Genomic DNA, 138,761 nt, shown 5'->3' with positions numbered 1-138,761 from the left:
CCAGCCCCAGGTACTGGGGTGATGCTGGGTTCAGGGAGCGCCGCGTTGCGTGGGGTTGCAGAGTCCCCGTGGCTCAGCAGACCGCAGGTCCCCAGTTTGTCCCTGAGAGCCTTTCACTCGGGCAGCCTCGTTACCCTGGGTGGGACTGGGGGCTGCACAGCCTCTTGGAGGGGTGAGGTGGACGGGTTGAGTACCTGGAGTTCTCCAGTCTCTTTATTGTCAATGTTTTTGTGTGTGTCTTACAGAAGTAACGCTCAGCCCAGATTTGATGATAATGAAAATAGAGAAAAGAGACAAGCAGGTGTGTGACCCTCTCTCCTTCTCCTAGCTGAGCTGTCGAGGCCTTGGGACCTTGTCCTGCGTGTGAGTGGTTGCAGCTCATGTGTGGTGGGAAGGGGGCAGGGAGGGCTCGTTGTATTTCCAGGCAGGGCCACAGCTCAGGATGGGGAAATTTGAGCAGAGCCGCAGCCTGGAGTGGATAAGCATTGCTTGGGCAATCGAACAGGGTGGGATTTGTCTTCAGTAATCAAAACACTCGCGATTTGCTCTCATTCCTCATGTAGGAGCAGCCCTTCTTTTCCCCCAAAGTCACTGGTGCTGCTTCTTGTTTGAACCTCGTGGTGCCTGTGTTATTTGTGCTGTGACTGCTGCTAACGATGCAGCACTCCGGGACCAGCACCAGTGTGGAGGCCGGGGACCAGCACAGCTGCAGGGCTGCGAGAGCTGGGCCAGCAAATCTTCCCTTGCTCAGAAATAATCCCATCCCACCAAGCTGCCATTTCCGAATTGCTGCCTCGGCTCGTAACTACCTGCTGTTCCCAGGGGAGATTTATGAGCCCGTGGTCTTTGTGTTCACTGTGTGCACAGCAAAACCTGCCCGTCCGTGCTCTGCGAGGGGGAAAGGACCCGTTACGTGTACGGAGGCTCTCCCAGCAAGGGTGAAATATGGCAGGAGGTATAAAACAACCCGGTCCTCCCCGAGCTGATTTGTGGCTGTGCTGCTTTAATGGGAAACCATTAAACTGGCCGTGGAGCTGAGGGATAAATCTGCTGGAGGCCACGGGCTGGGGCTGCTCCTGGCCAGCTCCGTGGCGATGCCTCGGTGCTGCTCGGGGCTGTGGGGTGTCGTGGTGCTGCGCCAGGTTTTTGCGAGGGGGAATAGGGGGAGGATTTGGAAAAGGGGGTGCTGGGGCTGTCAGCTTGTGGCACACCGAACGTGGCAAACGCAGGAAGGTGAGTGCAGGGTGCTGGGGCCAGACGGAGCAGTGAGTTTGATAACAGCGGGTCCTAGAGGTGCTGCAGGGAGGCAGAGCCAGCCTGAAGCTGAGGGGAAGAGGTCACCAGCGCTGTGGGTTATGAGCACGGCCAAACCAGCCTCCTCCGGCACGTGGGGATTGGAAATAGCTCAGCTGTCAGCGTGTTGTGTCCCTGTGCCTGCAGATGGAGTCTGGGAGGGAGGTAAAGGTGAGCTGGTGTGAGGAAGGGGAGGTGTCTGCATCGCTGTTCTTCCTGAGCGGTGCGTGGAGATGTGGGGGGTTTGTCACCACGCTGTGACTAACTCATGAAAGCCGTCACCTCCCTCGTGACTTACGAGGCGGCGTGCCAGGGCTGCTGGAGGTGGGGAGGGTGCCTGCTTCCCTGGGGCGTGATGGCAGGCGATGGATTTTCTCCGGGATGTTCAGCGGATCCGGCGGCGCCGTCCTTCCCCAGGCAGCGTTCCCGTTCCTGGCTGTGTCCTGCTCCTGCCTGGGCCCTAAAGGGTCTGCTTTGTTCCTGCCATAGTAAGCAGGGCGCTGCTGCTGCTGATTTCTACCAAGCTCTGACACGCTGTAAGAGCACAGCGACGTTTCTCGCCTGTCGGAGTGGTAGAGGATGGGGAGCACTGCGAGTCCGAGGCTCCTGCCTGGTCCTGGAGGTTCTTCTGTTTTTTTGAGCCTGGGTTTGGAGATTAGCGGTGTGGGGAGGCCGTGGGCAGCGAGAACATCCCAGGACTGTGGGTACGGTGCTGGCGGGCACAGCGCACATTCCCCCCCAGCAGCCCGGCGTCCCGCGGTGCCTCTGAAGGAAGCTCTGCTTTGCCCTCGCTTCCAGTTCTCGCTGCATGAGCCGAGGCTATTTCCTGAATTTTATGGGTCTGTTGTAGTGAAACGTGAGCTTTGATGTCTCGCCTACTGCAAATGGTGCCGAGGCCATAAACAGAGCTCGCCCAACAGCGGAGGGACCCCGTGCCGGAGGGCTGGGGCTCCCTTTGGGAGGGTGTCTGTGGTTCAATCCCGAGCTATGTCCCTGGGCTCCTGGCACACTTGGGGCTTTTTTGTCATGCTGAGGCAGTCAGGTACAGCAGCCCTGGTGCTGGCTGCACGGAGGAGCCTTGCTGTGCTGAGCAGCCCGCGGCTAGCTGCTCTGCTCAGGGTGAAGGCAGGGCGAGCCGGGGCTGCCCTGCTCCTCGAGCTGACCCCTAGAGCTGCCATCCCAGGGGCTGCTCACCCCACTGCTGCTTCTGCTTCTCTGCAGGGTCCCCTGGACACCGTGCCATTAGTCCCAAACCACAGCGTCCCCCCCTGCCTCCCCCCTGCCTCCCACCCGTGCTGCCAGGACCAGCCCAGCCTCAGGACCTGGCTGGGTGAGGTGCCCTGGGAACAGGGCCAGCCCCCAGCTCCGTCACGCTCATCCCACGGCGACTGCGGAGCCTGTTCAGAGACATGACGGAGGGTGGCACTTGTGTATTTTTAGCTTCTGCTGCATTGCAAGAAGAGCTGGAAACGAGGGGTGTGGACAGGCAGCAGCTAGGATGCAACAGCCCGTGCTGTGCGCGCCGCCGGTGGGGACTGCAGCTGCCAGTGGGGGTGGCTCAACAACAGCCTGTGAAAATGCAGTGTATGGAAAAAGCTGCCTTTTTCCACGCCTTTTGGGGTGCCCCGCAGCCAGCCGTGGGGCTGGAGCTGTCCTGGGGAGGCAGAGCTGGGCGATGCTGCCCGCCTGGGGCGCTGGGCAGCCTCCCCTGGCACTGCGTGACCAGCGCCGCCTGTACTGGCTGGGGGTGATGCTGTACCCTGCCAGGTACCTGGGCACCTTCTGGTGCCGTTTCCCACACGTCCTGAATTAAAAAAATGGAAAGTTTTGGCAAATTGGGACTTCACGTGAAATAAAGCAATTTTAAGTTCAGGAAACACACCATTAAGGCCCACCCTAACCTTGGCTTTGCCCTCTGATGGGATAGTGCAATTAGAAGTGCTCTCCATTAGCCTTGATGGCACTCTGGGGAGTTTTTAATTTATTTATTTTTTTTGCTCCTGACCTTCTCTTTGACAGTAGTTCGGCACATGGGAAAAGGCTTTGTGCTCCGGCTCCTGCCGAGGGATTTGCCGAGGGATCTGACTTAAATGTAATTTGTAGAAGGTTCCTCGGGGAATTAAAGAATGTATAAACTGTACATAAAAATGTATTCTGGAAACATAAAATCATTACAATCCTCACCAAAAAATGCTAGCTGAGAGACAATTCAAAGGAAAAGCTCTAAGGATAAAATACAAGGAGGATGGAGGCTGCTTGGTATTGTATGGGAGGCTTGGAGGAGGTGGGCATTGCCTACCGCTACCTGGATTTATTCTTCTTTCCTTCCCCCCTTCCTTGCCAAAACACCTCAGGAACACCAAAACTTGCAGGGTTAGACAGGTACATTGTAAGGCACACAGAAGACATGTAAAGAGGCTGTTCAATGTAAAAATATGTTCATCTTTAATTAAACGAGTTGTGAGAAAAAGGGCACACGGGGAATTCAAAATAAACCCATAACAAAGCAGGGCTAAAAATATTTTTAGGAACAGCTTGCTAAAAGCATGAAATCTGATAAATTCTGTTCCAAATATCTCAAGACTGAAAAGCCTTTGAGAGGAGCCACGGGGTAAAAAAGCAACCGAGGTGTCAAGTGAGTGCTGGCGGCACAGGGCGCTGGCACAGCTCTGCGAGGAACCCGCAGCCGTCCCCGGTGGCAGGCGGGCAGGAGAATTGCCCTTCAATTGAAGGGTTCGATGAGGATTTTTTTGAGCAAAGTAACACGTGCCAGCAGGATTGGATGGTATTGGCTCTGTCGCTGCAAAGGAGCCGATATAATGCTGGGAATCACTTGTTAGGAGCCGTCACCTGTCGGGGCTGTGCCTGCGGAAGGGAAGGTGCAGCAACGTGCTGCGGCTCCAGGATGGATCTGGGGCCCCTCTGAGACCAACAGATTTACCTGTGTGTTGGGTAAATCACTAGGAACTGTAATAAATGCTCAGTTTAATGCCTTTATATGTGAAAATACTACAGCGGTGATTAGTCAGGATAGCTTTTGTAAAGAAAAATCACCCCTTGCAATCTGTCGTGGGTTGTAAAGATGAGGGTAAGACCAGAAGGACTCGCAGACAGCTGCTCGCCAGCAGCAGCTCCCAACACCACTTCACAAAATGCTTTTAAAGAAGATGGGTGGTGCCCTCATCAGAGGTATTCCCATGAATTAACGACTGGCTAAAGACCAGGAGGGCTGTGTTGGCTTTCACAGCACCGCGTGGGGAGAAGGCTCCTGCTGGTGCTGCCCAGTCCACGCTCCCCAAAATCCCAGGGAAGGGGGGTGTACAGTGACCAACGTGCCATTACCTGAGGTGCTGAAATGCAAACTGAGTTGGAAGAGTTGTAGAAAAATCTTAAGACACGCCAAGTAACGCATACAGGGGTCCTGGCCCGATGGGTTCTTCTGGGGCTGTCCCCGCCCGTGGAGGAGACTGAAACACTGCGAGGGGCAGGGTTTGGGCAGGGAGAGAGAACAGAGCAGGAATCCTCCTGCTGCTGTGTGCTCCCTCTTCAGCACTGAGTGCTTTCCTGCTGCCACCCCAAGCCCAGTGGGGTTAGAAGAGGCAGGGAGAAGGGTAAGGCAGAAGGGCTGAGAGGTGGAGCAGCTTGGGCTCGTGTTGGAGGAGAGGCTTGGGTTGCTCGGTGGCTGTGCCGGGCAGGGGGAGCTCTGCAGAGGAGAGATGTGATGGAGGGTGACAAAACAGGGAACGGGGCAGAGGGCGGTGAGGAAATGCTGCTTTATCATCACCTCCTGGGAATTAGAAGCCACTTAGGAGGGCAGCAGGATGAAGACAAACTGAGTGTTTTTTCCCCGCATCTTATCAGCTGGTAGTACTGAACGCCGCCAGGTGTGTGGGAGCCCACAGTCACGGTGTGCTCCTGGGAGCTGCAAACGTGCTTTGAACCACGCAGGAGCACAGATCACATCGGGTTTGCTTTCCCAGGCTTTTTCTGTTGACTTTTGTTGAAGAGAAACCAGGAGAAACTGAACCTCATCGAGGGGAAGGAGGAAAAGCCTGTCCCTGTCCCTGGCTCTCCCCAGTGCACCAAGCCGACCACAAATGTTGGCACCAACAGGCAGGACGTGACCAAGAGCTTGCCATGGGTGACATGGAGCCCTCGGGACACACCAAGCAGCTTAGGGTTAGGATTAGGTGCAAAAGGGAGCCGGGGGCTGGCAGTCCTTGCTCAGTTGGCGTGGAGGTGCCTCATTTGGGTTCCCCCCTCTTCTCCTGCTGCCTGTGTGAGCCAGGAGCTGGGCAGTCCCACAAGCTGCTGTTCAATGACCCTTTCCTGGCAGGACAGCTTCAGGCTCTTCTAACTGCAGGCAAGCACTGCTGACTTGTCCCAAATCTCAGCTTTGACCCATCCCAGCAGGCTTTGACAGCTGATGCCCGCAGGGTGTCCCGAGGCGAGCGCCAGCTCTGCTGGACCTGGAGCCTGCGGCACTGCCTCGGAGGCGCAGGGGCTGGCGGCTGCCTCGCGGCGTTGCAGGAGGAGAGGAGAGGTCCTGTGGCCTGCTTGCAGTTTCTCATAATTTCTGACGGGTCGTGGTTGTCTCTGTACAGCGCTCAGCACCCTTTGTGGCCGGCAGGGACGTCTTTGCCAGCAGTCGCCCCGGAGCCCGGTGTGATCTGCTGAAGCAGCACCGTGCGGGCACAGACCGGGCACACGAAGTAGGTCACTGGAGGGCTGCCCGGCTGCCAGCTCCCTCAGCACACACGGGAGGTGTGGCCCGAGGCCATGGGGCTGGCGGACAATGCCAGCAGCAGGCCCCACAGCCTGGGTCAGAGCTGCAGATCCTGGTTTTCAGCGGGGCCAGAGGGACCTCTGGAGATGTTGGCCAGCACGTTGAGGTGTAGGTGCTCCCTTCTGGATGCTCACAGCAGTCCCTCTCCTCTCCAGAGCTTGCATCTGCCTGGCAGGACGTGACCACAGCAGCAGCACGGTCCTTGAAGCTCTCCCTGCAGCAATCCTGTCTGCTGGGGCTGCCAGCAGCAAGAGCTTTTGCTTGCTGTTGTGGCTGTGCCCCCGTTCCCCCGGCCTGGAGCACTGTGCTCATCCCCAGGGCTGCTGCTCAGTGCAGGAGCGGTGCCGGCCGCTGCGGAAGAAGCCTGCAGCCAGCCTGCAGGTCTCCCAGCTGTCCGGGCAGGCAGCGGCGAGCGCTGATTTTCGGGGATGAGCTGGTGCACACGACGAGAGGGACCCCATTCCCCGTGCCTCTGCCCCCAGGATGGGCTGTCGGGGACCGAGCTGCTCCAGGTGCTCAGCGCCGCGCCTGCTGCAGCCCCGACGGTGAGCAGGAGACGGCCTCGCTGCTGCTGGGGGGCACCCAAATTGCCCAAATTGCTGGCTGCAGCCCTGGCCCTGTTGGGAGCTCTGCTTGCAAGGCAGCAGCGCCTCGTGAGGCTTGAGCTACAAGCTGGGGCCAGGAAGGAGTGGTTCATGCTCCTGCCATGCTGGGATGCTGCAGGTTTGCTCTTTGCCTGGTATCTGTATTTGACTGCTGGGCAGTGTAGAAGCAAAAGGAGATCCAGCCCTGGGGGGGGTCTGCGAGCTTTTTGGCTGATCCAGCAGGACACGGGGTTCCAGGAGAGCCCGGCACACGGCTCCCAGGCTCTGCCCTGGGACACGGCTGCTGCGATACGCAGCGGGACCGGCCTTTAGGGGAGAATTAAGGCACTTCTGTGTCTTAGGACAAAAAGCTGTTACCACCCCACCGTGTTTTAGTTTCCACAAGAAGTCTGCGTCCCCGCTGGGATGAGCCTTGGCCTGGCAGCTTCCTTCCTTGGGCTGTCCTGTACCAGCCCCATCATCCCAGGTGCTCGCTGCTGGAAAACGTGTAGGAAATGAAGGGAGAAGAGGGGAGAGGAGAGAGCTCTGCTGGTTGGGGCTGGGGACCCAGGTACTGAGCAGCCCATGGGAGAGGCACTGCGCTGATCCGGGCTCTGCTCAAGGGGCAGGAGGGGACCTGAGCGCGTGGTCACTCGGGGTCTCAGCAGAGCAAGGGGCTGGAGGGTGCCACCAAAGCTGGGGCTGTGCTTGGAGGCAAAGGAGAGGTGCCAGCCACCTCGTCCCCGCGCCTCTGTGGGCCAGGGGGGAAGCAGGCAGGGACAGGGGGTCCTGCCCTCTGAACCGTGGCTGCATGGGGTGGCTGCTTGGCCTCAGCAAGGGTCCCCCGTACATCGAGGGGCACGGCTCACGCTCCCAGCACGTGGAGCCTTGCTGGGGCTGTATTTCAGCAGCCTCCCTGCAAACTCCTGCTGTTTCTCCATGTGTCATTTGCTTCACACCCCCCGTTTCTGTTCTCTCTGCAGCTGTCGAGCTTAAAAGTGCGGAGCCGCTCCCCAATGTCGGATGCCTCGGACACCTGGGAGTGCAAGGCGCAGGACCCCTTTGCCAGCAGCGAGGAGCAGGACGAGGTGCCCCAGCAGGCGACGGCCGCGGCCGTGGGCAGCCAGCACCCCGAGGAGGAGCCCAGCAGAGCTCCCCAGAAGCGGCCGAGCGCCCAGAACGGGATGCAGGACACCGGGGGTGTAGGCACGGGGGTGAAAAAGAAACGGAAGAAAAAGGATCAGGGAGAACAGGAAGGGGGAGAAAAAGCAGCTGTGGAGGTGAAACCAAAGAGGAGAAGAGAGCCTAAAGAACCAAAAGAGCCTAAAAAGGCCAAGGAGCCCAAGAAGCAGAAGGAGCCCAAACAGAGGGAGGTGGCCAAGAAGCCCCGGAAACCTCGGGAACCCAAAGCCCCCAAGGAACCTAAAGACAAGAAGAGCGGCTCTGAGCCTGCCTCCAGAGCAAGACCCAAGAAGAGCAGGTGGGTGCTGGCGTCACCTTGTCTCTGTGCCACTGCAGCTCGTGCAGGGTGCGCGGGCTCCTGGGGAGCCAGGAGCTGGTCTCTGGCTGCAGCTGTGGGCTCCCAGCAGAGCTGCAGCTGGGAGGCCTGAGGACTCCCTCGTACCGTGCAGCTGAACGCCACAGCCGCTGGTAATTCCTCATCCTATTAATTAACAGGCTGATTGGCCAGAAAAGGAGCTCTGATTTCTCAGCTCCCATTTCTTCTTAATTGGGAATGTATGCAGATAGCAGAGCAGGTGTCAGCAGGCACCAGCACCGTTTGATTTACTGCCGTGGACTGGCAAGAACAAATGTTTTGGAGAGTCCTGTGAAAAGCAGGCCTATCGATCGGAGCTGGGCCCTCCTCCTGTGCTGTAAATAACCCGGAGGACAGATGTATTTGTGTCGTGAATGTGACTAGTGCAGGATCCAGCTGGGAATTTTTCAGCAAAGCCCTTCTTTGTTGGAAAACATCAGTTTGGTGGGGCTTCTCAAAGGAACCGTTTTGGAAATGCTCACCAGAACGGGCTTCCGAGTACCCGCTGAACCCTCCTGCCCGCCTCCCCCTGCGGCTGCCTGTGTGCAGAGGGGCACAAACCCCACTTTGCCCCTGCCACGAGGGACGTGCAAAGGCAGCGCCGGGCACCTGAAGGGTTCCTGGCAGGCACAGACCGCAGGCGGTCCTGGAGCAACCCGTGGCTGTGCCAGCCCTGCAGGGTCAGCGCCTGCAGGTAACCCTCCCTGCTCCCAAAAAGCAGGATTTCTGGCCGGGCCGTATGGCTTGTGGCCAGGCAGGCCGTGTGGCCACCCCTTCCCGTGGCTCTCCCAGAGCCCCCGGCTTGGCCCTGAGCCCAGCCTGGCCTCGTGCCCGGCGCACCGGGGCTGCCGTGGCCTTGCCCGGCAGGAGGCTGAGCTGGAGGCCTTGAAGGCTGCTTGTTCCTGCCTCTGCCAGGGAGGAGGGGATGCAGCTGGCATCCTAACGCCGCCTCCGGTCAGAGCCTGCTGCGTGGGCAGCTCGCACACAGCCAGCCCTGCACTGGGACCAGCTCAGGGCCTGGGGGCAGGAGAGGGCCGAGGGGGGACCCGCGTGTGCCGGGGCCGGGTGAGGTGCCTGGGGACAGCGTGAGAAGCCTTGGCGAAGAGGTTGTTCAGTGTGAAAAACTCCCAGTTGAAATAACTCGAACACATCATCCAGCCACAAGAAGCTGTGCAGGAGTTTGGGGGTGCCACAAAGCTCCGGGCTGCCTCTTTCCCAGTTGAACCTGAGCTGAGGGAGCCTCCTCCCACCCATCTGCACCCTCCAGGAGGAGCAGGGCCTGCTCCTGCCCGGTCCTCAGCTCCTCCTGGCAGTGCTGCCCCTCCACAACCCCTTGTGGAGCCTTTTTTTGGCCGGGGACGTGGGGCTGGGTGACAGGAGAGGCTCCCGGCAGGCAGGCAGCAGGCGGGGTGGGTGCTCTGTGCAAACGGAGTGATTGCTGGGAGGCCTCTAAGTGGCAGCTAATGGTGGCATAATTTCTTCTAAATTGTTTCTAATCATAGCCAACTACTGGCTCATGAATGAAGCAGTTGTTAATTGTGACTTACAAATCAATATCCTGGGAGTTATCGCTCGGTGGAAGCGATGCTCTCAGCGCGTTCTCGGGGCCTCTGATTGAATCGCTGCCACGCGGCCAGGTCGGTCTTGGCCTGAACAGCAGAGTTTGAACCACGTGGCTTTTGCGAGTCCCAGACCAGCAGTGATTGCCTCGTGAAACGGGGGTAAAACCCAGGCAGGGTTTTGAAACCAGCTGTTCCTCTGCAAGCCTTGGAAGTGGAGGGGATGAACCGCAGGGCTGAGGGTGAGCGGGGAAGGGAAGCTCCACTCAGCCCGGGGGCAGGCTCCAGCTCTTTGAGATGTTGCCCTTAGCAGTGTTTGCTGCAGCGGGTAAGGACGGGCGTGTGCTCACCCTGCTGCCTCCTGGGCACATCTCCTGCCACGAGCTGGTTGTGGCTGTGGCCGGGGCACGCTGCGTGCCTGGGGGTGGTCGCGTGGCCTGGGGCAGTGGCCCCTGTTGGCACACTGCGTCTGCAGGGAGGTGTTGGGACTGCCTGGGAGCAGGGCCCAGATCCCCTCCTTGGCTGTGCCTCGGCTCTGCCTTGGGCCTCGCAGCTTGTGCTGCCTTCACTTGGAGGCTTGGTGGCCCAAGGAAGGGCTCGCCCTGTGCTGAGCGAGGCCCAGGAGCTGACATGGTGTGGCAAGGTGGGAAGCAGGGCCTGGAGCAGAGCCCAGCACGGGTGGGTGCTGGCTCTCCCCCAGGATCCCCAGAGCAGTGCCCGGCTGCCAGTCTGTCCTGGCAGCAAGGAGCACGGTCTAACTGTCGGTCTGTCCTTCAGCAAGGAGCAGGGGCCTACCCCCGTGGAGAAGAAGAAGAAAGGGAAGAGGAAAAATGAGATCCCGGTGGACACTTTGGAGCTGGATCAGGATCTCCTGAGCCCGTCCGTGCAGAGCCCGGAGGAGTCTGTGGAGCTGGCTGACAGCCAGGTATGGCACAGGGGCAGCACAGGGTGGGCACTGCAGGAGCTGTGCACCCCTGCGGGGCTCCTCTGCCTTTGGCTTTGGGGCCAGCAGAGCCGTGCAGGTCCTGCTCTGGTCCAAAGCACTGACAGAGGCCTTGGCAGTGCTGGAAGCTGCTCTGCCTCTGCAGCAGTGCAGGGCCTTACATCTGGCCTGTTTGTCCCGCCACCTCCACCCCAGCAGCACAGGGGGGGAAATGGAGATCAGGCAGCCCTGGGGCTCTCTCTCCTCCAGTTCCCATCCCCACACCAGTCAAGGAGGGTACCTGGGCTGCCCGTCTCCCCCATGACTGCCTCTTTCATCCCATACACAGAAACGCCGCTCTGGCCGGCAGGTGAAGAGGAGGAAATACAACGAGGACCTGGATTTCAAGGTGGTGGATGATGACGGTGAGACAATAGCCGTGCTGGGAGCTGGGAGAACCTCTGCGCTCTCCGCCTCCACTCTGGCATGGCAGGCAGAGGTAGGGCTGGAGTTGGGACTGGGTGGTGGGGCTTTCTGCATCTCAGGACATCCCCGGGGTGTCACTGTGAGGTTCAGGGAAGTGTAGGATCCCAGTACAGGGATGGGGGGGGGGAGTGCATGTGTCCAGGAGTGTGCCAGCTGGCTCTGCAGGGAGTCTGAGCGCAAAGAGGGATAGGTAAGAGTCATGCAGGTCCAACCTCTCCCCTCCTGCTGGGAAGCAAAGGCCTCCAGGACATGCCATGTAGCTGGAGATGTCCTTCAATGCATGACCAACCCTCTGCCCGTGCCCACCTTTGGATCCTGTCCTTGTAGCTCTTGCCCATGACCTACTATTTCAGCTATGCCAGCCAAGGTCTTTGTGGGTGCCAGGGCATCATTTACTGCCCATATCGCTGCTCTCCATCAGTCCCTCGGAGCACAGAGATGCCCAGAGATGCTCTGCGGGCAGGGACCAGCTGGAGTCACTGCAGTTTGGGCATCACTGCCCTACGTCCTCTGCACACTGAGCTCATTCCTCATTCCCATTGCCCTGCCTTCCAGATACCTGCAGCTCACTGCCTCTCCGTGCTCACCAGCAAAGCTGCCAGATGTTAATAATGGTCACTAATTGTTTTCATGGTGTTCTTGCGTCCCTCTCTAGGCCCCTTCTAATAAGGCTTCGGGGTGGATATTAGCCAGATCTGTTGCTGAGCCAGTAAATGGCTCCTGGCCTGGTGCCCCAGCCTTGCCCCGAGGGCTGCTGTGCACCCTGGGGATGTGCTGTCCTTTCCTCCCGCTGCTGCCCGGGGCCATGTCCCTGCTGGGCTCCTGGGAGGGATCTCTTCAAGTGAGATTTGCAAAACAGCCAGAGGGAACGGGTTGCCTTTGGCAGGGGTCCACACTGGCAGCCTGCTTTCCTTTCCATGTAGTCTCACCTGGCTGTGGCTGCTCCCAGTATCAGGACTGACCTGATGGGGCGGGATGGCAATGCTGAGGCCCCAGGGCTGCTCTCCCCAGGTCCTGGACTTGCAGCTTTCCTCCCCGGATCTTGGCCGTGTTTCTCAGGAGCTCTCTGGGGCCGTGCACAGCTCCTCCAGCAGCCCTCAGGCTGCCAAAGCTGCCAGGCTGCAGTGCTCAGTGGGGCTGTTCCTGCCACAAAGCACGGCCACGGTCGTGCCTTCTGTCTGGGGGCTGGGAGCAGGATGATGTCAGGGCCACCTCCACCGTGAGGTTGTGGAGCAGGAGCTCGTAGGCGGCCAGTGGAAGAGCTCTGTGGCCTCGTGGGGCTGTTTCTTCATGGCAGGCCCAAAGCCCACGCAGGGAGGGAGGCTGTCCTGTCCCATGCTGGCTGCCAAAGTGCGTGGCCCTGGCTGGAGCATCCTTCACTCACCATCTCTGGCCCTGCTCACTTGCCCCAGTACCCCAGGAGCCTCTGCCAGTCCCATCCATGTCAGCACCCTGGTCCTGGCCCCCTCCAAGCACCCTGGCCAAGGGCAGGTGGCAGTGACAGAGATTGCTGGTGGCAGGGCACCTTCCTTCCTGGAGTCTCAGTGGAGAAGCTCCCAAATTCCCTTCTCTTTTCGGGGCTGGTGGGCTGGGAGAGGACAAGCAGCCACTCCATGCTGGGAGGGTGCCAGAGACCAGGAAAACTGCTCTCTTCCCACTGTCCCCAGGAGCCTCCCGAGGATGATGCCAACATCATCGAGAAGATCCTTGCTTCTAGGATGGTGCAGAAGGAGGTGAGTGACAGAGGTGCCAGCAGGACTGAAGGTCCCTGGGCAGAGGAGGGGTGAGGCCTGGCTGCCTTTGCTCATCAGTCGTGGGAGAGGCAGCAGAAGTCCGTGCTGCCATGCCAAACCTGACACCTGCTCCTGCAGGATGCTGCTGGGCTCTACCCAGAGCATCATCCCTCTGGGTTGGGGTGTAACGTGGTGCCTCTCCTGTCCTGGGCACTAGAAAGCCTCTGGATAGGAGTCAGGCCTGGTCTTGGTCCCCAGGAGGTGTCTGAGTCCCCTCATCCTCACGGGTGGCTTTGCCCTGTGTTTTCCAGGCCCGCAGCCTGTGAGGCAGGTGCCACGCCACGTGCCTGCCCCCCATTTTCTGCACGGTCTGGGTGCCACGAACTTAACTCTCCTTCCCTTGGTTTCAGGCTCACCCCGGAGGCCTGACGTTTGAGATGGAGGAGTTCTACGTCAAGTACAGGAACTTGTACGTGCAGTGTTGTTCCTCTGTGCCACGGCAGCACATGCTGTGTGTGCCAGAATGAGGTCTGCGTGCCCCCAGCCCCAGCTGCAGCCCCGGCATCCCTGCCTTGCTGCTGCTGCCCTCCCAAGCCAGGCCCAGCCTGTGCAGGGCAGGGAAGCCACTGCAGCTGCAGTGCTCAGTCTTGGCCATGGCTTTCTTCAGTTTGGGGCTCCACATGGCGAGGCATGAGCTGGATGTTCTCCGGGTTGCTGGGAGCTTCCTGCTTGTCTATCTGGTGGATGGGGTTGTTGCCCAAGGGCTTCTTTGGTCACGTTTTGGTGATTTTTTTTTCCCTCTGCAGCTCCTACCTGCACTGTAAGTGGGCGACTCTGGAGGAGCTGGAGAAGGATCCCAGGATATCCCAGAAGATAAAGCGCTTCCGGAACAAGCAGGCTCAGATGAAGCATATTTTTACAGAGGTGAGAGCTGAGTGCAGCGCGTGGCCGCTGTCTTCCCCAGCACAGCTGGGCCCGGTGCTGTGGCTGAGCAGGCCACAACAGTGCCCTGAACACCCATGGTGCCACCGGAGGAGGTACAGGCAGGGTGCCAGATGTCACTTGCTGGGTACTGCCAACCCTGGAAGCCTTGCTCGATGGAAGGAGGGCAGCACATAGTGCTGAAGGTGCTTCCTGTGCTCATTTGGGGAATGTGCCTGCTCACGGTGGAGCAGAGATGCTGCAGGAGAGAGACCTATAAATACTTGGGCTTAGGGCAGGTCCTGCCTATGTTGTTCTGTAAGCAGATTAATTGTGTTCAGTGTGGAAGGTGTTCTGTAACCTATCTTGCTGCTCCGGAGACAGTTGTTGGATCTCCTCAAGCTGTCCCCTAGGAGTGTAAATTGGGCCAGTAGGCTATGAAAATTTCTCCATGGCTGTAGTTACAAAGCTGGGTGTGTGTGTTAAATTTCTCACTCCTGAGGCTGCTTGGGGTCTCTCCCAGGATGCAAAGAAAAAGCATGCATTGGAACACATTATACCATTAAGAGTTCAGCAAGGAAAAACTGCTCTTTCCTGTGACTAAGTGGGGCTTGGGCTGCCATGAACATAGAAGCCTGTTTTTTCTCATTCCCAAGCCCAAGACATGTGTCTCTCCAAAGGACCACTGCTAGTCAAAAGCGCAATCCTCCCCAGGCTTTTTTGGTGTGAGGATGAGCCCCTGCCTCGTGAGCAGTTGGTGCTGGTGACTGCTGAGCTGGAAGTGGGGAGGGAGAGGGAAGCAGAAAGAGAGAACAAGTCCTTGTAGAGGACTGGGATGTACGAGGGGACAGCTGGAGAGACCCAGGTGGTGCAATGTGTGGCTCCGGTCTGTGGCAGTCACAGCTCTGGATGCTGGATCTGAGCTGGAGCACACAGCTCAGGGCTTTGTACCTCAGGGCCAGATGGGCTGGGACAGACAGTCCTGCCTCCCAGCAAGGGCAGCATGGAGCCAGCAGCTGCTCCGAAATGAGGGCTTTGCCTTCTGCAAGGCTCCCTGCATCCTCCTGCTCAGAGACAGATGTCACCTACCTGTGTCCATAGGCACTTGGTATGCTGTGCGCAGCCAGCAGCGTCCTGGGGACAGATGTCCCCCAGCTGTTTTCTTGCACCCACCATCTGTTTAATCCTGGGATCACCTTGAATTTACCTCTCTTTTTGATCTCACAGCCCGATGAGGATTTGTTCAACCCGGACTACGTGGAGGTAGATCGAATTCTGGAGGTGGCTCACACGAAAGACCCTGACACTGGGGAGGTGAGTGGCTACATCACTCGTCCCACAGAGGGAGGGAAGCTCAGCAGATCTGGACCCAGCACGTCCATCACATGTCATCTCTGACCAACCCGAGGCCTTTCCAGCCTTGCACAGCTTGAACCCTACTCCTGGGGGGCCCCTGGCACAGGGGGGATTCAAAGGCCACTGAGTATTGCTGTGATTTAGTCTCAGTTGCAGCCTGCACCTTGGGGCTGAGCAGTGTGAGCCCTGCACTGGTCTGCACGCCTCTCTGTGTGCTGCAGGAGGTGACTCACTACCTGGTGAAGTGGTGCTCGCTGCCCTATGAGGAAAGCACCTGGGAGCTGGAGGAAGATGTTGACCCAGGGAAGATTAAAGAGTTTGAAGCCCTCCAGATCCCTCCAGAAATCAAGCACATGGTAACGTACCCAGAGGTAACGTACCCAGCTGGCAGCTCACTGCCCTGGGCAGGAAGGGACTATCTGTGTTTTCGTAAGGCCCAGCAGTGGTGACCTTTGTGGCCCTGCTATTTCAGTGCAAGCCCAGTATCCTCCCCTCTGGAGGTGTTAGTGGGATCTGTGGGTGGGATCCAGAGGCCAAGGCCTCTCTGTGAATCTGCTGAGTGTCAGCGACAGTTTTAAAGTGTTGTCCTGGTGTGCAGTCCCAGAAGCAGGGCCTGGCCACACCGGGCAGCAGTCTTTTCATCTCCATGGATCTTGTTCCTGCTCTCTCTTCCTAGGAGCGCCCAGCATCCGAGTCCTGGCAGAAACTGGAGAAGTCCAGGGAGTATAAGAACAGCAACCAGCTGCGGGAATATCAGCTGGAAGGAATGAACTGGCTGCTCTTTAACTGGTATAACAGGTGAGAGGAGGGGCTGGAGCCCTGGGCTCCTGTGGGGTGTCCCATTGGCAGTGGGGCCCCAGCATGTTGCAGAACAGCGGGGCTGGGGGAGCAGAACCAAGAAGGAGGGGCCTGACAGCAGCTGCTGAGAGCTGCCAGTGTTGGAGTTGACAGGTAGCATCCAGAAAAATTGTGTTTGTGTTAGCTTTGCAATTGAGTATTTGGGAATGTTTCTCTCTGGTGAATGCTGATGTGTTCTGGAGTTAGTATAGGCTTAGCTCTGGGTCTAAAATACAGCTGATTTTTGGTAGTGGTCAGGCTGATGGTGACCCATTCCTGTGGCAGGAATGCAGAAATAAGACATGTCCTCATCTGCAGCAGGCAATCAGATGCATTGTTCACAGGCTGGTGTGCACCTGAAGGGCAGTGTCTTTCACACAGTCCGTCATCAGCAAGAGGTTGGATGGGCTGGCTTACCCAGACCCGGTTTGGGCCACTTGGAGCACTGTCCTGATGTCTCCCACCCTCCACACCATGGAGTCAGAGAGATGTGAGGGGAGGTGACATGCCTGACATCACATCGAGGAGTTAGTGACAGGCTGGTTCCTGCCCCTGAGAGCTGCATTAACCTGCTCTTGCCCATCTCTGCAGGAAGAACTGCATCCTGGCTGATGAGATGGGGCTGGGGAAGACAATCCAGTCAATCACCTTCCTCTCAGAAATCTTCCTGATGGGCATCCACGGCCCCTTCCTCATCATCGCGCCCCTCTCCACTATCACCAACTGGGAGAGGGAGTTCCGCACCTGGACGGAGATGAATGCCATCGTGTACCACGGCAGCCAGATCAGCCGGCAGATGATCCAGCAGTATGAGATGGTGTACAGGGACTCACAGGTGACTGACACACACAGCACTCCCAGAACATGTCCTCCAGCTCTGGCTCCCTTTACTTGGGAAGCGCTTTGTTGCATGTGGAGCTTGTGGTTTATCCAGGGAGAGCAAGATGATCTTTTAAGACTCCTTTGCCGGTGTGGGCTGAGAGTGCACAGTGTATGAGTGAAGGACAGGCCCTATTGTTGTAAAAAGGGGAAAATGCAGCTAAGTCCCAGCCACAGCTCTTGTCCAGGCCTATTTTTCTGCCCTCAAGTAGTGTCTGGTTTGGAGACATGCAGCCAGCATGAAGGCTTGCAGGAACCTGCTCACTGAGTGAGGGAGACAAATCTGGAAGAATCACAGCCAGGATCCAGATTCTAGCACTGACGTGGTGGCCAGCCTGTGTGGACTGCCAGGATGTTTGACAGTGTCCTGCTGCCTGCAGCAGTCAAGCACTGCGTACATTTTATGTCTCCCTAGGGCAACCCTCTCCCTGGGATCTTCAAGTTCCAGGTGGTTATCACCACCTTCGAGATGATCCTTGCTGACTGCCCAGAGCTGAAGAAGATCCAGTGGCGCTGCGTGGTCATTGACGAGGCCCATCGGCTGAAGAACAGGAACTGCAAGCTGCTGGAGGGGCTGAAGCTCATGGCCCTGGTGAGCACGTCCTGCCCAGGCTGATGCAAGAGCAGGGTGGGCCAGAGGTGGCTGTGCCAAGCAGTCAGGTGTCACTGACAGCTGCTTGGCACAGGGCCGGAGCTTAGAGCTGAGAGCTCCCCGTCTCAGAGGGGAGAGACACGTCAGATCACCAGAGAAGTGCCAGTTTGATCATTTCGCTGTGATGTGCCTTGTACCCTGTGGTGAGCAGGGCTGCCATATTCAGGCTGGTTTCTTAACACTCTCCAGGCATGCGACCAGTCTGTGGCAGGGCTGGGGGTGCAGGACTGTGTGTAATGAAAAAGGGATCGATGAGCTGCTCTGGGATGTGGATTTGGATGTCCAGATCCTTCACAGCCCTGGAGCAAGCAGTGTGGCTGTTTGCTGTACTGAGGGCCATCAGGCATGTTGTATCACCTAGCCCTACCCAGCTTTGGTCACACTCACCTGTAGCTGGACCAAGTCCCCAGAAATTGTCAGTCTGATGTTCCGGTGATCTTACAGAGCAGGGCTGAGCCCTGGGAGCAGTGTGGGGTTCTCGGTGTTGCTCATTCTTGCTGCACAGCTAGAGTGGGATACATCCTGGGGAGTGTCCCAAGAGCCACGTGGCAGTGTCACATTGCAGCAGCTGCATGAGGGCTGGCACCATGGCCAAGAGAGCCTTTCTGGGGGTGCCTGTGCCTGCAGGTCCCACAGTGCATTTCTGGGTCTGGAAGAAAAGGGAGCTTGGTGATCTCAGGGCCCCTTGGATCAGTGGGCCTGAGCCCTCAACCTGTTTTCTGTGTATACACAGGAGCACAAGGTGCTGCTGACAGGCACCCCCCTACAGAATTCAGTGGAGGAGCTCTTCAGCCTCCTGAATTTCCTGGAGCCACAGCAGTTTCCCTCAGAGACGGCCTTCCTGGAGGAGTTTGGGGACCTGAAGACAGAGGAGCAGGTACCTAGAAGAGTGAGGCTGGTGACTTCCTACAGGTCACTGGCACTCCTGGTGACCACGCCAGGCACGCACTCGGATGTACTTTGTGGAGGTGAACAAGACCCCTCATTGCTTAAAGGTCTGCCCCTCGCAAGGTGCAGTGCTGCATGCCGGCCCTGGCCTCAGCCAGAAGCAAAGTTCTGACAGAGCCCATGGGCCAGTGCTGCTTTGGAGAGAGGAGACCAGCCTGTGCCAAGGCCAGGCTCTGCTCCCTGTCTGTCTCCACGCTGCTCCTTGCATGCCTGAGCAGCTCAGCACACCCAGCTTTCCCACCTGGTCTGTTCCCGAGGCCAGCGGGTGAGTGAGGAGGTCAGTAAGCCCATGGATCTGTCACCCTGTCAGGTTACCCTGGGGAACCATCCTGCAAAGTTCCCCTTGAGCATGGGTAGTGGGGAGCAGCACGGTCCCCTGGGTTGCCTCTTTGCTGTTTAAGTGCCTGGCTTCATCATCCTAGGGGAGCAGGCATGGACACGTGGAGCACCCATCAGCTCAGCTGCTAGCAAAGCTCCCAGTTCTCCTCCTCCTGCAGCAGGCACATGTACCCAAGGCTGCCCACAGTGTGTGAGTTTACAGCCCAGGGCCAGCCACTCACATGCCTGCTCCAGGGGAGCTAGATCCTAAAGTTATCCTGGTTGTCAGAAGTGTGGGTGCTTCAGGACCATTTGTAGAGGGTTTCCAGCCTAGAGAGGCTCTAGTGTTGCAGGCCCCTCTGCTGTTGTCACCATGTGCTTGCCATGCAGGGAGTGAATCTCTGCGCTTGCTCTGGCAGGTGAAGAAGCTGCAGTCCATCCTGAAGCCCATGATGTTGCGACGGCTGAAGGATGATGTGGAGAAGAACCTGGCACCCAAGCAGGAAACCATCATTGAGGTGGAGCTGACCAACATCCAGAAGAAATACTACCGGGCGATTCTGGAGAAGAACTTCTCCTTCCTGTCCAAGGGTGCCAACCAGCACAACATGCCCAACCTCATCAACACCATGATGGAGCTGCGGAAGTGCTGCAATCACCCTTATCTCATCAATGGTGAGGGCTGTGCACAGGAGGTGAGGGGGTTATGTCTCACAGCACCATTTACTGGTCACTGCCTGCAGGGCTCACCCAGCTCTGGCCCTCTGCCTGCAGTGACCTGCCTTGTTGCCCTCAGGGGCACTGCCAGCCTCAGGGTCTTGCCCAGGCTCTCCATGTACAGCTGTTTCTGGGGCATTTTAGAGTGGGATCCTCTATTGCATCCCAACGTGGCTTGTTCTGTCAAGAGCTGGTGCCAGCCCTGAAGGAGTAGAGTCACGGGAGCAGAGGGGCTTCTGGAGGTTTCTAGCCAGCCTCCCTGGATCCGAGCAACTGCATGGATTCTGTTCCTTGCATGCTGTTGCCGTGGACAGGAGGCTGTGGGCAGCTGCACTGCCGGTCTTACCAAGAGCTCACATCCCTTCTCACCTGGCAGGGGCGGAGGAGAAGATCCTGGAAGACTTCCGTAAAACACACAGCCCGGAGGCACCAGACTTCCAGCTGCAGGCAATGATCCAGGCAGCCGGGAAGCTGGTGCTGATCGATAAACTCCTTCCCAAGCTGATTGCTGGGGGGCACAAGGTGCTCATCTTCTCCCAGATGGTGCGCTGCCTTGACATCCTGGAAGACTATCTCATTCAGAGGCGGTTAGTACAGGCTTGAGCATTCACCACATTTCCTCCATGTCTTGTCCATCCTGCGCTGCAGAAACCATGGAAACAGAGTGGAAACAGCCCAGGGTGGGGATTTGGCTATTCTGTCCCCATCCATGTACCAAAGGATCCGAGTTACAAGTTACTGTTGATGGGGGCAGAGACTCCAAACCTGGGCAGTTCTGACCTGGCCGTTTTGCAGGGCTGCTGGTCTACTGTGCTAGTCCTAGGAGTGACCAAACGGAGACAGGCCCTTCCTTTGGTCCTAGTTCCGGCTGTCTGCATGCCTGCACACAGCCTGGGGGAAGGAGCAAGAAGGGGTTGGTAGCTGCAGCTAGTCCGGGCCCTGCTGTGACCCTGCTCTCACGTCTTACCCTCTCGGACCAGGTACACCTATGAGCGAATTGATGGGCGGGTGCGAGGAAACCTGCGCCAAGCTGCCATCGACCGCTTCTGCAAGCCCGATTCAGATCGCTTTGTCTTTCTCCTGTGCACGCGGGCAGGTGGGCTGGGCATCAACCTGACCGCTGCTGACACCTGCATCATCTTTGATTCAGACTGGAACCCACAGAACGACCTGCAGGTAACGGGCCAGCCTGGGACAGGCTGCCTGCAGCTCCCCCAGCAGGGCTCCCGTCACCCCTGCCAGCCAGAGAGAGGGGCGCAGCAGCACCTGGCTGCTCTGGCACGGGGGGTGCAGCACTAGGAGGGCTGACAGTGCTCAGGGAGGGTGCCCTGGGCTGCGGGAGCTGACCTGGCTGTGGTGGGTGAGGAGGGGTTGCAGGTAGGGCTACCAGAAGCCACAGCACCCCCGCTGTGCCGGGCTCGCTGTGTCTGAAGCTGTGCCCTCCGCCCTCCTCCCAGGCTCAAGCTCGCTGCCACCGGATCGGGCAGAGCAAGGCGGTGAAGGTCTATCGCCTCATCACCAGGAACTCCTACGAGCGGGAGATGTTTGACAAGGCCAGCCTGAAACTGGGCCTGGATAAGGCTGTGCTGCAGGACATCAACCGCAAGGGCAGCACCAACGGGGTAGGTTGGCTGTCAGAGCGGGACTGGGCAGGGGGCTGTGTGTGGGGGTGCTTCTCCTTCCCCTGTGTCCTGTCCCTCTGCTGCCTCTGTGAAAGGGGCAGGCGTGCAGGGCTGTGTCTCCAGGTGGGGATAAAAGCCTCAGGACCCCACCTGGGCTCAAACACAGCTTTCTGCAGCAATTGGTACTGTCACAAGGACACTGGTCCATTGCCTGGTGACGCTGGCCAATATCTGCGTGTCTCTTGCTCTCCTACCAAGAGCTTAAGAGGGCAAAGCCTTTGTCGCGGCTCTGCAGTCCCTCATGAGAAGAACTTGCAGGCTATATTAGCAGGCCACTCAGTCCATTGCAGGGCTGTTTTGAGAGCATTGTGCAGTACTGAGCAGAACTGAAAAGAAGAATGGAGAGAGGAAGAGGCTGAGTAACTACTGGAAGAATAACAAGTGACTGTCACGTTGGAGCAGAGACCTGGGCAGGCTCCCGGGGAGTGAGAGCCCAGTCCCACACGCTCACACTGCTGCTCTTTAGCCTGGCAGGCTGTCCCTGTGCTGCCACGGGGCTTGCAGACATGTGCGGCACTGTGTCTGTGTGACAAGGGCTGAATTCCATGAGTCCCTCGAGCAGCATTTTGAAGTGACCTCTGTCATGGCAGTAAGAGGTCTGGGCTAGCTTGGGGCATCTCTACCCTCTCTCCTGGGGCAGGGAAGAGCCTTCTCCCACCGTGCCAGTGCCCAGAGCAGCTGGCAGGGTTTGGTGACGCATTTGTGTTTCGGACAGGTTCAGCAGCTCTCAAAGATGGAGGTGGAGGACCTGCTGCGGAAGGGTGCCTACGGTGCTCTCATGGATGAGGAGGATGAAGGATCCAAGTTCTGCGAGGAGGACATCGATCAGATCCTCCAGCGCAGGACGCAGACCATCACAATCCAGTCTGAGGGGAAGGGCTCCACCTTTGCCAAGGTGTGCCATGCTCCTCGGGAGGGCAGGGGACTCCCTCCCGTGGCGGGGGGGAACGTTTCTGGGCAGGGGCAGTGCCGTGCTGTTGGGCTGAGCTCTTCCCTGCATTGGACTGGAGCTGTGTCTGCCTAGAGGCCAAGCTCTCCTGCCTACCTCTCTGTGCCCAGGAGTGAGACCTTGCTGGGACATGGAGGCAACAGGACACCCTGTCTCAGGATGTCAGCCACTAGGAGGAAATTCTTCACTCAGAGGGTGGTGAGGCACTGAAACAGGTTGCCCAGAGAGGTTGTGGATGCCCCATCCCTGGAGGTGTTCAGGGCCAGACTGGGTGGGGCTTTGGGCAGCCTGGTCCAGTAGAAGTTGTCCCTGCCCATCGCAGAGGTGGAACTGGGTGATCTGTAAGGTCCCTCTGTGCTCTCTCCTGGGGCCAGCAGTGTGGGCAGATGCTCTGTGCTGAGAGGTGTGGAGCCACCGCGTGTCCTTGCCAGGGCACTGTGCCGGCAAGGTGCAGGCTCCAATCCCAGGTGGAGGGCTTGGTCTTTTGCTGTGCTCAGGGCTTCTTGCTGAGGCAGCAGGCCATGACCAGAGCTGGAGCCTTTCCCCTGGGCTGTTGTGGGCAGTCAGGCCTCTCCCAGGAGAAGATGGATGAATTCAAAGCCTGGGTGAGCTCCATGTCTGGGAAAAGTCACAGGGCTCATCTCGTGCTCATGGCCTGAGCTTATTTGACCTGGAGTCTGTTACCTTCCCTGTCTTTCTGGACACTGGTGCTGCCTGGGTGTGATGCTTTGCTAAACAGAAACGCAGGTGGGAACCAAGGCTGCCAGCAGTGTGGGAGGATAGTGTGGGACCTTCAGCACAGCCTGGCCACAGCCTGTGTGGCCAGCCTCATTCTTCTTCTGCCACAGGACTTGGCTCTGCAAGAAGACCCCTGGGGAAGTGGCAGGACTTGGCTGCTGGCCTCCATAATGCCAGCAGCTGTTTGCTGCTGTGCTGTGGGGATCTGTGTGCCATGGGGTCCTGACAGCCCCACACGAGCAGCCTCCTGCAGCCTGCCCACTGCAGGGAGCCCAAGGAGCCAGCTCTGTGCCACGCTGATGCCTGGTGTCCACGGGGATGCCATCTGGCTGTCCTCCCCTTACAGGCGGCACAACCCAGGCTCTGTTTCCAGGCAGAAATGCAGAAGATTGGGGCTCAGCTTTCTTTTCTAACAGAGCCCACTGGCATGTGTCAGTGCAGGGTGTAACAACCTGCTGCAGGTATCCCTGCTTGAGCAAGGGGGTTGGACCAGGTGACTGCCAGAGGTTTCTTCCAACCTTAACCATCCTGCGATTCTGTGTGGCAGCCAGGCTGTCCGCTGCAGGCAGATGTGTTATGGATCTCTGTGGGGGGAAAGCATATCAGGATGGTGGGTTGTATCCTGTTCACTCATCTTCTCTCACTCCCAGGCCAGCTTTGTAGCATCAGGAAACAGAACTGACATTTCCTTAGATGACCCAAACTTCTGGCAAAAGTGGGCCAAAATAGCAGAGCTCGATACAGATGCCAAGAACGAAAAGGTAAGATCCAGCTCGTGGCCTGTGTGCCCCACAGCTGATACACAACGCCCCACATTCAGACAAGTCTGGGGGGTTGTTCAGAGGCCATGTGGGTGAGGCTCAGTATCCGAGTTTGCTTGCTAGAAACAAACCACTCTAAAACCCAAACATGAACAGGAGTAAGGGGAGCCTCCCAGGGATTCTCCTGGCCTGGTGGATCAAGCAAGGACAGGCTTGGATTGTGCTGCTCCTTTCTCCATCTGCGTTCGCAGCTCTGCTGTCCTGCCTTCAGGCTAGTGATGGGAGCAAGGAGTAAAGCCGGGGGGATCCAGCGGGCCCATCACCATGGCTGGGCAAGGGGATGCAGACCACGAATGGGTGCTCCAGCAGTCCTGCCCGTTGCTCCCCCTGGCAAACAGGCTCCTTCCCACAGCCACCATGGGGAATGTGGCAGCTGGAGCTGCAGGGAGCTGGTGCTTGGCTTCCCCTGCTCTGGTAGCAAAGCTGCCAAACCTTCCCCATGCGTCTCTGGGGGCATCTCCCATGGGCAGCGTTCTTGTTCTCAGCTCTGCCTGCTGTGCCTGAGAGCTGAGGGGCTGCTGGTGACTCAGTGCATGTCTGGAGGCAGAACAGGCGGGGTCCCAGCCCTCTCCTGCCCCGAGCGGGGCTGCTGATGACATAGATACATTTGGCAGGGTGATGGGAAGAAAAAGAAGTATGTACATACCATTTAATTTCATATTGCTCCCTCCTGCACCTTCTTGGTAGCCGCCTTTCTTCTCTTTCCTCCCACCTACCAACAGAATTTACACCTCCTTCAGCACAGCTTGTCCCAGGCATTCCTGGGAGAGCCAGGAGCGTAATTCAGAGCTGAATCAGGTGCTGAACATCCGTAGTTTGAACCCTGAGAGCCCGACTTTCAGCCTGATTGTTCAGGGTGAATTTTCTGCTGCCAGGAATTACCTCGTGTGTGCAGACAGAGCCACATGGAGTGAGCTTGGAGCAGATATCGTAGTGGCAAGGTGGTGACCAGCCCCAGGGCTGGTGAGCCAGTACTGGGAGTTGTGAACAGCGCCAGGGAGCAGCATGGTGGGCTCACTGTGCCATGATAAAGGGCAGGTTTTTCCACCCATCCCTGGATGTGTTCTCTATGTTCCTGTAGGAGAGCTTGGTCATTGACAGGCCCCGGGTGCGGAAGCAAACCAAACACTACAACTCCTTCGAGGAGGACGAGCTGATGGAGTTCTCTGAGCTGGACAGTGACTCGGATGAGCGACCCACGCGCTCACGGCGCTTCAATGAGAAGACCCGGCGCTACCTGCGGGCTGAGTGCTTCCGCGTGGAGAAGAATCTGCTCATATTCGGGTGAGTCTCACCCCCTCCTTGAGTCAACAACCACAGCCCGCTTCAGAGATGGGCCTCCAGCTGCCACAGTCACTTTCTGTCCGTCCGGAGCAATGAATGCCTGAGGCAGTGTTCCCTTCTTCAAGCAATGGCCTCCCTAGTGGGACCTGCCTTGGTAGGCTCTAAGCAAACTTTGGGACTGGAAGGAGAGTTAGGGGGCAAAGCAGGAGCTGGCAGTCAGGGCATCCAGCATCTGCTCCTACCTCTGGCCTGTTCAGTCCCGTGCAAACCTCTTCCCCATCTCTGCTCCTATAATATGGGAGCATAACACCCCCAATCCCTGGGAGCTGTGCCATTGTGTGAGCTTGTGGAGAGAGGTGCCAACGAGGTCTCTCGCTGCACAGCAGAGTTTATTGTATCCCTGTTACTGCTCTTTCAGCTGGGGACGTTGGAAAGATATCCTGACCCATGGGCGGTTCAAGTGGCACCTGAATGAGAAGGACATGGAGATGATTTGTCGTGCCTTGCTGGTCTATTGCGTCAAACACTACAAAGGGGATGAGAAGATAAAGAGTTTTATCTGGGATCTCATCACGCCAACGAAGGATGGCCAGAACCAGGCTCTGCAGAATCACTCAGGTATTGCGTGTTCTCTCTGCCATTGCACCAGTACTCGCCACCAGTGTGCCCGTGTGCAGGACCAAGGCTGCAGAATTGAAAGCAAAGCTGTTTGAAACAGCCAGGAAGCACAGAGAAAGTGGCTGCCATGGAGTTGGCCTCTCCACAGACCTCAGAGACAGCATCAGGGGCTGGCTGAGCGGGGGATGACATTTCATGGCTCCCAGTGCCTGTTTGGCTCTGGCTAGTGCCAAACAGAGCCTTGCAGGGGGAGCAGAGATGCAACCCTGCTTTCGGAGAGGGGGCTACAAAGTTCTCCCTGGCTCATGAATACTCTCAGAGTTGTTGTGAGCTGGGGGACATCGTGCAGTGAGCTCGTGGGGTGTAGGTGATCACACGAACATGTTGGCTGGGATAGTTAAGAGGGTGCTTATTCCACTCTGAGTGCAGAATTGCCTGGCTGTTCCTCAGGGCATCACAGGATGCAGAGTGGATCATCACACAGGGACCTGCCTGCTTGCTGGTCAGCCCAGTGCTAAAGCTGATGCTGAGACTGCCTGGCACTGCCTGTGGCTGCCCAGTGCCCTGACTATGGCAGAGAAAGCTGGCACTGTAGTCTGTGCAGCCGTCTCATCCCCAGTCACCAGCTTGTGGTTCCTGTCCCTGACACGCTGGTCTGCAGTGCGTGTCCCCGTCGGTGGAGGTGCAGCATTGCTGGTTTGTCCTGAGACCTCTGCAGTGCAGAATTGCATAGCAAGGCGATGCTGCCTTCTCCCACTCCACCTAATTGGACCCTTTACCTCATGTTTGCCTGTGCCTTCTCTGTTCAGAGGACTAATACATGTATTTTCCAGCATGTGTGATGTCTGAATACCCCACATATCATACCAGATGTTCAGATTTAATTGCATCTGGATTCTGTTGGGCTGAGGCTCCTAGTTTGTCCTCAGCTTTGGATAGGGTCCACACACAGCTCTTGCCCTGCTCTCCTGCTGTCCCTCTTACTCTGCCTGGGGAGTGGGGCACTGCAGACTCACCCCCATGCCTGCATTGCAGCATATGCTCTCTGTAGGCATTTCTTGCAGCACAGCACATAGCTGTAGATGGCATCATTCAACCACAGTGGTCTTTGTCTTTAATGGTATGAAGACAGAGCCTGTGCTGGCTCCTTGGAGCAGCTGGTGGGTTGCAGCCGGGGCCATGTGGTCACTGCCCGCTCTGTGTCAGAGGACTCCACCGACTGAGTGTGACTTTCAGGACAGGTGAGTTGGGCTGGGCGAGCTGTTGGGGGAGTCCTTGGCACTCCCGCAGGGTGGTCAAGCCCCACGGCTGTGTGCTGCTTTGCTGGGCAGCTGGTGATGTATGGCACAAGGTGAGTAGTGAGGACAGTGAGCCGTGCTGAAGCCTCAGGCTCTTCAACCTGTTTGGAGACGGTGGTGTGCAGGTGGAGCACCTCTGGAGAAGTGCTGTTGCTGAACCCCAGGGGCATGCTGAGCATTACTTGGTGATCAAACACCATGGTGCAGTCTTGAGACCCTCAAGAGAAGTTCAACAGGAGCTGGCTATGTGCACCTGCAGCCCAGAAAGCCAGCGGCATCCTGTGACCAGCAGGGTGAGGGAGGCGATCGTCCCCTTCTACTGCACTCTTGTGAGACCCTACCTGGAACACCGTGTTCAGCCCTGGGGACCCCAGTACAAGAAGGACATAGACGTGTACTGGTGTGACTCCAGAGGAGGGCCACGAAGATGGTCAATGGGCTGGAGCACCACTCCTGTGAGGACAGGCTGGGGGAGTTGGGGTTGTTCAGCCTGAAGGCTCTAGAGAGCTTTTTTTTTCCCAGCAACCTAAGAGGGGGCTACAGGAAAGCTAGAGAGGGACTGTCAGGGAGTGTAGTGATAGGAGAAAGAGTAATTGTTTTAAACTAAAAAAGGGTAGGATCTAGATTAGACGTTATGAAAAAATTCTTTACTCCAAGGGTGGTGAGGCACTGGCACGGGTTGCCCAGTGAAGCTGTGGGTGCCCCATCCCTGGAGGTGTTCAAGGCCAGGCCAGATGGGGCTTGGAGCAAGCTGGTCTGATGGAAGGTGTCCCTGCCCATGGCAGAGGGGTTGGAATTAGATGATCTGTAAGGTCCCTTCCAACCCAAACCATTCTGTGACCCAGCATAACCATTCCCTTCTGTCTGGAAATGTCTGTGCAGGGTGAGCTCTGAGCGTGTGGCTTTCAGTGGCTTTCTCCAATCGCTTCTTGCTAAGTGAGCCACTTCAGCAGTGCTGCCTTGTGCTCTCGCCGTGCAGCCCTGCCCATAGCAGCACTGGGGCTGAACTTGAGCGCCTTGTGGAGAGCAGAGCAAGAGTAGGAAATGAACTGGCTGATACTGGGCTTGATTTAGGTAATGCCAAGTAATGAACAAGCTGCGGTTTCAGTGAAGGGTCAGTAATGCTCTACTGAAAGAGCAGAACTATAAATGATGCTTTTGGATATTTAGCAGAGGAAGCAACCTGGAGCTTCTCCATCAGTTCCTCAGAATGGCTTTTCCCAGCTGTGGAATCTCAGTGTTCTTGACCAGGGGGACAACAAAACCATCTGGCCTAACCACAGGAGATGGAGGAGAGCAGAGCCTCCGTTGCAGAGCAGACATACATGTACATCAAGTGCTGCTGTGGCTCTCTGAGGAGCCTGAGATCTCCTGCTTGCAGAGAGCTGACCAGGCAAGATGTGCTCCAGGTGCCCCAGATGTGCAGAAAGCAGCAGATACCTCCAGCCACTGCTGGTTCCTCCTGCCGACCGTGCCTTGTCAATCCTGTAGCAGTGTGACTACAAGAGGATGAGCAGAGCCTGCAGCCAGCACCCCCCCAGAGCTCTGCTGTGATCCACCCCACAGATGGATGGGGCAGAAGTGCTGCAGCTCTTCTTTCCCCTTCATATGCGCGTGCAGGACAGGACAGTTGCAAGATGCTGCCTTGGAAGTGGCTGCCCAGGGTGCAGCTCATCTCTCTTGGAGTACTTCGAGCAGTAATGACCCCACCAGGCATCATTTCCCCATTCTGCTGTGAACTCACATTTTATTTCAAGGTTGGAAATGTGTTTAATTTTCAGCTCCAGCCACTGGATATTGCTTTATCTTTGTCAGCCAGATGGAACTACATCGCTTTGCCATTCGGCGTGTCTGCCCAGTGCAAATACCCCCCCAGTGATCTGGTTCCCACATAGCCCTCCACATGATGTATGGAATAGGAAACAACCCCCAGATATCAGATCATCGGGATTATGTTCTGTTCTTTGAGCATGTTGGAGCCTCTTGTTTGAACTCGTGTCCAAAATTACCGTGTCGTCCCTGGAGAGTGAATTTCGGAGCAGGCTTTGTTGTCTAGGTAAGGCTGTAAGAGCTGTGCCCGGGGACCAAGGTCTCTTCCATGCTTCTCTCTGATAATTTTATACATCTCGTTATCACTTGGGATCAGCACTGCACTTAGCACTCACAGCAGTGCAGTTTGTGTGGTGATCCCCACGTTTTTCTTGGAGATAGTCTCCCACTCCAGGTTTACCCCACACACTTCACTGACAGATCCTTCACCTACACTTGGCGGAGCTGAAAAGCGTTATAAATACCCCAAGATCTGTCAGCTCTGATCCATCTGAGATGTGTCATGTCTATCTCATGTGATGCAAACAAAAATGGCACGTCATGTTAAACAGCATGTCAGAGTGCTGCTCACTGGCTTTATCAGCCAGCCCTGTAGTGTTATCAAAAGATAACAGCCTGTTTTGTAAAATCTTTCCTCTCCTGATCCAGCGCTGGCTGACAGTTTCATCAGAGCTGTTTTAGTGACAGAGGAACGAGTCTTCCCATGATTTTACCCAGCCCAGTCCTTCCTTCCAGTCATCCCCCTTCACCTTTCTGAAACAGCTTTTCAGCTGTCAGGCCAAGCCCCCCCCCAGTCTCTGGCACAAAATCTCAAAGACTGTGATGATGTTTGGTGCTCTGTGCTAGGAGGAGACACAGGAGGGCTGATGAGCTGGACTGAGGGCTTTCAGGTGTCTCCTGGGTCCTAGGCACTGCTTTGGGTAGAGGAGAAACCGTGGCGTGGAGACAGGAGTGAGGTTGCTGTGGCACTCAGCTGCGTTTGGAGGAGTTCCATCACCCTGTGCAACCTCAGTCCACTTCTGGGGCTGGAAGAAGAGGTGTGAGGTGCAGGAGGCTCCGAGCTGTGGCACAGTGTTAATTATTTACATACAGTTCACTTGGGATACAGGCTGGCGCCCAGGGGCTGCTGGTGGCTCCCTGAGCTTTGTGGGGTCACTGGGGCTGGCACTGCAGCCCCCCCAGGCCCTGCAGCTGCCACAGGCACCCAGATGCAGCAGCAGAGGGGGTGCTGGGTGGGCAGACAGAGACGGGGAAAGGTGCTGGGGGTGTCGAGCCCCACAGCCCAGCATGGCGTGGGTCCTGCTGGTCGGTAGCAGCAGTTTGGATCCCTGGGTGCGTGCGCCTTTCTACTCATCTCCCTAACCCTGGCTCGCCGAGATGCATCTGGGAGCCTCGCAAGGCCTCCTCCAGCTCCTGGTTGTGCTGCTGTTCCCGGACAGTGCCGTGCCAGGGGTGCCTGGCCCGGCCCGTGGTGCCCATGATGCTCACTTGCTGCCGCTTGCTGTTACAGGCTTGTCAGCGCCGGTGCCCAGAGGCAGGAAGGGGAAGAAAACGAAGAACCAGATGCTGCTTCCTGAGATAAAGAACGCAGACTGGCTTGCTACCTGCAACCCTGAGGTGGTCCTGCACGATGACAGCTACAAGAAGCACCTCAAACAGCACTGCAACAAGTGAGTGCAGGAGCCCGCAGCAGCTTCTGGGGGCCGCGGGCTGAGCTCCTTTAGCATGGAGGGGGTGGGGGAGAGCCATGAAGGGCTCAGCCCATGCAGATCATCGTGCTGGGCTGCTCTCGTGGTGCTCCTCCAGGTGACGAGGTGGGAGCAGTGTTCTGGGCAGCAAGTCCATGGCCACAGGGCCCAGCAAAGCGCAGGGCCAGCAATTGTGGCATGGCAGGGTGTGGCCGGTGCCTACCCTGCAGGGGGACAGATGGCTTTGAGAAAATGTGTCATCCCATGTGGGAAAACAGCGTCGGGGGCAGGTTTCCCTGCCCTCACTGACCTCACAGCATGCCCCTGCAGATGCCTTAGCGAGGGCCTTTGGGTCAGGCCCTGGGCTGGCTTTGAGCACCTGCGTGCTAGCGTGTGTTCCTCTGTGTGTCCGCGGCAGGGTGCTGCTGCGGGTGCGGATGCTCTACTACCTGAAGGCCGAGGTGCTGGGGGAGGCTGCTGACAAAGCCTTCGAGGGCACCCCTGCCAGGTAGGAACTTACAGTGAACCCCAGCATTGCTTCTTATGGGAATGGTTGGGGCTCTTGGTGCTTCAGAGGGGACTGTGATACACTCAGCTTAACTTCCTAGAGCAGGGGCGGCTGCCTTCTCCGGGGTGGTTTGTACCTGCATCTATCAGCATAAGTTTGTCTGGAGGGGGCATTGCAATCCACCCTGCCAGATGTGCAGTTCCTTTGGGTCTGGTTGGCCTGAGGTGGTTTCTCCCAGCAGACTGAAGCTCCGTTCCCTTGGTATTGCTCAGGCGGGAGGGCAGAGGGGCTGTGCGCTCTCCCTATCTCTGGAGAAAGGGTGAGGAAGGCAGTGGGTGCAGTGGAGCAGACACCACCAATCGGCCCCCAAGCCAAGGGGCAGATGTTCCTGTCTCGCTCCGCCCCTGGGTGTGCAGTGCCCAGTGTGCTGCAGTGCCAGTGAGGCTGGGAGAGCACTCGTGCCTTGTCTGCCACAGGGAGCTGGATGTGCTGCTGCCGGACATCGACTACGTGGAGATCCCCGTGGACTGGTGGAATGCTGAGGCTGATAAATCTCTGCTCATTGGCGTCTTCAAGCACGGTATGTACCCTGCTGGTCTGCTGGGTGCCGGTGTGTGAGAGGGACCCGAGCAGCTGGCCAGGGTTCTGCATTTCCGTGGGTGACAGTTGCTCTCACGGCAGCACAAATAAGAGTGTGAGAGCCAGATGGACATTCGGAGGTTCACCTGAACGAGGCTCAGGCCTGGTCTTACGCTCTCTTTCTCCTCCTTGATGGCTGTGGCCACTGGCAGGTTATGAGAGGTACAACGCCATGCGGGCAGACCCAGCGCTGTGTTTCCTGGAGAAGGTGGGCATGCCAGATGAGAAGCTGCTCTCTGCAGAGCAGGGCGTCAGCGACGGGGCTCAGGACGCTGCTGAAAGGTGGGCAGGTGATGGAACTGAGCCCCTGCGGGCTGTCCAGCTCACTCCTGGGGGCCACGTTAGAAGTGGGGTGGTGCTGAGGGGTGAGCTGTGCTTACAGAGCGCAGTGAGGGGAGAAGGAAGCAGATGTGGATGTGAGCACAGCAGGGAGCAGGGAAGGCAGGGGGGAGCTGGCTCCCTGGGACGAGTCAGGGTTGGCCCTGCTGGTCCCTCACTCCTGCAGGCAGCAGGCACTGCCACTGCCAGGGACTAATTCACTGTCTTACCCAGGGGCAGCATGGACAAGGAAGAGAGCAGTGGAGAAAAAATGGAAGGGCTGCCAAAGCAGGAGGTGAGTGGGATTCACGGTGATCGATGCACACCTGCTGCTGCCCTGCCTGCTGTCCTGCCTCACGCTGCAGACTGGGCTCAGCTCTGCCAGGGGGTGCGGGTGAACCAGTGCTGCCCGTGGCCCACACTGCTCTGATCCTGTGTGCTGAGGGATGTGTGTGAGGGCACGGGACACGTGGCCCTGCCAGTCCTGCAGCCCCAGACCCTTTCAGGGCCACGGAGCTGGGGGGGGGCAGTGGGGGTTTCAGTGTAGGTCTGGAGAGCTCCCTGCTGATGGCTTCTTTCTGCAGGACATCGTGGCTGCTGGCGTGGGCGAAGCTGGAGAGAAGCGGGATGAGCCGTCGGCAGGTGAGCCTGTATCTCCCACAGCGTGGCACGTTGCTGCCTGGGGACTGGCACGGGAAAGCCTGAGCCAGAGCACTGGTGCTGCTGAGGTCAGGAAGGGGTTAGGGATGTGCTGGCCTGTGGTAGTGGATGAGAGCTTAACCTGTGACAGTGGTCACCCTGCACCCTGGCTGACAAGCAGATGAAGGGAAGAGGAGGTTCATTTGAAGCCCGTTTGGCCTCCAGCCTACAGGAGCACTGCAGGAGGGGTGTCTGGCTTTGCTTTGCCATCGCCCAGCACAGCTATGGCACGAGCATTTTGGGGGTGGGAGCGCAGATGTGCTCCGAGAGCCTTCGTCATGCAAGACCCGGGGATGGGCCCTGTGGCAGGGCAGCCAGGGTCCCAAAAAAGAGTGGTACCAAAGCCAGCCACGGGTGCTGGAAGCTGTCAGCCTGTCCTGGCTATGCAGTTGCCTGTGCAGGGTGTGTGCTGGCAGTGCAGTGGGCAGTGCTGGCGGATGCTACAGGCTGGCCAGCCGCTCTGCTGAGCAGGTGGGAGGCAGAGGGAGTCCTGGGGACTGCAGACCTCTGCCTCTGGGCCCTCTCTGAAGGAAGCTCGGACATGGTGAGTGTGTGAGCCAGCAGCTTGAAGGGTACAAAGCCCAGGGGTGGTCACCGCAGCCCCCCTTTCCCAACTGTGGTCGCTCATTTCTCCCTGGGAGAAGACAGGAGGGAGCTCTCAGAGCCGGGCAGCAGCACGCGTGAACTCGTGGCTTTGCGGCGTGCATTAAATACTAATGTCCTTGCTGATGTTTGAAGCCCAGGATGGCTCCGACTCAGACAGATCCTGCTGGCCTGTCTCATCCGCCCTCACGGCCAGACTGCGGCGGCTCGTCACTGTCTACCAGCGCTGCAACCGCAAAGAGCTGCCTCCCCGCGCCGAGATGCTGGTGCCCGGTAACCATGGATACTGGCTGCAGGACGAGATGTTCAGGAGAGCCTCAGAGATGGACTCGGTGAACAAAGAAATGCAGAAAAGGTAACAGAGCAGCAGACCCAGGCGGAGGGTCCTTCTCGAGGCTGGCTGAGGGCTGCTGAATTCCCTGCCCCCCTGGGTTTACCAAGGTGGATCTCAGCAAGGCTGGCTGCGTGCGTACCACGCAGGTGTGTGTGTCCTTCCTGCGCCTAGGAACTCTGCTCCCAGCCCCAAAGGAGCCTTGTGGCCCCAGGGCTCATCCTCCATTGTAGTTTGTAGGTAGCGGCTGGTGGCAGCGTGAAAGGAAGCTGGGGATATCTCTTCAGGGTCAAATCCAGCATCTGCTGGGCTAGGGATTGCCCTGCAGCAGAATGGGTACTGCTGAGCATTTTTGTGCGCTCAGGACTCATCGTGGATGAGGGGTGGCAGATGGCTGCTGTCACAGCCTGCATGCTTAGACTTTCCACCCCTCGTGGCTCGCACACCACTGCCTTAGCCTCCTGTTAGTAGCCTCAGGAGCCAGCTGGTGGCATATTGCAGCGTTCTCCCATTTTGTTGCATTCCAGCAAGTGGAAGGCTGGCAGGACCATGGTCTGGCACCCAGAGTGGCTCTGCAGGAGCTGGACAGGGTGTGAGGCAGGGTCCTTCCTGCACCACTGCGAGTCCCCAGCACCCAGCTCTGGCGTGTCCTGCACTGCAGGCCCTCTCCGTTGTCAGCAGTACTCCCTGGTGTTATATTCTGTGAATGTGTCCGTGCTGCGTGAGCCCATGTAACCATTTGGTGTCTGTGCTGCCCTGCGACAGGAGTTCAGGGATTCAGCTATGCTGAATTCTCCCTTTTCACCCATTTTGAGCATATCTTTTTGTCATTCAGCGTGCTTCTCCCTAGTTCTGCCATGGGAAGCTCTGATGCACTTGCACATTCCCACCTGCCTTTAACTGCCCCTGAGGATGGTATTACTGGAAGCGCAGCATCCCCCTGCTCACTGCGTGGTTGTAAGGAAGCTGCTCCAGCCCACTGCTCTTCCCCTGATCCTCTTCCAGTTGTACCATCTCTTCTCCAAGGTGGGGGACACCAGTGCTCCTCACGGTGGTCAGGACATGGCTGTGCTGTGGACACCACGACAGCCTGATATTTCTGCATTTTAACTCTGTGGTCTCCTCCCAGGTGTGTCCTAGGTAGCTTCTACCAGCCTTTAATTTGAAGCATTGTAATAAGCTCCACTTTGGGCTCAGTGGTTTGGATCATTGATTTTTTTATTGGCTTCATTCATGTCATTTTTCGTTTTGGAGTAAAACAGCACTACAGAATACTCACAGCCTCTGGAAACAGGGGTGGAAATGCTAATCCGGGTGTATTTTGGTTGCTTTTGGAGCACTGGGAGCTGTCATCGCTTCTGATCTCCCTTGACATGTTCCAGCTGCTTGCAGGCACTGGCACAGAGATGTAATTCAGAGGAGTTCAGATTTGACTTCAAGACTTCTTTAGCACACAGCACTCACCTACTGCCGTGACCTGCTCCTGCTCTTGCCCTACTTTTTGTACCCTAACCTCTTCTCTGCAGCCTGCTTTTCTGTGCTCTGCCTGCCCAGGGCTGTATGTACCCCATGTGCCCTTCACCATTTCTGTCCTGGATCATTCCTTTGCCTCATCCCCATGAGATGAAAGCTCAGAGGGTCTGAGGCAGGGTGAAAATTCTGCTGTAACTGTGCTGTAACTGAAAGCCTCCATCACTGGGGCTGCTTTCCTTTAATCAGGAGGGAGTGACACCTGCCCCTGCCACCCAGGAATCCTGCTGACTCCTGTTATCAGGGTGGTTGTTACTAGGACCCTAATGACAATGAGCCCCAGTCCCGGCTCACCTCCTGAAGAGGCTGGATGAGAGCTTTGTCTGCAAGGAGCTTACTTTCAATTTCCTGGTACGTAGGGTTGACTTTGCCATGGAGGGCAAGAGACCAACCTCAGTTTGGCAGAAAGCCAGTAGGGGTGATAGCTTTGTGCCTCCACAGAAGCTGGGCTGGAGCCTGTGTCCCATTGGCAGCATGGTCAGGAACTGTGCTGCTGTTTGGACACAACAGTGAGCCAAGGGTCAGAGTGCCCATGGCCTTCAGTCCTCCTCGCTGTACACCTTGAGACCTCAGGATCTCAGTGCTCCTCCTTAGTGTGCTCCTCCTGCCAGCTCCCCCAAAACTGCTGTGCAGTAACTGATAGGTCCCTCTGATCCTCTCAGCCTGCTGTCTTGCCCATGCTGGCAGTAGAACATGTTTCAGTGGCATTCACATCTTCTTCTCTGCCCCACAGGTGGACCAGGAGGGAGCAGGCAGATTTCTACCGCACCGTCTCCTCCTTTGGGGTCATCTATGATCAGGAGAAAAAGACCTTTGATTGGACTCAGTTCCGAGCCATCTCTCGTTTGGAGAAGAAGACAGATGAAAGCCTAGAGAAGTACTTCTACAGCTTTGTGGCCATGTGCAAGAATGTCTGTGGTCTCCCGCTGTGGAAAGAGGATGGTGAGTGAGAACTGTATGGCCTGTGGGAGGTCCATGAAGCCCTGGGCCAGAAATTGTCTCACTAGAGCTCCTGTCATGGAGCAGAACACCAAGGGAGGAGTTTCAGGGAGGGTAGGAGGTAGCAAGAGTCATGGGCTTACAGGAGACACCCGTATTTTTGGCTGCCCTCCCAGCACTCTGTACCGCCTCTCTGGTGCAACAGGAAAGTAGAGCTGCCAGACAGACTCCAGCCTCTGTTCTCACACATTCCATGGAGTTATCCCATGAAATCGCCCTTAATTTTATCCGAGATAGTGACCTTTAGGTGTGAGGGAGGAGAATTAGAGAAGCAGCCGTTCATATCGCTTCCACACTGAAGCTGAGGGATGTTTGTGCAGTTTGTGTTGCTGCTTTCTGCCCAAGCACCTCTTTGCTAGGAGTGGACAGAGTCTGCACAGTGCCCATGCATGCTGCCCTGCTAATGGAGGAGCTCTCCTGCAAGGCAAAAGGGGTCTGAAGCTGCCACAAGACACTTGGGAAGTCTGGCTAACACACTGGGAGCACCCAACATAACCCCAGAAATGAGGCACACACAGGATGTGGCAGATGAAAAGCTGCTTGGCTGCTGTTTAAGCACAGCGTGATTTGCTTCTGATGGCAGCAGAAGGGATCTCAGCTCAGAGCTACCTGGAGGTCTGGTATCGTGCACAGTTCCTTAGAGCTGTGTGTTAAAGCCTTAGGTATGGATATGGAGGTGTTACTCATGAAAAGAGCCACATGAGTTGAAAGACTCCCTGCCCTGAGAACCCGCTGAAGGACTGCCAGAGGCTCACACCCCCGGGAGCCCCTCTCCATGCAGCGCTGCGGGTTCTGATGGAGCAGAGTTCAGGCAAGATGTTGAAATCCTCTGCAGCCAAGTGCCTCTTTTGGTTCAGCTGATCAAGTCAGGAGTTTACTCTAATGTGGCCGTTCGGTGGCAAACAAATGGAAGGTGGTGACCCTGGGAAACTCAGGCTCAGTGGTGGCATCAACCACTGCCCCCACCTCACCTGCAGTCTGAGCAAGAGTTAAGATTCACCTAGCTTATTGCTGCCTCTGAGTAACCCTTATCAGCCAGTGTAATGGGGCCTTGTTTTTTTTGTTCCTGTTGTAGGTCCCCCCGACCCTGACATCTACGTGGAGCCTATTACAGAGGAACGTGCTGCCCGAACCTTGTACCGCATCGAGCTTCTGCGAAAGGTGCGCGAGCAGGTGCTCAAGTGTCCACAGCTCCACGAGCGGCTCAAGCTGTGCCGGCCGAGCCTCTACCTGCCAGTGTGGTGGGAGTGTGGCAAACACGATCGGGACCTGCTAATCGGCACCGCCAAGCATGGCCTGAATCGCACTGACTACTACATCATGAATGACCCTCAGCTGTCTTTTTTAGATGCGTACAGAAACTATGCCCAGCATAAAAGAACAGGGATCCCAGGCTCAGAAACCCTGTGCTGCCTTTACCAGACTAACTCCAAACTCTACAGTTCCCCTCTGTACAGCCAGGTGGACCAAACCTGTGAATCCCTGGAGAATGAATCTGAGAGTCAGATCAAGCTAGAAAGCATTGACAACACTATGTCCCAGTCTGGGGGCAGCCCGCCAGATGCAAACTGTGAAACATTCATGTCCAAGGTCCGGGACATCATGTCCAGTAACTATGATGAGAGCTCTCTGCCGGACTCACTGATGTGCATGATGTACGACGAGAAGGCCTGTAACAGCGAGCAAAGCTCCCTTGCCCGGGACAGCCCAAGTTGCACAGATATTGGAAGTGGTATTGCTAAACTCTCTGAGGGCAAGCTGGAGGGGGACGAGGATCCGTCCAGCTGTGATGCAGAGGCCATGAGAGAGACTTCCTTCCTGGAGGGATTGCAGGTTGGCTGTGACCAAATGGACAGTCAGAACGGAGAAGCTGAGCCTTCGCCTTCTACTCCTGAAAGTGACCCCTCACAGAGCATCCCAGCAGAGCTCTGTGAAGCGTTGCAGCAGAAGAGAGACCTCACCAGCCCTGCACCTGAGCATGGTGCCATGGAAGGAGTCATAAGCATGGGGCTGTATGGTTCCAGTCTTCATAACTATGACATAAAGGTTCCTCCTGAGCAGAGGTTCATTAATCTGCTGCAGGAGAAAGGAATGGAAGCAAAGTCAGCCCCAAGTCAGAGCCACAGTGAGGAGGATGAGGAGGAGGAAGAGGACGATGATAACTCTGAGGCGGCAGCAGATGTTGCAGAAGACTTGAGTGGTCCAAGGACCACAGCTGGTTGTGACCCTGAGACTAATGAACTGGGGGGCGAGGAGCAGAGCCCTGGCCTCCCCACACCTGAGGACACTTGCCCCGAAGCCGTGAATGGCGAGAGAGAGGCCCTGGGGCTAGGGACACTCGAAGGCCCTGGGGAACCTGGGCCAGAGGGAAGGGAGGACCACGGCCTGGAGGAGGAGAGCATCCTGCAGGACTTGCCTGGCCAGGCTCAGAGCCAGGCTTTCAGCCCGCCTGCACCTCCAGTGGGACCCCCAGGGGCAGAACCCTCCCATGCCAGGGAGGAGGACTGGGGACAAGGGTCCGAGGGGCAGGCAGGCTGTAGAGAAGCCCCGCACCCTGAGCCCCCGGGGATGAAGCAAGAAGAGTGTGAGATCAGAGATGAGGAGGAGAAAGCTGGCAGCAGCCAGAGTCAAGGTAGGGTTCCGAGAGCTCCCTCTGGTTGACAGTCACCTCCGACTGGGATGGGAGGGCTCACTGTCCTCAGTGCCAAAGCCTCGGGGCTGTGCAGCCAGCTGAAGCAGCCACCCCTCTGCAGGCACTGGGGCCCTTCTAGTTGATGTGACTGGGGAGAAAAGAGTTGTTGGCAGGGCTTGCCAGGACCCTCAGCAGCCCTTCAGCGAACGGCTCTCTCTGGTAAGGCTCCTGCCCTCCTTGCCTGCCCGCCCAGGGCTCTGGCTGTGTCGCTGGGGAAGGTGTGAGGGCCACTGCCATAAAAGCCCCAGAACTCAGCTCACGGGAGTGCCAATTGCCCACTCCTGACTGCTATGGGCTGCCCAATATGGCCCAGGACTGCTGCATTGCTTGGTCACTGGCTGGGGAATGGGATTTGTGTGGGGCCTGCTGGGCACTAAGCTGGGAAGGTGGGAAGAGGTGCTACCTGAGGTGGTAGGGGAGGGAGGGTGATGATGGGCTCTGTTCTGTCATTTTCTCAGATGGTCTGGAGAAGTACTCGGAGGAAGAGAGCAAGAGTTCGACTTCTGTCCTGCCTGGGGAGATTGATGATCTTCAGGATGCCCGGGCACCGACCATTGCCCAGCTTTTGCAGGAAAAGACACTTTACTCCTTCTCTGAATGGCCTAAGGTGAGTTAAAAATGAGTGCTGTTCATATTGCAAACGTTACTGCCTCGTCCTGACAAGCAGAGGCTCACACAGCCCCAGCTCTGCCCCCTCCTCCTCTGCACGTGGCTCCCCGTGGATGCTCTGGCTCAGGGTGCTCTCAGCAGGCCAGAGACCACCCGGCCCAGGGCAGTTCCTTGCTGCACGGAGGTCACAAGGGTTTGTGTTTGCCTTTGCTTCTGAGGTGACATACCTGAGTTAATGTCATTGAAGTCCCAGCCTGCCATTGTCTGATCCTCTTTGCAGGACCGTGTGATCATCAATCGCATTGACAACATCTGCCATGCCATCCTGAAGGGCAAGTGGCCTTCCTCTAGCCAGCAGTTTGAGACACAGAGCCTGATAGCGGCCCCAGCAGTAGCCAGCAATGCCGGCAGCAGGAACAGCTTTGCAGAGTCAGAAGCCCCTGATCCCAGCTTCAACAACGGAGTGTTAATCTCCCAGGTACAAAAGGTGAGGGGATCCTTGGACAGGGACAGGTTTAGGACGCTGTGGTGAAGCATTGCCCACAAGTGCTCAGTAGCTTCCTAATCAGGGCCTGGGTTTTCACTGCCTCTTGGTGCCACTTGTGGTCGATGTGAGAAAAATCTCAGTAATTTTCTTCAGACAGGACCTTCTGTGAAGCTATTTTATTCGCGATTGCAATGGCGAGCGTCCTGCAAGCAGGAGCTCACAGTAAAAGTTTACCATAACTGTGGGAATGGTCAACTATTTCCCAACACCTGATTTCTCCCGTTTCCTCATTGGCTGAGTACTGCAGGTTCACAACCTACTCCACGCACTTCTATACCACATGTGTACAATTTTGTTTGACCAGCTGTTAATTTCTCCTTTTCTCCAGCTGTTAATTTCTCCTTTTCCTTTTTTTTTTTTTCCTTCTTCGTTCATGACTAGAAGGCCTGTGATTTTTGTTTTTACTGATTTCATGCTGCTCGTCCTGTTTTTCTTAGCTCTCCTCCTTATTTTGGGACAGTGGGACCTTCCCCTTATCAGCTTAACATACTCCCCACTGCTGTGCTACACAGTCACTTTTGAATATGCTAGGTTAGTGGAATTTTCCACTGCAAAAACACCTTTTATTGGGAAAACACAACTTTGTTTCTCACATCTGTAACACACAGCTTAGGCCACTCAGTCCCCTCCGCTGAGGGCTGGCAGTCTGGGGGGGGAAGGCTGTTCAGTGGCAGCTCCACAGCTCCTGTGGCTGCAGAGGGGCTTCCAGAGTTGCTGCTGAAACCCCTGGCGTGGTCAGGGAGGACAAGAGGACAATGTCCTGCTGTCCCAAAGGAAAGGGCGCTGCCCCGTGAGTCTCTCATCTCTCACTGCTGGGAATAGCACAGAGCCAGGAGCTGGCCTGGGACCCCAACACGTCCCTCCAGCAGCTGGTGGAGCACCCAGGGCTCGAGCACCTTGGCAGAAGGATGTTTGCGTGAGCTGTGGCCCGTGGCAGTGCGCGAGCAGCCGTAAACCTCTCTGTGGCTTTGTTCCACACAGGAAGGCTTCCTGACTCCTGCCTTTGCAAAGGATGAGCGGAAACACAGGAGGCTGTACGAGTTCGAGGTGGAGAGAGATGCCAAACAGAGGAGCTTGGAGCAGTTAGCAGCAACCCACATTCATTCTCCCATTGTGCTGAACGGCTGGCGTGAGGCAGCTGTGGACTTGTCCAGAAACTCTGATGGGTCCCCAGGGAACTCCTCTCCGTTCCCCCTGAATACAAACATGCCCAAACTGGGGACTGTGAACACCCTCCAAGGCTCCCTGGGCATGGACTTATCTGGCATTCTCCAGGCAGGGTTAATCCATCCTGTCACAGGACAAATTGTAAATGGCAGCCTCCGAAGAGATGATGCTGCCATGAGGAGGAGACGGGGCAGGAGAAAAAATGTAGAAGGGATGGACCTCATCTTCCTGAAGGAGAGGCCTCTTCCAACAAGGCTGCAGGTGGGTCAATGCTTCCCCCTTCACATGGCCCTGATGCAATCAGCACAATTTGTCTCATGGTCCAACCCTCCTCTACGAGATCTGCTTCCCTTGTTACAATGTGGGGCCTTCTCCAGGAGAGCTGGGCTTGTGCTGGAGCAGGCAGGAGCAAATCCTACTCCAAGGAGGAAGGGAAGTACTCTCTGTCTTGCAACACTCTCTCTGGAGCGTTGGAGTCCTGATAAGCATTATCACAAGCAGCTGTTCCAGATCAGGGAGGGTGTGAGGTTAGAGAACATGAGAAAAGGTCCATGACAGCTTTTGAGTTGTTGCCAAGAGGCTTTTGCATCCCTTTTCCTTCTGCCCTGGGATCCACTCAAGGCAGAATGAGCACTGGGAGCAAGAGCAGTCCCTTCAGACCACTTTTAGGAGTGATCCTGAGGAAGAGTCAGTTCTCCTGGTCATGAAGGTGTTTCCAGGTGAGATGCAGAAGCATCTCCCATCTGTGCTGGCAGAGCTGAGTGGAAGCATAACATGTTGGTAGGTGGTGATTTAAGGAACAGGCAATGGGAATATGGGGATTAAGGAGCCAGCCTGGCTTCCAGCCAGTGGAGGCAGATGAGCTGCTTTGGGATCTCTCTGTGGGTGCGAATGCATTACTGCCTGCTGCTAATGAGCTCCCTTGGCTCTTCCCTTCACCTCAGGACGTTCAGGAAGATCAGCCGCAGCCTCCCCAGAACACCCCCCTCCCAGATGGGCCGGTTGCTGCTACCTCAACTCCACAGCCAGTCCCAGCTGCAGGCAGCCAAGCAGAGAAGGCTGTCCCAAATAAGAGTCTCCTTGACTGGCTCCGTCAGCAATCTGACTACACACTCGACGTTCCTGGCTTCGGCACAGTAAGGGTGGCCTTTGGTGGCGTGTGTGTGTCTTTGCCCTGTCTGTTGCCTTTAGTGCTGTTTTTTGTTGTTTTTTTTTTTGTGGTTGCTCTTGAGTTCAGGGCTTCCATGAAGTGTCTCAAAACTTATCCTCTTACCCTGCACCATGGCTTGTGGTGTTCGTCAAAGCTGTGTCACATTTTTGGGAGGTGGGCATGGTTCACTGTGCAGCAACAAAAGCCTCTTGCTGAGCTGCGTGCTCCTGCCCCAAGGTCTGTCCTCCAGTTCCAGCCCAGGGCATCCAGCTGCCCAGTGACACGCAGAATTAGTCTGATGTCTTCAGAAGCACTGGGGATAGGGGGAGAAACGGAAGGAGGTATTTGGGATGCTCAAGGCCTAAGGGTTCCCTTGCACTTGGGGTCATTTTAGGCAGTGTTGCATTAGCTGAGGCCCTCAGACAGCAGGTTCTCTGCAGAGCAGCGTTCCTTGCTTTGAAAACTGAACCAAAGCCACTGCATTGCAGGCTGCACAGGCTGTGGGCACATAGCCACGGGCACTGTCAGAGAGCAGAGTGGCAGTGAGTGGAATGCAAAATCTGTCTGATTGTGCTGGCAGTAGCAGGAACATCCCCCTCTTGGTTTCACAGGTTGATTTGCTCCTCAGGTTTCAGCCTCTTTAGCCTATTAGATGATGTGGTAGGCAGAGCACAGCGTGCAAAACGGAGTAGGAAGAAATGTGATAACACGCATAAAAGACTGCATCTTAGTCGCAGGAGGTTGTGTGCCTGAAGTAGAGATTCCCTGGAGCTTGCAGTGCAGGAGCCTGGAGCACAGGCGAGATGGGTAATGTGCTGGGGCTCTTCAGAGTTGAGAGGTGAGGAGCTCAGTGTTTGCTTGGGCAGGAGGACGCTGGCTTTTCACGATCCAGAGACACACACGGGTCTGTGCGCAAGGCCAGGCTCTCAGGAGCACTGCTAGAAGCAGTCAGATGGTGGAACAGGAGTGGAAATGCCTTTCCACCACTTTCTGTTACCCTTGCTTGGGAATCAGGGCCTGCAGTAGTTTATTGTAATGCTGCATCCATTATCTGCACATTGACAGGAGTCTGGGGCTTGGTGTGTGCAGTGGGTGTGCAACAAGTCATCTGTAACTGTACACTGCAATCCTGAAGGGCTGTGATCCCAAAGATAAGGTAGAGCAGCCATGCAGTGGGAACAGCTGAAATCCAGGCAAAACAAAGCACGGACGAGCTGCGGAGGAACAGGGCACCCCGTTTACAGCTACCTGTACATCAGCTGGGAGCAGACTGACAGGGAATTAGAAAGTGGTGGAGCAGTCAGGCAAAGTGGGGTACACTGCAAACACTTTTATGCCTACAGCAAACAATTAATACTCATTTGAAAACTGGCACTGCGGCAAGAGGCCGGCTTGTGCTGCTCCCACTACTTTGCCCAAATCTGAGGGGACATCCCTGTCCCGTGGGTGTTCATCTGCGTCATTCTCCTGCAGGGCTTGTAGCCATCCGGGCTCATTAAGTTGTCCGGTCTCATTAAGATTGTCTTGTTTGCACTCCAGAATTTTTCAGACAAGCCCAAGCAGAGGAGGCAACGCTGCAAGGACCCCAGCAAATTGGATATTAATGCACTCACGGGAGAGGAGCGGGTGCCAGTGGTACATAAGGGTACCGGACGGAGGGTAAGCACAGGCCTATTCTCTGCTGTGCCCACGGTGTCTTGAAATGCTTATCAGATCTCGAGCTGGCCTGGGGATAGATTTGGGGAAGCATGTGGATGGGACACAAATCTGAAACACCATTGATCTGCATTTTTATGTGAAATGTGACAGAGGAGACAGCTACAAAATAACTGACGTGAAGTAAGGGAAGGCTGGGCCTTCACAGCTGCTGCTGTGCAAAGGCCCCACAACAGCAAAGTGGCATTTGGTTTTAAAGGTGCCATCAGCATAGCCCTGGCTGCTGTTTCCCGTTCTGAATATGATTGTCACCTTTGAACTCACTGCAATATTCCAGAAATTGTAATCTTCCCATGTGTTGCAAATGTCTCTGTTTTGTTCCTCCTCACAAGGTGTAGCAAGAGCGTACTGATACCCGCCAGTGATGGGCATGCAGGGAATGGAGGGGTGTGAAGTGCTTTCTCTTGCTTTATTGAAATGTGCCTACTAAACAGCTGGAAACATGAGTTGGGAGCACAGATTTACCTGTCTGCAGTTTAATCTGTGCATTGATATTAACTTCTTTGAATGAGACAGGAAGCTTTCCACCCAAATTCAGCTGTTAAACATACCCAGGACTTCATGAGGTCAGGAGGTGATATGAGAGTAATCACCTCTAAAAACAAAACAAAGTGGTGAGGTAGAAAGATTCAGCCACATCTGTTTCCCCATGTTATACCTCCGATGGCTGGTGGAGACCTGGGTGAATTGGGTGGGTTTCTCCAGTTCTGAGAATGGCTTTTCTAAAAGCTCTGTCCCCATCTCTCGGCCCACTCGTTCACGGGGAGGGCAAAGAAGAGCGATGGGACAGGGCACAGAGGCTGAATTTGCCCTCTGCTCCATGAGCTGCATGACTGGAAGCAGCAGTCACGTACAGAGTCCTACAAGGATGTGTAGCAAGGGAAGCGCCTCTGCCCCAAACAAACTGCAGCCCAAAATGACGAGCTGGGGAAAGCGCTGTCACCCCCGTCACAGCACGGGCAAAGGGACTGGCCCACAGCCATGAGCAGAGAAACCCTGGCCTCAGCTCCCAGCTGCATCTTAATCAGCGTCTTGGCCTCAGGGTGTCCTTCCTCTGCCTGAACAGGAACAGGATGGCCTGTGTCTTCCCGGCCACCTTTTGCATGAGCTTTGCATCTCTCAAGTGTGTAGCAGCCATCCCCTTCAGAGGCTGGCAGATGCTCCTAAACTGTGTGTTTGCCTAGACTTGTAATCATATTTCTTGTATTATTTTGCATAACTCTTTCTGCAATAGAGGTCATCCTTCTGCTGTGTTTTATAGTTAGGGGGAGCCACGGCACCAGCATTGAAGGAATTGCCAAGGTGGCTTGATGCAAACTTGGAGTATGCTGTTGCAGCTGACTGGGCTGACATTGTTAAGCTTTCAGTAAGTTAGAGCTTTTGGAGAAATCTGTATCATGTCATCTTTTCTTTCTCCTCCCCATCCCCACAACCTTTCTCCAGTGAGGATCCGTGAGCTGCAGGGCAGGATCTCACGTGGGAGGGAACAGCCGCAGGTCCAGCCGTGGTCGCACGGCAGAGAGGAAGGTTCAGTGCCTGCTGCGACTCAGCAGCACGGCAGGGGAAGGAGAAGGTGGTCGGTGCCCCGGGGACGGGCACAGCAGCTCAGGGTGACCATCCAGAACGCCTTCCTGGAAGGCTTGGGAGATAGAGAAACAGCTGGGGCAACAGAAGCGCACTAGAAGCAGTAATCCACCTCGGGCCACCAGATGGCAGGGAGTGCACAAAATGCTTTCTCACTGGTCAAATTTTCAAAAAACGTACCTTCAGCTGAGGCTTTTAATCAGCTCCTGCAACCTCTTTGTGTGCAATCCTGTGCCTGCTAGCGGACATGCAGATCATGAGACTTGAAGACTCAAACACAGACAGAGAAAGGGGCAGAAGGGAAGAAGGATTTTATCAGCCACATTCATTCAACCCTATTCATTTGCAAATCCCTGCCCCAATGAGTGGCAGGATCTGGGAGGAGCATCCTCCGTGCAGGCTGGCCTTGCCCAGGCTTCTCCTTGTGGTCCTGCTCACCCGCTCCTTGTTCTGTGGCTGTTTTCTGTGATGCCCTTGCTCAACAGGGGCTGGAGGGGGAATTAGTTGGCTTAGAGGTTTGTACTACTCTGAAATCTGCTTTTAATTAGTGCTAGAAATTTGGCATAGCCTTTCCCACTCCCCCAGGAAACAGCTCTGCATCCAGGCTGGCGTCAGTGCCCATGTCCAGGCAGCCGGCACCCTGCAAGTGACTGCTTTGCATTACCTCCATTTTCTGTGGGTGGCCCCAGCAGGCACCCCCCCACTGCCAACTAGGAGAGCCGTGTACCTGGCCCCTGCCACACACACCGGCTCACGTGCACCCCGTCTCAGCAGCTGCACGCCCATTGGCATTCTCCAGCCCCATCAGTTCTTGGCTTTTGGCAGGCATGCATCCGGCGTTGTAACACGTGCATGCAGAAAGACGTCCCGCTGCTCGGGGTGCTTGGGCAGGGCTGAGCATCAGGCAGGCTGCCCTGCAGTGCCCAGGCATATTCATAATCCTGTGCAGATTTTCACGCACACCAGTGGGAGCAGAGCAGAAAATTCTCCCTCTTGGGAGAGTAGTTGGGCTGTGCAAACTTCCCGAATCCTTTCATTCAACTTTTTGCACTTCAGGTGTCAATGGGCAATACTTTCCATATTGCAATCCTATTATTGGAAACTGTTCAGAGGCCGGCAGTCTTTGAAATTCAAGGGAGACACAAAAGGAAACGTTTAAATATTTGTGATGAGAATGCTGAAAAATGGAGTTTTAAGCTGTGCTGTGGATCTCCCCGCACTGCTCCATGCAAGCAGACTGTCGCACCCATGCTGTAGTCACTGGGCTGTGTTCCCATACGTGAGTGCTCACGAGAGCTGCGCTGGTGACTCAGTGAAGCTCTAGCTGGGAGCAGTTGAGCAGCACGCCCGCTGTCTGTATGCCATTCCATGCAGCCTTGCTGTCTGGCAGAGCATTGAAAATTTGGCCCTTAGCATTTACAAAGAGCTAATGCTCCAGCTGTTGCTGAAGCCAGGATAAAGCTGGGGTGGGAATGAACTTGAAGTTTCTGACACGGAGCTGCCCCGGTGCTTCTCATATTAGGAAGGGTTTCAGTCCTCAGGAACAGCTGATGGTGAGGGCTCAGGTAAAGCCAAAAAGGCTGCTGTCTGTGCTTCCTCCTTTCCTCCTTGTTCACTTGATGCTCTGCAGTATTGGGCCAGGGCACAGTGAGGGTGTTCTGCATTCGGCAGCATCCCTTGGGGAAAAGTTGTGTATACCTCTCAAATTCCATATCCAGAATCATGTAGGCAAATATTTCTGTGCTGACACCATCTGGGATGCAGATGCAAGCACAGAAAAGCCAGATTTTCCTTGATGTAGTAATAACTGTTAGGCATTTTCTGTTGTGTTTCATTTTTAGGGCTACTTACCAGAAAGCAAATTCAACCGTATCCTAACGGAGCCTGTGCTCCGAGACGCAGGGCCCCGTCGGAGGGGGAGAAGGCCCAGAAGTGAACTCATTAAAGCCCCCGGTGTTGTAGCAGATTCCTCTTCTGGAATGGGACCATTATTCATGAATGGACTGATTGCTGGAATGGATCTGGTAGGAATTCAGAACATGAGAAACATGCAAGGGATCCCCCTGACTGGGCTGGTTGGGTTTCCTGCTGGATTTGCAGCTGTGCCTGCTGGTGAGGATGTGAAAAGCACCCTAAGTATGTTGCCTATGATGCTGCCAGGCATGGCTACTGTACCACAGATGTTTGGTGTTGGAGGACTTCTGAACCCACCGATGACAACTACTTGTACTGCGACTGCTCCAACTTCATTAACAAGCACAACAAAAAGTGGTACATCAAACACAGAGAAAGCTACTGAGGATAAACAGAGTAGCCAGGATGTGAAAAAAGAAACTCTCTCTGAAGATAAGCCTGGTCCTAGTTCGTTTTCTAATCAGACAGAATCCGCAATAACTACCAGTAGTCCTGTAGCTTTTAACCCATTTCTTATCCCAGGGATGTCACCTGGACTGATCTATCCGTCAATGTTTCTTTCCCCTGGCATTGGCATGGCATTGCCAGGCATACAGCAAACCAGACATTCGGAGGCAGCAAACCTGGAGAGCCAGAAGCGGAAGAGAAAGAAAGCTAAAGGGGAATCAGCAAATCCAGAACCAGAAACTGTCTTGCTGCCTGAAAAAGAAGCTGCAAACGGTCAAAACTGTACAGAGCAAACACCACCTTTATCAGCAGAGAAAGAGCAGGATGTACCAGCAGAGGAGGAGCTCAAAGAAGTTAATGATACCAATTAGAACTTTTGTTTCGTTGAAAAAAGATGGTGGCTTGTAAGTTTCTTATCCCATAACTATTTGTTACGTACCCTCCTGCCCCCACTCCACCTTCATAAACCTGTGTTTCCATGAGTAATATTATCTACCTAATTCCCTGTCAGAAAACTATGGTGACATATTATATGTTAATAGTTGCAGGGTCTTGCCACTTTATTAGATAAACAGTGTTGTCTAGCTAGTATGGGAGGCACAGAATTCTCGTTCTGTTTTCCAGTTGTTCATCCCAACCAACAATAGCAAATCCAGTTCTTGGTCACCCCCCAAACTGCTCACATATTTGAGAAGAAAAAGAAGCAAAAACAGAGCAAAAGAAAAGTTTTTACCTCTTGGTCTACACACAGACAAGGGTATTTCTTTTTACCGTAACACTGAATGAAAAAAGCCTGTATTTGGGGGTAAAAAGCACAGCTATAGTAAGTGCTAATGTGTATTTTTGATTTGAAGTATTTCCCTATTTTATCATGGTTACTAGAATAGTAGTATAGACAGAAGTATATAACTAATGATTGAAAATGCATATATTCATTTCTTTGAAAGAAAAAAACATAACTGGTAGTGATATAATTTCTTTATCACACACCCCCCACACCTCAAAAGTTTGGAGACAAACTACAGTGAGTGAAAATATTATGTAGACATTATTTTGTATTTTTTAAAACCAAAGTTTGGTTTTATGTTAAGTGGAGTTTTAGTTGCCCTTTCCTTGATAGTTACAAGAACTTTTCAGCCTGAGCTGAAAATGTTTTGCACATCTTGCATGACTTTTTTGGGATTACTGTACCTGTAGCTACCAGTTTCTTCATCATTCTGCTAGTATTCAGTTCTCATCTATGGCGTTAGTTCTCATCTGTGGCGTTAGAATTGCTGTAAAGTTATTTTTTTCCAGCCATGAACAGGCCACACTGATTTTAATGCTCTTATATAAACACTGAGGCTTTTTGAGTTTTTAGATTTTACAATCTGTACCCCAGATGCAGCATCCTTTCAGAAAACAAGAAAAAAGCTGTAGGCCAGCTTTACTATTTTGAGAGTCCTTCAAGAAGGACAATAGAGATTTTCAAAGCTTGAGTTTATTCTTCTTTCCTAGTGTTAGACTGTGAAGAGATCACTTTTGCTTCTTCTTTCCATTCCTCTCTGTTCTACTTGCTGTTGAACAGTATTTCCAAGTCCCCCCATTGGCAAATCATTTTGATATATGCATTTTAAATGGACAGGTTTTTAATGCAATCAGTGCCCGAAACTCTGTGTATTGAGACACCTCCACAGGCAACTCTTTGTTTTCTCCTTCCCTTCACTCCTTATTTAGTTTTTCTTTCACTTGGGCTTGTTCTAATTTGCAGCTCATGGTTTGAGACTTGAAATAAACACACAGTGGTGCAGCAGTGAGATGGCAGGCTGTTGAGGGAGTTGGGAGTGTGCTAGTAATCAGTTACACATTTGGTTGTCACAATTTACTGTATTTTTTACTTATTTTCTGTTACAGTTTTGCTAATTTATCAGATGGTCCAAATGTTTTGACATAACTATTTCAGTTTGCATTATTTATTTATGATGCTTTTTGTCATTGTCTTTTATACATTTGGGATTATAAATTATGTACATGTTAAAATTAGCATCTCAAAGAAGTCTGTTACCCACAATCTAAAAAACATTCGGTTTATACTTTCACAGAATTTATTCCCAGTTTGCTGGATTGGATGATTTTTTTTAAGTATGTAACCAATCATAATGCAACCCCTCCACCCCCCCAATAATTAAATGTGTTCTATTTAATAACATCCTTGTAGCATAGATACTGTATCACTATCGACAGATTTCTTAGAAATGCTGCTATCTCTATTTAACTAACATTTTGTTCAGTTTTGCCTCCAGTGGAAGCAGAAAGGGTTTTTTCAGCTGTTAAATCCAAAATCAATATAATTTATTTATGTAAAAAAAATCACGATTGATATATTTTTGAACCTTTTAAGTACTAACTTTCTTTTTATTCAGTAGAAGAACATGTACTTGCCCTAAATCCTTAAAATACAAATGCTATAAAACTTCATATATCTTCAAAGCCTTACTGTGAATGGATATAGAAATCTCTTCAGAGTCCATTTCTTGTATGGGATGGTTTTTCCAGGGTTACACTCATAAGGAACAGGGTTTAAAATGAAATTTATTTAATTAGCCAGCATGCTCTATACCTTGTTCTTACTTATCGGACATGTATGCTAATTCTCTGGGTGTTTAGGCTTCTCTTTGACTGCTACTTTGTGACCCTTTTGCAACCTGATATACTCTGTGGATTATTTAGACTGTAAGGCATAAGTGGCTTCTTATACTTTTCCATCATATCCAAAACAAATGCCAAATTTTCACCAGTTTTCATGGATACTCACACAAACATACATTCTTCACCAAATGTGCTAACAAAATAAACTGTCTGTGCTCTTGAACATGGATAAAAAGAAAAAGATTTAAAAGTCAGATTTTTATTTTTTTAATTTAGTGACTAGATGATGCTTATCTTTCAGACTTGGCAGAGCCTTGCTACAGATGTATATAATTTTTTCAGCAAATATATGTGAATGTTTAATTCACCTGACTCAGTGATAAAAGTTACTTGCCTTTCTCTCAGCATGAACACTTTTGAGAAGCTGTTGAATCCAGCGTGCTTCTGCTTTAGGGCGGCTCGTCACGCACCGTGAGCTGTGCTTTACGTGCTCGGGGGAGTGCCTGCTCACAGCAGACTCACGAGCTTGTGGCAGTGCACGGGGGCAGCCTGTTCAGGCTCTTCGCCCGGACGGTCAGTAGGAGCCCCAGGAGCAGGCGCAAAATCCCCCAGTAGCAGTAATAGTCCTTAGCGCTTTCGCAGCATCTCTCAGCAGAAGGGGAGCAGGTGCTCTGGTTTCTCTCACTGAGATATTGTGTCTCCATCTAAGCCTTGTAAAATGCTAATAGGTGCCAAATAAATGCTTGTAATAAATCTCAATGTAAGGATCTCGTGCTTTAGAAAAGCAGGTATTAATTCAGTTTTTCAGTTGAATAAATAAATGCACGGGAGAAGCTAAATTTCTTTAAGGTGCAAGAAAACTTTAAAGTCGTGGAGCAAACCAAGAGCTTGTGCTTGCTCCCCTTGCTCTTGCATAAATGCATTTCCTTGCATTTTGTTGCTGTGTTTATCTTGGGGTGAGAAACAGGAGCGCACTGGGCAGAAGAGGCATGAACCTGTCAGAATATCAGGTATCGCCTGGGGGCACAGGAGGGAAAATGATCCCAGGAGCGATGACTTTCCTATTCCCAAGCCTCATTTTGTGTTGTGGCTCTGCACACTGCAGCTTTCCACTGCCCTCATTGCTGACGGGAAAGTTTGCTTGAAGCACCTGCAGAAACAAGGTAGTCCCTTGATACATGAAGCACTTGTGCTGGCATTTACCCTATCTCTGTGAATTCCCAAGATGCAGACAATTCAAGAGCTACAGCAGGAAATCAGTTCTGCTTCCCTGTCTCGCCTAGCTTAGACTTGAGTTTGATTTTATCAGAAGGAGGCTGGGATGGTCCTGTTGGGCTTTTAACTGTCTCTTATTTCTCAGTGGTCCAGATGATTAGGATGTATTAATGATTTAACTTGGAATTCAAAGTTCCAGTCAGAAGTCTGGATGAAAGCGTTATTTCACACAAGACAGCACCATCCCTTGGAGGATATTCAAGGAGTATCACTGATCTATTGCACAAGCAACTGAGAGGAGCAGGAGTCTGTAGCAGATGCTCTGCAACATGTCTTGTCTCCTCATTTGGCTCCTGCTAAGCCTTTGGCTGTTGCATCTGACAGGCATTTCAGATGTGTTGTTGAAAAAAGAACCATTTTACAGGAATAGCCAATACTATTTATAAAGTCATATTTTAAAAGGAAAGCTCCACCGTGACTGGCTTTATTTTTCCAGAAACCATGCTCAAATTTGTAGTTTGCAAGCAGATGCACCTAGACAAAAGAAACGCTCAGGCCTGCCCAAGGAAGGCACATCCTTTCTTTTACCCAGAGGAAGAAATACTGTGGGGTTCAGAGTACGTGGCCTATTTATCATTGATTAGATACACTTATCAGAAGCATAGAATGGCCTGGGTTGAAAAGGACCTTAAAGATCATCTAGTTTCAAGCCCCTGCTCTGGGCAGGGTTCCCAACCACTAGAGCAGACTGCCCAGAGCCGCATCCAGCCTGGCCTTGAACACCCCAGGGATGGGGCAGCCACAGCTCCTCTGGGCAACCTGTGCCAGTGCCTCACCACCCTGAGCGAAAAACTCTCCTGCATAGGAGAGGTGCTCCAGCCCTCTGATCATCTTAGTGGCCCTCTTCTGGACCCATTCCAAGAGCTCCACATCCTTCTTGTGCTGGGGGCCCCCAGGCCTGCAGGCAGGACTCCAGATGGGGTCTCACAAGAGCAGAGCAGAGGGGGACAATCACCTCTCTCTCCCTGCTGGCCATCCCTTTTTTAATGCAGCCCAGGACATAGTTGGCCTTCTGGGCTGTAAGCACACACTGCTGGCTCTTGTCCAGCTTCTCACCCAGCAGGACCCCCACGTCCTTCTCCGCAGGGCTGCTCTCCAGTTCTTCTTCACCCAGTCTGTATAAATACCTGGGATTGCCCCAGCCCAAGTGCAGCACCTTGCACTTGGCCTTGTTGAACCTCATTAGGCTCTCACAGGCTCACTTCTCCAGCCTGTCCAGGTCCCTCTGGATGGCATCCTTTCCCTCTATTGTATCGACTGCACCACTCAGCTTGGTGTCATCTGCAAACTTGCTGTGGGTGCACTCAATTCCGTCATCTATGTCACTGATAAAGATGTTGAAGAGCACCGGTCCCAAGACCAACTACTGAGGGACACCACTTGTGACTGGCCTCCACCCAGACACAGAACAGTTGACCACAACCCTTTGGCTGTGGCTATCCAACCAATTCTTCATCCACCTAACAGTCCGTCCTTCAAATCCACACCTCTCCAATTTAGAGAGAAGAATGTGGTGAGGGACCATATCAAAGGCTTTACTCACGTCCAGGTAGATGATATCCATTGCCCTTCCTTTGTCCACCAATGCTGTTGCTCCAGCATAGAAGGCCACCAGATTGGTTAGGCAAGACCTGCCTTTGGTGAAGCTGTGCTGGCTGTCTTGAATCACCTCTTTATCTCATGCATGTCTTCCAGGAGGATCTGCTCCATGATCTTCCCAGGCACAGAGGTGAGGCTCACCAGCCTGTAGTTCCCCAGGTCTTCCTTTTTCCCTTTCTTAAAAATGGGAGTGATGTTTCCCTTTTTCCAGTCACTGGGGACTTCACCCGACAGCCATGATTTTTCAGATACGATGGAGAGCGGCTCGGCAACCACATCAGCCATCTCTCTCAGCACCCAGGGCTGTATACCATCTGGCCCCATGGACTTATACACATCCACTTTCCTTAGGTGGTCTCGGACTAGTTCCACTGTCACAGTGGGACGGGATCCACTCCTCAAACCCTCTCCTCGAGGTTCAGGGTCCTGACAGACACAGGAAACTTGACCACCAGTGCAGGACTGAGGCAAAACATGTACTGAGTACCTCAGCTTTTTCCCTGTCTGAGGAAGCCCATTCTCCCGTCTTGTTTATCAGAGGTAGAACACACTCCTTGGCCTGTCTCCTCCTGCCCATGTATCTGTAGAACCCCTTCTTGTTATTTTTCACATCACTCGCCAAGTTCAGCTCCATCTGTGCCTTGGCTTTCCTGATCCCATCTCTACACATCCAGACAACACCCCTGTGTTCCTCCCAGGCTACATAATCCTGCTTCCACTTTCTGTACATTTCCCTCTTTTCCCTCAGTTTGAGCTGCAGGTCCTTGCTCAGCCATGCCGATCGCCTGCCTCCTCTGCTCGCTTTCTTTCGCTGGGGGATGGAGAGCTCTTCCACTCTCAGAAGGGTGTCCTTAAGGAGCTGCCAGCTCTGTTCTGTTCCTATACCCTTGAAGACAGAATTCCCAGGGGATCCCAGCCAGCAATTCCTTGAGCAGTTGGAAGTTTGCTCTCCTGAAGTTCAGGGTCCTGACCCTGCTTTTTGCCAGACCTGTATTCAAGATCACAAACTCCACCAGGGCGTGGTCGCTACAGCACAGGCAGCCTCCAATCTTAACCTCTCTATTGCTGTCTTCCACAGGGGTGAGCACCAGGTCTGGTAAGGCTTCACCTCAGGTCAGTCCATATATTACCCGGACCAGGAAGTTATCCTCAACAGACTCCAGGAATCTCCTGGATTGTCTGGAAAAGACACTTGTTGGCTTTTCATGGCATTTGGTTTTCCTTGCTCTCACAACAAATATTTTTGCAAAGACATTTAGGTGCTCAGACAAAAGCTAGCACTTAAGTAACGTTTTGGAGAATGCCCAAGCTGTGGTGGTGCTTGGTGGGGACAGGCTCCACTGCCACATGGCTCCTTCCAGCCCAGCGCTGCGGGAGCCAGTGGGAATGGCCCCGTGGCAACTGTGAGCAAAGTGCCTGCATCATCGGCAGCTTCTGCTGCTGAGTGGGATGGACTGCTGCCCAACGGTCCTGACCCTAGGCTGCTGGGCTTTGCAAGTGAGCATTTTAAGAAAAGCCAACCTGTGTTTGCACAGTAGGACCATAGCTTGGGGCAGGTCAGAAGCTGCTCGTGAGACCCACAACGAAGCCAGCATCACCAGGGCTGCTCACGAGCTCACCCCTAAGCATCAAGTAGTTTGAGCCACCACGAGGGGAGGCCTCCAGCATCGGGTCGGGGCGTTCTGCCAGCGCCGAGGCTCCATCCTGCATCCCCAGTGCATTTTACCCCCCAGCTACACCACCCTGCGTGCTGCGCGTTGCTCCATCCTGCACACAGCTTGGACTGGGCAGCGCACCCGCAGCAGCCACCTGCAGACGAGCCCTCAGACGGTGCAAAAAGCGCTCCCCGGGCCCAGGTGGCTGTGAAACGGCGAGGCCGGGGCCCTGCAGGCTCAGCCCTGGGTTGGGAGCGTGATCCCCGGCACCCACCACAGGGCGACGAGCCCCCAGCGCTTGGCGTTTGGGTGCTGAAGCGCACAGCGGGCGCCCCGACTGCACGATGCCTTCCTGCCTGGAGCTCGAAGCGCTTCGCTCCCTGAACTGAGCACGGCTCAAACTTGGACCCGAGCCGCTGCTCGAGCAGGTACCGGCGGGGCTGGGGCAGGGGCACGGGCACGGGCACGGGATGCGGGGAGCTGCGGGCGGGCTCCGAGCCCCGAGGCCCCCTCAGCAGCGCCGTGGCCCCGCTTCCCGTGGCGGCGGCGGCGGCGGCGGCGGAAGGGGCCGTTCCCTTCCGGCGGGGCCGTTTTTGGCGCGCGGGGCTGAGCGCAGCACCGGGCCGGGCCCGCCATGTCCCTCACGGAGCCGCCGCCGCCGCCGCCGTCGGGGGCCGCCGAGCCGGGCGCCGCCATCGAGCGGCTCTGCCAGGAGCTCAACCTGGACGCGGCCAGCGCCGCCGAGGCGCTGCGCGACTTCACGGCGCTGCGCGGCACCTACAGCCTGGAGGTGGGGCGGGACGGGGGCGACGACGGGGGGGGGGGGGTCCCGGGGCCGCGTTCGCGTCCTGCCTCCCGCCTCGCTGAGCGGCGCCGCTTGCCTTGGCAGGGGGAAGCGCTGCACTGGCTGGCCTGCGCGCTCTACGTGGCCTGCCGCAAGAGCGTCCTGCCCACCGTGGGGAGCGGCCTGATGGAGGGCAACTGCGTGTCGCTGACCAGGATCCTGCGCTCCGCCAAGCTCAGGTTGACCTCCCCGCCCCGCACGGCCCCCTGGCGGGGCGCTCCCGGTCCTCCTCTGGTGGTGAACTGAGGCGCGAACGAGGCGTCCCACAGACGGGGCGTCCCACGAACGGGACGTCCCGGCGTTGTCTCGCCCATCCCCATGAGACTCCCGTTTGATTTGGGATTTAGGCCAAGCCGCTGGGTTTGGGGTTGGTGGCTGCACCGCGTGCGCTCCCGTCCCGGCAGGGTTTGGGGTGCTGCGGGGGTCTCCCAGCCCCGCTTGGCTCCGCAGGCTGACCGAGGGTGCTGGGGCTCCAAGTTGTTTGCCTGGGGGGGGGAAGCCGGCTTAATTACACCTGTAATTACAGTTTTTGTGTAGGTGGTTCCAAAAGGCGTAGACTCGTGTCTGAGTGTTCGCTGCCTCTCCTCCCTTCCCTTGGCACCCAAAGCAGCGCGCGCTTGCCTTTACACCCTTAAACGCAAACCAGCGTCCCCACGCCTGTGCCTTAGTGAGCCAAGGAGGGGAACCTGAGTGATAAAAAGGCAAAAAGCTTGCAGTATAGAGTCTGTCAAAATAAGTGTTAAACCTATGTACTAAACCAAGTAGTCGGTAAGGAGTAAATGTGATGCATTCTTGGCTTTATCAAAATTCAGAATAAAGAAAGCTAGGTGAAGCTGAAAATAAACGTATTTTCTTGTTTCTTTTAAGTTTAATTCAGTTTTTCAGCAAAATGAAGAAGTGGATGGACATGTCAAATCTACCACAGGAATTCCGTGAGCGAGTAGAGAGGCTGGAGAGAAACTTTGAAGTGTCAACTGTGATCTTCAAGAAGTTTGAGCCAATATTTTTGGATGTATTTCAAAACCCTTTTGAAGAAACTTCTAAGCCACAACGAAGCAGGAAGCAGAGGTATTTTTGAGGTTTCATGTGACTTTTCAAGAGGTTTACAAATGTTAAGACCACTATTTATGCTTTTAAAGAATATGGTAAAGTACTAAAGCGATAGGGCTGCTTCGTGTCGTGGCCTTGATTCTGAAATGTGCATAGAGGAAGATCCCTAGTCGTGGTGGAGCGCAGCTTGTATCAGCAGAGCTTTGCGTCTGGCGCTTGTTTACGCAGTTCTCTGTGAATGCAGGACCTGGCCCTTAGTGAGCATGGCTCTGCATGGTGGAAGAGGCAGAGTGAAGCATCAACTTGAGATACAGTCAGACCGTCACAGCGCTTAGCATGGGGATATTCTTTCGTGGCAAGAGACTTGTAGTTGATACTGTGACCTAATCCCCCCATGCAAATGTAGCTGTACCGAATGGGAAAGCATCAGCAGGCCTTCCACATCACTGTGATTTTAGCATGATTTTAACACGCTCAGTCAGGTGAGCACAGAAACACAAAGGAGCGTTAACACGTAAATGGGAGAAAATTACAGCCAATGTGCTCGTTCTTATGTCATTTTTATGACAAATGTAGTAATTGGTGGTGGTGTCTTCCAGATGCAGGGTACTTTTAATTAAAGGGACTTGTCCATGTTCTCTGCTGACCGTGTGGCTGACTCTGGCAGCTTTACAGTGAGGATGTAACCTTGATAATGAGGAACTGAGCTGGGCCTGTGCCGGCAATTTTTGCTGACTTGTGTGTCCTTGGGATGTGAGGGGGGATAACTTGTGGTAAAATGCTCTAGTGCAGCTCCTTACTTACAAACAGAAAGGATGCTTTTGTGGGCATTGCTGCATCTGTATCAGGGGAAATTTCATCTGTATGCCCTGTTAATGTGCCTTCATCAGAACAGTGTTTGTTACTGTAACTTTAGCTTTCCATTAGCTTCCGCATTAGGTGTCTTAAATAATCTCTTCCCTGGTGTTCAAGCTCTGTGGCCTTGGATAGTCTCTGCTCCAAACATTTTGCACTGAAAGAGCTGTAACACAAGCTGTAGCTGCATGTTTTGAAGGGGTGTTTGATGCTATAGTGAAATATTTAGGAAAATAATCACTGTAATTTGTATTGTCCTGGGCATCTCACTGCCTGCAGCTCCAGAATTCTGTTACAGTCCTGGCACTATCAAAATGGTATGTCCAGGGTCACAGACCAACAGCAACTATTAGCTCAAAAAGGGGCTGGAAGGTTAATGATGCTGTGCAGAAAGCCCTGTAGAGCTATGCAGGAGACAATGAAAGCTGAAATATGCACATGTAGCTTATGGTGTGTCTGAGTGTGAAATTGTTAGGTGGTCGCTCCAGCTTGCTTTGAGCAAGGAAATGGAATGAAATTCTTACCTTGTAACAAGCTTCAGCTTCCTGAACCTGGAGACTGACTTCTTGTCCTCCTCCTCATTGACAGGCGGGTGCCATGCAGTGTTAAAGATCTCTTCAACTTCTGTTGGACTCTCTTTGTGTACACTAAGGGTAGGCTGGCTATTTTAGCTGCATGTTTTGTGTGCATTTGGAGTTATGAACTTCTGTTATGTTGCTTGATGTGATATGCTGTCTCTTAAAGGTAATTTCCGTATGATTGGGGATGATTTAGTAAATTCCTATCATTTGCTTCTCTGCTGCTTGGACCTGGTCTTCGCAAATGCCCTTTTGTGTCCAAATAGAAGAGATTTGCTAAATCCATCGTTTAAAGGTATGGTGATGACAGATTATTTAAAATCAAATGTGCTTGGTTTTTAATTTCTTTTAAGTGAAGTTGAAGGTTGGTTGTCTTTTTTTTTTTTTTTTTTTTTTCCCCCCCCTTCCCCTTCCTTCTCAGGCTTACCAGAGGACTTCCATGCAACAGAGATCAAAGTCTCTGAAGATCCTCCTTGCATTATCGCCACGCTGTGTGAGCTGCATGATGGGCTTTTAGTAGAAGCAAAAGGAATAAAGGAACACTACTTTAAACCATACATCTCAAAACTATTTGATAGGAAGGTACATCTTACTACTTTTAAGGATGTGTGATAGTGCTCTTATGAATGGTCCCGTCTTGAAACTGTTTAAAACCTGCAGGTACTGATGAAAAGTGCAGTAACAGGCAAATGAACTTGGTCTGGTTCAGCTTTCCTTTGTGTGCATGTTAGCAGGAGCAGAATTTGCTTTCATTTTGGATTACGTTCTGTACGATCCTCTCTGTTTTGGCTTTTTACATCAGTGAAGAATCTTTGCTTTCTTGGCAGTGTGAAAACTGGGTCATGGATGATAGCCTTTTTTTTTTTCTGAAGAAAATCTTACCCTGTGAAACAATTTTTGTGGAGTAACCATAATGATAGTCTGGATCCTAGCACTTGTATTGGAATTAAGCAAGATGTTTTGGAATTAAGAGGTTGAGATTGCAGTTGGACAAACTGTTCTGTTTGGTTTTGATACTGGAAAACGTTTCCAAGTTCTGTGGAAATGTTTATGTAGTCATTCATCTGGTCCCTAACCTGCCAATGGAACAGATTTCCAATAGCAGTGCTGTTTCTGAGAAATGAGTTTTTCTAGAGCTTTGTCCTTGTCTGATTGTCTTGCTAATTGCATTGTAGTGCTTTGGTATACACAAAAGAATCCAATTATGCTCCTAAATCTCATTTCCATTTAGGTGGAAGCCATCATGCTCTCACATTGCTCACATTGTTTTTATTATGATTATTATGTTATTGATTTTATTATGTAAGATATTTCTGTTTTTGTTTGTTTGTTTGTTTTCTTAGATCTTAAAAGGAGAATGTCTATTGGATCTTTGCAATTTTACAGAAAATAAGTAAGTTATAGCTTACATTCTTAATTGTGGGCTTTGGTTTCATTTTTAAAGTATGTGTCTTTGAATACTAAATCTCAGTTTTTCCTGTGCCCTCGTTTTATCATAACTAGCTGTTTGTAATGACTTGACAACCATTGCTGTTACTTGCCTAAAATGCATTCTGGACCTGAGATGCATCAAATATCAGAGGGTCGGCTGTGGGTTTCTTCCTTAATGTCAGGTCACAGCAAGGGTGGTTAGGCACTGGGAGAGGCTGCCCAGGGAAGTGGAAGAGTTGCCATCTCTGGAGATATATAAGAAACACGTGGATGTGGCATTAAGGGACATAGTTTAGTGGTGAACTTGGTAGTGTTAGGTTGATGGTTGGACTTGATCTTTAGGGTCTTTTCCAGCCTTCTAGGATTCTGATTTTCTGTCAGCTGTTACCTTTGAGTAGTCGAATGCAAGTCAAAGCCTTGAGTCTGAAGTTCATGGATGTATTTCTATACATACCCTGTACATACCATCAAATATTATACCTGAGTAGGGAAGTATTCGGACTTGTTTATCAGTCTCCAGTTGAGTGTATAAATCTGTAAAGGCAATTCTCTTTTCAATAGATTTTTTTTTTTCTTCCAAACCACAAAAAAAAAAAATCAGTGGGAGGCAAATACAGTTGTTTCAGAAACTTATTGAATTCACTCCTCAGAGCTAATCTAAATAAAAAGATGAACAGCAGCTGCTTTGTTCTGGATCATGTAAAGAGTTTTTTGCCTTTTCCAAAAATTACCTGATCATTTGCTTTTGCAAAGTGAGGTTTTAACTCTTCGATTTGCTTTCTAAGAATTACGAGCAATGACTCAGTTGTTTTAACAGTGTGGATTAATTTTAGATAGAAAACAGTATTTTTATGGTCCATATGAACTCCTCTTAGTGTTTCTACTTGAATAGGAATACTAGTAATTTAATAACTACTGTCGTGTAGAATAATATAGTATTCCCCATTCTTTTGTAAACAACATCTGAGGAAACATGGAAGCCTGTTTCTTTGTCTAAACTATTTTACAGATGGGTTAGCTGGAAAAAAGATAAAGTTCAGTATCACATGTCAGTGGTGATTGTAGGAATTAAATTTCCCTTCGTGTATGCCATTATGAAAATAGCCGAATAACAAGTGGCAGAAGCAGAGCTCAAACTTAGTTAGTTTAATGCAACCACTGTTTGCATGCTCTTCATATGCAAAGATTTAACTTTTGATCCATTGAATACTTCAAAACCACTTTATTTGCAACTGGGGTGGAAGCCAAGTTGTTTCTCCTCTACTTAGTGAGAGCTAAATGTTGGTGGAAGCAGAGCAGGCCCTGCAGGGATCGGGGAGGTTTGTGGTGGGTGATGAGGCAGGCGAGGATGTGCACGAGCAGATTACTGATGGGAGTGAAGCTTCCTGTACAAGCAGTACCGTGTCTGAAAGAGTTAAATGCTTTGAGCTTGTGTGGTTTCAGTTTTGAATTTTGGCCCCACTGGCATATTTTTGGTTTCTTCAGCAGCTTAGCTTTTGATGTAATGCTTTGGTTTCTCTTCCAGCAAAGCGCTGAATAAAGAATATGAAGAGTATGTTCTAACAGTGGGTGACTTTGATGAGAGAGTTTTCCTAGGAGCAGATGCTGAAGAAGAAATAGGCACTCCTCGGAAATTTCCTGCAGACATGCCTGTAGGGAAAACAGCAGCAAGAGCTCATGTGGAGTGTCATCTTCAGCAGCATTTTGAAAAGGTGGTTCATCTAACTTGTCATTTTCAGTCGGAGTACTCCTGTCAAGTTTTTTCATCATTATATGCAATCTGAATCCCTGAGATGACTTTGAAAAGCTGCATTTCAGCTGAAAAGCTGAACATTTTACTGAGAGAAAGGAGTGACATTTGCAGGCTTCAGTGGACAGTTTTGCTAAGGAGAAATGGCAGTTTCTTCTTTCGTATGTAATTCAGTAAATACCTACTCCTTAAGCAGGATGGGAGCATTTCTGTGTGAGTTAGTATTTTTAATGTCCAAGAAAAATCTGTAAGTAGTTGAGACCTAACTATATGGACTTAGGGTTATTTCAGACTTAATTTGTATCCAGTAAGAACACCATGAAATCTTTACATTGGGTTAATTTACTTGTTTTCCCGATGTTTCCTTTTGATAACAGGAAAAGATAACTTGTATACTATTCAATGAAAGATTATATTCAAGACATAAAACCCACCAAAGCCTCACTCTTTGTAATTTTGTTACAAAAAGTAGCCTATAAGCAGAGGTAGTGTTTCATTATGTTTAAAAAATGTAAAATGTATTTAATGAAGTTGGTGTATGGGAAAATACTCAATCAATAACTTTTTGAAATTGAATAAGGAAAAAAAGTGTGCCAGGCTGTGTGACAGGAGCTCATGCTGTTTGATAACTACCATTTCACACCAATTAAAATACTCGTGCTTATTACAAGATGGTACTGCTGGTATAAATGAATCATACAGTTTAGGTTTTTGTCCCAAATATCTCGTATTCAAGCAAACTAAACATGGTAGATTGGAATGAGTTTATCAGTTTCAAACTCCAGTTTCTGTAGTATAAAAAAAATGACCTTGTTGCTATTTATGCGTGCTGATTACAGGCCTAACTTTTCATCATTTTTTTCCTTGTATCTTCAAAATGCGGTCTGTTCTGATCATTCAAAACCAAATACTTTATTTCATTACTTCTATTACAGGGGGTTCTAGGTGCACCAGAACGGCGTTTCACAAAGAATGTTTTCCTGTGACCCTCTCCCAGGCAGCTCTGCCACTTATTCCATGTCACCCAGCTAACCCAGGGGTTTTGAATGGAAGCATGTGCTTCCTCTTTCTTGCTCTGTATTTTCCAGTATTTAAGTAAGCAGAAATACAGACTTTAAGATATAAAGTCCCATTTTTTTCTAGATTTTATTAAAAAAAAAAAAAAAACTTTGTCTACCTGGAGATTTGTTATAGTTGAACTACTTTTTAGTGAGTTCTGAGACCACAGGCAGCCTTCAGGTAGTATGTTAGTAGCATCATTTTAATCTTTCAAGTGATTTTGCATGAGATCATGTTTTTGAAACATTACTGTTGACTGATTTTATTGCTTATTTTTCTGTCTCACAGAAAAGGTCATTTGCACCTTCAACTCCTCTGACTGGAAGAAGATACCTACGAGAAAAGGAAGCTGTTATCACTCCTGTTGCTTCAGCCACACAAAGTGTGAGTCGGTTACAGAATATTGTGGCTGGACTGAAAAATGCACCGAGTGAACAACTGATCACTATTTTTGAGTAAGTACATCCACTGTGATTATTCTCATACAAGTGAAAATTCATCTTCTCGTGCTTGTGCCTATCTCCTTGCTCAAAATTGACTTTTTTGTTTGGTGCAGATTTTTTTTTTGTTTGTTTCTGCCTCTGTATTATTTCCAGTTAACAGGTCTTAACATAAGTAAAACATTCTGGTTTTTAAATGATCTGTTTTTCTCGAGAAGGAGAGCTAGACCCTCCTACCCCTGAGATATTGCCAACATCTCATTCATCTCTTTCAGCCGCTGTATGATGCTGGGAAATCATACATTAAGTGACTACTTATTACAACCCCAGGGTTTCCTGATCACCATTTCTAGGACAGAGTCCCTGTTTTGTAAATCAGTTTAGACTTTTGGCTCCTAGATGCATGTCTGCATGCTGACTGTAGTGAAATGCACTTAAAAATCTTGGTGTGTAAGCAGATGAGAGTAAACAGAATAATTCAGCAGTAAAAACTAGATCAGTGAGTGTTGCTTCATAGATTGTAACAAGTAAAAATGTAATGTGAAATAATTGTAAAGGTGTTGGGCATTTGTCTAATTCCATGCAAAGCATGGCCTTACTTTAGTGTTGTAAAGTCTCTGGATGTTTTTCAGTAATAGTGAGCATTTAGAATTAACACTTAACATTTGATGTGCGCAAGTAATAGTTTATAGCAACCTTCATAACTAGGTGAAAATACTACTTTTAGTTCTCATCTTTGAAATTACATGTTTTGAAGGTCTTTCTAATACTTGTTCTTAAAAGTTTGCATTACAAATTCTTAGCAAGATGCATTTCTATTTTGCAGGTTCCTATTTTGTTGTTTTTTAAAGATTGCTTGATATTATGTCAATCAATAATATTACAATGTTGGCATATCTGTCTGTAACGAAACTGAGTTCATTCAAGCAATAAAATGAGGAAGAAAATCAAAGGGAGTTTTAAATGTTAAAACTAGGAGAAACATTAATTGAGTAATCTTCAGATAAGAAACGTGTTGAATGCTTTGCTCACCTTGGATATGAGTTCAGCAAATGATAGGATATGTATTGCCTGATTGGGGGAAATGGGAAATAACTGTGCTTTTGACTATGTGGAATAATCTATGCTTTCAAATATTTTTCTCTTTCAAGTAAAAATTCCATGGAAGTGTAACTTTTAATTAGAAGGCTTTGTTCAATGAAACCATAATTTATTTCAACGCTAGCTTTTCAGCATAACTCAGTGTCTTAATTTGACCTAAATGCAAGCCACTTTCCTCTAAGTACAGATTTGCTCCAAATACGGAAGTGTTCAGAAAGAGCTCTCAAATTTACGTAGGCTCTCTTAGGAAAGGAAAACAGGAAAGAATCTTTCTTTGTATTTTATGTTTTCTTCTGTTGCTCACGGTAATACACGTTATTGCCTGATGAGGAAAGCTCAGTAAAATTAGATTTTTTAAGAATTATTATTATTATTTTTTTATGCAGGCAGGATATTTTCTTATACAAACAAGGCTTTCTCTTTGTGTTCTGCTTTAGGTCTTGTGCACGCAGCCCTATGGAAAGCATTACAAACAGAGTGAAAGAAATAGGTGAGACGTTTTGTCGCAGCTACACTCAGCCAACAGATGAACAACCAGGATCTCATATAGGTATGAACTTGAAATGCACAGAATGTTTCAAAATATTAAATGAGGGCAAATAAAATGAATATATATGCTATCATATGACTACTTAATACAGTGGAGCTATTTTAACAAACACTTCCAAACAGAAAATCGTTGCTGTCAAGCAGAATACTATAAAGAATAAAATTTTATTAAAAATAAAAACAAGGTTACAGTTGAAAATGGGATAACCAAGACAGCACTGAATCTATAAATATCTTATCAAAAATTTTAAGTGTGCATTCGTCTTAAATCTAAAAGTTAAAGGAAATGAAATACAAATAGGAAAATTATTATTGCAATTGTTTGCAGAATGACTTCACTAGAAATATGAAAATACACAATTGTTTAAAATGTTTCTAGATTTGTGTGCTGCTCTTATGACTAGTGTGTTTCTAAGCATACCGTTTGGATTTGGAAAATCTATACACTTTACTATTTTGTTAGAGAAGTCCAAGTACAAGTCAATTTAGTCTGAGGCTGTTTGTGGAAACAGCATAGGGCTTCATCAGTTTTGGTTTTAAATTTCAGACTTTGCTGTAAACAGATTAAAACTGGCAGAGATCTTGTATTATAAAATCTTGGAGACTATAATGGTACAAGAAACACGAAGACTACATGGGAAGGACATGACTGTAAGTAAAGAACTAGCAGAAGAGTAGAATTTGTAGGGGAATATGTTCAGACAGTTCCTGAACAGATCAGTCTGCTGACAATCTGTATACATTGTTATTTTTAATGAAAGAGAAGTATATGTAAGGTGCCTAAATATAGTTTTTACTACTATTGAAAATGGTATAAATCTGTCATTATTAATTATGTTAACCTGTGTTTATTTCCAGAATCATTAATTTTAGGGCAGATAATTTTTATTCTCTTCTTTTTATTCCATTAACAATATCAATATTTCATGTTAGACAGCAACGTATTTGATCCGCATTGTGACTCACAATACGGACGCAATTGATTTGACCGTGGTACGAAAACAGTGATGTTTTTCAAAACGTTAATCTACTTCCAGTGTAAACTTCCATGTAAAAAGAGGAGATTGTGGAGGTAGAATAAAGCAATAACTCAATCTCAAATGGCACAGTACTGAAATAGTCTAAGGACTTGATGTGCTGCTGTGGATCTACTTTCCCGTAGTCACTTTCTGGCTTGACTGTGAAGAGCAAAGCTTGCATTATTTGTCTGCATTTTTAAATGTTTTTCAGAGTTCTTCTGTGAATTTTCTTATATGTGGCAAAGTCTTAAGTATCTTTTGAGATTTTTTTTTAATCCTAGATCTCCTGAGAAGCCCATATTTCCTGCTCTCCCCTAAGAAGGACTTGTATGTTTTCAAAAAAACAAATTAAAAAAAAAAAAGTTCTATGTAAGATGGATTTTCCTGAGATGACTCTAATTCTGCCTAGAAGGCTTTTTTTGTCTAAAAAAAACGTGCCTCTGTTTCCCTAACCTCAGATTACTGACATTTTCTGTAATCTCTTCAGGCTCTCTTGGAACAAGATGTCTTTCACCGCTCCCTCATGGCATGCTGCTTGGAGATTGTGCTTTTTGCATATAGCTCACCTCGTACCTTTCCCTGGATAATTGAAGTACTTGACCTCAGGCCATTCTATTTCTATAAGGTAAATACATGTTGTCTAAATCTGTGTTCAAAATGGCATGTTACTGGATTGACAGTCTCAAGGGATGATGCTCTTCCTTCCTACGTTGCCACACAGGAGAAGGACAGATGTTAATATGTCTCATGCCTGTTCTAAATTCTGTCTGTCTTTAATATTACCTGGAATGTGTAATGCTTGAGTTGAAGATGAAATTTAAAGCAATAAAACCATTTTGTAAATGGTACTTAATGGTAACATGCTGTTGATAAACTTCTGGTTTACATATATACACATGCACACACACAACTTTTAGTAGACTAAAGCATTCAGACATACGTTTTAATAATGTTTGTATTTATTGACTGCAAGCTGTAGGACTGGTTGCATCCTAGTTCTGCTTATTATTGGTAAAATAGCAAAAATATTCTTAGTTGCTTTTGAGTACCACTACTTACCACAGGCTTGTACAGCTAAAATTTCTTTTCCTCTTGTTTTACAGAATAGAGCATAAAATCTCTTTTCCTGACTGCTCTCTTATTTTTGCTCTTTTTAAACTCATTTCCCCTTTGCTCCCAATGTAATTTCTATTCTTGAACTTGTTTTGATTCACAGAAAACTGACTCCACAATCAGTATGATTGTAAAGTAGGTATGTTTATTCAGCACTGGGCAGCACAGGGGGTAGTCCCACCAAAGTCGTGTGCACCTAATGCAGCAACTTGCCATGGTTATATGCAGTAAAGAGTTACATATGCATGAAGTTTCCCAACATGCCTATACATATGCATAACTTGTCCCTGCTTAGTATTAAAATTAGCTACAAGAAGTAATTTCCATAAATTCCTCTTGTCTGCTCTTGCTCAGTGCCTTGTGGTGGTGGGCGTTGAGGGTCATGGGGATGAAGTAAGATGTCTTCATCAGGGTTGAACTTTTCGCCTCGTCTCTTTGCGTGTGCTCTCTGAGGCCTTGGTCACAATCTGGGCCATAAGGTTGTTTTGATCTGGTTCTTGGGGTCTGAGGGGCTCCTGTTATCTCGAGGCCTTGTATGTTTAACATTCCTTATCTTGTCCCTTTCTAAGCAGTCCTCCTTATCTCTGACCCCTTGGTTAAAGTCTGAACCATGAGGGGCTCCTGTTATCTAAGGAGGTCTAAGTGCAGCACAGGTGCGGTACATCACAAATATAGCACCTATACATTCTTAATCAATCGCTCTCTAATTTCTAATCCAAATGATTCAGTTTGATCCTCTTATGCTTACAGTTTTTTGAGATATCTAACGACTTACTGTTGTTATAAATGAAGTCTCAATCTGAATTTAGTAATATTTTTAAAAGACAAGTAAACGGTGCTGGGTGCGTGGGGAGTCTATGCTCTACCAGCACACACACATGAACATCGAACCTTCTAAATATACAGAACATTGCTTTTACGTACTAAACCCAAGTACACCTATACATATGTACAATCAGGAAAGGTAACAAACAATCCTTTAAGTTCCATGACTTAACAGTCTCCATTTTCCATTCATTTTCTTGATTACGAACACCGGAGAATTCCAGGGCTAGTCATGGGAACAATATGTCTTGCTTTAAGTTGTCAAGCAAGTCGGCCTTCAGGCCTTATGTATCCTGTTCTTCCCAGATCGAAGAAAAGCATAGCCATCTCCTTGTGAAGGCCAAGAGGCCCGGGTCAAAAGGCACGTCCAGGTCAGCAGGGGGTGAAACAGCAAAGGCCTGAGATGGCTGTAGCAGCAGAGGGGCCAATGGCGTAGCAGTCGGATAAGCAAAGGAGCCCGCAGCTCCCTCAATGTCTGGCAAACCACACGTTTCTGACTGTGGTCCCACAGGGCTCTTTAAGGCCTCAGGGACTGCTCGCCAGGTGCCGAGCAATCCCACTGCAACCTTGTCGTTTTCAGTTGCAGAGTCCCCCACCGTGACCTCAATTTGGTCCCGTGTTTCAGGCTCATAAACTGTCTGATTGTTAATAAGAAGAATAAGCTGCAAGGTTACCAGGACAGTCTTTGTTCCTAAGGACGTATGATTCCCCATAATGTGCAACTTTATGTGAGGGGCAGTTGTGTGCACGGGTCCGCTTCTCTCAGCTTGAGCTTCTTCCCAGCTCCAGCGCGCCCATTTCCAGCAACTTTCTGCACGAGCTCCTCCGAGCGATTTGCTGAGTCTGGCCGAACCTATCTTCATGAGGCGATCAGTGTGCCTGTTCCCGTCCTGGTCTCCATTCTGCTAGCCTGTTCCTTTTCATTCCTTCTTTACTGATGATATAACTTCATTATATCATATAGCCTTTTTTTTTTTTTTTTTTTTTTCTTGAGGGCAGGCTCCCCTCTTACACCCTTCTCCCCACAGCAGTCCTTTTCAAAAACAACTTTTCATTGGTCAAACAACTTTGCATAGAACAGCAACATCAAACACCCAGCAATTTCCGTGCCTTAATGGCTGGAGAACAAGCAACCCAAGATGGCAAGGCGTCTCCTGAATCACCCTTCTTTGTTCCCTCTAAACTCTTTTATGTTTCTGATGGCCTCATCGTTAAGAGTCTGATGTTATCACCAACCATGGGGCTTGCCGACCCCCATGGCCACACTCCCACATGGATCATGGTATTCCAAGGGCCCTTTCCAGCTTTTGTCAACCCTTATTTGTACATGTTAAGGCCTTTTCTTAAATTACAGCCTTTTCTTAAATTAAACTTTAAAACAGTGTTTTTCAACCTCTTTGGTTAAGGGCTGCTTGTTTGAAAGGAGGGAAAGCTTAAATGCTGGGGTTCTTTCAGGTGTGCTACTATTTGTATCTGACCAGGTGTGAGCACTGCACATGCTTCATGTATGCTCAGTGGTGGTGAGAGGGGCCTGAAGGCACCCAGGGAGGAGTTGTTCTGCACTGAGTTGACACTCGCTGTCCATTTCCATCTTAAGGGTTCCGTAGTTATTTGTACTTAAAAAGTAAATACAGGCATATGCATGGGCTTAACATTTCTATTTCATGTAAATTTACCGTGGGTGATGGATATTTTAAATTGTGTTGCTTGTATGGACACACAACACACATGCACAGTTGTACTGAAACTGGAAAAGAAGGAGACACAAAGGCCTGTCGAGATGTGACATGAGATGAAATTTCTTATGGTGTCTCTGAGCTGGGCTGCATAAGGGAATCAGAGAGGGCTGGGAAGATTCAAGGTGAGGAAGACACTGGAGTGCTCTATATTGAAGAGAGGTTTTGAACAGGATCCTGAAATGAATAGTGGTTTGATAGTGTTAAACATGAGTGATATGACTTTGCTTTTGTATGTGTGTCTTGTTACCATTAGGTTATTGAAGTACTGATTCGGTCTGAGGAAGGACTTTCCAGAGACATGGTGAAGCACCTTAACAGCATTGAGGAACAAATTCTTGAGAGTCTAGCCTGGACTCGGGACTCGGCACTCTGGAGTGCTCTCCAGGCTTCAGAAAACAGGGTCCCAACATGCGAAGAAGTATGTTAGCCTTTTATTAAAAAAATCACGATGTTTTTCTTGCTGTTATACAGAACTCTGTTCAACACTTACATTATCTGCTGGGAAAAAAAAATGAAAACAACAATCTTTTATTAATACATTGACATGAAGGGAAAGTTATATGTTAATCTTACATTGGTATTTCTTATTTTTCAGGTAATATTTCCCAGTAATTTTGAAGCAAGCAATGGAGGAAGTGGGCTTGGGCATTTGCCTATGATGCCAGTATCTCCCATAGTTCATCCTCGAGTTAAAGAGGTTCGGACAGATCTTGGTGGAACTTTAAGAAGGGGTATGTTTAAGGTTTCTGATATATTTCGAACATGCAGATTTGGATTGGGATTTTTTAATACTTCATAATTGAGCAGTCTTGAATCTGGATTAAGCATTCAGAATTGTGCAGTCTCAGTTCATCTAGAAAAAGTCTAGATGTGTCCAGTCAAACCACTGATGTGTTTTACCAGCAGTAGTCATTGGTAATAACGCTTCATGTCTGAACTGGCGCAGAACTTGCCTTTGTTTTGATGCAAGATGGTTACCCTACTCTTGGGGTAGGATGTCATCTGGTAGCTTATTGTCCTTGGCTGGTCAGATTTTTCCCTGGTTGTGAGTTTTTTTTGTTGTTGAGATTTTTTTGTTGGTGTGTGTGTGTGGTTGCTGTTATTTTTATTGTCTCACTGAATTGGACTGGATTTTTGGTGACTCTTTTTAAAGTATAACCTCCTCTTTGCAGTTTCCAGCACTTTTGATAGCACTAACTACTGTAGCATTCTCATTATTCTGATCCATCGGGCCCCGCTCTCCCTGTCACTGCTTTTTTATTTTTTTAACCCTTGACCAGTGGTGGTTGTCACTGGCACCTCTTGTTACTGCATTACAGAATGATTAGGGCTGCATTTAGTCCTCTTCCTATAGAACTTTCTTTTGCAGGAGGGGAAGACAATTTGTCTGCAATACTCTTTTCCTCTGAAGAACTGCCTTGCTCTTTGCAGATTTCCAGGTATTGGCGTAGAACTGTTTCTTAAGGGTGAGGGTGAAGAAGCAGTGGCAGCACAGTTGTTGCTTTTTCACACTTCAGTAGCTAGGAATTGCTGCTTTCATTGTATCCCAAACAATAGTTCATAAGTTCTTGCTTGTGCACTATGAACTGTGATGTCTCCTTTTGTGTTTGTCTGGCAAATCACATTACAAAACTCAAAACTTTTTTTTTTTTTTTTAATACTCAAGTGCATTAGGAAAGTGATGTATAAGCAGTTGTAGATGTTATGGTGAGTTGTTCAATAGAAGGGAAAGCAACTTGGAGATGGTATCCTGTAGAAGTGTAGGAGTGTGTGAGGCCTTGCCTTGTATGAGAACCTGGTACCAAGTGCTCTTCTTAACTACAGATTGAAAATGGTTGGGATTGGAAATGTTTATGTGCTCCTGATACTGAGAAGACCATCCTGGCAGACTGGAAGTAACGTCTTGAATTGGTTTCACCTTGCTAGTTAGCCAGAAGGCTTCGGCTTGATAGAAAATGGTATGCCCACAAGTGGCACTGATAGCTTGGTCAATCTTTTCTTTCATGTTAATAACAGATTATGAAAACCAAACTCTCTGTTACAGAGTAAAAGGAGAGAGTTAAAGGAGTATAGTCATTATTCATATTGCCTAAGAACAGTGGTGAGATTACTTCTTAATCAGAAACGATTTCTTGCACTCTGGTTTTGTAGTTTAAGAGAATAGCTTTTTCTCTTCCTGGGGCAAAGAATCCTTATTCAGCAGCTGCTCTGAAGATGATCTTTTTTCTTCTTTGCATACTAGACATGCAGCCATTGTCACCAATCTCTGTTCATGAGCGCTACAGTTCCCCTACAGCAGGAAGTGCTAAGAGAAGACTCTTTGGAGATGACAGTCCCAAAGAAATGCAGATGGAAAAGATTTTAACTGAGGGAACTAAATTGACAATTGCTCCAGCATCAAGCATTGCTACTGAAAATATATCAGTTTCTCCTGGGCAAACAGTACTGACCATGACAACAGCTACAGTACCAGGAAAAGCAGGACAGAAGGTTACTATCCCACTGCATGGTATGAATTCTTTCTGGTTTCTTTCCGTATGAGATGTTTTGCTTGCTCTTGTAGATCCATGTAGACTGACAATGCATCTTGAACACGTATCACTTTTTCTGTTTTAAAAGAGCATAAATGACTTTATTAAAAACCAAAACAAACAATAGCAAAACTTAAGTTTTTATACTAACATCTCATTCTGTGTTTTGATCGGATATCTGACAAGTGTCCTGAGGATTCCAACTTGCAAAAAAAGTTATGGAGTTCTTCCTTCTTCCAATTACACCTCATGACAGATTAAGTGTGACTTTGGTTCTCAACTCCAATACTGATTCATTTATTTTTTGTCTATTATAATCTAAAAATACTTTTTAGTCTATTATAATCTAAAAATACTCTGAAATTACTGGGTAAGGGCTACATATAAGTATCAGCAAAATAGTGTGGTTTTAAAGTTTTATTGAAGCTGGCTGATGCTTGACTAGTTCTGATAAAGATACATGAGAAATTAGTTTTGTAGCCTTTCTGAATTTAAAGTCTGTGTCTTAAGTATATTTAGATGGATTGAAAAATTCTCTACTTTTAATGCTTAAGGAGATTTTCAGCAAGAGAATTTGACTACAACTACTGCACAAACTAATATGGACTGTATATAATGTGCTGTTATTTTTGCCAAATAACAGCAAAAAAACGAACTGGAATGCCCATCTTCCCCAAAAGAGTGGTACACTGACTACAGAGACTGCAATTTCTTGTCAACGTTGTACTTTTAGATAGTTTTAGAAATGGCTATTCACAATTATCTTCTTCCTTTAAGCATTACCAGAAATGTATTTTTTAGTAATTTCTGAAGACTCCGTCCTTTTAGCATCCAATATAGAAGGATGAAATGTCTTCAGTATGAAGTATTTGTTTAGGATTTGCAATTTAACTATGCAGCATGGTGGCAGCAAGCAGTTTATTTCTGGATCATCATCATTTTCTATCATCTCCAGGTATTGCGCATGAAATGGGTGGGATCACATTGATACCCATTTCCATGAACTTAGGTCAGCCACCTAAAATGGAAGCTCAGGCTCCCTACCACCCCCAGGTGAGCCAAGTACAAGAAGGGCATCTGTCATCAGGAAGCAAACCAAAGAAAACTGGATCCTTGGCACTGTTTTACAGAAAGGTGAATATCTTTGTTAGGAAGTTGTGTTTTACTTCTATTTGTGACCATGCTAAAAATCCTTGAGCAATTTACATCGTATTACTTTTCAGTCTTCACGTACCTTTCCTTTGGCATGAACAATTCTCATGTAGCTGGGAGGAGAAGAGAAAAGATGTTGCAGAGAATTCAATTTCCCATATTGTTCCAGCCCTCCCTCCGACTCATTAGATGTTTCAATTTTTCGTTTTTCTTCTCTTTCTTTAGTAGCTTCTGTAACTACCTAGGAAATTTTGTCAGTTTTTAATTACCTCATTTGTTCTTATTGCCTCCCACGTTTGCAAGGGTTAGATATACCAAAAATGAGATTACTCTCCTGTGTCATGCTCATTAAAAACTGAATTGTTTTGTATCCTGTACAATATTCTCTTGTTTGGAGTTTTCTGAGGTTTGCCCAGTAGTGCTGATCTTGCTGGCATGGAGCCTCAAAAAATCAGTGTTGAATAACATGCTATCTAAAAGTTTCTAGAAAAAAATAAATTCTTGAAACAACGAGGAATAAAAGAGTAGGTTAAGAACTGGGTGCTTGAGAGAAACTTTTTTATTGGCTACAAGAGAAGTTATTTTCAGAAGTTTTCACCTTTATGGTATCTGTATGTACAGAAACTCATTCCCGGAAACACTTGAAAGCCACATCCTGTGTCTGAAGTGTTGGTTCTTTTATTTTAATAGTAAGTCTCTCTCTTTTTCTGAGAACTGATTAAGAATTGATTAGCTAGCTGCTAGGCATGAACATGGACTGCTTTTTGGAAGCTTTAATCTCAGCAAGGAAATACTTCAGCTGTAGCCATGTATTTGAAAAACTGTGGTAGGCAACATTCCTCTTAGGAGGAACAAGAGTCTTCTCTTAGAATTCTTTTGAAGACAAATTTTACCTTTTCATTATAGTGATCAACACATTCACAATAATAATAGATTTCCCCTGCTTCCATTTCTTGTTCCTGCTCCGTAGAACAAGTGAAAATGAAGATGAATTCTTCCTGCTGTTGAACATAAAGAATGCACCTAATTACTATCAATGAAGTGAGAACTTTTGAAATAAATGGAAGAATGTTAATGTTGCACTTGATAGTTATTTCAGATTTTGAAACAGGTTTTTGGTAATCAAAATGGGGAAAAAAATCTGTCAGCTTAAAAATATAAGATTATACTTAGTTGTAATTAAAGCATGTCCCTTTTAGCTTGTCATAACTGTTCCATTATAGTAAGTGAGTAGTGTATTATAGAAGGCATAGTCATCATGTTTTTAATTAGATTTTCTATAAGCATCCAACATTTGAAGAGTTGACAGTTTAATATTTGGAGACATTGACTTGGGCAAAGGGGGTGGGAAGTTCTGTGAAAACAAAGTATTGAAGTATAAAACAGTTATACTTTGGTGAGAGCTTTCATTTTTGCAGACTAGGTTAAGATCAGCAGGCTTGACTCTTAATTGCGTGTCTTTCTCTTCCAGGTTTATCATCTGGCAAGTGTGCGCTTGCGTGATCTGTGCTTAAAATTGGATGTCTCCAATGACTTGCGCAGGAAGATATGGACGTGTTTTGAATTCACATTGGTTCATTGTGCTGATCTAATGAAGGACAGACATTTGGACCAGCTCCTTCTCTGTGCCTTTTATATCATGGCAAAGGTAACATGCAGGTTTAGGAAACTTGAGTTTAGTTCAGTTGAAAACGTAAATAGGACTTTTTTTTTTTCATCCATCCAATTACAAATGAGCAATTTTGACACATGAAAGACAGCTGAAATTATATGTATGCTGTTTTGTTCAGGATTTTCTCATTTTCTACTTAGAAAAGTTAAGAGGTCCAGTTTTTAAATTCACAAATGTCTTCTGGTGTAATAATGCTTCCCTTCTTTAATTTTCAGTATCACTGGAAGAAAAGTTTGAAAACGAATAATTCTTAAGTATCTTATGCAAAACAAAACAAACAAAAAAAAAAAAGGCTTTACTAGCTGAAAAAAAAAGAATGCTTAAACATGAAGAATGTGTGTTTTTTCATATTCCCATCTTCAGAACTATCCCATCACCATATTAATGCTCATGAAAAGGCTATATAGAGGGAAGCTAATTGAGTAGACTGGACCTGAGCAGCCTGATCGTTCTGCTTGCACTTGGTCTTCAATAGCCTTTTTCTTTTCCAGGTAACCAAAGAGGAAAGAACTTTTCAGGACATAATGAAAAGTTACAGAAATCAGCCGCAAGCAAACAGCCATGTGAGTAAATGATATAACCTTTCCTTCATATAAGTATCAGAAAGAGGTGGCTTTCAAATGTTTATGATGATAATGGAAAAATCGAATCAACTTCAAAATTAGATTCGTTCTTATTCAGATGGATATAATCTACTCTGACTTTCACGTTTTCCTTGTTAAGAACGTTTTTTTCCCTCTGTGTTCTATAGGTTTATAGGAGTGTTTTGTTGAGAAATTATTCTGATGATGTCCTTTCGGACAAAAATAAAAACCAAGATGTAGAGATGACAGAAGGTAGGTACAGCAAAGTAATTTGGCATTTTTAAAAACGTACTTGCATGTTTTTAAGGAACTGAACTGTCAAATAATGACAAGAGAAATAAATTTTAGATTTTAAAATGCATTTAAAATAAATAAATGTATTGTTGAAAATACTGATAAATATACTTTATCAGCAGCCCTACTGTTTGTTAGATATCAAAAATATGCTTTCCAGTTGGAACAAATGTTTTATCTTGTTTTCTTAAATCTGATAGCTTGATACTGAAGCATTTCCTTACTGTATCAGTGTTACTATGGTTCATCGTGGACAGCAACACCATTTAACAAAGAAAGATGAACAGTATCTGAATATTATGACAATTTTTTTTTCTAATATGCTATCGCCTATTCTGTAGGTTTAAATATGGACTACTTTTTTCCAGAAAATAGTGGCTGTCTTAGACCAAAATTTGCATATACAAGTAGATTTCTTTTAAATAGCTGATATTTTATTTGCTGTGGGTTAGAGAAGAAAGAGATAAAAATAGGATTCGAGAAGTATGAAAATTGTTCCTTGCCCATTGTTACTGACTTGTCAGTAAAAGGATAGATCACAAGCCCATGTATGAGCCCATGAGTAGAACGGATCTTCAGCCAAGACACACAAAGAAATGTAGAAGGCTGTTCCATATGGCAAAATCCCATGGTGAGTGGGATTCGACTGGTTGAATGAGTATTAGTGCCATTAGTGCCACCTTACAGTGTCCTGCCTGGGTCCAGGAAAGTGCTGGTCTGTAGGTTCAGCATCCTGTCTAACAGCTCCACAATTCTTGGATGTCGTAGGGCATCTATAGTGGTACCTGCCGTAGGGTGTTCTGTCAAACATGTTTACTTGGTTACAAAGTTGTTCAGTTCCTTTTCCTACTAGACTTTTTCATCAGTTGGAAACTAGTGTCTCTTTTTGCTATGTTAATTAACGTTCTTTTGACAGCAGCTTACAGGAACACGTGCTTGTGCTCTGACACAAGACAGACACGCTAAGGAATTACGGGTATCAACTGCAGGTTTTGATGTTTCTTTCCATGTTGCAGTGATTGCAAGAGGCTTTATTCTGTGTTCCCTTGTTTTGCTTGGTAGTAAACAGTGTGGAGGAATGAAGAAGAAAGTTGTGTTCAGTAGGGATCTGGCTTAAGCAGGCAAGAGTTAACAGCAATATACTTGCTGTGCAGCTGCAGCTTTTTCTACTGAACATCCATTTAGTTACATGCCTGAAAAGATGGTCTCCTGGCTTCCTCGCAGTAGATGTGAGTTGAGTACAAAGCTATTTTTTTGCCAGCTCATCACTAGAAAGCTTCACAGAAGCTAAAAGCTGCAAGTTGTCAGGCTGCTTGAAATTTTGTTGCAAGTTTGCATAGCACTTGTGCAGAAGTGTTGGCAAGGTCGAGGTTCTGAGCATGTTAACGTTGTTCTACATACTGGCTAACCTGATTATTGCTATATGAAGATTGTACAGCAGTCCAAAAAAGATGAGCAAAAAAAATGGCTTTTTATGACTTTCACTCCTTTAAAACAAACAAAAAAAAAAATGGAAGAAGGATCGATACTGCCACCCTTTTTTGCTACAGAGTTTTCAAGTATAGAAGTGAAGATTTGCACTAGCCTTTTTAGTCATAATCCACTAGCCTGCTAGCAGTGATTCTTAACTCCTTCTAATGCTCATAACCACATACAATGCACCCTTGGCTCAAGCATGATTCTTGAATTCATCTCATTAATTGGTCAGTTTATGAATAAGTTCTTGTCAGTTGAATACAAGTTTAAAGAATGAAGTTTTCCGATACTGTATTCTGAAATCTGAAGCTTTCTCTTATTGTTAGACTCATCTGTGAAAACTGGTAGTTCCTCAGGAAGATCTGCAGCAGAGAACTCCAGTGAGTCAGGAACAGAGGAGAGAGGAGATCTTATTACATTTTACAATGCGGTCTATGTAGGAAGAGTACAATCATTTGCACTGAAGTACGATATTACAAACCAGGATCATGTAGTAAGTAAACTATTTTGGAGTTTTGCTCTACTGAATAATCAGACACAGTGTGGTTTTCCTGGCACTCTGTGTCAGTATTTTGCATTGTTATTCACCTAGCATGATTACAGAAGTCGTGAAGTTATAGGTAATGCTATGAGGACTTGCTTTAATAGCCTTTCAAAAGGACAAACTGCAGACGCAGTTCAGTTTACACCTCTTTACGTAACAGTACTCATTTGCTAAAATACCTGTGGAGCATCTGTGTAACACATATGGGAAATAAACTTGTTCTGTTGTTTGGCAGACCTTTGCTCAGTTGTTTAACTGCTATGGGATAAAGTGTTATAAAGGAAACCTGGAAGCGTGTTAGTCTTGTCTTTCTGTGAAGTTACACCTCTTCAGTAATTTTTGATTCATATCCTATGGGGATTTGTCCTCTTTCAGATGGAAGCCCCTCCTTTGTCTCCATTCCCCAACATTAAGCAACAGCCCGTATCACCTCGACGGATCTCTCAACAGCACTCAGTTTATGTTTCGCCTCATAAGAATGGTGCTTGCTTGACACCTCGAACTGCACTACTATACAAATTTAATGGGAGCCCTTCCAAGGTAGAAAATAAAAGGGTTGAAAATGTTTGATTTGGGGGAGTGTTAATCTCATAATTAGAACGTGCTCTAATAGAATGGGGATTCACCGAACCAGTTTCTCAGTTTGTGGTGAGGGATAGAGTTTTTTATGTAGAATCCCTCACTCGTTCAGCAGAGAGGTTCAAAATAGAAACTTCTTGGTTCTCAGGTAATTGAGAACCAAATCAAGTTTCAGATGGAGTCATATTAACTTGTATCACATTGTTTTTAAATTTTTTTCTTGATCACAGAGTTTGAAGGATATCAACAATATGATAAAACAAGGTGAACACAGGAGTAAGAAACGAGCAATAACAATTGATAGTGATACTGAATCCCCTACGAAGCGACTCTGCCAGGAAAACGATGATGTTCTACTTAAACGTCTCCAGGATGTTGTCAGTGAAAGAGCAAATCATTAAAACTGCCAGTTTTCTGTGGGATCTAGAAACTATGGAGCTTGATACAGCTGTTGTGCTATTTATTTCTTGCATTTCCAATGTGGTATGTACAGACAACTGTGAAGTTTAACATAGAACTTTTACCTGACTTTTGCAAGATGCAAAAAGTAAGGGATAAGTAGTAAATGCCAGAGAATGAAAGTGGTGATGATCTTTATTCCTAAAGAACCTGCTATGCTGGAAGGTACTCTCTTCAAGCTGATTTAGCAAATGAGTGATCTGTAGAAAGCCATGTTGGGTGTTCTTGAACCTAATAGAGTATTTGATTTCTGAGCATAACTCAGCTTCTGGGAACAGGGGCGTTAGTTTTGGAATAAAAACAGTAAGGAAATGAGTGAAGTCGGTTAATTTTCTCAAGCTTTTGGTACTTGGGGAAGAAGCTTTTTAAGTGCCTTATTTTTAAAAGAATGTGGAATTTTATGCATTACAGTGAAATAACTGGTGTGGAAAACAGATTGATAATTCAGCCTCAGTAAGAGCTGAATAGTTTTGAACTGTAGATGTCATCTCCCATGAGAACTTCGCCAAATATGTATGTTGTTACCTGGATCAGAGAGCTTCTGCAATAACATAGGCAATAATCAAAAAGTAGAAGCAGCAGTGGCTTAAATTGGACACTGAAATCTGAAAAAGCACTGAGATAACTTTCTGAATAAGTCCGATCTATCTTTATCCCGAGCCAGTAAATGCTGCCATGGAAGCTACTCCTTTCAAATCAGAAGCTTGATTTGCAACCCTGCTGTAGAAGCTGTTCATATGAATTGTAGCTTAAATGTGAAGAAGTACAAGTTGGTTACAGGTGAAAAACAGCTTGGGCTCTGGCCAGCCTTACAGCTGTTGAAATGTGTAAATTCATTTAACAAATTGTATCTCTTCATTTTATTATTTCCTGAAGATTGTAGTCTCTTGTTGTGTAGTATCTACACTGAATGTAAGCCCGTCAGATAAGGCATATTTGTATATATGTTTTTATAGCTATTAAAGGCTCGGTTTCATTGGAAATGTGTAAATTCCAGGATCTATTTCTTTTAAGTAAGCTGTTAACACTGAAGTATTTGATAGGATCTATTTTCCCAAAATGGAAAAAGTCAATTTTTTTTTCATTACTGTAAATCAGTATTTTGATCTTATTTCATAATTGCATTTAGGGTTAGAGACATACAGAAATTTCTCAGCACTGCATTTTTCAACTTGTTTTGTGTATATTGTACTGGAGAAAAAAAATACATAGGACTTGTATGTAGAGCTCTGTTTACTTCATTGTTTGGTTTTAATATGTGCTGCAGGATCTGCTGTGCCACAGTTCCAGGGAAGAATACTAGTGTGATCTCAGTCTCAGCTAGTGAACCTGGTCAGCAGTGATGAAGGGAAAATGTATTTAGAAGTGTACATGTGCAGGGACCCTACTCATCAAGGAATAGCAAGTTTACAAACTGTAAATCATTTTTGAGTTGTTAACTACTTAAATACTTGATTTTTGACTTTCAGAAAAAGGCACTTATTTCTGAAAGTTGTGACTATACAGAGCTGCAGTATGAGGACGCACAGTTGACTAGGTTTAATGTAGATTCTTCTGTTCGGTTCCTTTAATTTTATTTGAATATTTGTCTTCAGATCTTGAGACACAGTGTAGAAGAAAAACAACCTATCTGTCTTTATCTGCTCATTGGTGCTCTTATGACTATACCCATTTAAATTATAATCCTGTCCCTAAAAGCCTCCTGCATTATTAGGGGGTAATAAGGAATCTTGATTTAGCCTTCCATGGAGTCTGCTTTATTTGCATGGACAATTGCAGTCTTTCTGGATGGTAGATGTAAGGCTTAACAGCGTAAGTCTTTCAGCAGTATTGTAAGGTAAGAATGTACTTGATTTGGTTGTAATTTAACATCATGTACATATCTCTCTTCCTCCTCATGTGTATGCTCATCACACTGTTACAGTATTTTCTGAAACTGTAGAGAACTGATGGTGCTCAAATCCTTATTAGTTGTCATTAACCATAGTGTTTTTTCATTAGAAAAATTAATATACTGCAACTGCATACAGTTCAGATTTTTTCACCTGTTTAGGTGATGGTAGAAAAATATTATTGGACTTGTTAAACAGCTAAAACAATGGATTATATGAAATGCTTGTAACGGTTTAAAGTGCCTTCACATGTAAATATGTATTTTATAATAAACAAAAATATTTTAACCTGAGTTGCTCTGTTTCCTCTGGTAATTCATCACATGATGTTTTCTTTCTGCATTTCCTGTAATGTTCCTATAAGACCTTTATCATTTTTGTGCTTCTTCTCTTTTTTTTTGAACTTCCTTTTGCAGATAAAAATGCCAATGAGGGGGTGTAAAATGAGAAGTAGGATTATAGCACCAGTCTTGAAAACTGCATGCTATCTAGTGAGACACTGTTTTTTCCCAGCCAAACAGATTCACACTAATTCTTTAACTGAAAAGATCACCACCTTAACACTGCCTAAAGTGGGTTCAGAGCTTCATGTTTACTACAATAGAGTATTTCGGAAAGTCGGAGAAAGAAAGGTTAACATCACCAGGGAGGATGCAATAAATCTGCTAGCATTTTAGCTGTAAGAATTATATTAATATTAGGTTGCCACATCTGCATACTAAGCTGTCGTGTTGTGAAAATACATAGTGTGATTAAGCACTGTGGGGAATAGAAACTGAAACACAGTTTAGTTTTGTGCTAGGAAATGCTCTTCTTGTGTTCCAGTTCTGTGATTCATGCAGGATGTTTTGGTTACTTGACATTTGAGGAACAAAGAGCTAGGAACACAGAAAGACTCACAGAAAACAAGTGAGTTTGTAAGTGCTGTGATTGCAGAACAAGGAAGCTGAGCATGTTTAAATCTGTCTCCAGGACAAATAAATTAAGCCTATTGTAATCTAAATCACCTAAGTAGCAGTTCGTGATAAAGAGAAGAACATGAAGATGTTGCTTTGACAAGTCATCTAAATACCAAATGCATTACATTTTTTTTGACCTCTTTGAGTGACCAAAAGAGTATCAGAAGGCAGGTGAGTTGCAGAGATGGATTACACATGTGGTTCCCAGCCATTCTGCCCTGCTGAACATGAGCTAGAGGCTTTGGCAGGGTTATAAGCGCGGGGCTCTGCGCTGTGCCTTGCCTTGAAGGTTAATACACAGGAGTAACAGGGAAGCTTTGGTTTTAGGGTGCCCAATTCACGCTGTACACCCCACAGCACTGCTCCCCAAATCAGGTACTGATTGCAAATATCCTCTGCCTTTTGTTGTCATGACTCCCAGTAACAAAAACAGCTTTGCAAGAATTCAGTCACAGGAACATCAGCTAGCTAATGTAAATACAGGGATCAAGCAGGTGAGGTGGAAAGAACAGGCTCCAGGTCATGACTGCTTTGCTGTGGATTTAGCAATTCTTTGATAGTTCTACCTTCAGGCAGACAAGCCTAAGTGTTTGTAGCATGGCTTCATGGAGCCCACCCAAAATAACAATAATAAAAAAAAGACTCTACACAGAAATAATTGCTCTTTACCCTGTTTTCTAATGTGTGCTTTATGCTTTGTAAAAAGGTGTGAGACTACTTGGTGTGGTCATGTTCCTTACTGGATCTAGTCTGCTAATGTTCATTCTGAGAAGAGGCATATTTGCTCTCAGCCAGGCTGCTTCATTCCGGGCAGTGAGGGCTATTTGCTGCTGGAAATCTCAGAAAGACCCAGAGGGTGTGGAAAGACAGATGGAAAAACAGTGCACTTTGCTGACAAGAACTAGAAAGTGAGAAAACAGAAACACCTGCTTACAAAAGCAAATCACTATAGCATGATGTAAACTCTAAGACTTTGCAGGATGCATAGAATTTATTTATTTACATATTTATTGCTATTAATTTTTCTGTTTATTCATTTTGCTGCGTCTGAATTGTGGTGTGATGAAAACACAGCAACTCCCAGAAGCGTGTTCCCAGAAGTGGGGTCTGATGGTGGCTCACTGCTTGGTGCCCAACGAGCCGCTCTCACTGCCCCTCAGCAGCACGGGGCGGGGGGGGGGAAACACTGGAAAAAACCTTGTGGTCTGAGATCAGAAAGGGTAACTCACTAAATCTGGGCACCCTCAGAAGCCCTGTTCTCCCATGTGCCTGGTGACAGGACGAGGGGGAATGGGCTTAAGTTGTACCAGGGGAGTTTTAGGTTGGGTGTTAGTAAGAACTTCTTTACCAAAAGGGTTGTGAGGCATTGGAACAGGCTGCTCAGGGAAGTGGTGGAGTCACCATCCCTGGAAGTCTTCAAAAGACCTTTAGATGTAGAGCTTAGGGATATGGTTTAGTGGGGACTGTTAGCGTTAGGTCAGAGGTTGGACTCGATGCTCTTGAGGTCTCTTCCAACCTAGACAATTCCGTCTAATAACCATAACCTTTATGTGGAAGCTCTGTTCAGGGGGGGCCCTCTCATGAGGCGGGGCGGGGCTAGCGCCTGGCGCCACGCGGCGCTTCCCGCCCGCTGGCGCGCGGAGGCGGTGGCGGGGCCGGGGCCGGGGCCGGGGGCCGCGCCGCGCGGTGCTGACGTCACGGCGGGGCGGGCGCGGAGCGGAGCGGGCGCTGCGGCTGCGGGGCGGCGGCGGCGGCGGCGGCAGCGCCATGGGCAGCCCGGCGGCGGGGTGGGCCGAGACTCCGGCCAAGCGTGCGCGGCACCAGGACCCGGCCGAGGGGCCCGGCAGCCCCGGTGGTGGTGGCGGTGCCGACGGCGACCCGCGGCTGTGGGACACGGAGCGGCTCTGCCAGCACCTCTCGCGCAGCGGCGTGGCTGAGCCCGTCCTCAGCCGCTTCCGAGGTAACGGTGACCGGGAGGGGGGGAAAAAAAAGGGGGTGCTGGCTCTCCCCGCGCCGCTCACCGCCTGCTTGTTCCCGCAGAGAGCGACGTCACCGGGGCCATGCTGCTGGACCTGCCCGCCTGCGCGCTCGAGGTCGCAGGTGTCTGGTGAGAGGGGCGCGGGGCGGGCTGGGGGGTGGGGGCTGTGGGAAGGGGGGTCCCGGAGCAGCCCCTGGAGCCTGGGAAGGGGGCACTGCCCTCAGCAGGCAGGGCAGCGGCAGCTCCTGCACGCCCGGTCGGTGCTCGGGTGCTGAAGGAGCTCCCTTCCTCTCCAGAAGCAGAAGGGGAGATGAAGGTCCTGCCTGTCTGAGGGACCGGGCTGCGCCCTGGGGTCTTCCCCCTGCGCCTATCTCCAGCTCCTCTGCTCCTCTCACGTTGTTTTCTATTGTTGTGGTTAGCGGTACCAGGGCAGTTCCCGGTGTGGTTATTTGGCAGGCGTGCTCAAGTGCAGAGCTGTGCTTGTGTGTGGGTTGGCTGCCTGCAGGTAAGGTTGCCGGAGCTAACAGTGTGCCGAGGATGATCTCTAGACACCTCTACGATGTCTAGAGATTTGGCTGGGGCAGAGTGCTGTCAGCTTGAGGAGGGTGTGATCTGAGAGCGAGTGTCCGGGTGTGTCCACTGGCAGGGAAAGGAGAGGTGGCGAGGCACAAGGTGACAAGGCAGAAGGGTCGTGCTTTGGAGGAGGTAAGACGTTGGCAGAAGTCAGTAATAAGATGGTTTTGGGTTTTGTGAGAATGGTTTTAAGTGTGCAGGTAGGAATGGTGTGGAATCGCAAGGAAGGTGGCGAAAGGCTTTCTTAGTTTCTGTTTCCAAAGGCCTTTTTTTTGCTGACAGAACAAGCAGAGAGTGGTTTCTGTTTCTACGCCACCGGAAGGCTGGCTGCTTTCAGTACCTCGGTGCCTGTTTGAGCAGCATGTGCCCATGCTGGCTGCTTGTATGTACAGGAGAGACAGAAGCTGCTTCAAGGCTCCTTGGGAGTGTGTAGGTTGAGTCCTGCTGGTGCAGTGTGGAGCCAAACGGCCGTGGATAGCTCCCAGTCGGTGCAGAAACTGAATGGGGCATATAGAATGATGTGTTGGCAAGTTTTGTACTGTAAGGTGTTTACTTCCTTGCAGCCTGACATCTCGATTCTGTTGAGCTGAAAATACTCTCAATTGGATGAGAAATTGCTGGAGCTGTTTGCTTTTTTTTTATATATATATAACTTCTGCTTGGCTTTGCAATGAAGGGTGATCTTTCCTGTGCTTTTTTCCATTGCATGTCATGTCCTCCAATAACTTTAATAATTTATCAGTGTCAGACCAGTAATGACTGCACACTTAGAGTATAGTTCCCTGTCATTCTCAGACATACAGAGAGGAGAGGTTGGGACAGCAGGGGCCTGGAGGCTGAGCTATGGGTTGTCTACGCATTCTCCTGCTCCTAGAAGTGGATGTTCTGTGCAGAATGAGGTGTGATGCATGTTAAATATGGGTGGTGAGTGAAGCTGTCTGGTTGACATCTCTGGAATAGTTCAGTTCCTGATGGGTGCAGGAGAGGGGCTGTTTGTTTTTTTTGTTTTTTTTTTTTTTCTTCCTTGTCTGTGGTGCAAGGGAGGGCGTGGGTGGAGGGGAATGGATGGGGAAATGGAAGTGTTCACCCTTAAGACAGCTGCTTTAAGGGCAGTTTGAAGAACTACATCAGCCACACCCTGAGAAAACTGTATTAAAATATGAGTTGTTTGCAGTCTTCTGGTTGAGGCAGTCCTATCGTGTAGGCACAATGTAAACAACTCCTTGCTGTTCTTCTTTCTCTGAAGATCACTAAAGAGCTCTTTGTGATTTTATGCTCACCATGACCATACTGGCAATATGCTTTGTCTTCGGGAGACCAAGCCCCAAAGTGGGGTCAGCGTTCCTGGAGGCAGGAGCCAGTGACTGGTAGGTAGGTCAGGCATGGACTTCCCTGCCTCTGTAGCATCCATCTGCAGCAACAGTCTGGCCAGGGGCACCTCCATCAGATGTGTCCTACAGTGTAGAGAGCTGTGTTAGCAATGTGTAATACAACCCTGTGAGAGGTGAGTTTCTGGAGGGGAAAAAAGAAAAGAGCACATCTGGCTATGCTCTTTGTGGACAACATTTGCACAATTAGTTGTATAACAAACTCCAGTGTAAATAGCACGGATGTGTCCTTTGCTGTTTCTGTAGCTGCAGTCACTTCTCAAGTAGTAGTGGGTAGATGCCCGTGTGCCATCCCCTGTACGTACCTGATAATTTTCCAGTGAAGATTCTCCTTGCTCCTGAATTTCTGTGGCACTTAAAAGTACAGTCAGGTGCTTCCAACCAACGCTGTGCCATGTACCCAGCACTGGGAGGAGAAGTGCTTAATACTTGCTTAATGCTTGGTACTGCTTTGCATTGCATCACCTTCCCGTAAATGTGACTAAGCTCATATACTTTGTCTGACCCAAACTGTCCTGTTGAGCAGTTGTTATCTGATGGCATGGCTGTATGATGGTGTCAGTGTACCTCCTGCTGTATTATGGCTCTTTCAAAAACATGATTGTGACATTTGATCAGCATTACTAGCATGCTTTTAAGTGATATCCCCCAAAGACCCCTCAGCTGTAATTAGTAAAGTGGGGGTCATCTTTTTATATCAGGTTTGGTGTTACTTTTTAAATCCTGAACTGTTTTAGAGGGTGCACCCCAAGCATTCATCCTGTCCAAGTTAGCCAGACATAGTTGCAAACGTTATGTGTTTCTTACCCACAGCAGTTGAATGTCCTTGGTCCCATTTTCTGGACAGATTTCAAAGAGCTGTTGCAATTTTGTTTCCTGGAAGCATGAAGATAGATATGTGCAAGGTTCAGTTTTGGTGGCTGCAAAAGAGTTCCTTTGCTCTTCCACCACGCCCAAGTTCTTCATCTTATCATAGCGGAGAAGGACAGGCTTATGCAGGTTGTCCTCCTCTTGTCTTCAGTTTTAGCTGTTTTCTTTTGCCCTGTAAATAGTGGCCTCGTTCAGGATCTCCCTTGTAATTATCTGAGAGTTTGTGACCATTCCTACAGGTTGAGCTGCTCGAGGTGTGAAGTAACATGCTGCTCTGAGCATCACTGCCAGTGCTTTTTATCTTGCTCTCGAGCAGAGGCAGCTGAAGGCTTGCAAGTGACAGCAGCCCGGGCTGCAGCCAAGAACTCCTTTGCTGGGGACAGGGATACAAACTGTTTAAAACAAACAAAAAAACTCACCAGGAGCTCAGGCATCATATGCATTTAATATTTTTATGGACTGTGAATTATTAAATGATAGAGATGAAAATATTCAGTGCATCTGGCTGTATTTGTTTTTGTTAATAGTTGACATTTTATGGTATTAATTTCTGTTAAACCTTAAATGCAAAGACTGTTGTAAAGCTGTACTAAGAATGGTTAACTGCTGAAGAGTGCAAAAGGTAACATACTGTGTTTTCTAGTGGTAAAGTGTTTGCTGTTGTACTGCGGCCAAAACCAGTTTGCCCAAGGACGAAACCTGAAGGCAGAGTTAACAAAAGATCAATATTTCAATATTACTATGAAAAGGCCACAAAATCTGTATGTCCATAAAAGAGTTAATGCACATCAGAGTAATATGAACTCACACAAGTAATTCCATATATACTGTCAAGGAAAATACCTACCAAACTTTGCTTTCAAACTGTTATTATTTTATTTCTAGCCTCCCAGCTGAGAGATTGAAGGTGCTCGCCTGCCTGAACAAACTGAGACAGACAGTGGACATAATGAAGGTAACAGTGGTGCTGCCTGGGGGACTCTGCTTCCACCGCCCTGCTGGCAATTGCAGTGATCTGCCTGTGTCTTTCTGCTTCCCCTCCTGTTGGCTCTGTCCTGCCAGCCAGCACTGCAGTGGTGCTTTTCCTTTGCAGAGCAGCACGCTCCAAGCCCTTCTTCTCGATAGTCAATGTTCTTTCAAAAACCATGTTAACCAGAAAAATTGTTAAAATGAGCAGTTAAGAGCTTGATGTGGGCACCTGGTGGTTGTGGGAGATTGGATGAGCAAATGAGCTGTTGTTTGAAATGTGAGAAGCTCTCCTTTCACATCTTCTGTCTTGTGGAGTGTCCCCTTCTTGATTTTTGTTAGTTTAGCCTCAGGACTGTGTTAACAGGCTTCTTCTCGCTTCCACTGCTTGTGGTGTCTGACAGTTTTTCACAGTGGTGTGTGTTAGTTTAACCCAGGCCAGGACAGCCCATCAGCATGCATTCCTCTGCTGTCTGTGCATCTGACTGCAGCACTGCCAGTTTGGCAACAGGAGTAGAGAGAACATGGAAAAAAAAAAACTTATTTGACTCAGTATTTTACTGAGATAAGTGTATCATGAAATGGCTTTATGTTCTCTTCTGATGCAAGGATTAAATCTATGTATTTATGTTATTGTAGAAGTCATTGTTCAGATAATGCAAACCTAGAGGTAATCAGGGAGTACTTCTTCAGATTTTGTTTGTCTTGGGTTTTGCGTTTCCTTTTATGAAAAAAAAAATAGAATCATAATTTCCACCCTGCAAAATCTCACCTTTTTTTTAAAAAAAAAAAAAAACAACAACAAGCAGTGTCAAACCAGACACTTCTTATTGGGTATTGAGAGCAGCCCTGAGGAGAAGGACTTGAGGGTGTTGGTTGATGAGAAGCTCAACACGAGCCGGCAATGTGAGTTTGCAGCCCAGAAAGCCATCTGTATCCTGGGCTGCAGGGTGTAGGGGAGGGGATTTTCCCGCTCTGCTCTGCTCTCGTGAAACCCCACCTGAAGCTCTGTGTTCAGCTCTGGGGTGGGTCCCCAGCACAAGAAGGGCATGGACCTGTAGAAGTGAGTCCAATGGAGGGCCATGAGAATGATCAGAGGGTTGGAGCACCTCTTCTATGAAGGCCGAGAGAGCTGGGGCTGTTCTGCCTGGAGAAGAGAAAGGTCCGGAGAGACCTTATAGCAGCCCTACAGTACCTAACGGGGCTGCAGGAAAGCTGGTAAGGGACTCTTTGTCAGGGAATGTAGTGGTAGGACCAGGGGTAGTGGCTTTAAACTAAAAATGTGCATGTTTAGAATAGATGTAAGGAAGAAATTCTTCACTCAGGGTGGTGAGGCACTGGAACAGGTTGCCCAGAGAAGCTGTGGATGCCCCATCCCTGGGCATGTTCAAGGCCAGGCTGGATGGGGCTTTGGGCAGCCTGGCCTGGTGGGAGCTGTTCCTGCCCATGGCAGGGGCTTAGAACTGAGTGATCTTTAAGGTCCCTTCCAACCCAAACCGTTCTATGATCACAGACATGTATTGCAGTACCTTCCTTTAAGTGGAATAGCAGATGTAGCTAGGCAGTTTTCTCAAGTGTTAAATATTGGAATTAAACAAATGCAAGTAAGACTTTTAGAGACTTTTGTCTGGAATTCCCTCACCACCTGAAATGCACAGCTTTGTCTTTTCTGATGTCATGCCTAAGCAGCTCTCCAGGATAAATCTCGGTATAGGATAGACAGGATATGCCTATTTTAAAGGTGAAATCAAGTGATCACCAATACCACCTCTCCCACCAAATACCTGACCCTACTAGGTACCCTTTACCTTTGTGCCTGTTTATTTTCAAAGTCATATTTTAAGTGTTGATTGCATTGTTGTTTGGCTTTTGTAGGTTTTTAATGATCCAGTTCATGGGCATATTGAAATGCACCCTCTTCTGGTTCGCATCATTGACACACCTCAGTTTCAGCGCCTGCGATACATTAAGCAGCTGGGTGGCACTTACTTTGTTTTTCCAGGAGCCTCTCACAACCGCTTTGAACACTCTTTAGGGTAAGGTAACATAGTCTTGTATGCACGTCTCTTGTATTTATATTTCCCTGAGATTGGTTCCGCTGGTGTGGAGTGCCAGCCAAGGTACATTACTTACCTTTGAGGGTTTATGAATACTGTTGTGGTGGCATTTTCTGTCACATGAATCTTTTTGTTTATCCTTCGTGACTATAGGCTGTTCTCTTGGACTTCATTTACCAAAGAGAGATAAAGAAACTCCCAATATGGATCAATGCTTTCCACCTTTATTTTTCCTTCTGGTAATGCACATTAGAGACTGTGAGTGCTGTATGTTCTCCCCAGCTGAAAATTGAGTTTAAAAGCATAAGCCTGGGAAGAGTACTGAGGCTGCTATAAATGAACTGTCAGACAGATGCAATCCCCTTAGATTTCCCAGAACAAATAAAATGGGCTTTAGTTGTAATGTTTGCATTTGTACTTAAGTGTGCCTCATGCAGTCGATGCCAAATTGTCAGGCTATTAGTAATATAAGTTAAAGAGAAAGTAGGTGGGCACCTACTTGGGCAGCCTGCTCTAGCAAACCTGCTTTGGCAGGGGAGTTGGACCTGATAATCTCTGGAGGTCCCTTCCAACCCCTACATTTCTGTGATTCTGTATAGAGTAGGTCAATCTGCTAGGGGAGTCTTGTGTTCCTGTAAAGTTTTGAGGCCATAATGACTGTAAGAAAGCAAATGTCTGCAAGGTTGGAAATACCTGAAGCTTTGCTTTAATTAAGGGGAGAACTCTGAGGAAGTTTAAACTGGAAGCAAAACAGAAGGCAGATTTTAACTCATGTGTTTATGGGAAAGAAGAAAATGCAGGATCTGCTTAGAGCTGTCTGAGTACCATGTTAAGATACTGTTTCTTCCATGTTTTGGGCATGTTATCTCTTGCTTTTTTTGCATTCAGATGCGTTACTGATGGCTAAAGCTCTACTACAGGAAAAAAAAAATGTTTCTCTGATCATTTTGCAGGTCAGGTTTTCATTACATGTTGTGTGCTATGTTTCAGACAAATCTGTGTCTTAAAGTAGCAACATAGAATAGGTGAACTGCTATTTTCCTGTTCAAGCTAAAATGCTATTATATTCACTTCCTCTTACTTATTTATTTATTTTTGTCCTGCGACAGGGTGGGGTACCTAGCAGGATGCCTGGTACGTGCACTGAAGGAGAGACAACCAGAATTGGATATAACCCAACGAGACATCCTCTGTGTAGAAATTGCGGGTCTTTGTCATGATTTGGGTAAGCGAGCAACAGTTGAGTTGGCCTGTTTCTTTTTGAAAGCTAACCTGAAGGAAGAGTTGGCTGTGAGAGCAGAACACGAGAGCTGTTTCAGGCTTCTCAGTTCATGACCATCTTCCAAGACAGGATTAATCTGTTCCTGTTGGGTTCAGAGTACCTCTGTAGAGGCAAATCCACTTGGTGAATATGTAGCCACTCTTAGCCAGTTTTTTGTGTTGTTTTCATATGGTATTTTACAGTTCTTCTTCAGTGGTCAAGTGCTTCCTTCCGTGATGTTCTCAAATCTCTCAAAACCTCCAGTAATATCTCAGAGAGAAAATTAGTGACCCTTTCCAAATTTGTTATTCATTTATAATGCTGTTTATTTTCTTCAGAGCTGGTACAGAGCAATTAATGTACTTGGTGTTACTGCAATACTTCCCTATGGTGTCAGTAATGGAACCATCTATGTTAAGTGCAGTAGTGTTTAAGGTGACGTGTTAGTGAGGTGTACTTGCTGTAGTTGAGTCTTCTTCATAGATGATGTCAAGATCAAATAAAATACAAGAGAATGCAGATTCTCAGCTTGCTCAAGATATTTTTATTGACAGCCATGTCTCAGATTAAACCTGCATAATCTTTATATCTAAGGTCACGGACCATTTTCACACATGTTTGATGGAAGATTTATTCCACTCGCTCGTGAAGGTTTGAAGTGGAAGGTAGGCATTTCAATACTAAAGTAAAAAAGAAGACTCGCATTCTTAAAGGGAAGATAAATGATCTTTAAAGATTACCAATGTTTGGGAGCATATAGTGACCATCGTGTTTTCTTATTGCATCGTTTTCGTGGTATAACTGAAAAACAGAAAATGGTTTCATGGTCTTATATTGATTTTCTTGTTCTTTTGTTTGTTTGGGGAATATCTGCCCTGTTAGTGTGACTGTGAACAGATACAACCTTACTAGTGAAATAGAGGGGTGATAAGTAAGTGAGGGCTGGTGACATTTGTCACCAGCATCTCCTCCCTGAAGGTGAAAATGCTCTTGAGCTGCTGTGTAATGTCTTGAGACGTGTTTGTGTAAGCATGTCCTCCACCACCTCTCACTGGGTGTCACTGGGAAAAAGAAATGTCTGTGTCTTGTCATTCCCTGTGGTGAGGTACTAAAGAGGCAGAACTCATTACGGCTTCACTCATCATTTTAAGCCTGCATCATACCTTAAAATATGTAGTGCTAGCTTTCTCCAGCACGTATTTTACAGGTGCGAAACAACTGGAAGGTTCCTTTTCAGTTTAAGATGTTGGTTCAAAGCCAGGATATTTTATACAGTGTTTAGAATTCAAATTTTCTGAAACTTTGAACAGCTTCGAGGGCTGTTTTCTCTTAATAAAATGTAACACATTCGTTTCAGGTTTTTGTCAGCTATTAAATACTAGGAAAATCAGCTGAGTAAACTTGTTAATTTACTGTACAGCAGACTTGGTTATTTTTTTTGTTTGCTTTTGTTTTTTTTACACTGTAACAGTCACTGCTGTTTGTTAAAAATGTATAATTAAGCGTTCTCAGTGGAAGAGCTTGTTTCTGGACTCTGTAGACAGGATGTTTTTCTGTTGTGTAGATACAAAATGAACAGCGAATGACCCACATTCACATTCCCATGCTCAAGTGCCCTTCCAGGGTTAGGAGAAAGCTGTGTCACCACAGGAAAGGTGCATGAACTTTGTAATGTAATGTTCACGTATTTTTCACAGCACGAAACTGCTTCTGTTAAAATGTTTGAGCACTTAGTCACATCCAATGGACTAGAAGAAGTCATGAAGTCATATGGTCTTGTCCTGGAAGAAGATATGATCTTCATCAAGGAACAAATAGGAGGGCCTATCGATGAAAACATTTGTGAGAAATCGGTGAGTCACTGTATTTCTACTGTGGTTATTCCAACAAATGTCTTACATTTTACTACTAGAGTAGATAATTTTTGCTTTTCTTACAATTTATTTTCTCCGTTTTTGTGAAGACCTAGTAAATTGTGAGACTCCTTGCAGGAGGGATTCTAGAGAAGAGCGCTATTTTATTTTTTTTTCCTTTGGTGGTAGTTTTGCTATGTTACGTGCTCACATCTTCCTGTAAAGTTCTTGCCTCAAAGCCTTCAGATTAGAGGAAGTGCATTTACTGGATACATTGAAGGTGCTGGTAATGAGGTCATGTTTTTAAGTGGCCATACAAAGAAAACACAGTTTAGGTTAACAATCCAATAATAGATAACAGAACTGAGAACTGGCAGAGATGAGGCAGTGAGTGCTGCAAAGCACAGCCCAATTATATGGTGAGTGCCAGAGCCTCATTATCTTTGATGACAGTAGCAAAATGTTTGGATTTATTGCAGTAACACATACAGAGGCAGGGATAAGACTTGAAGAAATGGCTTGCCTCGAGACAAGGAAGAAGAGATCATCATTAATAATCTTTGTAACTCTATAAAAGAATCACGTCATCACTCTTAATTTTACAGCTCTTGTCATCTCTTCAAGGATATCCATTCAGTTGCTACCATAATTAAGAGCCCACCAGTGGGAGATCTGTCATGACAATCAGGTCCTAATAAAAACTTGCATATTGTCCCAAGCATCACCCATAAATGTTAGCACTTACCCGTTATTTTCTCTTGTGTAGTGCTACCATGTGTACTGGAGTGCTCCAATGACAAAGCATAGGGAACTTGGCATAAAAAAACTCAGTCTGAGATCTAACAGGAGGGCAATATGGAAAGCCATGCAATTGATTGTACCCATTTGCAGTCGTCTGAACACAAAACTTGCTGCCTGCTGCTACCATTGATCTTGGGCCAAGTTCTTGCCCATTGTCTATTTTTTCTCATTTGGACTTTATGCCTACTTTCCAGCAGAATAACAGGAAAAGGAATGTCAAATGTGATCTGTGCCAACCTGGACATCCTCCTGGTGTTAGGTTGCAATTTTCTGCTGGAGGTCATTTGGGTTGTGGTTTCAGCAGAGTACAGGCTCTTCTGTTGATGAGTGCCCGTGTTGTGATGATGTCACCTTGCAGTAGGCCATCTGGTCCTGAAGAAAACAATGCATTTCTCAATTTTACTCTTGGGAGCTGTGCTCCTGTTCATTGTCCCTGTAACAGCATTTTGTGATCAGTACAGAATATTATGCCTGAAGTGCTCTCCTTGCTGTTTACACATTTCCATTCTTACTCACTTTAATTTTAATATATCTGCAATGCAGTTAAAATTAAAACCATGGTATCTGTTTGTATATATCTTAGATAATCCCCCCCACTTCCCTCTCCCAAATTTCAAGGCCAGTTTATGGCAATCTTTGTTTAACTAAAGAATCATTAAATGTTTAAGGAAATATTTATGTGTAATTTGTATTTTATTATTTTGGTGTCGATTTCCTGTTTGCACCATGGCTGAATCATTCCTCGTTTGTGGCCTAGGAGTTTAAGTAGCTGGCAGTTTGAACAATTATTATTTTTTTTAATCTAAATAATTGTTTTAAAAGTACGTTCTATAAAGTTGTATAGCTGATTGCAGAGATCGCAGAAGACTGCAAGACAGTGATGTGTGTGGGTTTAATTAATTCCTCTGAAGGTTAAGTAATTCCAACCTCTTCCCCTCTGTTGTTACATGTTGTTTTTTGCATTTCAGAGCTCCGTTTGCTTTTAGTAGAGTGGAAAATTAAGTACTTGTAGTGTACGTGACCTTTTTTCTTCCGGATATTCTGGGAAATCATCTGCTTACGCCCTTGTTCTGGATTTCTAATGCCCAGCATAGCTTTTGAAAGCTCTTCTATTGTCTTTGTTCTTCATTAGTTTGGGGTTGGATGTTTACCATAGGCAAGAAAATATGTATTGGCACAGTCTTTTAAAAATATTCCAACATTTCTCACAGCATTTAATTTCTTATTTCTGATTTTTGTTCTTGGTTCCTGTGCTATTAGTGGCCTTACCATGGTCGACCAAAGGAGAAGAGTTTCCTGTATGAGATAGTAGCTAACAAAAAAAATGGCATTGATGTTGACAAATGGGATTATTTTGCAAGGTACAAATCTTACAGTTTCTGTTTTTATTAAATTCCTACTAAAACAATGTTGCAATATTTACAAGTATGAGCTCATTGTTAAGCATTTTCTGTGGAATGTTTTTAGGGATTGCCATCACCTAGGAATCCAGAATAATTTTGATTATAGGCGGTTAATTAAATTCACTCGGGTCTGTGAAGTAGAAAACGAGAAGCATATCTGTGCCCGTGACAAGGTAAGCAGTGTGTGTGAGCTGAGGCAGCACTCAGTAGCAAAATACATGTGAGGTGTATCAGCAGGTTGCAGACAGCTAAGGCACGGTAAAGCCAGCCAGAATTGGGCAGGGTGGTGCAGCCACGTGCTGCATTGAAGGGGGCTGCTAGATGGATGCTCTGCAGCCCAAGAGGATGAAGTAGTTGCTGCTCTGGGAGCTGCTGGCAGAATTTACCAGTCTCAGGAGGGGAGGGATGAGGCTAGCCTCTGGAAGGGCATGTGGCGAGTCCTTCTGAGGGTGAGTAGATGATCACCAATTGGGTGTGCTCCTGCTCTGCTCTTCTGAACAAGATGTGAATGTGGGGCTTTTGAAGCAGCTAGAAGTGCTCTTCTCTGTCTGGGTTGTCTGGGGTCACTGCCAAGCTCTTCCATGGCTTGAGTCTATTTCAACATTTATAAATTGTGAAAAATAAGTATTCTGCTCTGCAGCAAATGAAAAACATCAATTCGTTTGATTCCAAAATTGTTTTAGTTTTGCAGTTGAGACAATGCGAAAAGTAAAAGATTCTTTTTCTTTTCTTTTTTTTTTTTGATTCAGGAAGTTGGAAATTTGTATGATATGTTCCACACACGGAATTGCCTGCATCGACGAGCATACCAGCATAAGATTGGCAACATCATTGAAATAATGCAAGTATTATACATCCTTTTCTTGCACATCATCTATTTTAATTTTTTTGAAACTGTATATCCGTTTAGAATCTTCAACTAATCCATAAGATGTGACATGTACATATGTACAGTCACTGGGCTGCATAACCAAAATCTGGATCTGTTAGAGCAGGTCCAGAGGAGGGCCGCAAGGACTATCAGAGAGCTGGAGCACATCTCCTAGGAAGACTGAGAGAGCTGGTGTTATTTAGCCCCTAGAGAAGAGAAGGCTTTGGGGAGACCTTATACTGTATACAGACTTCTTGACACTCTAAGCACTGTATAAATATATAATTAAAAATAATAATAAAAAAGCAACAACAACAAAAAGGCAAAAACAACAAAAGGAACAGGAAGTAGGGTTGGCCAGACAGCATTATCCTTCCACAGGAAATTCGACTAGAAGCAGATTGAATCTTTATCTACATGTTAAAGAGAGTGTTAGACTCAAACTGACTGGTTAATGACTGGTTAATGTTAAGATTACTAGCAGACCAAAATAAGGAGCAAGCTTACCTGTCTTCGTGTAATGCCACAGCAGGAATTGTTCAGGATCAATTTGGTTACCTACCAGCATTTGTACTTCTCTTTATATCTATAGAAGTTTCCTGGTAATGTTCTTATTTTTATTTTTTTTCAAAAGCAGAAGAAATATTGGTATCCCCAAATAATGGTCTTGCTGAGTAAGCATCTGCTGAGTTTGGAAAAAGCAATGTAGAGGGTTATACAATACAAAAATTACTTGTGAATGGTTTCATTTCACAATCTGCTGCTCATTGTGCAGTGGTTCTTTGGAGCAGTCAGTTACATTGGCTAAAAATCCTAAGGTTTGGTAGGACCTATGTGTAAGAAGTAAAACAGAACAGCCAGGGAATGTAGTTCTTGGCTTACCATAATTATAACAGCCTATCCAACCAAGTGAGCATACAACCTAGAAATGACAGCAAGTGTACTGAGAGCTTTGGAAAAACTTGACCTTTAGAGCATTAGGTTTTCCCGACTGAAAAAATACTGCACATACATGGGTTTTACGAAGCTTTGTGTTCACTCTATTAACTTCTGGAGCAATAGGTCTGTAAAAAGGATGTGGTCATCTATGAGGTAGCCTCACTGCAGCTGACTGACTGTCACTGTCTTGCAAGGCTCTGCAGCCATGTGAGCATTATCAAGCTCATACTCTGAAGCAGAAAAAAGTGGACATTTCTTGAAATAAAGTTAAGGTCTGCTCTGAATCTATTTTCAATAAATGGAAAGACTGCTGAAATGTGCAATGGCAGCATGGAAATAGGACATATTGCAATGCGGTCAGGCTCTACTGCGTGTTTAGGATGCAGTTTAATTAGTCTCCTATTTATTGTGTGCTAAAGCATTTTTTTTGTTTTGACTCTTAAGCAATAAAGTGTTTAAAGATAATCACAGAATTTCTAGGTTGGAAGAGACTTCAAGATCATCCAACCTCTGACCTAACACTAACAAGTCCTCCACTAAACCGTATCACTAAGCTAAATGATACTGAAGTCTTACTTTTGCCTCAAACTAGGATTACAGAAGCCTTTCAGAAAGCAGACCACTTTTTTGAAATAGAAGGCTCTAAAGGAAAATCGTACCGGATTTCTACAGCAATGGAAGATATGGAAGCCTACACTAAGCTAACTGGTAAGCATGCTCAATTTTTTTTTTTTTAAAGTGACAGAACATGAGTGTCTGTTAGAATAGGACTGTTTTTTCTAGTTTGTAGAACTGTTGGCACAGTAGGTCCTTGCCCATGATGAGGATTCTTCAAGCATCGCTTTTGTGCACAGATGGTAGGTCAGACCTGAAACTCTCTGTGCTCTCACATCTTGCTGAGAAAGCAAAACCTTCTAGCTTAAATTACCTTTATGTTTATGGTGAGAGAGAGGTGCACCAACTTCTGATATTCTGCATGCATTCAAGTCTAGCTTATTGTGAGCAGTGCTGTCAGGCAGTCATGCCTGTGCCCTAGGTTTGTTGTACTTGCTACAAGTGGGATGTAGGTCACGTCAGAGTGATACTACATCTAACTCCATCAGGTAGACAAGTACTGCGCTTGTTTCATTGTGGGAAACTAACCCTGAGACAGGTTTCAAAGGGCTCAGATGGAATCTGATTTAATTTGTTTGAGGCACTGTAACCCTGATTGTAAATGCATCTGAAGAAAATGGAATATGTGAACAAATTATTTGATTGCTGAAAGTTTCTGGTTGCTTAGTCAAGAGCTTGTGAGAATTATTCTCGTAGGGTAAGTACAAGGAGCAACAGGCTACTTAGAGATGTGGGGAAATTGCAGTGTGATTATGTAGTTATGCAGATGAGTTAAGGCTTGTGAGGGTTTCCTGAAAAAATAGTCTGGCTGCTGGAAGTTGGTTCTCCAAGGTCTGGGTCAGTGTTGTGAGGAACAAATGCTTACAGAAATTACTAAATTCAATGTTCTCTATCATGTAGTTCACCATCTTCCCACCAGTGCTGTGTATTGGATTTGTCTGCCCCTCCTGGTCTTCGCCACAAGTTCCTCTGGTTGGTGTTCAGTGCCATGGCATCCCACTACTGGTTTTGTGTAGCATTTGGAATGGAGGCCAGAGTGTACACCATGAACCCTGCTGCACTCAGGGTTTTGTGGCTGGGGTGACTGCAGGGCAGAGGATGCTACAGACCCTGCAGAAAGGTGCTCCCAAGAACTGTCAGATCTTGCTCCATCTGGGAGCTACAGCTCACAAGGATTCCCAGAGCTACTTTCTTGAGTTTCCATCATCAAGCCTTTGCTGGTCAGCAGAGAGGCTCAGGAATTTCTGTTTTTGCTCCATGGACAAGGTGACAGAAGCTAAGGGCACAGTTGCAGATGTTCCTGTGTGCCATAATCTGTGTCATGTTAAGAGTCTTATGTTAATGACCCTAGTGGTGGTTTTACCCGGCTGGGCAGCTGAGATCTACCACAACCACTCTTTCACTCCCCCTCTTCAAAAGAAAAGGGGAAGAAAATAGAACGAAAAGGGCTTAGGGGTTGAGATAAGGACAGGGAGATCACTCAACAATTATCATGGGCAAAACATTCAATGTAGGGAGATTAGAGAAATTTATTATCTATTATTAACAAGCTAGAGAAATAAGAGACAAAGAAAACAAACTAAAACCACCTTCCCCCCATCCATCCTCTTTCACCTCCTCACCCTGAACAGCACAGGGGAATGGGGGGGTCAGTCTGTGGCGCTTCGCCTCTGCCGCTCCTGCAGAGTCACTCCCTTGCCCTGCTCCTATGCAGGGTCCCTCCCATGGGATGCAGTCCTTCTGAACTGATCCTGCCTGGGCTTCCCACAGACAGTGGCTCTTCAAGAATAAGAGGGCTCCATACCACAGGGTCCATCCATCAGGAGCACACTGCTCCTATCTGGGTCCCCTAAGGGCAGCAGCATCCCCTAGGCCTCCTGCTCCTGTGTGGGCTCCTTTCCCCAGGCTGCAGCTCTGGCCCGGAGTCTGCTCTGGCAGGGGTTCTTCACAGGCCGCAGCCTCCTCCAGGCCACATCCACCTGCTCCACTGGGGGCTCCTCCACGGGCTGCAGCATGGAGATCTGCTCCGTGTGGGACCCTTGGGTGCAGGGGGACGAGGGATGAGAGGAGCATGTCAATGTTAGATACAACTGTCAATCAAGAAGGATGAGTACATTTTATTCATCTTAAACCAAGATACTTGCACCCTGCACCCAGTGATTCCAACCTGGGGGATCTGGGAGGACAGGAGGCTTGGTAGCAGTAGTCCAAGATGAGCAATGCTTCTGTGAAACTGTCCAACTGCCATTTGGATCTTTGCTAATGATAAGCCTCTAGTGAGATCCTGCAGCAGTAAGTTCCCCAACTTTCTTCCACGATGAGTGAAAAACCACCTTTAGTTTTTGAATTTGTTTCTGATTTGACAGCAAATTCTAATTTTTGTAATGGATGAAAGAGCAAGCAGTTCCTTGCTGCTACCGCCTTTGCACAATATATGCGTTCATGGGCTTCTCATTTTCTATGGATTATCTGTTCTTTCAAGCTGAAATTTTGCTGTTCCGTGTGAGGAAATTGAACACTTTGATCAACCTTGTTGTCCATAAAAATAACCCTTGGTAAAGATGTTTTGGTAATCGTGGTTCATAGCTTGCTTACACAATGTGTGGCGAGCTCCTTAAACTGGTTGTTGTGCCAGGCAGGGTGTTGCAGAGCTGTACCTTCAGCATGTCACAGCTGCACAGGTACTCCTGGCTGGGGAATGCAAACAGGTGCACGGAGTGCTGCTGTGTTGGTTGTGTGACTGGTGAGCAGCATCCTGACACCAGTGGTTTCAGGACAGCAAAATTAACCCTTCTGCTCTGACGGCACATCCAAGCAAACCTGGAAACTTGCCTCTTGCCACTCATGTGCATTGTGGAAATGCCACTGCGTACTTTGCTGTCACGTGGAGACAGGAAGGGGGACTTTCATTACCACTGTCCAAAGACTGAGAAGTTCCAAAGATTTAACAGAAGTGCTTTCTTCTTTAATAAGATGAAGCATCTTCCCCCCGGAGGCAGTTAGTGCTGCTTACCAAGGCTGGATAAACAAAAAGAGGAAGCAACCTCCAGTGAAATAATTGTTTGTTGCAAGGGTGAGAATTGAACTAGGATTTTAGTCAAAATTTATTATGAACACAATGATATCCAAAATTATATTGGAATAGAATTCTCAGTTGTCAGACCTGATATGTTCAGACATTCGCTGAAAGTGAGCATTTTTCCTGAATCAGCAGTTTTTCTTACTGGTTAAGCCACTGTCCTCGTACGTGTATTTTGCTGTGACACTGGACTTTGACATAGTTAACTGAAATAATACAACTTTGACAGATAATATCTACCTGGAAATTCTGCACTCAAGCCGTCCAGAACTGAATGAGGCACGAGAAATTTTGCGTAAAATAGAACGGCGTGAATTATACAAGTTTCTAGGAGAGACTCAACCTGAAAAAGTAAATGAAATTCCAAAGGTAATATCAATTTCTGGAAGATTCTGAGTTCTGTCTTTCTAAAACCATTCTCTAAGTTGCTGGCTTTCTTTTTTTTCTTTCCTATTTTTTTAAACTTGTTATTAAAAAAAAAAATAGTGTCAAAAGTTCTATCTCCACCACACTGTTTTTATGTTGCTGAGATGTGGAAGACATTACAGAAAACTGGGGAGGGTTTTTATCTACAGACAGAAGAACAGCAAGAGATATAAACTCAGAAGTTGATTATTGCAGGAATATTTTCAGAAAAACCCTGTTGCATAAAATGCTATTACAGTCTAGTGATTTTAGAAAGTTATTACTATCATCTTGTGTTCCTTAAATTTTCAAAATAACAACAAACATTAGAAGATATTTTTGTTTTCAATCATAACTTGTTTGCTTTACTTTGAGAACAATGTGAATAATATTTTCTCAATTTCTTGGTGTTAGATTTTTATACTTAACATGGGCATTTATATTTTTTTCTAGTGTTTATTTTCCAAAGCACTCATCAGACATTGGATTATCTACTGTTGTCTTATTCCAAAATAATGTTATATTAGAGATAATGTTGCTTCTGATGGCTCACCTGGTCTCGTAAAGTGGTATATTGTGTTGACAAGTTAATAACCTGTAAACTTCAGCCCTGGTGCTCAAAATTTTCCATGCCAAATTTCCTGAAATGCCTGACAATATCTAGAAAGCTTTAATAAAAATGACTCAGCTTTTCTAAAGAACAAGGCTATGGAGAGACTAGGAAATACCTTATTGCTTTGTTCATCTTATCACTTGAGAGGCTTGGGTTCTGTTCTTTGTTTAAGAGATGTAGTGTTAAGAGATTCTGTATACGGGAAAAAAAAGGTGAGGGTAAATACTGAAGAGGAAGGAAAACATTCTAAGACACACATCAGCATGGTGCGAAGTTGTTGCATATTGATTGTAAAATTTCTGAAGTCTAGGATAGCCTAACAAAAAGGAGATGGGCAGGAGTATAAATTGCATGAGCTCTACCTTCAAACAGCACCTTGTAGAAGCTTGGTTAGTGGAAAGAAAAACTTTTGCTTGGAAAACCCAGCCTGAGACGTTGAATCTTGTGTGTGTGTGTGTTGTTCTGAAGGCAGACGGTATTGCTAGTGGTCTTATAATTACATCTAGCCAGCATTTTGCAGTTTCTGGTGATCAGCTGGGGGCTTGGCAGAGGAGGATTTTCCCTTGCAGGAGTGTTAGAGGCTCTGCTTCCCCTGATGCACTGAAAATGGGCAGTGATCAGACAAGATGGAGCTGTCTGTTCTACTGCTTAAGAGACAACAGTGTTGTGTTTCATGACCTGCTGGACACAGCAAGGGAAAAATCTCAAGTAGCTAGAGTGCTCAGTTTCCAGTTAGTATGAACTGGAATAGGCAATGTAAAAAAAAAAAAAAAAAAAATCTATAAATGATGCAGAATAGAAATAAAAAAGCTTATATTCTGTCTCCTGCCAGCTGCCTCCCATCAGTTACCTCCTGGTGATTCTTTCCTCTAGGCTTGCTCTCGTTCTAAACCTTTCCTTGGCTTGAGTCACAGCAAGCCACACGTGCTTCAGCCTGTCGATGTGTGCAATTCACTGCTCTTCTCCCTGTCTTTGCAATGGACAAACCTGCTTGTTGAATTCCTTCCCTTCTGGACCTGCCCCCTGGCTGCTCTGTGCTGCACTCAGCTTTTCTCCTTTCAGTCTCAGGTGCTCCCAGGAAATCTTCCTTCATCAAATCTTGCATCTCGCCCAGAATGTAGCAGCCCTGGGCAAAGGTAAACAGGCAAACTTCTCTCTCCTGCCCAGCCACAGCCTTTTAAAGAGAGCTTACACATTTCCATGAACATCTATTCTCTACCACACCATACTCCTACACTTAGCTTTAACCTTACTCTCAGCAGGGAGTAGTCTTCAAGGTCCAAAACCAGATAAAACTTGTGGATTTCCACTTTCGCTTTCCCCTCCAAAGCTTGTCTAGGATCTTGTTTTTGTTTTTTTTTTTTTTTTTTTCTGTTTTATTTTCTGTGTTTTTTAATTTTTTTTTTAGTAACTCATCACTGATCACTAATCATGTTTGGCTTTTGTTTACTTATGTTTCAATGCTTTTCTTTTTAACTGCAGTTATAAAACCTTTATTAGAGGGTGAGATCCTCCAACATCTAAAAAAAAACCAAAAAAAAAAACCATTAAAAGTATTTAGTATTCACCTTTGGGGATCTTAACTGAAAAACACATTTGTGTTGGTAAAAGATTTGCTTGAAGGTATTTACTTCCTATTTTCATGAGAACTTCAATATCCTGAATGGGCTCTGTCCTTTCTTCCTGTTGCCAGGTGTGAAACTCTTTCTGTCTTAGTAATTTGCTGATATAAATAGTAATAAAGCTGATTTTTTGTTTGTTTCTAAAAAAATAAAACAATAATAGTAGACTTATGGCTTTTGAAGGTATAGAAGGCTTCTGACAACCAGATTACTGTAGAAAGAGTTTGTCAAGCATGAAGAAATTAAAGCTTTGGTTTCATGCCATATTCTGTTATGTGCTTTGTTGCTTAGGTCTTGACCTGATAATGCAAAAATACAGTCTGAGCTGTTGTCTTTTTTTTTCCAGGATGAATATGATGGCCTGGCAGATGACATCGCTAATTCCAAGCCGGAAAAGAATCCTCCAAATGTGGATCTAAAAGCTGAAGACTTCATAGTTGATGTAACTATCTCTGCTTTTGGAGTGACCTTAGAGTAAAAACTACTTGATCACGTACAGGTGTTAAAGTCAGCAGTCCAGCAACTGGCTATTATTTATGAAGGCGAGTGAACCATTTGCTCCAGTGGGAGGAAGACAGGCAGGGCGATTCCTGCAGGCATCTCATGCCTGGGGCATGGCAGTCGCTCCCAGGTGCATGCAATGCAGTCTCCAGCCACCAGGAGTGTAAGGAGGGAGCCTGTGACAGGGCAAAGTTTGAGCAGTCTGCTAGTGTCAAATAGCTTAAACCCTCTTCTCAGTTAATTCTCAGGGGAGCTAGTGAATGGCTTTTTGCAAAGCACATCACAAATCACTTCTAAAGCTGTCTTGCATTGAAGATTCATTTCAGGTTGGGGAAAATGACAGCAACTTATGTAGCTTTAAAGTAGCTGACTACTTTCATTGTCCCACAAACTGACGTCATGGGGAAGTGGGCCCTTCTCTCTCTTCTGACCACGCAATTTAAAGTGTCCCAAGCAGATGTAAGTAATGTTGGCTAACCCTCATGTTTAAAACCGTAAGCTCTGTTGCTGTCTGAGCAGGTTGTGTGGCTCAGGAAGGCACAGTGTGTTGAGGGAGCAGCATGGTTTTACTCTTTGAAACTGCAGTGTTTCAGAATGCTGGTGGGTACAAATGCAAAGGTCCACCTGGCAGCTGCAGACTTGAGAGGTGGTGGAATAAAAGATTAAAAAATGCAAATGCCAGATTGTTTTATGAGGTAATAATTTGTTAATTACTGTTCTTTTTTTTATTACTGCCATTTACAGAACTATAGTATGTATGTACGTACTTGTATTTATTGTAAGAAAACCAATGATAAGCATTAACAAATGTCATTTTATTTGTTTTGCATGCAAGGTTATCAGTATGGATTATGGAATGAAAGATCAGAATCCCATTGATAATGTTCTCTTCTACTGCAAGGCTGATCCTTCCAAGGCTGTCAAGATCAGTAAAGAACAGGTAGTTTTTTATCTTCCTCAAATGGCCTTCTGAAAGTGATCTTCTTTACAGCTTGCAATGGAAGCAATCGCTGTCCTTCATGGTAGTTCTTGCAGTAGTTGTGGAAAGGTGGTGGAATCCATGTCTTTGCTTAGACATACTGGGCGTATGTCACAAGATGAGTACAGTCAACTGGAGTCCCGACATCCATTACATATGAAGTGTTTAACTCTTTTGTTCTTACAGAAATATAATTTGCTTAGATAAAGCTCATGGATTATAGTGAGATGTTTTTATTGTTTTGAATTTGTATTTAGATGAAGAAATTGAAGTTCCCTAGACTCTAAATTTAAAGAAAGAATGAAGCTTATTTGTTCTTTATTCCAAAGGTTTCAAGGCTTTTACCCAGGATATTTGCAGAACAGGTTATTCGGGTTTATTGCAAAAATCTGGATCCAAATATTGTTTCAGCTGCAAAACAGTATTTCGTTCAGTGGTGTATAAAGAGGGATTTCACCAAACCACAGGTAACAAATTTGCATGTTATTTTCTTGTTCTAGTGCTTTTTACCTTTGTCTGTAAGCTTGCTCGTTCATAAAAAAAATTCTAGGGATTTTGGCCTTGTCATTGTGGCGTTGCTGCTTCCCACTAACCTAGCTTCTGTTTTTGTTGTGGCTTGCATCTGGACATGCTCTGGTTTCACTGGAATAGTGATGGATTTTCATTCGTTTAACTTAGGTGATTTGAAAAGCCATACTTTTATAACAAAAGTTAACATCCATGCAGCAACTCACTAGTGTATTGATGCAGGTTTCCTCATACAAATGCTTAAAGTGCCACTGAGAGATTTAAAGATCTAGAGTGGTCTTATCAATTCTTCTGATTGCTTTGGCTCTTTCCCGTTCACCAGCTGTTAAATTTACCTCTCCGATAGGATATACATGATCAGTCCATTGGATCTGAGTCAGAGTGTAGCATTCCTGGGAAACAAATTTGCAAACCTCTACTCCCTGGGCAACTAATCTGTAGTCTGAGTGCTTGGAAAGCCTTAGCTGTTCTGTGCTTACTTTTTCTGTCAGTTCTCAGACATACAAGTTTCCACCTGAGAGACAGGAAGGGCTGTATGTTACAGCTCATCTGAAGTTTTGCCCTGGGTACAGTGCAAGAGCTGCCATGGCAATTCAAATGAAAGCCTAAAGGAGAACCTGAGTTGGTATGCTTTGTTTTGCATTCCTCCTGCCAAAAGTTATGGGGAAACCTGTAACATCTGTGGCTGTAAACTGGTGATGTGTGATGCAGCATCCCCATCACATCCCCCTTGCAGGAAGGTGGCGGCCTTTGTCTAATAAAACTACGATGTTCTGATACTTCCAGTATTATATATCAGTGTAAACAATCAGTTATGGTTGTATCAAGTTTTTCTCAGTCAAGTCTGTCTTACGAGAGCAGTTAATTTCTGAAAGGCTTTTTGCAAATAGATTAAGTAAAAGGCTTATTCTGCTTGTAGCTCATGGAGTATGGTTGTACCTGGCAACTGTATTTTTCTGGTTCAGAGTTACCCATCTTATATGTCCTGCAGCATGCCAGGGCCTATATAACATGCCAAGATAGTCCCACCAGTCTATTTCTGCTTGTTCTTTCCAATGTTTGTAATGCCTTATTACTAAATAGGTGGTCTGACAAGGCTGAGCACCACAGCCTAGACCGTACCGGTTACTGTACTGTTATATACCTTAAGAAGGTGAAGGGCACCTCTAAGCACCTACACCTGGTAGACTGCAATAGATTTAAATTAGAAACTGGGAGGGATTTGGAACAAAAGCTTGTAACAATATTTCCAATTCATATACCAGTGCCCAAAATACAAGCCAGCTTCTCAAATATATGGGGGATTTTTTCCCTGTCAGTTCCTACCACTAACTACAGCAGTTTCCATCTCTGTAATGCATGGTCTTCCATACTTATTAATTTCCAGTGCTTCTAGGACCTTGCATTTAATTTTTCTCCTATGCCTGATAGTGAGCCTCTTTCCCCTGGTTTAGGATAGAAAGAAAAAATTAATGCGTTATCATTAATGTTTCCTGACTTTTAATAACAGGATGGTGATGTGATTGCCCCTCATCTAACTCCAATGAAACAAAGCTGGAATAACAGAAGTGGGGATGAATTCAAGACAGCTTCAGAACCGAGTTGCAAGCAAAGGCTTTCTTTCAATAAGTAACACTTCTCCTTTTTGCACTATTCAACTATTTTCTTCAGAAGATAGTTGACCCTCAGTGGCAACTTGTAAAACGCAGTCTGCTCTGTAAAAAATGCATAGAACAATGCAGCAATGCATTTTACAATACAGTATGTTCTTATGTAGACACTTAAACTAAGTGCATATTCAGAATGGACTTCTACAAAATTAACAAGTAATCTGTTATGGCAGAGAAAACTCAATTCTCATTTATTTTTGAATGTAATGGCACTGTTGCAGCAAGAGTAAATTAATTTTTTCAAAAAAAAAAAAAAATCATAATTACAAGAAGTGCTGAAAATGTGTTACTGCTCCTTCTAGTCCTGATCTTTTCTTAAGGTAATTGTGATGTTACTTGAGCTAGTAGAAAAACTTCTAGCTCTCTTTAAACTTAATTTTGAAAAAAAAAAAATAGAGGAGGGGGGGAGAAGAATCTTTTTAATATCCAAAGATTACTTTCCTGGTATTGAAAAAGCTGATGAAGATGCAGACCTCTTGCTGTAAAAGTGACCATGCAGCTTTTATTGAAGTAACAATGCATTGCCCTTACATGCAGCATTTTATTGTTTTTATAGTGTATTTTTGATACATTGAATATTACATTTTTACTACTACACTGAACTGCAAAAACTGCTCAAAACTTCTATTATGGGAGTGGTTGCAGGAAAGCAGAGCTACTTGAATGTTTGTCAAGGTATGTGGTCATGCACACAGTTCTTACATGGTTAGTGAGTCTCGTCAGGGTGCCGCCGCGCGGTGCACCTCTGCTAGAGCAGAGCCACAAGTGCACATTGTTTCTGCATTTCACTGTACTAGATAGACAGGCTCTTCAGGAATCCTTCAGTTATTGTATCCTTTCCCTGTATTTCCTGGCTCTGTGATTGCTGTTCCTGTGTATATTTCTCATCCTTGTAGAACTGTAAGAGTTCTTACAATTTTCCTTACGGGCAAACTAATGTGAATGTTGCTAAATGTCCTATTGGAAAAGCAAACTAGAAAGACTTTTTCCCTCTTGTTTTTTACTCAGGTGTAAGATGTTCTATTTGAAGGCTGCTTTCATTAAATAAAACCTAAAAGTTTGAAAAGCCTACCCTCAACATTAAAAATCCAAAGCAAAGGTTCTGTAATGCTCAGAAATTGGAACAAGCTTTGGATTTTTATATCTGAAATGAGAAAATACAAGTTCAGCATTCAATTTTAACAGCCAAGCTTTTGAAACTAAGCCACTGTGTAAGAAAACTGTATAACTTTTCATATCTGATTGTTTCCTGTGTCTTTTTGTATCATGGAAACTGATAGCAATTAGGCAAGAGGTAAGGAGATGAATGTTCACCTATTTTACTGATTTGGTTTGAAATAATCAGAAGCTGTTCTGTGCTCTGCTGCTTATGAACCTGTGCTCACGTGTTTAATGGTGATGCAGCACAGCCTCTGCTGTTCATATCTTTAATGGTATTTCAGATCTGCAGTGTACCAGGTAGCTATTAGGAGGTGTCTTGACCTTTCAAAAAGCTCTTAAAAAATGTATTATGCTTCAAGAAATAACATCGTAGAGTGAAGGCATTTGTCTCCATTATCCACATGAAATCAAGTATTGTTCAGACTAATGTAATTTTGTTATGGCTGCTTGGGTTTGTTTTGATGTTGTTACAAAAGGTGCACTTTATATTTGGGAAAAGCTTTTTGCTCACGTTTAAGCAAAAACTTGTACTTAAGTCTATCAGATACTAAGTTCTGAGACAGAGCATTTCTTTTTCTCAAACACATTAATCTGAGCCTTTCTGTACTAAAATAAATGTATAAGAAATGATTTTAATATTCTTTTAATGAATTTCAGTGTGTGAACTTCATTAAAAACAGCACGGTTAAAACCAGCCCGATGTTCTTCTAAAGGACAAATGCTGATTTGTGGGAGGGACATCCTCATGAAGGATATGGCTGAGGAGGCAGAGTGCACCTTCAGCAGGTTTGCAGGTGACATGGAGCTGGGAGGAGTGGCTGAGGCACCAGAGGGTCACAGTGCTGTGCAGAGCGTCCTGGGCAGCTGGAGAAAGGGGCTGGCAGGAATCTCCTGCAGTTAGACAAAGTGGTGCCCCCTGGGGAGGAACAGGCCCCAGGACGTGCTGGGGGCACCCAGCTGGGGGAAGCAGCAGGGTGGGGAATGTCCTGGGGGTCCTGGTGAGGCCACATGTGGAGCACTGGGTCCAGTTCTGGGTTCTCTGGTGCAAGAGAGATGGACAGACTGGAAGGAGTGTGAGGGGCCAAACTGGGAGGAATGTCTCATGAACAGGAGGGCTTGCACCCACTGCCTGAGCCATCGACCAGGATGTGTGCGTGCACATCTGCTTGTGCTGCTTTCCTTGTACAACTTTGCGGTGCTATTACTTGTGTTCATGACAGGGACAAGGCTTGGAGCATGGCTTTTCCCATTTATTGATGATCAGCACCCACTCGCACACCAGCCCTCGTGCCACCATCCCTATGGCAGCGGCCAGCAGGGCAGAGGCTGTCCCAGCTGCTTGGTCCTGCAGGCAGCACACTGCTCTCAGTTTGCTGCTTCATCCGGCCTCGTGCCCTCGTGGGGAGGCTCTGCCCCATCCCTGCCAGGCCAGGTCCTTGGGTGCTACCGGCAGAGCTGGCATGTCAGCAGCACTGTGGGGCTGGCCTGCAGGGCTCTGTCCCCTTGCCCTTCACTGTGTGTGTGTGGTGGGGACATCTGCAGGGCTGGGGAGCAGGAGGCAGCTGTGGCCTTCCCCCAGCACTGTCCCGATGGGCGCTGGAGGCCGCTGGCCCCGTGAGCCATCAGTTCAGGCTCTTCCCCTGGCAGCGGTGTCCATCGGTCAGGCCAGGCCCCACACCTCCAGGTCCTGGACGCAGAAATCCCCCCGCGGCGAGAGGCTCTCGTTGTTGAACGTCTCGCAGGGGTGGCTGCCCCCGTGGTGCAGGTCCCCGTCCAGCCACAGCCCAAACCTGCCGCTGGGAGGTGCAGAGGCTGCGCTCAGCCGAGGCCCTCTCCTGCTGCCCGGCCAGCTGAGCCTCGCAGCGGCTGGGACCCCTACCTGCCCCCGCCGACCATCAGCAGGTCCACGTCTCCCTTCATGAAGAAGTTGTTCCTGCCCGTCCACCTGAACACCTGTGGGGACAGCGGTCAGGCCACCCTGTCCCTGTCCCAACTGCTGGGGCCGGGGCCGGGCCCTGTCAGTCCCAGCTTCAGGGCTCAGAGCCTGGAGCCCTGCAAGGAATGGCTGCAGCCGCAGGGCCGGGCTTCGGCCCCCAGCTGTCCCCACCAGCAGCCATCGGAGCCCTTTTGGTGCCTCCCCCTGATGGCACCATCAGGCATCAGCCCCCTCAGACCCACAGACCACCCCCTTCCTCCCCCAGTTGCCATCCCACTGGCTGTGTCCTGTGCCGTGGTGACCTGGTGGCTTTGTTCCTGGTGGACCAAGTGTGGCTGCATTACCCTGGCCCATCCCTGGACCTTCCAACACCACCTCAGGGTTCTTCCAGCAGGGACAGGCTGTGGGGCATAGCTGACCCCCACCCTCAGGACCCCCCCCTTTCCTCTGACCTCACAGCTGCAGCCCCCACCTTCAGCTCCGGGGAGAAAGAAAAGAGAAACGTTTCCCCTGTGCCATAAAACTTGTTGCTCATGTGAATGGCGGTGGCGAAGAACGCACCGAAGGCCTGGGAGGGGGAGAGAAGAGCAGATGGGGCAGTGCTGTGGGGTTGAGGCGTGCGCTGAGCCAGGGCTCTCTGGCACACCACAGCATGAAGCTGCTGTGGGGTGGGGGATGCCGTGGGGTGATGGGTTTTGGCCGTACCTGTGCATCGGTGTCTCGGATGAGCAGCAGTGCAGGGGAGCTGAGGGGGCCGGCACGCCGGTACAGGGTCCTCAGGCTGAAGCCATCCCGTGCGGTGCAGTACAGCAGGCTCCAGGGCTGCTGCTGCAGCCGGGGGGGCAGGTGGGGCCCCAGCTGGGGTAGGGTGGGCTCAGAGGGGCTGGTGGGCTGTCCCAGCTCCCCTGCAGCCCTGCCGCTCCCAACCCCCAGCCTCCCACGATGCACATCCCACCCCAGCATCCTCCCCCCTCCAAGCACCCTTCCCTTGAAGCATTTTCACCCAGATTCCTATGCCCAAGAGGTGTTCCCAAGCAGCCTCCCAAGACACCTCCTGGAGCATTCTTCCCCCAAGCATCTTCCCAAAAGGTCCTGCTGAGCATCCTCCCAGGGCTCCCCAAGCGTTCTCACCCTAAGCACCCTTGTGGGAAGCCAGAGAACCTGCCTGGATCCAAGCAGGAGACCAGGCAGCTGGCTTGGAGCGAGGTGTCCCACAGCTCTGCCCTCTGGTAGGGTGTGGGGCCTGGCACCTCTGGGGCCATCCCCCAGATAACCAGGGCCTTGGGGAGCTGCAGCCTGGCCGAGGCACTGCCACCTGTGCCCACCTTCCCCTCACCCGAGCCCATGCAGGGCATCTAGCAACAGGGGCACCGTGCTGGGAACCCATGTGGGGGCTCCCCAGATTTGGGTCCCTCTTTGGCAGTGCCAGCCCTGAGGTCCTGCTCACGGCCCCTGCTCCTCCAGGAGGAGCAACGGGCCTCGACCTGGGGCAGGGGGACACGACTGTCCATCGGGATGGGGGTGGGGGGGGGCATCACCCATCCAACCTCACACTGGCACGACCGTGGCTTGGCAGCTCCTCACCTCCTTGGTGTCCCTGTCCCGCAGGACACGGCTCGGCGTGCTCAGCACCAGCCCAGACAGCTCCTCTGGCGCCGCGCCTGCGGCTGGGGCCCCCTCCCAGCCTGGCTGCCCCTCGCTGTCCGGCTCCATGCAGCCCACGGGCAGGTCCTCGTCCTGGTCGGGCTGGGGATGGAAGGAGTCAAATGCTTCCCACCCCTCCCCTACACCCACCCCACTCCCCCAGAGCAGCAGCCTTGCCCCAGGGGCGCAGTGTCCCCAAAGCTGCCCCGCACAGGGGTCTCCTGCCCTGGGAAGGGTTCCCCAAGGCCCTCGGACCCCCCAGGGGTGGGTGCCAGGCTGGGCCCGCTCTCTCCGCTGCCGTGCCGGGCCCTGGCACCCTGCCAGGCGGTGCCTCCATTGCACGGAAGTTCACAGGTGCAGGGCCGCCCAGGGAGGAGATGTGGAGGAGGAGAAAGAGGAAGAGGAGACGAGGAGAGGTTTCCACAGCCTCGGCTAAAACAGCCCCAGCAGAGGAGCTTGCAGCAGTGAATCCCGGTTGTGACCTCCCCTGCCCACAGCAGGACCAGCCCTGTGCGTGGGGATGGTGAGGAGCCTCGGGGCAGGTGGCTGGCCATGGGATCAGGGTAGCTGTGGGCACAGCCCGCACCCCTGCTCAAGGACAAGGGGGGTATTGGGGCAGAGCCAAGCAGCTCCTCCAGCTTCCCCGCAGTGGGGACAGGCAGAAAACATCCCGGGGACCAAAGGACGAGGGGGCAAGGCAGGGGCAGCCCCAGAAGGACCATGGATCCCCGCTGGTGCTTAAATCACAGCAAGGCTGAAGGGCAGAACCCCAGTGTGCCCCACTCCCCATCACCACCCCAGGGGCAACCCCACAAATGGCCCCACGCCAGGCATGGCAGGGCCAGACCTACCAGGAGGTGGTAGCGGGCACGGAGCCCCCTCATCATCCTGGGTGCTCCTGGGGTGCCGGGAGCCGTGCTGCCAGGGCCACCTCACCGCCACCCGGGGTTAATGTTCAAGCACTCCGCTGTGACGCAGGGCCGGGCGTGGAGCCCCACAGCCCGGGTCACTGAGATGAATCCCCAGGTGTCCGCCTCCACTTCTCCCCCGGTGGCTGGGGGCTGTCACCTCCTCTGCGCCCTGGCTGCTAATGTGGGCTCAGCTGATCCCCAACGGTGTGGGGAGCCCGTGTTTTGGGATCAACAGGCGGGTCGCGCTCCGTGTGTTGCTCTTTGCAACACGACTGTTGCAATAGTTGTTATCTGTCAACACCGAGCCCCAGCGTGGCACGGGGCATGGTACCGTGCTCAAGGCTGGGTGGCCTTGGGTCGTGTCCTGCGGCCAGGCAGCCGGGCGAGCTGGGGCTCTGAGCCTGCAGCAGGAGGGAAACCCCAGGCTGTGGTGTTTCTCAGGGGTTGCTGTGAACTTGGAGGGACGGTGGTGGTCCCACGGTGACCCTCTCCTGCAGCTGTCCCAGCTCCCGTGCTCCCAAACAGTTGGCACCAGGTGAACCTCTGGGCTCAACCTTAAAATAACTTCCCTTTTATGCAGAGATCAGACAGCAATTAAAGGTGGGTCCTGTGCGAGGCAGCACCGCGCATGGTAGCACGATGGCTGCAATGGTCTGCTCCTGCCTTGCTGCATGTTGCCCGCTCCCCAGCAGCTTTGGGAGGATTTTGGGAGGTCCTGCACATGTGGAGGAACAACCCCAGGGGCCCCGTGTCCATGGGTGCAGGGCCCATGGAGCTGGACAAGTGTCAGCTGCGAGGGGAGCAGCCACATGCAGATTCTTCCTTCTTTCCAAGAAAAAGTTAAAGGACCAGTCTTCCATGCCACTTTCGAAGTCTTCCTTTCTGCCAAAGGCCACAAATTTATATCCAAGCTCTGCCGAGCAGCCTACAAACACTCAAACAGCGGCCTCTCCAGAGCAGAGTGCAGGGGGGGACCATCACCTCCCTGCTCCTGCTGGCTGCACTATTCCTGAGACAAGCCAGGATGCTGTTGGCCTTCTTGGCCACCTGGGCATGCTGCCGGCTCACGTTGAGGCAAGCATCAATCAGATCCTTTTCCTCTGCACAGCTTTTGAGCCACTGCCCCAGGCCTGTAGCATTGCACAGGGTTGTTGTGGCCAAAGTGCATGATCTGGCACTTGGCCATGTTGAATGTCATCCCACTGGCCTCTGCCCATCGACCCAACCTGGCCAGGTCCCTCCTGATTTTTTTTCTCTGCACAGCTGACAACTTCCCTGTACTCTCCCCAAGTTTCCATCCCCTTCTTCCACCAGACATAAACTCTCTTTTTCTCCTGGACACTCAGAAGTTCCCTGTTCGCCATTCCAGTCTTCTTCCCTGCCAGCCCATCTTATGGCACACGGGGACAGCCTGCTCCTGGGCCTTTCAGACTTTCTTCTTGAGGAGGGTCCAGCCTTCCTGGACCCCTCTGCCCTTCAGGACTGGCTCCCAAGGGACCCTCCCTGCCAGTGTCCTGAACAATTCAAAGTCTGCCCTCTGGAGGTCCAAGGCAGCAGTGTTACTGACACCCCCCTCTTGGTGGAGGCAGTCTTGAGGCATGGCATTGACTTCCTTGCCCTAAACAGCTTCCTGTGCAGACTTTCCCCCCACATCTTCACCATCCCGTCCCTAGAGCTCCAGGGCCTCAAATGCATTGTGTAAGGGCACCTGGGGAGATGAGGTGGGTATGGATAGGGCTGGCCTGTGATGCTGAACAGGGAACCTGTTACCTCTCAGGTCCCCTCCCTCTGCCCGACAGTGACAGGGCAGGGGGTCCAGCACCAGGAGGGGTGGCAGGGAGTGACTCCACCAGCCTAACTCCTGCTCACAGCTCAGGTCACATCCTGAATGGCAGGGCACAAATTCTCCTCACCCTCCTCTCGCTCAGCACAGAGCACACCAGAGGCATTTAAAACTCGCACAGTTTATTGTGCTCTTTGCCATGCCACGCACACGGCAGCTGAGCAGCCCTGCCTGCACACCCCCCCCCCGGCCCAGGGCTACAGGACGGGGTGGGCTGAGCTGGACTCGCAGAAAAGTCCCCTGGCAAAAGCGCTAATAGCAGTGCAATAAGGCAAAAGTTTTAATTGTAAAAAAAAAAAAAAAAAATTGTTCATAAAACTGCCTGGGAAGGTCCTTGGCATGTTGCTCTCTCAATTCCTCTGTACCAGATGCAGTTTGGTTTCTGTACCAACAAACCACCAGCCCTTCAAATTTTTTCTTGGGATGAATGAGGCACGGTGGCTGCTTCCAGTCCCAACACCAGGGAGAAGGCTTCCAACACCGTCAGTAATGATTCTCAGTGCCACATGCAACCAGTAGAGCCCAGTGTATTCCCTTGCGGTGGGTCACATTCATGGGGTGAGCAGCAGCAGAAGCTCTGAAGTGAAGAGGTCTGAACGCAGATCGGGGGAAGCAGTGAGGAAACTAAGGGACAGTGTTTGAACAGGGCCCTCCATGCACAGCCACAAGATACCAGCACTCTGTGTGCAACGGGTAACACTGGGGAGTGGCTGTCCTATACTGATAAGCTGCTGTGGAACACCAAGAGCCCAGCAACTCCACAACAGTAGCGTCTGAGGCTCCGTCAGAGGTTGGTCTGCAGCCTTAAAGGGGAGATTTTGACACCTCCTGGTCCCTAGCCCAGGCAGGCAGCTTGCCCATTCCATGTCCAGGCTGCTGCCCCAAATTATCACAACAGTGTAGTGCAAGCCCAGCATTGCCAAGCTTTGCTAAAATACAGAAATAAGGAGTAGTGGTTGTCTATCTCCACAGTAGTGTTTCTGTGCAGCTCCTGACAGGAAGGTATGTGTTACCTCAATGGGATAGACCAGTTAACCCAGTATCCTGCTGCTGCTTTCCCCTGCCGGTTCCAGTTCTTAGTAGTCGTTTGAGCTCCAGGATTATTACCTGTGGCATCAGCTTCAGCTGTCCTCCTTCCAACAGGTCATTCATCCTTGGTTGCCCATTTGTTTCACAAGCTCCCACTGTGTCTGAGCATGGGATTTTTCCAGAACCCACAAAAGCAGAAGAACCAAAAAAGGGCATCTGCAGGCAGGGCTTATCACCAAGTACACAGACATTGTCTTGTGTCAAGCAGGAATGTTACTGGTAAAAGCAGTGAAGGGGAAATTTCCAGGAGAAGCAAATATCTCCAAGAACCAGTGACAATGAAGTAAACAGTTTATGGGCTGAACTGTTTCTGGGCCAGAGATTCAGTCCTGGTTTTAGCTCAAACACTTCTTCCAGTTCCTGATGGACTGCCCAGAGTTGAAGGGTGAGGTGAGGCAAAAAGCACAGCTGAGGGAAGCAGGGAGATGCTCTGGTGGAGGCATTGCAGGTTCTACTTGCAGCTTTTAGCCTGCACTGCGTCCACTGCTGTGGAAGGTATTCCCAGAAGAACCTCAGCTCTTTCTTTCAGTAGGTATCATCCCCAAATTCAGACCTCATCCAAGGAACCTTCCCCACCCACCCCATATACACCAAGCTTTACTGTTCATAGAGTAGTCCATGTCCCAAGGACTGGCGGATACAATCCTTACTTCAAAACAAGCATGGCCTCTGTCCCATCTTGTCTTGTCAAATGGAGTCCGTGAGTGAGGTAGTACTCCCGCCGGAGGAAGGCATAGAAATAATCTGAGATGAGCAGGATCTGCAGAAATGAGATGTTCAGACACATCAGTGATGCTTCAGAACAAAAGAAAAATAGGGATGTGTTTGTGACAAACCCTGAAGGGGCTTAAGAAGCTCCTTGGCTGCTCATCATGCTTTGCAGATGAGGCACTGGGATCTTGTGAATACTCCTTGGCCATGGCCTTACTGTACAAAACTACGGGAGACTTCAACTAACCCATTTATTGTGCTACCAGTCTGCTCCCACAGACACCTCAGCTAAGGAGACAGTAGCTCCATAAAAAGGCCAAGAAGTATGACAAAGGTAGGTCCATACATTGTTTACAGCCTTACAGACCACCTTTAAGCCTCATCCACAGGACTCCTGTGCATGCAAATGCTGTCATGCAACTCGACCCAGATGCTGAAAGTCCCCTGCTGCTGACTGGCAAAGTACGTTTCAATTGCCATTTCTAGTCAGAAAGGGTAAGAAGCTTGCAAGTAGCAGCAGAAACTTCACAGGTCAGCCTTAGCAAACAGAAGTTTCAGCAGTTTAACAATACGTACCAGGGTGAGGGGTGAAGGGAAGAGCTGGAAATTCAAGGCTGTGCCTTCACAGAACAATGTCCAGGAGCAAAACCAGATAAAAGCACCCTCACCACTTTCCCATCTCTTTCCTGTCACCGTGCTGTAGTGCCCTCTCTGTGGGGCAGACAACCCTGTGTATTTGCACACTTGCTCCCTTTCAGTGGGAAACAGAGCTGGCTAACCCCCAGATTTTCCAGTTCAGAGCACGCTTCCATAGACACTGATGCTGGCATCATCCTGCGTTGCAAGGGACTTCCCTTGCATGCTTCAGGCTGGTATTGCCACTGGCCACATTGTGCACCTTCCTCAAGAACTGCACAGAACATGAAAATCTGGCATGGAAACCATGAGGTCCCTGCCTTCCCCAGGCCACTCTTCTGTTTTGTTGAGGCACTAGTGCTGACTGTTCCCTTGCCTAAAAACAGTCATAGGTGAGAACGTAAGAGTGGGTCTCAGGGCCAGCTGCGCTGGAGTGGTCAAACAAAGGATGTTTTTTCTAAAGCACTTTGGGCAAACTGCTTTTGCAGTAAGCACAGCAGCAGCGAGTGCCCTGCTGTCTCACTAATGCCATTTGCCATCCAGTCTCTTGTGGTGCAACCCTCCCTTCCCACTGGAAACAGCATCAGTGCCAAACCAAACTAGCAGTTACAGTCCCAAAGCAGACCAGCAGGTACTGTCCTTAATAACCAGATGCCATTAGCACATCGCTTTGGCACAACGAACCTGGGGAATTCATGCCTGGGAGCACCTCACCTGAAGTGTGCTGCATTGCTAAGGGGACAAAGGAAGACAGAGAGCTAGTCTGTCAGCCAGAGCCTGCTTGGGTTACTGTTAAATACAGCTGCTGCTAAGAAGGCTCGGCAGCAGGAAGAGAGGATATGTAGGACTGGGTGAAATCTGAGGGAGAGGGCTGCGGGCTGCTGGGATCAGAGGAGAAAGTTGGAAGGAAAACAGACAGAGATGGGTAGAGGTGCCCAGGGAAGAGGGAGAGCAGCAGTGCTTATTTTGTCTGTTTGTTTTGCATTACACTATGGCTGACTACTTGGCATGCTACATCAATACGGTTGATTTTATTTTTAATTAAATGACTCTGCAGATATCTTAACGGGAAAAGAAATAACTGGGGATGGCAGGGGTGCGGGCTAGTTCTTTCTCAGAAAGAAATCAGAAAGGAGAGTTTTGCTCTGTCTGCATTGGCACAGAGCATAATACATCGCAGGACCTGCCGTGATTTTCTAAGGTAGGAAATAAAATCCTCTTAGATCAAATGCTATCTGTCATTTAAATTTTACTATTCCTTTCATTCCACGGCAAGGTGTATAGTTAGACAGCTAACAAACCACAATTCCCTATAAGCCTTTCTTAAGGCTTATATGCATCTATATGCTAACTCTACTCATTGCATGGAGTCCCCTTCTGCTTTTACAGAACAGAGGGTTTTATATCACAGAGGGTGCTTGCCCCCATTTATCAAGGGGCTGGGGAACATACAAGCAAGTGATTTTTCAGACTCTGGCAAAACTGCTCCTCTAGCTTTAGGAGATGCAATGTCAATGTAAATGGCTGAGGTGCAGTGATAAAGCAACTTTAACATCAAGTGAACGTTCTCCTTATTTCCTCATCCACGTGTGAAAATGTCCCAGGACCTGGGGATTATCTACAGACCATAACAACTAGCAGAAAAGAGGAAGGAAAGCCTTAGGAAGTGTTGTAGCAACTGTGTACATTGGATCTCATCCTCCAAGGTTGCTAAGCTCTGTTTTCTCTGAGGGCAGTGAAAGTCATGAATCTAGAAGGGCACAGCCTGGAGAGAAGGAGGGAGAGCAAGTCCTGGCATGAGTGAGACCAAACGCATGCCCACAGCCCTACATTTCAGTGAGGTGTCATGCTTAGAAAAATTGGTGCCATGGCCCAGCATTTAGGCAGTTCTCATTTGCCTGTTGCATGGACCCACTGCCGCTGCCCCATGGTCTTTTCCATTCCCTCTCTTCTCGATTCACGTGCTATTTACCCTGTCATACTGAGATGCTTTTCCTCTGCTACCAAGCAGCAGACTGTGTAACATGCAGAGTGAGTTGGGTTGTTAAGCTATAGTTTAAACACTACAAGAACTCTTTCCCCATTAGTGTGCCCGAAGGTGAGGACTAGGCAGGTTTCAGCTGGAGCAGGAGAGGCAGGAAGCTGTGATGCTGGACTGTATGGGCCAGACACATCCTGCAGAATTCACTGTTGCTGGCAGGACACCTGATCCAGTGCAATCCTCAAAGTGCAGCCTGGTTTGCCTTGCTCTACTAACCTGCCCTATGTTGAAAGTCAACGTGATGGCATAATAAAAATTGGAGTTAGCACTTCCTGCATAAATCCATAGATGCCACAGAACAGGGAACAGGAGGGAGCAGACAATGAGCACACATGACAGGATGAAGATGTTCCGGAGGACTGCAAAAGAAATAAAAAGTTATTAAAATGAAGCTTTATCGAACAGCCATGCTCATGCAACCAGCAATGGTATTTCAGGTATGTGCAGTGGCAGACAGGCACTTGCCAAAGCATACTTCTCTGCAACAATCAAGCTTTTGCAATTTGTTTTGATAATCCCCTGGGTACCTTTTATAAGACATTCACTGTTTGTTTCAAGGAGAAAATACATTTCTGCCTTAGCTTGTGTGTGAATCCTTCATTTGTAGCTCTTTTCTTCTACGTCCTGTGCTTCCAAAGAGAAACTCTTCCTCTGAAGACCTTTTTTGTTGTTGTTGTTTGTTTTTTGTTTGTTTGTTTGTTTTTTGTTTTGTTTTGTTTTGTTTGTTTGTTTGTTTGTGTTTTGGTGTCTACACTACAGCAGCTAGCAGTTTTGAGAAGGGCCTTTGCACCAGCATCAAGATTCAGAGAGCAGAGCATGCCATTCCCTAGCTTCATCAAGCTGACTACTTATAGAAAAAGCTAACCTGTGGACCATAAGGAAAAGTCATACTTTCTAAGAAGATGGTAAGGAAATGAAAGAACAGAGGACATTCTTATAGGCCAAATGTGATGACAAACATATGCCCTTGGGAGATACAAGAATCCTTTAGTCTGCATGAGTATGTGCCAGATGGACAAAAAACAAATACAACTTTGTCTAAAAGAGCTAGGAACTACTAGGCCAGAAGAGGTTTTGTTTTCTGTTCTTTGGCAGTAGTAGGATAGTTTATCCTGGCACTTGTGCAGCTGTGCTTGGCTATAGCTCAACATCCCTGAAATTAACCAAAAAAGACTTCTGATCATTCTGCTGCTGAAGGGAACTATCTGACGTTTTATGACTATTATCACATCCAAAACTGTTCACATCCATCATTTTAAGCTTTTCGTTTAATAGCTCACTCACTATGGGATTGTCCCTCTCACGCTCATACTCGCCTTCCTCTCTAAGTTTGGAACATACATCTCACCTAAATTGAATTAGGATTTCTCAAAAATATGTCACCTGCTATGGCTGTGACATCCTCAGGGCCAGCCTGGAGCTTCCTGCTCTATTTCATCACAGCTGCTTTGGCCTTAGCTTTCCTTAGTCTGAAACAAATGGAGCGGATGGCCTCCACAGCAGACAATGCCCCACTTACTCCCCACTACTGATGCTGCAGAGGACCAGCCTAAAGCCAAACATATGCAAACTACTCTGGCATCTTGAGTCCCAGTTATGTCTCCTGACACAGGTAGACTGGCTGCCCTGCACAAACTTGACCCTGGGCAGAGAAGACTGCAGTCAAAGCCAAGGACAATACGGCAGGATTGCTCAAAGCAGCGTGTTTAAGCTGACCTTGGCAAGAAACACGAGAAAAAACAGCACTTCCAGGAGCACTACACTGGCAGTCTTGCAAAATCTCCTCATTGTAACAAGTTCTACAGTCAGAGTTTGAAAATCATCAGGTAGTTCTCTGGTGATTTAAAGAACTATACAGGTTCTTTATGAAGCATTTAAGAAAGACTGGACAAACACTTGGAGTAATTTAGTTACTTTTACTCTAAGCAAACAAGCAGATGCAAAACAAAGAACTGCTGCAAAGTGTGGGATTTTAAGGCTAGGGGACTCATCAACTGCAGAAGCAGCACTCTACACACCCTTACATGGGAGTGAAACACTGAAAGGATGGATGTAGTTTACATAAGGAACATCTTTTGTGCAGGACTGTAAAAGGTTCTTACAAAAACAAAAATCTTCAGAATAACTTGGAAGGGGAAGATAACGTACAAGTGAAAATTTTCTCCTCGACCTCTTACAACCCTAGTCCTGAACATATGTTACAGACTGTATTGTATCAACAGAAATCAAGCTTTTTTCCGGATAGCCCAAGGAATCCACAAGAGCCTGCAGGACTACAGGCGTGGTTTGGCTTAGTGGCGACAAATTATTGGACAGACACTTTCTCATTCCAGAGAAGAAACAATCAAACACAAAGAACTTACATCTATAAAGGTGGCTCCAGACTGGAAGGAAGGCCATATACAGTGCAACATCTCCCACTGTGGGATAGGACTTGAAGATAGAAATGATTGCGAGCTGGACAAACATGAAGAACACAGGGTGTTCCCTAAAAGGGAAAAGACACAAAGGGTAAGAGGACACAGTCGGGTCTCTGCAAACCGGAAATAAAGATCAGCAAGAGCACAAACATACTGTGGGACAGGCTTTAAAAGGCTCTGGTACTCCATTCTCCCCAAATGAGCCTCTGATGGGACAGACTGAGCTGCTAGGATTGTCCCCAAGTTTTCATTTTTTTCTGGCAATAAAGAACTTGAAGTTCCAGATGTGAGTTCTTGCTTTTAGACTATACTGGCTTCTGCAAGCAGGGAGCAGGGACCTTTATGCCTAAACCTCTGCTCTCTCTTTTGACGCATGTAACATGCCTGTTTCATAGCAGAGTCCAACTCCCAGATCTGCACAGATCACTGCAGGGGTCTGGTATTTCTTTTTAATCAGTTTCTATGAAAAATGAATGAGACGATTCCAGCTGAGTTAACTACACTGTGGCAAGCAACAAATCAAGTTGCTCAAATAGTTTCTCAACATCAAAGTGATAAGGTGCCTCATTGTCAGAGGACTGTCAGTTCAAATATCCTTCCCAGGTTCAGGTATATAGTGCATGTAGTTTTCTGTGTGTTGCATGCAAGAAAGGGACTAAAAACATAGGAAGCATCTTCTAGATGTGCACTTTATAAAGAGCTGAGGTGGTGATGCTTGGGATTGCTATTGTAGGGTCTAAAAAGCAGCTTTGTTTTTAGAATGAGTGAACCAGCTTTACAGTAGCGCAGAGAAATGAAAATGAAAAGTGATGGAGAACATAATATTCTGGGCAGACTGACCTTTAGATTCAACTTTTAAGTACAGGTATGAAGCAAATTTTCATATTTTGAATATAAGGGGAGATGGATTTTATCCTCTATCCATGGTGCTAAATCACATTTAAAAATTAAAAGTGAAACTGGACTGACTTGTACCTAAGGCGAGAATAACCTCCAAAAACAGGGCCCACTATGTTTCATCTCAGCTTTCAGTAACAATAATGCCACTGCAGCTTTTTGGGACAGCAGCAGGAAGGGAAATAAGATGAAGGAAAATATCCTGAAAAATATCTCCACTGCAGAAACTTGTTAGGAAATGCAGGCTCCCAAGTCCCATATAGCCCTCTGAACATCTTAATTGATATACCTCCAGGAGATATGGAGGCATTTTCTTATGTTGAAATCACAAGGAAGAGTCATGTAAGTGATGGTTACTACCTCTGACCCCAGGCTACTTTTAGTTTTTCAAAAACATACAGAGCAGAATGGGTTTCCAGCAGGGGCACAAGTGACTGCTGTCTCCACAGAAACCTGACCATGGCTTAGGAAATACTTTTCAGGAAAATCATCTTTCCATCTCCAAATCTGAGTGCAGGTTGGTAAGATGGCAAAGAGGCCTTCTCAAGAGTGTACAAGTGTATAGCAGCAGCAGGTTTCTCAGTCACAGCCCATGTGAGAAAGGGGACTTAGTGTGGTGTTAGTCCAATCTTTTCCTCAAAGCAGGGTCAACAGTGACTTCAGACAAGACTGCTTAGGGCTTTGTCCAGTCAGATCTAGAAAACCTCCAAGAACAAGCCATAGATCTCTGCTCCAGTCTGTGACTGTCCTCGAAGTGATGACAGTTTTCTTTATATCCAGTTGGAATTTCCCCTCTTTCAATTTATGATCACTTCCTTCTCACCTCAGCGATCTCAGCAAAAGGCTCTATCTTCTCAGTAGCCTCCTCTTAGGTGTTGAAATGCTATCAGGTATCCCCTAAGACTTTTCTTCGGCAGGCTAAAGAAGCCCTTTTCCCTCAGCTGCTCTCCAGCCTTCAAACCACTGACCATCTTTTAGGTTCTGCACTGGACTTGCTCAAGCTTATCAGCATCTTTCTTGTACCGAGGAGCTGAAAACAAGAGGCAGTATTCTTGACGGGGTTTAATGAGCACCACCACTCCTGTTGGTACATGGCTTCATAACAGGCATTTTCCCTTTAAATTCCAGCACAAACATAATATTTTACTCTATTTATGAGGAAAAGATTGAGACTTTGGGAAATGAGGATAGGCTCTATTAAAAACAGTTTTTCAGGTTCATAGATTCAGACATCTGATGCCAGTCTTATAAACTTCCACTGGACAACTACAGGAGTAAAAACAAACAAACAAACAAACTAGCAAAGAAACATACTTACTTTAACTTTACTGCCAAGGGAATGGTGTAGAAGAACACATTGATCTGAAATACGCATACAAAGAAAAGACTAAAGTGCTCAAACATCTCTGCAAAGAAGTACCAGAAAAGGCCAATATTGGGTGTCAGATCTGGAACAGAAAGGCTGAAATTTGAAAAGAAAAGACAATTTTAAGTGGCTGTTTTTCACTGCCCTGCTTCTTTATTAATTGATCATGATGTGGTATTGAAAGGAGGACCTATATTTTAAATCTGTGGAAGAGAAACCAAAGAGGTGACAACCTGGAAACAACATCCTTTCACATGACCCCAGCAGGATTTACACCACTCCTGAGCAGACGTCTTCAGAGAAAAATACTACAACAACAGTGGCTCAGTAAACAAATCCATTTCTAATGTACTTGGTGGAAAACATTTCCTGTCTTATCTAATTCTTGCTGCTACTTATTAACAGCATCTGGCTAATGGCACGGCTCCTCCACACACACTTTTTCTTTTCTTGTGTTGCCAGTAAAATCACAGATGATTTTACAAATCCACAGGGAGTGGGACACATGCGTGATATGTATGAAACAACACAAAAATAGTAAGAATTTTTATACTTACATAAACCCGTAAACAGATGGGATAAAATCCCAGGAGTTGAGGAGGAAGAAGGAGAGGCAGATGATTACTACCAGGCTGCACAGGTACAAGGCTGCATACTGCATGGTGTAGAGCCAGAAGCTTTTACTTTTTGGCTTTATCGGTATGAACTGACGCTGAAAACAAAACACAAGCAGGCAGATATCCCGCATCAGTTGGAAAGCCACAAGGAAGTCCAGTTGTTGAGAACATCCTCTCAAATTGTTGAAAGAAAGCATCAAATACTGGAAACTGCTGCACTGGGAAGAGCAACTTTCAAGCACAATCTGCTTGATGTTCTTCACTCTCTCCATTTAAGCCAGGCATGTTGTCCATATTTTTCTGTGCTTGAAAATCAACATGCTAAGCTGGCCATTTCTGCTTGTAATGCTACAAATGAGTCAAGTCTCAGGTGTTCAACGTGAGATTCGCACACACTTCCTCACATCTACGATTTAGTTTATGTGTTTGCAGTATTGTTCTGTTGCTTGCCTTCTCCTCCACAAACCCTCATTGCCTGATGTGACTGAGACGCACGCTTTGTGACCAACTGCCCCGTGATGCCAGCTCCCTGCCATACGGACTGGAACTCATATTCTGCTAAACTCAGGGAACAAGGAGGGTTTCTAAGCACAACAGAGCCACTTCAATGGTTGCCTCTTTAGACGAAGACAACTGCTGCAGTCCTGTTGCTGCCACATAACCTTGACAGGTCAACAGCAAGCCCTTATCACATAACAAGACATACTGGTATCTCACTACAAGAGATCTAAGATTCCCTGATTGCATTTATAAAGACAAGTATATACACAGGGGCAAACACCTTGGGAACTGCTCACAGTTCTGCAGCTCCAAGTCAGCTTTTCCACTTGCTGGTAGGGTTTGTACTGGCAAGAGATGTACAGAGAGCCAACTCTAACTGGCATGGGCTCTCTGTAAAGCATGCAAGGATTTTTGGCAGGACAGATTGGAAACTACTGGAGATAAGCTATTTAATTCTGTAACAAGAAAACACGAAACTTCATTTACAAATCCAGGTAAAAGAAGACACACTAGCCTATTCCCCTTTCAAGTCAGTCATAAATCATGCTTTCATATATCAAAGCACTTGTTGCTGTTTGCAAACACAACACTTTTACTTTTCTACTGCCATGAATAAAAACCAGCTCAGACTAAAGTTAGCTGAAATGGTAACAACATATAAAACAAAAAATAGATGTTCCTAAACATTAACTGGAAAAGCAATATTGAGTCAACAGAAGTTCTTGTCTCGCAAAGAGTAAGAAAAATCAAAATCCTTAAAAAAGTAAGACATAGTTGGGGGAAGAGAATGGACAAGAATTGCCTCTGTTCCTGTTGAATCTCAGGGATTTGAGAATAGCCTGTGATGAACCTGTAGTTAAGATTAACTATAAAAAACATGAGGAAAACAGGATAGAAGCAACCAAGACTGGTACTGGCTTAACAGCATGACTTCAAGAACGACAAAAATCATAAAAATGATTTTTTGGTTGGTTGATCACAAGTTGGTTGTCATAAAAGTAATCGCCAACTGATCTGTGAATATAGGATAAGAGTCATCTGCTAGTGGTTACAGCCTCTCCTTGCTCCTACATCAGGATAAGAATAGCAAATAATCAGTTTTTCCTTCAGCACATTGTAATTCTTCTTTATGTCATTTTACTGAACTTTACAAAAGTTCAGAGACTGGCGAAGCATGCAGGCAAACTGATGAATCTGCACACTAGCAAAGGGCTACCTCGGCTTTAAACTCTACCCGTGCCTGCAGATGTGCCTACCAGCCTACTGATGGGGTGGTTTTGCCTGGAGCAGTGCCTGTCTGTTGAGGTGTTGTGCACCCATGAGTGATCAAAGTCAGCCCTGTGGGAATTCAACCACAGTCCTGTTAACAGGGAGGGAAATAGGACAAGTGAAACCAGCTGCTTTCACAAGCACATGACTTTTACCATTACACTTAAATTTTCCGAGTTTGGTTATTCAAACATACAGCTCTTCATTTTAACACAGCTCAGTGACCCATGTCAGTGCAAAGGAAACTCTCCAGGTCTAAAATCCTTGTTGCAATTCACATGACACAAAGATTAGAATATATTTCAGGCAAGCTAAACACCAACCAGTTCTGTAGATGACTTTCTGCTCCACCTTCTCTATGCAAAGGCTACCCCATTAAGGCTGTAAACTCTCCACGGCTTGAGGAGAGAATCACTCTTTCTGCAACTCAGGGCCTACCCCTGACTTCACTCTCAACAGCTAAGAACTGTTCCTGCACAGCTACGGTAAGACAACAGATATTAATGCTTAGAAATCATTTACCTGTAGAAGGTAAAGTAGAGCTGGAGCAAACAACGTGATAGGGTAGAGTGACTGGTATGTTGCTAACGCCAGAAATACAGCGCTGAGGAAGGCACTACCTGCAAGGAGAAAAATAAGTTCATTTGTAATATTTTATACAACCTTACAGACAGGAAGTCTAAAAAGGAAGAAATGCACAATCCTCTGTGATGGGTTTACAAATATCAGAACATGACATAAAGAGCAGCAGAATGTGTCTGTGAGAGTAGCCTTTTCTTAACTACATTTTGAAAGGACAATGACTTGTATGAGAAAGAACCACTGACTGGTTTCTATTTCCTATAATTCACATACAGAAAGTGATTTGTGTAATTCAGTCTACATATAGACCACGTTGGCTGCTCTTTGTATGTGGGAATGCATTCACTTAATTCATATCTGCATGAAATAGCTGTCTGCTATTAGCTGTCTGCTATAATAGCTGTGTCCCACTGAGCATGCTGGATGCCCTGGTCAGCAGAATGAGTGAGGGTCCTCAGCAAAGCTCTGTGAAAGACAGCAAGTGAAAATCTGTAGCCAACGGAAGGAGCATTATCCCTATTTTACAGATACCAAAACTGAGTGCATTGACTTGACAATTACGTCTTGGGCTAGCCTGTCCGTTGTCAGCCTGTGTCCACTGACTGACATCACACAGTAAGCTTCTCTCTGCTTCCATCTGTGTAAAGTATAGAGTTTCCTAGCAATGAGTCTTCTCCATTCTACAATTACACTTTCCTAGACACAAACCACCCTATTCTATATTTTATTGTGTTAAATTCTGCGTACATCTAAACAATCGGTACCCAGAAATCATAATCTGACATTCTCTCTTTGCTGACTTTAAACACTAGAGGCTGCCACTCTCCCAGTGAAGGAGAAAACACAGGGAACAGCAACTACAATTTTGTATATGACAAAACTATTTGCCTTAAACTATCAATGAGCAGCAAAATTCAGTTTAAATAAGCGGATCCTGCACATCTGCTTTCACAAATGCTTTTAAATGGAACCCCCTACTTAATAATTGAAGGAAAACTTTATTTTGGAAATACTAGTAACAATAACCTATACCAGCTTACTTTGTGATGTCTGGTTCTGGGCACTGCTGGAGACCAGACAGCAGATCAGACTGACATTCCATATAATCCAGCAGAGAACTCCTAAAGCTTATGTGACTAGCACAAATGCCAAAAGACTTTAGCACAGGGGTTCATAAGAGGAACAGAGACCTGGCTGAATGTACAGAATTAATGAAAGCCATTCTGTCACAGTCTATTCAACTGGGCTAGTATAGGCCTTTGGTTACTGTTTCTGCCTAGCCAAAACTCAATTAGCTAATTTCAAACCCAGGTTACAACTGTAAGTAAAAGTCAAATACTTGCAGGTAACTGCTTGCTTTTGAATAAAAGCTCAAGGCAAATATTTTAAGTGGATATTCATGTACAAAAGGAAGAGCAGACTCCTATGCAAAGACAGATTTCTTCATAAACACAAAACTGTTTGAAGTCATCTGGGAAATGGAATCAATTTTTAGAAGGGAATCACCTAGGTACACTGAGATGAAAGTAAGTTTTGACTTGACTATAGTTTCTTGGGCTCTTGTGATTTGAAGTAGAACTAAGTTATTGCTCCATTCGAGGGCTGATGTGTCCCACTCACATATTTGTAGTAATCAGATTTGTAAAGTTCTACGCAGATTTGATTTCCATTACTTTTCTAATCTTTATAGAAAGACATAAATAAATGCTTTTTCTTCATTGCGTTACCTTTTATTGTAGCTAAAATGAAGAATGCAATGACAGTGTTGTTGATGGCACAAGTGGACTTTGCCACACAAGACATCACAGTGTAGGGGTTTAACAGATAGCTGAAAAAGAGCAAAGCTCAAGTTACATTCAGACAACTCAAAAGAGGTAACCGAATTAAGAATATATTGAAAGGAAAACCAGATACAATTTGCAATTTGTTTTTGTTTGTTTACGTTTTATGGGTTTCTCTCATCATCAGATTAACTCAGATGAATAGAGAGAGCACACTGGAAAAAAGGAGATGGGACAATGCCCAAAATGCAAATTCTGTCTTAGAAAATGACTACCAAAAACGTTCCTTGCTTTTCAGAGACATTGTGCATTTATTCAGTCAAACCTAGAATACTGGGTCTGAAGTAAGCTTTCTGTTTCTCACGTTTACTGGCTCTGAGGAATTAACAGAAATAAGAAGATAGCAAGATGGGAACGTATCCTTCTGGTACATTACCAGAGTGTTTCCCTCAACCCAATTGCATCTTTGCACTCCTACTATGTCAGAGCAATCACTTAGGTTCATAATGACGTGATCTGAGCATAAAACCAGACAAATAAGAAAATCCATCCCATTTTAATTAGAATTATGGAAAGGCAGCAAACGCTAAACATCTTTACCTTCCAGAATGCAGACACATTTTAATCTTTCTGACACAGAATAATTTAGAGGCAAAATAATTCTTTCTTGCAATATTTCATATGCATATTATTTATTTTAATTTAATTGATGCTTTCTGAAATTAAAAAGTGATTAATATACAGAGGAACACCAAGACATGACATTATTAAACAGTCAACCTGGAATATCTTTGCATTATTATACTCAGTTCTGGGATGTTCAACTTGTGATACCTAGAAAACATTTTGTCTGACTGCTCCAAAACTATCCTGACTGAAAAGACACACTAGATATTTCGAAGGCATTAAATCAACTCTGATGACAGTAGCATTCCAGCAAAATAAATTGTGATCTACAGAGACACAACATTCTTGCTACCAAATTATTGATCTCATCATGTTGAGCCTTTCTTAGGAGGCGTGAGTAAATTTTCTTGTCAGCAGCATGCATTTAGGAATGCCTATGCTTTTCACTTTGAAACCAATTATTCAGGGATGGGGAGACTTTTATGCATAATAGGAAACTTAGAACTTATGAAAAAAGTAAAATCTTCAGCAAATGTTGAAACCCCAAATCAGACAAAGCCCAAGGAGAGCAGAAGAATCAAAGCAGCCTATTACAACCTGGAAGAAGCAATACTCACAATAGTGCTACCTTGAGGGGGATGTAGTGCATTTCCATGGGTGTCCGGATGAGTTCAGCCACATCTGGTGCATATTTATCCAGTTCTATTAGGAGCTTTTGCTTTTTGAACTGTACAAGGCAGAATGACCAAAGACTGTTAGATGAGGAAAGTCACTGTTTCACTTAGGATATTCATTACTGTAGAACATACACAAGTTGACTTCGTAAATTCACTGCTCAACACGAGGCCCAAAGAAATGAAGTCACAGAACTACACTGTCCTCGTTATTTTGAAGATGGATACCTCTATGTCAAACTTCCTTTAGAGATCCCAAATCTCTCTCTTTAATATATCATGTTTTATGATGTTCCCTACAGAGACAAGGGAGAAATCTGTATTATGAACTTATTGAACTATGTCATGGCAAGACAAAAGGAAAGAGATGCTGGCAATAAATTCTCAACAAGCAAAATAACTCTCACACAGGATTTTTTTACATATCAACAGTTCTATCACGTGTTATTTCTTCAGCCTCAGTGGACAAAGGACAAGTGCCCAGGTAGATGGGAGACCACATATGTAGAAAATGCAGTATCCCTGTTCATATTAGTACTGTATCACCACACGTCTAGGAATGCAGAGAGCACAGCACTGCTTACACAAAATGTACTTCGAGCTACTTAAGAGAGAAAACTGGGAGGAATCACTCACTCCCAAAAATATGTTTATAATTTGAAAGGAACAAGTTATATTTGGTGTAGGACTTTCATCTTGCTCAGCAGAATGATTTACATCTCCTCAGCATCCTTGGAAGGTTTGTTCCTTCCTTTACACATTTTCAGAACCTCTATTAACACACGCTGGGTGCAAACATAAACAATGTTTCATCCTGAAGCCAAGTTCAGGATAAAACGTTCCATTTCCTAGCTACAAAAGATTGTAGCAGAAGTTAGAAAAGTGATCACTCAAGTCTTCCCAAACCCATAGTTGAGTGATTCTGCATACTTCAAACTGCTGCAACAACTGAAGGTGGGTTTTCAATACATTTTCTAAAGTTTCACACCCCTCTTGCTTATTGTGTCCCTTGAGCTGTCTGCATTGTATTGGATATTGTATTCTTGGGAATTTCTCAAATTCTTTAAATTCCTTCCAGATCAAAGAATAAACACTGCTGCAATCATCATTTGAGTGCAGTGCAATAGCTATGGACACTAATTTGCTTCACTCTGTAATATGGACACAACAGAACTTTTAAGTACCTCAGCTGGTTTACAACATTCAGTCCCCATTTTTGTTTTGTGATCATCCAGGTATGTGCAGATTTACTGCTAAGCAGGTAAATCTGCTAAGCAACAAGGACTGGTTGATACTGCATCTTCTGGTATGTTTTCTTTGGTATAAAATATGTATACTCGTTGGGAGAAGAGGGTCAGCAACACTGGCAAGTCAGCTTACCACAACTTTGTTGTAGTCCTGGATGGCCAAGTAAAGGGCAACAGCTGTTAGTACATCAGTTATCTAAAAAAGCAAGGTGTAGACAAACTGTAAGTAAAATAAATGAATTGGAAACAGATATTGGTCAGTATTGCAATCCTGAGCAAACTCTAATCTGACTCAGATCATGTAAAAACAAGCTTTAAAAACACTAACTAGCTTGCTGATTTGTACAGTGTTCACACACCACTGCTAACCTCTGTAGCCATGAGACGTATCAGATACTAATATTTACAGAACAAGAGAATGGGGCAAAGAAAATGTTCACGGAAAGAAGTATGTAAGGATAACAGAGAATCACTGGTCTAATCAGAGCATGGGCAGCACTGGGGCAGTGCCAGGGGGCTAAATCCAGCTGTCCAGCATGACAGTGTCTTGAGCTGTCCCAAACTCAGCAGGCAGCAGTACAGCCATTGAAATAATCAGTGCACCATTAGCTCTACTAGAGGCTGCCCAGCAGGGAGCTGGGGAGAGAGGCTCTACCAGGTGGCATGCACAGCCAGCTATGTGATTGCTGTCCTGGATTATGCAGAACTCACAGAATAGTTTACAACAACGAGACATCTGGATTACTAACCCATTTGCATTCTCCTTGCAGGCCTGGAATTTGGGAGTGGGTTTTAATGAGAAACATGGCAGCGCAGGGACTGGGCAAGGGGGGCTGGCAAAATGTTCTGACCTGCAAGAGGTAACCTTTGAAACTGGAAATCAAAGGTCAACTTCCTGTCCCTCCAAGAGGATACTTACCTAACAAAAGTACTCACAAAAATAAATAAATAAATAAATAAATAAATAATTGTAAAGCAAGGGAAAAGCGTGAACTCGGGTTTGTATACACAATGCTGCCTTTATAATGAAAGTGTGAGGTCAGCACGAATTTGAACTCCAGGGAGACAACTGAAGGTCCCTGACTGATAAGCAAAAGGAAAGTTCTACTCAGCACTTCACAGAATGAGACCGTTCAAGAGGAACTTTCCAGAAGCACTCACCATGAAGACCAATTCAGCATACTCAATCAGGAAGTGAAAGAGATATATTATCAGCGGGGTCTAAGAGAGAGCAGAAGAGAAACCCATGTCAAATACTGTCCATCTCCATTTGGATAGAACAACTGGCAATTCAATGGAGTATAAGGTGAGAGACTGCAAAAGGCAATTTTCCTTAGACTCTTCCTCAACGCTATTACTTCAGAGTAAAGTGAATAATCAAAATCACACTTACTCATCTTTTTCCTCACAAAGTTCTCAATATATTTCTTAAAAACTTCATCAACTTTGGAAGTCATATTCTGTTTCACCTTTTCAATGGTGGTAGAGTTACAATAGAAATATATAAAGAAGAGTTTTAGAAAATCTTTTTTTTTTTTTTTTTTTTTCCTAGAGAATCTCTTTTTTTTCAGGTTGTTTGCATGTTTTTAGAAAGTATTTCCTGCACAGACGGTTTCATTGTTTGGGTGAGTCTTTTATAACGTAAAAAGAAAGCATGTAAAAACTTGAAGCAGATCCTATCTATCCTCATACTCCCAACAGCTCTTCCTTTGACAGAAAAGCTTAATCTGGAGGCATCACATTTACGTGGTGTAAATTCAGTCTTCACTGTGAGAAAATATATTTATTTTAAAATAGTTTTAAAATAAAGCGATGATATAAAAAAGCATGTGAAAATACTTCAGTCTGTGAGAAATATGTTTCAAGCAGAATTAATTGACACAAGTTTTCAGAGATACATGAAGTATGAGACTCACACCTGGGTGACACTATGCTCGAGTCTACCTTCATATCAAATAAGTCCATTCAAGGGCACAAAACCCCCCAGGTGTTTGGAAGAACAATGTGTTTTCCAAAATGAGGAATAAATATACTGTCTGCTCGTACTAAAGTTAATATTTCTGTAAATACAGAAACCCAAGATGCTGCTATCCAGCAAAATTGTGTTCACACTGCCAGTGGCACTGTCTCTCCCTGCTGCTGCCTCTGCTCACAGAAAATCTGGGTGTGAACAACATATTTTACTTCTCGGATTCTCCTTACACACCACAAATACTGCACTGGCTATCAGCTGCTTAGCAACTAGTTATTCTGTGATGAACTGCATCTCCTGATTCTGCTAGCAGGATCAAATAGGTGCAACTATTGCACAGACAACTACACAACTCCAAATTTTCTGAAGTCTTTGGGATGGAACAGATCCTCAGCCTTTGCCAAGTCACAAGCAGTAAGGCTAACAAATGAACCCCTGGAATATCGCATTTAAAATGAAGCATGCATACCAACCTCATGGAAAATAGCTCCAGAATATGGTGAGACCCCTAAATCCAACAGAGCTAATCCTTCGACCACTGGAACATAAAGAAACACCTGCATGAGAATCCTGTAACGCTGGCAGAGAAAAACCTCGTGACAATAAAAATACAGTTTTTAAAACACCTACATTCATGAGTATCCCACACAGAATCACTATCTGAATGGGTGACACAAAATCTCACAAAATCAACCATCAGCGAGAACTGATTGTTTTCTTACTTCTGCCATGCAATCACGCTATTTGTTTCAGACAACTAACAATGTTATAGCTGAAATATTTTGCAACTCGCTGTATATAAATCACATGTATGATATTTACTGATTTTAAGTCACCTCTTGCGTGACACGTGGTATTTATGCTAGACAAACAATTCAGGCTGGAATAGAGAACAGCCTAGCTGGAAGGGACCTACAAAGATCAAGTCCAACTGCCTGGCCGCTTGTCCTGGGACTGCCTGGGCTGGAGTTCCCAGGCCCCATCCTGCTGAGCCGCTCTCCAGCCACGCTTCTCCCAGGCTGTGCCTGTGTCCAGCACTGCTCCGTCCCAGAGGCAGCACCTGGCCTTTCCCTTTGTTGACTGCCCAGTGCTCCCATCTTTCCAGAGCCCTCTGCAGGGAGTCAGCAGTACCTCCCAGGTCAGTGCCATCAGCAAACTCGCTGAGGATGCTTCCCTGCTGCTGGCAGATCGCTGATAAAGATGTTGAACAGGCCTGGCCTTAGAAACGAGCCCTGGGCTTTTAAAAGATGGCTCTTGAAAACTGACCAGTGACCAATGGACCCCAAACCCTCTAGAGCTGATTCTCAGGGGTCACTGAGAATTAGCTACCTGCGTAGCTTAATAAAACACACATTTTTAACTTTTTTGCCTGATTAGATATAGAGAAGACGCAAACGTCTGAAACCAGATATGAAAGAACAGAAAAGAATTCCCAAGCAAAGCTTAAAGTTTTACCTGTCCTTGAAATTTCCTAACATTCTGCAGCCTGAACTGCACTACAACGCCTGCACACTTTTTTTCTGCAAGGTCTCCTCCACCTTACTGAGCACAAAGGTTCCCTGGGAAGCGAACAGGTTTTATAGTGAAAGAAACGATGCAGAACAGGTCCGTTTGTTCACAGGGAGATGAAGCAGGAGATCGCAGGAAGCAACAAAAGGCTTTTGGTTCAGCAATACGCTGGGACAACAGATTCTGTTCCTGCCACAAAGGTACTTCCTCCATACGGGCTTCTGTCTGGGCTGAACGGTCCCGTGCTCCTCGCTGTCTAGAGGCCTAACCTGATGCTCTGTGGCAAAATTTAGAAAGTCCCCATTGTCACAAGGGCATTTTTGGGAGCTGTACGTGGAAGTGCTACACGGTGTGAAGCAGAGGCCTTAGGGCACCAAAACCATTCATATTTTGACATTTATTGTGACATTTCAAACCGCCTGCAGGGCTTTACCTGCCCTGTACCTGGACACCACCTCCCGAAGCGATGCCGTTGAAGCCACCCAGCTCTGAAACAAGAACGAGCCGCAGAGGCCACAGAACGAGCGCGGGCAACGAACGCGGCCCGGCCCGGCCCTGCCCTCACCTCGCTTCCAGGCGTTGAGCGGCGACGCCACCTCGACCCGCTCGGCGATGAAGGCGGCCAGGCTGGAGCGGTACAGCGCGGCCCGCACCGTCACGGCCACCAGCACCACCAGCACCAAGGGAGCCGCCATCCTCGCGGGCAGACGCCGGCCGCCGGCTGTAGTTCGCGGGCGGCGCCGGACAACCGGGCTCCAATGCAGCGGCGCGGTCGGGAGGACTACATGTCCCAGCAGGCCCCGCGCCGCACCGCCCCGCTGCTTCCCGATACGACCCGAGGGCTACGGCGAGCGGCGTGGGCCGAAATGGTCAGAGCGCGAAGGCGCTCAGGGCAGAGCTCATTGATTTCTGCGAATACCTGAAAGGGGGGGGGAAGGGGGGGGGGAGGCGGGCTAGGGGTCAGCCTCTGCTCACAAATAACTAGCATTAGGACCAGAGGGAATGGCCTCAGGTTGTGCCAGGGGAGATTTAGGTTGGAAATGAGGAGATATTTCTGCTCAGGAAGAGCAGCCAGGTGTTGGGACGGGTTGCCCAGGGAGGTGGTGGAGTCACCGTCCCTGGGGGTGTTCATGGAGAGGTTGGACGTGGTGCTTGGGGACATGGCTTAGGGGGTGACATTGGTGGTAGGGGGGTGGTTGGACCAGATGGTCTTGGAAGGCTTTTCCAACCTGAATGATTCAATGATTCTCTGATTCTCTGATCCGTTCAGCTGCTGCCTTTTCAGGGGGCTTCTCAAATGTACTCCTATCCCCTGCCACAGGACAGTAAATCTGGTCCTCAAACAGCAAGTGAAGCTTCAGCAATCAGCCTGTCATGTGGGAACTCTTCTGTTCTCAGGCTGATGGCACAAAAACGTTACCTTTTCCATTGTGGTGGTAAAACTGATTTCCTATTAACACGGGCAGTAGGTGGCCATGGGACTCGATTGGCCCCAGGACTGACGGGACTTGACACATCCTCTGATCAGTCAAAGTGGATTTGTTCAAGTTAAAGAATTTGTGCAGGCATCTGGCTTCTTACTAGAAGCCAGAAATGCTAATTCTTCTCAGTAGCTGCTAACAAATGCCTTCAGTTTTCTGACCAGAAATGCATTTTTTTCAGCACTGTTTGCTCTCTAAGTGACAGTTCTGATCTAGTGTAACAGACAGCAGTTGCCCGAGAGCACTGCTTTGCTGAATAATTGGAGTGTAGTTGGGGAATTAAAGATGTATTGCTCTAAGATGCTGGTGTTGCTGGTCTGATCCACACCATATGCTTTCCAGGACCATCTGACTTGGCACAGGAAATGGAAGCTTTGGGGAGATTCAGATAACCTCACATCGCACCATGATCCAGATGTAAAACCATGCCACTACTGTATTTAAATGAAGTGCAAGAGCCAAATAAAAAGAAAAGTCAACAGAGTAATTTGTGACAAATGAAGCAATAATTTCTAGATCATAGGTTTGCTCAAATGTTTCCCCTGTAGGATATCTTGGGACTAAGCAACAGAATGATGTTCGCAATCTAAGTTCAGGTGTTTGTAGTGGGTTTACATGGCATGGTTTGGTAGCAGGGGGCCATAGGGGTGGCTTCTGTGAGAAGGATCCAGAAGCTGCCCCATGTTAGATAAGGGTCCTGCTGCTGGCCAGAGCTGAGCCAATAAACGATGTTACAGAATCACAGAATCATCTAGGTTGGAAGAGACCTCCAAGATCACCTACTCCAACCTCTGACCTATCACTAACAAGTCAACCACTAAACCATATCCCTAAGCTCTACATCTAAACGTCTTTTAAAGACCTCCAGGGATGGTGACTTCACCACTTCCCTGGGCAGCCCATTCCAATGCCTCACAACCCTTTCGGTAACAAAGTTTTTCCTAATATCCAACCTAAACCTCCCGTGGAGCAACTTTAGCCCGTTCCCCCTTGTCCTGTCACCAGGCATGTGGGAGAATAGACCAACCCCCACCTTGCTACAGCCTCCTTTAAGGTACCTGTAGAGAGCGATAAGGTCGCCCCTGAGCCTCCTCTTCTCCAGGCTGAACAAACCCAGCTCCCTCAGCCGCTCCTTGTAAAACTTGTTGTTTGTCCTTTTCTAGTGTCAAGCTGAGGATAGTGTCAAGCTGAGGCAGGGGAGGTTTAGGCTTGGCATCAGGAAAAGGTTCTTCACCGAGAGAGTGGTTGCACACTGGAACAGGCTCCCCAGGGAAGCAGTCAGAGCACCAAGCCTGTTGGAGTTTAAGAAGCGTTTGGACACTGCACTGCACTTGGTCTAAAATTCTGGGCAGACCTGTGTGGTGCCAGGAGTTGGACTTGATGATCCTTATGGGTCCCTTCCAACTCGGGATATTCTATGATTCTATGATTCTATTATGATTCTTTAGGCACCCTACAACCCTCCCTTGCAGCTCTTCCAATTTAAATCAATCTTTTAGTACTCGGGACACCACAAGTACATATATTACTTTAACTGAGTTCTCATCATTGCCCTGTGCAAGTGTTAATAGTGCAGGGATGCTTGCTATGGCTGTGGGGTCTATTCCACCACATCCCCATGTCCCAGAAAGGTAATTTTCACAATTTTTTTTTCTTTTATTTTAATAATGATGTCATGTTTTGTTTCCTGACAGTCAACCACTCCATGCTACAGTATCTTCTCTTCTGTTGCTCCTACCGGAGACTTTGCAGAGCAATAGCTGCATTGAAATCATTACTGTTCCCCAGTGGATTTGGTTCTCTTGTGAAGCCCACTTTTATGTCCTCTGTCTTATATACCAGGATCTTTTTTTTTGATAAAACACCTCAGTTACTTTCACCTCTTCTACAGAGGTTAGAAGACATCTGTAAAAAAAAAAAATAATAAAGTCTGTCTGATCAGCTCTTCTTCTGTTGCTTTAGAGACAGAAGTGAATAAATTGCATTTCAGGTTTCCCTAAGTGCCTTCCTATGCCAGGAACTTTCTGTATATGAAAGACAAATCACTGTGTTGTAAGAAAGGAAATCAGATTTTCTCATTTTCCAGAAAGATAGTTCTGGTGCCACTCTGAACATTTGCCAGAGTGAGTTTAAAATGGAAAAAAAAAAAAAAAAAAAAAATACCCAGAGAGGAAAGCTGTAATTCCTGCCTGCTAATTTAAGTCAACTAATCATCTGGTGGAAGCTTGTTATCTGCATTGTGGAGATGTGGGCTTGTCCAGAGAGCCAAAGACTTATTTTAGACATCTCTCCTAGGTGGGGAAGGGCCAAGATGCTTACAGAAACTGAACACCAAACTTCTTGACAGATAGAGTCAGACAAGATGAAACTAAAAGGTCTGACAAAGAAACACTGTTCAGCTTTTGGGCCTTGTCTAAACATAGCATTAACAGCTCTTGACAGCAGCATCTTAGAAAAACAGGCTGTCTCATCGGCTGGCACTGACTTTGCTGTCATTCCACTCAACCTACTCAGGGCTGCACCACCCAGGTGCGTAGCTGGTTCCCGATGTTAACATTATGATGGATGCGACACTCTTCTTCTGGGAAGGTCACTGGCTAAAATCTCTTGCTTGGCTGCAGAGATCATTGTTCACACCAGACTTGCAGAGGTTTATGGATTTAGCAGTTGGATTCACCTCTCATCCTAGTTGGTGCCTTGACAGACTCATTTGCTTTGTGCCTTTCTTGGCAAGTCTGAGGAATGAGTAGAGGGTAAATAGGCAGGAGGCTGGCTCATCCCTGGGTCTCATGGACCAATGGGTATTTTAGGTCATTTGTGATATGATCACAAGCACCTCAGGTGTGATGAACTCACAGGTCACTGCCTTAACAGCTCAGAGTACTTCTGTTCCAGCATTTTGGCAGTACTTTACTTGTCCACAGTGATGTTCATTCTGCAGACTTGAGAACTGCCTGTAATGCCCCCTGGTAGAGCAGCTAAGAGCTACATCTGGTTTGTAGCAGTCTGTGCTATGATCAGTAACCTGTGATTTGTCCTGTCTCGTCTCTTTGCATTTTACCAGTAATGCACAAAAAAATAAAAAAAAAAAAAAAAAAGAAAAAAAGGTGCCCTGATGTTGTATAGCACCACACACTGTTTTGCAATTAAACCTCATTGAGAAATGAAAAAAAAAATGTTTTATGTCAAGCTTAATAGGTGAAAAAATTATTGTGGGGGAAGGAGGGCTGGAAGGGACCAAAATATTTCAGGAAGCCTGAAAGAGTTTGCAAAATGATTTAACCTAGAATCCTTAGGGGTTTGTGCAGTTGCAGTTTTGCCCTAGCAGCATTG

General features: G+C 47.7%; 5 protein-coding genes across 11 annotated transcripts in view; 3 read left to right on the top strand and 2 right to left on the bottom strand.

The window, feature by feature from the left end:
* The window catches only part of CHD6 (chromodomain helicase DNA binding protein 6), a 68,729-nt gene extending 17,840 nt beyond the window's left edge, over window positions 1–50,889 (top strand). Inside the window, exons 2-38 of one of the 6 annotated variants that reach the window (XM_084538447.1) lie at window positions 246–301; window positions 7,647–8,143; window positions 10,537–10,684; window positions 11,031–11,180; window positions 12,835–12,900; window positions 13,311–13,369; window positions 13,707–13,824; window positions 15,049–15,135; window positions 15,399–15,533; window positions 15,854–15,975; window positions 16,606–16,849; window positions 17,309–17,485; window positions 18,279–18,422; window positions 19,231–19,486; window positions 19,905–20,115; window positions 20,509–20,704; window positions 20,986–21,150; window positions 21,926–22,105; window positions 23,548–23,658; window positions 24,800–25,002; window positions 25,421–25,620; window positions 30,259–30,418; window positions 30,855–30,944; window positions 31,421–31,524; window positions 31,736–31,865; window positions 32,136–32,196; window positions 32,486–32,543; window positions 33,339–33,558; window positions 35,798–36,006; window positions 37,139–38,695; window positions 39,214–39,362; window positions 39,645–39,842; window positions 40,893–41,339; window positions 42,023–42,214; window positions 43,768–43,887; window positions 45,206–45,310; window positions 47,370–50,889. In XM_084538447.1, coding sequence (XP_084394573.1) covers window positions 269–301; window positions 7,647–8,143; window positions 10,537–10,684; window positions 11,031–11,180; window positions 12,835–12,900; window positions 13,311–13,369; window positions 13,707–13,824; window positions 15,049–15,135; window positions 15,399–15,533; window positions 15,854–15,975; window positions 16,606–16,849; window positions 17,309–17,485; window positions 18,279–18,422; window positions 19,231–19,486; window positions 19,905–20,115; window positions 20,509–20,704; window positions 20,986–21,150; window positions 21,926–22,105; window positions 23,548–23,658; window positions 24,800–25,002; window positions 25,421–25,620; window positions 30,259–30,418; window positions 30,855–30,944; window positions 31,421–31,524; window positions 31,736–31,865; window positions 32,136–32,196; window positions 32,486–32,543; window positions 33,339–33,558; window positions 35,798–36,006; window positions 37,139–38,695; window positions 39,214–39,362; window positions 39,645–39,842; window positions 40,893–41,339; window positions 42,023–42,214; window positions 43,768–43,887; window positions 45,206–45,310; window positions 47,370–48,260 — 8,193 coding nt within the window. In that variant the 5' untranslated portion in view covers window positions 246–268 and the 3' untranslated portion in view covers window positions 48,261–50,889. Of the gene's footprint in view, window positions 1–245; window positions 302–7,646; window positions 8,144–10,536; window positions 10,685–11,030; window positions 11,181–12,834; window positions 12,901–13,310; window positions 13,370–13,706; window positions 13,825–15,048; window positions 15,136–15,398; window positions 15,549–15,853; window positions 15,976–16,605; window positions 16,850–17,308; window positions 17,486–18,278; window positions 18,423–19,230; window positions 19,487–19,904; window positions 20,116–20,508; window positions 20,705–20,985; window positions 21,151–21,925; window positions 22,106–23,547; window positions 23,659–24,799; window positions 25,003–25,420; window positions 25,621–30,258; window positions 30,419–30,854; window positions 30,945–31,420; window positions 31,525–31,735; window positions 31,866–32,135; window positions 32,197–32,485; window positions 32,544–33,338; window positions 33,559–35,797; window positions 36,007–37,138; window positions 38,696–39,213; window positions 39,363–39,644; window positions 39,852–40,892; window positions 41,340–42,022; window positions 42,215–43,767; window positions 43,888–45,205; window positions 45,311–47,369 lie in introns of all 6 variants that reach the window. The other 5 variants (XM_084538445.1, XM_084538444.1, XM_084538443.1 and 2 more) reach the window with 5 other exon arrangements.
* A 4,757-nt stretch (window positions 50,890–55,646) lies between these two features.
* On the top strand, window positions 55,647–80,875 carry RBL1 (RB transcriptional corepressor like 1). Of its 2 annotated transcripts, XM_084537540.1 has the most exons (22): window positions 55,647–55,836; window positions 55,936–56,069; window positions 56,758–56,958; window positions 58,384–58,448; window positions 58,540–58,668; window positions 58,795–58,955; window positions 59,717–59,766; window positions 61,330–61,516; window positions 62,902–63,068; window positions 64,592–64,704; window positions 65,251–65,354; window positions 66,210–66,347; window positions 69,653–69,817; window positions 69,995–70,130; window positions 71,642–71,908; window positions 72,886–73,064; window positions 74,554–74,730; window positions 75,246–75,317; window positions 75,506–75,590; window positions 77,435–77,601; window positions 78,028–78,192; window positions 78,462–80,875. In XM_084537540.1, the coding sequence occupies exons 1-22, from the start codon at window positions 55,681–55,683 to the stop codon at window positions 78,630–78,632; spliced, it is 3,189 nt and encodes a 1,062-aa protein (XP_084393666.1). In that variant the 5' UTR covers window positions 55,647–55,680; the 3' UTR covers window positions 78,633–80,875. The 2 variants fall into 2 exon arrangements, with proteins under 2 accessions (XP_084393666.1, XP_084393667.1); XM_084537541.1 differs by lacking the exons at window positions 78,028–78,192; window positions 78,462–80,875 and having other exon boundaries at window positions 76,695–77,569.
* A 2,391-nt stretch (window positions 80,876–83,266) lies between these two features.
* Window positions 83,267–106,837, top strand: SAMHD1 (SAM and HD domain containing deoxynucleoside triphosphate triphosphohydrolase 1). The gene is made up of 16 exons (XM_084538440.1): window positions 83,267–83,501; window positions 83,582–83,648; window positions 87,236–87,305; window positions 89,192–89,352; window positions 90,483–90,598; window positions 91,229–91,299; window positions 92,332–92,487; window positions 94,549–94,649; window positions 94,756–94,864; window positions 95,441–95,532; window positions 97,094–97,209; window positions 100,425–100,564; window positions 103,182–103,277; window positions 104,172–104,276; window positions 104,645–104,782; window positions 106,354–106,837. Exons 1-16 carry the CDS (start codon window positions 83,309–83,311, stop codon window positions 106,474–106,476), a joined length of 1,854 nt encoding a protein of 617 aa, XP_084394566.1. The 5' UTR covers window positions 83,267–83,308; the 3' UTR covers window positions 106,477–106,837.
* Window positions 106,838–108,903: 2,066 nt separating this feature from the next.
* Window positions 108,904–112,286, bottom strand: TLDC2 (TBC/LysM-associated domain containing 2). Its single transcript, XM_084538442.1, has 6 exons — window positions 112,106–112,286; window positions 111,195–111,356; window positions 110,316–110,468; window positions 110,083–110,178; window positions 109,554–109,627; window positions 108,904–109,470 (listed from the first exon to the last, which is right to left on the bottom strand). The coding sequence occupies exons 1-6, from the start codon at window positions 112,139–112,141 to the stop codon at window positions 109,335–109,337; spliced, it is 657 nt and encodes a 218-aa protein (XP_084394568.1). The 5' UTR covers window positions 112,142–112,286; the 3' UTR covers window positions 108,904–109,334.
* Window positions 112,287–115,292: 3,006 nt separating this feature from the next.
* Window positions 115,293–134,728, bottom strand: PIGU (phosphatidylinositol glycan anchor biosynthesis class U). Its single transcript, XM_084538441.1, has 12 exons — window positions 134,513–134,728; window positions 132,912–132,976; window positions 131,628–131,687; window positions 130,600–130,662; window positions 129,163–129,272; window positions 127,865–127,965; window positions 126,078–126,175; window positions 123,726–123,880; window positions 123,121–123,264; window positions 120,849–120,973; window positions 118,702–118,844; window positions 115,293–115,857 (listed from the first exon to the last, which is right to left on the bottom strand). The coding sequence occupies exons 1-12, from the start codon at window positions 134,640–134,642 to the stop codon at window positions 115,744–115,746; spliced, it is 1,308 nt and encodes a 435-aa protein (XP_084394567.1). The 5' UTR covers window positions 134,643–134,728; the 3' UTR covers window positions 115,293–115,743.
* Window positions 134,729–138,761: the final 4,033 nt, after the last annotated feature.

The sequence above is a fragment of the Aythya ferina genome, assembly GCF_964211825.1.
Source record: "Aythya ferina genome assembly, chromosome: 16".
NCBI lineage: Eukaryota > Metazoa > Chordata > Aves > Anseriformes > Anatidae > Aythya > Aythya ferina.
Note: the sequence above shows the minus strand (reverse complement) of the source record. Positions and strands in the feature narration are given on the sequence as shown.

Excerpts from the sequence above, each read along its gene's own strand:
- RBL1 (XM_084537540.1), top strand. The coding sequence starts at position 55,681 with ATGTCCCTCACGGAGCCGCCGCCGCCGCCGCCGTCGGGGGCCGCCGAG. Across the intron at positions 65,355-66,209 it reads TACATGGGAAGGACATGACT|GCTCTCTTGGAACAAGATGT; the intron begins GTAAGTAAAGAA and ends TAATCTCTTCAG. Across the intron at positions 71,909-72,885 it reads GGTTACTATCCCACTGCATG|GTATTGCGCATGAAATGGGT; the intron begins GTATGAATTCTT and ends TATCATCTCCAG.
- SAMHD1 (XM_084538440.1), top strand. The coding sequence starts at position 83,309 with ATGGGCAGCCCGGCGGCGGGGTGGGCCGAGACTCCGGCCAAGCGTGCG. Across the intron at positions 90,599-91,228 it reads GGGTCTTTGTCATGATTTGG|GTCACGGACCATTTTCACAC; the intron begins GTAAGCGAGCAA and ends TTTATATCTAAG. Across the intron at positions 92,488-94,548 it reads AAAACATTTGTGAGAAATCG|TGGCCTTACCATGGTCGACC; the intron begins GTGAGTCACTGT and ends CTGTGCTATTAG.
- TLDC2 (XM_084538442.1), bottom strand. The coding sequence starts at position 112,141 with ATGATGAGGGGGCTCCGTGCCCGCTACCACCTCCTG. Across the intron at positions 110,469-111,194 it reads GGGACAGGGACACCAAGGAG|CTGGGGCCCCACCTGCCCCC; the intron begins GTGAGGAGCTGC and ends ACCCTACCCCAG. Across the intron at positions 109,628-110,082 it reads CTTTCTCCCCGGAGCTGAAG|GTGTTCAGGTGGACGGGCAG; the intron begins GTGGGGGCTGCA and ends CTGTCCCCACAG.
- PIGU (XM_084538441.1), bottom strand. The coding sequence starts at position 134,642 with ATGGCGGCTCCCTTGGTGCTGGTGGTGCTGGTGGCCGTGACGGTGCGG. Across the intron at positions 118,845-120,848 it reads CTGGAGCCACCTTTATAGAT|TCCTCCGGAACATCTTCATC; the intron begins GTAAGTTCTTTG and ends TTTCTTTTGCAG. Across the intron at positions 115,858-118,701 it reads TGACTTTCAACATAGGGCAG|ATCCTGCTCATCTCAGATTA; the intron begins GTTAGTAGAGCA and ends TCATTTCTGCAG.